Here is a 114043-nt window from a genome sequence, read left to right on the forward strand (position 1 = left end):
TGGTGCGGAGATGGGTCGTGTTTAAAGGGACGAGGCAGGGGTTATGACTTACGAGGATGGTGATCAGGTTGGGATCGGGTTGTTGTATCATAAGATTGAGTTCGACCCTGATCTGACTTGTGCCTACCCTTAGTGCATACTAACACAAGTCTTTTGGATAAAAACTAATTTTCAAACAACAAAAATAGAGAAAATAAAAAATCCTACGAGAGAAAAAGGGAGAAAGAAGATGATTAATAAAAAGAGAAATAACAATTACATCAGTTGAGTATACCAACACCGCTTCTCTATGGGATTATAGGCTCGATTTCGGGTACAGAGGAAAGGAAAGAGAATGGCATTGAGGTCTTCAAATACCAAGAAGAAAGAAGGAAGATCCAAGTAGATGAGCCCGTAAAAGAAATTAAGAATTAGCGAGGGAGGGGCAACATTAACACCGACTGCTCTAGTATCAAGTTGAACTCAGTCTGACGCGCATGGTAGCACCGCACGTGCTGTACTCCTCCACCCGTGACAAATTGCCTATAGCCCGGTTCTGCATCTCGAAGACCTACCAGATTCAGTTAAGAAGCACGTTTTCGGACTTTGATCTGCGGAGCACTTGAGCAATGATCTCGCAATTCTTTGTGCTTTCGCAGAGAGGCGACAATATCGTCTTCCGCGACTGTAATTTCTACCTCTTTCACTGTTCTCCTGATTCCACTTGGATATGGATTTTTAGCTCATTTTGCATGTGCGATTTGATGCTTCCTTCTGGCTTCTTTTCCTTTCTGGCCTAACCGTTTTCTGAGCTTAATTTTCTGAATGTCTGTATATTTTTTCATCCAAATTGTCCGGTTTGTCAATCTAATCTTTTCGAGTCTGAAGAGTTACAGAGTTAAGCTCCATACAATCAATATTCTCTTCGCAGGGAACTCCTTGCCTTCTTTTCATACCATAGCTTTAAGCAGATCGCGTCATGGAAGGCACTTTTTTTTTTTGAAGAATTTTGAGGGAGGTTGAACTGTCAAAAAATGAAATTGAAATTCCAATAAACTGCCATTAGCCTCTAATATTCAACCTTTAATGACGGAAGTCACTATTGGGGATTCTCTTATTTTCTCCCAATTGTTGCTCCACACATTTTGAACGTCCTGAGTATTCTTGCTGATAACTTGAAATTCGAACACATTACTATTAGCCTATAATATCTGCCCTTAATGAGGGAAGTGTCTATTAGGGATTTTTCTATTCCTTTTAATCGTTTCTTTGTGCATTTTGAATGTCCTGCGTGTGCTTTCTGGGGGCCTTTGGGATGCCGTTCTTGGCAATTATTGGTTGTCCTGCAGCTTGTTGCTCTTAAATACTTTCATTCTATTTAAGCTTATAAAATTTTCATTTTTGTTTGTGCTTTAGCTACTATTGAACAAGTAATTTAACTTCTTATGTGATCCTTAATATAACTCCTTTAAAATTAATGCAGACCGTGGTGAGGTGCAAAAAGGAAGTGCAGAAATATTCTTTCGCAAGGTTAAGTTTTGGAAGGGAGACGAAGGGGAGGAGGCACCACCTGTCTTTGTAGGTATTTTTTATTAAAAACTGATCATGCTAGTAGATATTGCTTCATATCCCTTATGTATAGTTGTCAAGCAGTATCTTAGACCTTCAATAGGATGTTGCACTTGCAACCCAGATATTGTCTTTTTCAACTGAACTGTAGAAGCAAAATCCAGAAATGAATGAGATCGAAATGTTCTGCCAAGAGGAAATGACCAATAAGAATAGCATTTTTTAAAAATTCCTAGCAGGCAGAGAGTGCTATAGGCGTTGAATTCAAATATGATTGTCTTGTGAAAAGATTTTAGAGAACACTTGAAATGTTTTCGGAACTTTAATTCACAATTCTTTCAGAAATCTCCAGTAGAAATGCTTCAGAAGGGAGGGAGAAAGAAACCCTTTTAGGCAGTAAGAGAAGATTATATGTTCTACGGTCTTTTTTTTTAGGAAGAAATTTATATGGCTTTTAATATTACATTCTATGAATCTGGAACTGAACTTTGGAGTTTCTCTCCTTGAAAAATAGTAGCAGAGAAGAAACACTGTAACTAAACCCTAATTTAATGAAGGTGTTATCAAACAATACAAAAGATCTAGGTGCAACAAGTAGCAGTTGACCCATTTATACTTATTGACAGATGAGGCGTCGTGGGGAGGAGCGCTCCTCCCCCCCCCCCCCCCCCCACGACTCATCTCCCTCAAGCATCGTCGCTTGAGGAAGGTTCCGCCCCACCGCTACCCTCGTCTACCGGAGAGAAGGCTGGTGTTGAGTTGACGATAGCAACCACAATGACGAAACATTTCCAAATTTCCGGCGTCGTTGAGGAGATCTCTGCCGCGAAGACGAATGATAAACCTATCGACTTCGACAAAACTGTGTCGGAGGATGACAGACTTTGGAGTACGACAAAAGGAAGAAACTCGGAGAAGAAAGGAAAACGGAAAGTATGGGACGCATCGTGGGTTTGCAGAGATTTGGAAATCTCATTGGAGTTGAAGCCAGGGCGATTTGACAAGGTTATTCGCTTAACCATTAGAAAAGGAGAAGAATGTCTTTCATCTCAATTCCTCTCGCTGCAGTCTCTGATTTTGCGCGGTGTTTTGAGGATGGGGAAACGGCGATAGCCCCTCGACTTCGGGAGATCAGAATAGGAGAATTTCTTTCTCCCTCTTAGTGTTCTGAAAGAAAGGAATTTGGGAGCTCAAAATCGTCTAGAGAAGGGGGACGCTAATCATGGCTTGAATCTACCTCCCAGAGATCTTCAGAACTTCTTCCTGTTAGAAATTGTTGCGAGAGACGATCCTTAACATCGGAGAGAAGCATGGTGTGGCACCACTGATGAATGGCTCAAAATCATCGACCACTCATCCCATTCCGACTCTAACTGATTTTCAAATTTGAATTTTTTGGAGAGTCTTTTGAGACCTTGCCTTTTTGGCGCCCTCCCGGTTTTCGAAGCCACTACTGTGCATTCAAATTCAAATCTCGAACCCCAAAAAGGAATAGCTGGCTCCTTGTTAGGCTCCACATCCATCCCTTCCACAAATTCCAAAGCTGAACCATCTGGCACATCGAACCAAAATTTTAAAAGTTCGTCAGAAAAATCAGTGTCCTCCTTCATGCCTTTGTCAGAAACCCCTTCACATGCTACTTTTCTGAATCCCAAAATTCCATCTTCCCACATGCCCTCCTTTGCTTTTCCGAATCCCAAAACCCTACCCTCTCCAACGTTCTCCTCTTTCTTCTCAAACTTCCAAAATAGCCTTCGTCCTGTTACAAACCTTTTGTCTAATCCCCTCTTCCAAAAAAGTCCTTTCACCTCCCCCTTTTCCCTCATCCCGAGAAACTCTTTAATTGGAGTCCGTGATCTCGAGACTCGCAACATTTGTATGCTGGCCTCCAGCACATTGAATGTCTCGAGAAGGCAAACTTTGTCAGCCTGAATCCCGAGGCAAGTCACTCATCCATGTTTCTTCTCGAGGCCCAGCCCAATTGAGAGTGCTAGCTCCCGCATCTCGATGCCTCGAGATCCGTGAATACCGGGAACCCTCCCGACCTAAACCCTCCTACCAATTTTTGTAATGGCCCTCTATCTCGGCCTGACATTATTACCGGGTTACATCTCATTGGCGAGCGCTCAAAGGGAATCAACAAATTTTTTGCCGACCAAGTCTTCTTCCCTAGTTTTGCATCTTTCGAGGAATGGAATCCCCAACTGTCTGCAAATGATTTTGGTATTTCCAGCCTCTTTCTTACCCCTGTTGAGCAAGACTCCCCTCATCTGAGATCAGAAAGGCCGTCGCCACCTACCTCACTTTTTTATCCTCGCTTGGAGCCCAAAAATCTTGATCCTGAACCTCAGTTAAATTTAACATCCCCATCTGTCATCTCTACTTACCAAAGAAAGCCGTGCTGGCAAAATATATGGCCGGACAAGATATCGAGAACGTGGCCTCTTTTGGAAAGAGCTCAGTGAGTTCTATCAGTCTTGGAGACACCCTTGGCTTTTTGCGGGTGATTTTAATGCTATCCGATACTTCAATGAGAAGAAGCCATCGGTGAACCGCATAACTGCCTCTATGCGTGGTTTCTCAAATTTCATTGGCGGATGTGGGCTGGATGAGATATCACTTTCCGGAAAGAATTATACATGGTCAAACGGCCCACAACAGCCAATTCTATCAAAATTGGAGCATTTTCTGGCATGTCCAGACTGGTTGCAGCTCTTCGGGAACGTCTCTGGTCGTGTTCTTAACAAGGTGGGGTCCCTCTCTGAGAAATGGGGCCTATCATGCTGACCACCTCTTCCGAGAAATGGGGACCCTCTCCTTTCCGTTTCGAAAACTCATGCTAGTTGAGAAAAAAATTGATGCTCTTATTGATGGATGGTGGACTGAGGGTCCAAGCCTGGGTAGAAGGGAGTAGGCCTTCCCTCTGAGGCTTCGATTCTTAAAAGTAAAAATCAATGAATGGGCCACAAGTCGTCGTGCCTCTCTGGTTGTCGAGAAGGCTTCTCTCCTTTCTCAAATTGCGGAACTGGACCTGGCGGAAGAACAAAGGTATTTAACTCCGGCGAAGTTCTCTTCCCGAGTTTCTCTTAACTCTAATCTCAATACCATCCTGCATCAAGAGAAGATACGTTGGAAGCAAAGAGCCAGATTTAAATGACTGAAGGAGGGAGATGGAAATACAAAATTCTTCCATGCTGTAGCATCGGTAAGACGAAGATCCAACCGAATTACCTCATTATGTATCAATAATGAGGTAAAGTTGTGTTGGACTTCGATTACTAATGTGTTGATTAAGTTTTTTATTGACTTATACTCAGAGGAGTGTCCAAACAGGCCAAAGCTTCAACACATCAGTTTCTCTCGTCTCTCTCCAGCAGCTGCCTCTTTATTAGAGCTTCCTTTTTCTGTCGGAGAAATTGAGCATGCCATTTTAGGCATGGAAAGTAATAGGGCTCCGGGCCCTGATGGTTTCAATGGAGATTTTTTAAAAAGGTTTTGGTCTCGGCTCAAGGAGGATATCATAGTAATGGTCCACAGTTTCTTCAGAAATGATATCACCTTTCGCAGTATTGGTGCATCTTTTATTACCTTGGTTCCGAAGAAAGCTATTGTTGAGAAGCCAGAGGACTTCTGGCCATTCAGTCTTGTCACAAGTGCCTAGGCTCACCGCTTAAAGGTTCTTTTCCCTACCGTCATTCACAAAGGGCAAGGCGCTTTCTTTAAGGGAAGAGAAATTTTAGACTCCACTTTGGCAGCACATAAGCTTATTGATCATTTCCGTCGTAACAAGGATCCAAGAATTGCCCTGAAGCTCGATCTTGAAAAGGCTTTCGACAAAGTTAATTGGATCCTGCTTGATGAGATTATGGAAAAAATGGGTTTTGGCGAAAAATGAAGATTATGGATCAAAAGTTATATGGGCTCGGCCTCTTATTCTCTCATCCTCAATGGCTCAGTTTGTGGGTACTTCAAAGGGACTAGAGGGATTAGATAGGGTGATCTGCTATCCCCGCTTTTATTCAACATGGTTGCTGAATTCCTCTCTTCAATGTTTTACTCGGCGTTCAATCTTGGGTGACTTCCTCTTACTAGTATCCAACAGGCCTTTAATATTCCCATATTTTTGTATGTGGATGATACTATCATATTTGGAATCGGTAATATTGATGGAGCTAGAAGGATTAAAGCGGTTTTGGGTCTTTTTGAATTAGCATCAGGGCAAAAATTTAATTGGGGGAAAACCTCTCTCATGGGTTTCAATGTCAGTCCTGAGCTCCTTACAGAGATGGCAAGTATATTTGGCTGCACAACAAGTCACCTACCAACAACTTATCTCGAACTGCCCTTATTCAATGGCCACATAAGCAAAAGTCTTTGGAATTCAGTGGTTGAGAAGATTGAATCTTGGAAGGGGCGTTTACTCAGTAAGGTCGGGAGGCTCATCTTCCTTAAGTCTTGCATTGCAGGCATCCCAAACTATGCACTATCTTTTATGCCCTGTCCTAAATCCATATGTAAAACCTTGGATAAGCTCAAACGAAGATTTCTATGGAGGAGATCGAGTGATGCCTTTAAATATCATCTGGTTAGATGGGATGAAGTCTGTTTGCCAAAGAGGGTGGCTTGGGGATTCGAAAATCCAAGGAAATGAACCAAGCGTTGCTCCTAAAATGGTTATGGAAGTTCAATACACTTTCTTCCAATCTTTGGAAGGAAATGGTACTTATTAAGCTCGGTTGCGGTTCTCCTTGGTGGATTTCAGGAGATAATCGGAGATGTCTATCTTCAATTTGGAGAACATTATACCTACTTCTTCCAAAATTCTCCTCTGCCAGTAGATTCTTTGTTGGAAATGGTAGATCCCTCAAGTTTTGGGATGATCTGTGGATGGGGCAGGAGCCGCTACAGAATGCTTTCAAAAGCCTTTTTCTCCTCTCTGCACGTAGAGACATATCAGTAGTTGATGCTTTTGAGGGGGGTGGTTTGAGCCTACATCCCAGAAGGGGTCTTTCTGACACAGAGGTTTTGGAAGCTAGCCACTTGATGGGTTCTTTAAACTCGGTAAAAATTCGACCTTCAGAGGCCGACAAGCTCATTTGGTGGCCAGGAAAAAGAGGTACTTTCTCTGTATCATCTGCATTCGGATACATTAATGGCTGGTATTTGTTTCAAAGGGAGCATGAGGTCTACTTTGTATGGCGTCTTTGTGCACCTCCTAAGATAAAATTCTTCATGTGGAGCACCTGTCAAAGCAAGATTCTCTCGGCAGACGTGCTGAGAAGAAGATGACACCCCTCAATCGACCCCCTATGCTCTTTTTGCAACACTGAAGCTGAAACCACAAGCCACATTTTGCTACAATGCATCTTTTTGTGGAAGGTGTGGACTTCCATTCTTAGTATGTTGGGGTTACAATTCTGCATGATGGATATGATATCTTTCAGCAAGTCGCTCATTGGTACTCCCCTTCCTGGTCTTGGAAAAGCGATGCTCTCCGCTTGTGCTAGTTTCATTCCGTGGGGGCTTTGGAATGAACGTAACCGAAGGCGGTTCGCTGCAAAAAGTGAATCAGCGGTACGTGTCGTGGACCGAGTGGTGGGACATATCTCTTCTTGGCTTCTGAGTAAGAAGTCTTTTTCCTCCTTTGTGGGTACCCCTATTTGTGAAAACTGGAGAAACTTAGCTATGATGCACACTGGGACAAAGGTCAAAGTCATGCAGGAATAGACCACTCCTGAGCCCGGTTACCGTAAGTTGAACTTTGATGGCTTTTCTTTTGTTATTTTGGATCCTTCCGGTAATCAGCATTTCTCATTTTCTAGCCTTGAGGCATCTCCGATTCTATGTCAGCTGAGCTACATGGCCTCTTCAATGGGCTCTGTGTTTTCAGAGACAAGTGCAGCGGTCCCCTTCACATTGAAGGGGACTCGAAAGTGGTCATTGGTTGCTGTGAGTATGCATCCCCTCCCCCGTGGCGCCATTGACACATTTTTCGGGAGATTCTAGAAATTACCTCAATTTTCTCTTGTATTTGGTCTCACATTCCGAGATCCGCAAATTCGGCAGCAGATGTGTTTGCCAGGCAGGTAGCTACCCTACAATCGCTTGTTGTTAGGGATTTGCTCCTTCCTCTTTTGTAATTTTTCTCTTGTTAATATAAATATTTTTTTTAAAAAAACCCTAATTTAATGAAGTTGATATAGTTACTCTGGTTTGATTTTCTTTGGTTCTCATTTGCGATATTCATTATTGCTCATTTAAGCTTCCAAAAGATGCTTGGTTTTGTGACTTTCTGGCACTTTAGTGGAAAGTTCCATTTTCCTTCAGCTTGAGAGGGTTCATTTAATGCCGGTTGGTAACTCACATTAGTGTGAGAAAAAGACTGTGCCAGGAAGTTATTGTGCCTTTCTGCTTTATTGAAGGTGAACCCTCCAGAATGACATTGGCAATGTATATCAAAAGAGTGGGCTTTGGCTTTCGAATTGGAATTCACACTAGATATGAATGACTTCAAACACATTAGTGTGCTATTCTCCTGTCATACATTGTTTAGAATATATACGACTTCTGAGTCTAGTTTGTACCTGATTATGTTTGCTGGTCATGTCCACTTCCTCCAATTGTTGCTTAAGGCCATTCTCTCTCATTCACTCTCACTCAGTTTTTTCTTGTTTTCTTCATTTCAGAATGTGGATGGTGTGAACTATTTCCATGTGAAGGTTGCTGGCTTACTATTTGTTGCAACAACACGGGTCAATGTATCACCTTCTCTTGTTTTGGAGCTTCTGCAAAGGATTGCACGTGTAATTAAGGATTACCTTGGTGTTCTTAATGAAGATTCTTTGAGAAAAAACTTTGTGCTGGTATATGAGTTGCTGGATGAAGTCCTTGTAAGTATGCTTGCTTTAAGCATTTGTTATTTGTCTGCTAAGACAAGGATTGTGCTTTCTAAATTGCTGCATATGAGATATCAGATGAAGATTCAGATTATTTTTGATATTTCATAGTTAAAAACTGGAATTTTTTATTTCAACCATCTACGTTGTAATTGTACTATTGAGCTCATCCTTCTTGTGTTCATGTCTTCAATGTTGGTTTTTTTAATTATGAAATATTGGTTCTTGATCGTCTATAACTTGATCCATATGTTCCAATTTCCTCACTTTTGATGTAGGCATTGTTCTTTTATCATCTGTCTCCAGGACTTTGGTTATCCACAAACCACATCAACTGAGGTGTTAAAGTCTTGTGTATTTAATGAACCGATTGTTGTTGATGCTGGGCGTTTGCCACCCCTGGGTCCTGCTGCCATGTTTATGGTTAGTGTAGCTTGAGTATGATTTTGAGAAGTTGAACGTATTGGTTCTTTGCTGACTATCTTGATTTTTTGTCTACTCCAATTTTTTCATGGTTAATTCCTGATAATAAAATTTGTTGCAGCAAGGTACCAAACGAATGCCAGGTACAGCTGTCACAAAATCTGTAGTTGCTAATGAGCCTGGTGGTCGGAAGAGGGAGGAAATTTTTGTTGATATCATTGAAAAATTAAGTGTCACATTCAGCTCTAGTGTGAGTATTTGGAGCTCATTATTCTACAAGGATTTGCAAGGAAGTCTTTGGACACTATTGCATTTTAGATCACTGTCCTTTATGGACTCACTTTTCACAGTGAAGATTCCGTGAATATATTGTGATAGTCCTTTATCTTATTCCATCAATTGATATTCGTGGAGCAGGGATATATACTTACATCTGAGATTGATGGAACCATTCAAATGAAGAGTTACCTAACAGGGAATCCAGAAATCCGTTTGGCTTTAAATGAGGACCTCACAATTGGCAGAGGAGGGGGCTCTATATATGGTATTCTGCTTTTGCTCTACTGTTTCTAGTTTCTTTCCTTGGCTGGACCTTTCTTTCTCATAGAGTTGTAATTTTTTGGGCAACAGATTATGCTAGTTCAGCTGGGGGAGGCATTGTGATACTAGATGATTGTAATTTCCATGAATCCGTCCACCTTGACAGTTTTGATTTGGACCGAACTCTTACTTTGGTTAGTGGAATAAATTTCTTCATTAGCATCAGAATGTGGAAGTCAAAGATCTCTGTTCCTTCCCTTTTAGCAAAATGACCATTGTCTATGTGGGTGCTGCTTAAATGTTTCTATTATAATGGTTTTCATTTCATTTATGTAGTCTTCTGTATATTTTGAATTCCCATCTTTCTATCACCATTGCTCCCACAGCCAAGATGGCCTTATCTAGTGTCATTCTGATCCTTCATGATTATTTGTACTGTGATCAGCCACAAAAAGTTGATTTGGCGTACTTTATCTTGCAGGTACCCCCAGATGGAGAATTTCCTGTTATGAACTATAGAACGACCCAAGAATTCAAGCCTCCTTTCCGTGTTAATGCATTTATTGAAGAAGCAGGAGCATTTAAGGTTCATTCTGTACATTTTCTCCATGTTCTCAAATTGAAGCTTTCTTTTAATTGTGAATTTTTTTTAATTCAATGTTTCTGATTTCTTAGGCAGAAATCACCCTGAAAGTTCGTGCTGATTTTGCCTCAAGTGTCACAGCGAACACAATATTGATAGCGATGCCTCTTCCAGCATATACAACAAGGTGACCTGTTGAATCTGTAATAGTTCTGATTGATACCCTAACAGAAACTAATTCAAGCACACATGATTGTGGCCCTCATTCCCATTCCTGGATCAAGCTCTCCCTGCATGCTCTACCTCTCAGTTGTTTATGGAACATCCAAACTGTAAAGTTTGTTTAGATTTAGACTCAGACATAATTTATTCTGGGTAAGCTACTGTTGGAAAATAATCACTCATAGAACTTAAATAATCACCTGGCAGACACCCAGGCCAAGGCAGGCATTTCTCTCCAACACTTTGTTGTGGAGTCAGGCCCCTGAACCTAGGTTTGTAATTTTTCTTCTCCTTTTTATCAATATATGCACCATTCATAAAAAAAAAAAACTTAAATAACACGAATAAACCAACATAATAAAGCTGGTGCCGATGCATACCTCTTCACCAAACAACTTCACCAACCATACAAAAATAAATAGTCTAGATAGTACCTTTAATAAGCCCAAGGCTTGTATCACTATTTTAGAAAGAGATTTGCCTCTTATACTGCACCAGATGTTAGTGATCTCTACTCAAGATACAATGGACCTTATACTCTTTTAGGCGTGCACAATAGTAAGAAAAACCCAAGAACTCAACAAGAATTTTTTGATTGCTTGAACCAGATCAAACGGGTCTTGTTCAAGTTTTTTGATTGCTTGAACTGGATCAAACAAATCTTTTTCTCTTTTTCTATCGAGAACTGAAGAACTCTAGGGTACAATACTTAAGAACTGGAATAGGAGGATTTTCTTCTAAGAGCTGTGATTCTTTTTCTTTCTGTGGCTTAGTCATGTTTAGTAGCTCAATTTATAGAGCTCTCTAGCAACTGTAGTAAACCTCCCCCTTGATTTGCAGAAGGATCTGATTGTCTAGATCTATAACCATCCGATTTGACGGGTGAAACTAGTAATTGCCTGATCTGATGGTTCAGATCAATAACTGCACAATTTGACGAATGAGATTAGTAGCTGCCTGATCTGATGGTTCTAATCTGTAATCATCCATCCATTTGTTCGAATCTGTAACTATTTTCATCTAACGGCTATGATCCACATCTAACTCAATGACCTGAACGTGCATGCATGCACGTACCTGCGTACGTGTGTGGCCAACAGATACAAGTGTGAGACCACACATGTGTGCATGTGGGCGCCTCGCAGGCATGCGCTTGTGTGTCTCACACGCGATCAAGAGAGCGTAAGTCATTGAAGCTTTTATGCCATTTGATCCCTATTACTTTTTGCAATGTAGGAATAAAACAAAACAGGTCTGCATGCACTCCCAAGGCCTTCTCGTGCGTGTGTGTTTTTCAACAGCTACAACTGAAAATCAAAGCACTACTTTGATGTTTTAAAGATGTGGAGCAATGCATACTACAGTGGAGATGTTCAACATTTTTTTCTGCTAACATAAAAATGTGTAATTTGAAGTTGGGTCTGCTCATATTATGCATATCTGATCAATTTAGTTCTCTTAGAAGAATGTGGCAGATCCTAAGCATAGTTACTTCCTTTGATGGATATTTTCTGGTCAATTTTGACAGGGTTAGCTTTGAGCTGGAGCCCGGAGCAGTAGAAAACACCACTGATTTTAAGGACACAAATAAAAGACTTGAATGGGGTTTAAAAAAGGCAACAACATTTCTCTCTCTCTCTCTCTCTCTCTCTCTCTCTCTCTCTCTCTCTTTATCTTTCTTTCTCTCTTTACTTCAATGGGATGCTTTGCTCCCATTTATCATATAGTACACTAACAGTAAAATATTGCAGATTGTTGGGGGATCTGAACATACTTTACGTGCAAAGCTTACATTTTCACAGGAATTTCATGGTATGCTTGAGAGTCACTGCCATTTAATTGTTGAATTTTCATGATATATGCAGCTGGTGAGAATTTTCTATCAGTGATGAAGCCATTCTGTTGCTAGAACTGGAGGGTTCTTTCAACTTTCAATAGTGGGGCTTTGTAAAGGAAGAAGACTGTAGAGCCTCTTAGTTTTCCTTCAGCACTTATCTTAATTTTTTTTTACAGTGCAGATATAAACAACTGACTTCTTTTTCTCTTTTTGGTGCTTTGATTTTGTTAAATCAGCAAATATCACTAGGGAAGCAGGACCTGTGAGTATGACTTTCACGATACCAATGTACAACGCTTCTAGGCTTCAGGTAAGGTTTCTATTTAGTGCAGCAGATACTGTCTTTTTAGCTTTGCTAGTTTAGTATTAGAGAAGGCTATAGGTCCTTTGAAAAATTTTAGGTAACTAAAAATTTTTGATCACTTTTCTCTTGAATAAATAGCTTTTTGCTGGCATTGTCTGTTATGATGAGTCAAGGTATACTACAAGTCTTGAAAGTCAAGTTTCTAAGGAGTACCCATAGCTGGATGTTGCTTTTGAATCTCACGCTAATCTGATGGTGATTTGTTGGGTACCAGAAAATTGATTGAGAAAATCTTTGTTCATGATATCATGATAATTGTTGTTCAAGCAGACAATTCCACCAAAAAAATGTATTTGATCAGAAAAAAAACATTGTTTGATTACAGAAGATTAGCATTTGGAAGACCATGTACTAGGTGCATGCAGAAAATGCTTAAAGCAATGTAGTAAAATATTTGAGTGTCCTTGATGAGAATGTTAAGTGTGGGAAAAAGGAGTGAAAACAGAATTAGATGTCAATATATTAAATAACATTTAGGAGTGTCACCAATAGAGGAGAAAGTAAGTAGTCTGAGATATTTTGCACGTGTTTGTTGTATTGCACTGTTATGTAGGGCTTGTTCATGTCAATAAAGAAATGTTAAAATTTGTCAATATCATCAGTGGTACAATTTTTTATCTACCCATCACCTGGAAGGCACTTTTAGGGCCTTCAAAAAATTTAATACATCTGAAATCATATTTTCATGAAAAGGAGAGGTAACCATGCAGATTAAAATAAAAACCAGGAAAAAAAAGTGTCCGTCATTTATGGTTACATTCATAGACCTTGTAAAAATCAAGATTTGTGTGAAGGAAGAGGAGAAAATCGAGGATGTGCCGATATTGTACCCCCTCTCAGAGAAAAGTACCCCACATCCTCAAAGAAAGTAACATTAGCAGATACAGATGTTTTTCTAGTGGATAGACAAAAACATTTGTACCCTTTATGTATGTGAGAGTACCCTAAAAATACACATTTACTACTCGAGGAAACAACTTAACTTGGAAGACCCAAAAACACGAGCAAAGCAGACACATTCAAACACTTGGGGAAAAATAGGAAATAATGGCACAGACAACAAAAGAACCTACATAGGTATTTTTCCTTCTTTCACAGACGAAGGCATTCTATTAACCAAGAAACAAACTGTAAGAACAACATCACCCCAATGAGACTTGGGCACATGCATATGTATCATCATTGTATCATAATGGCGATTCTTAGGTTCAGCTACGCCATTTTGTTGAGGGGTAAAGACACACGATATTTGATGAATAATTCACTGTTCTTGACAAAAGACCTGGAATTTTTGACTCATGAACTCGAGGCCATTATCAGTACGCAAGATATGTAGCGAAGCAACAAACTGATTTTTATTTCATTGAAGAAAAGTTAGAATACATCAAAGGTCTCAATTTTTTTCTTAAGAAGGTAAATCCAAGTACACCTACTAAAATCAGCTATAAAAGAAATAAAATACCTATAACCAAACTGACTAATCACAAGACAAGGACCCCAGATGTCTGAGTGTACAATCTCAAATAGATGGTTGGTTTTATAAGACGAGACTGGAAGAGAACAATTCATTGACTTGGCTAGCTGACTAATTGACAACAAATTTAAAGGAAACTTAGGAACAAAAAGCGCTGATTGAGGAGACAGAAAGGAAGCAAGAGTAACATTGCCTACTCCTTGAACATGAGAAGTAGAACCATCTGCAAGATTAACATGTTTGACACACAAAGACTCTTTTAAATCGGAAAACAATAACGACATACCTGGCATGTGTCTAGAGGCTCCTGAGTCAAGATCCCAGAACGGTGACGAGTGAACATGATAAGCTGTCATACCTGAGTGAACATTGGTAGAACTAGAAACTGGGATGGAAGCATGAGCTACATATGCTGAGGTCGAGGCACCAAAGACCTGAGCCATGTGCTAAGCAATTTGCTGTATCAATTATTGCATCTCATCTGGAGCACTCGGTGTAATTGACGTAGAAGAATCTAAACTCTCACTTTCACTATCAGGAGTTGTAGAATTAGCCCATGCAGACTTCCCAAACTTAATCCAACATGTGTCAGAATAATGATTATTTTTGCCTTAATGAATACACTTCCTTTTTGACTTACCATCACCACGTCCTCTACCTCTGCCTAAGCCCTCTCTACATCTGCCTCTACGTCTACCTCTAGAGGTATTCGTAGGAGCTGATGTAGTGTTGGAAGCATTAAGAGCAGTGACTTCCATTGTCTTACCTCCTTTACCTGCTCCAGGTACAATATCTTCTCTGCCCTCATAATACCATTACAGGTGGTAGAGAGAGTATAAATTTCATCTGAAGCGCATCAAATTCAGCACCTAAACCATCCAAATTTTTTGCAACAGACAGCTGATTTTGCTATTTTCTCAACTTATTCTCATCCGTAGTATAAATGGATGATATATATTGATCTCCTACCATATGCCAAGGAATGCACTATAATATTTTGTAATAGTTCGATTTCCTCTTTTCAATAAAATGTATACAGCTCATAAAATCGAAAGAGATTATTCTCCTGTGCATATAAAGATTCTAGAGACAGCCACATAGCCTTTGTTGTCTCACAATTCATCACTTGATTTCTAAGAGTAGAATCAATACTATTAACAATCCAGGCCATAACCTTACTGTCCTCTGCTTCCCAATCATTATCTAGAGGCATTGGGGTATCATCTCGGATAAACTTCAATTTTTTTCTATCTTTAAAATACATTATGATAGACTTAGCCCAATTAAGATAATTAGGCCCTGTTAATTTTTCTTAAGTAATCATGATGATATCCTTTCCATTAAACCCACTAGCCGGAGTATAAACTTTTTCTGTCTTAGCCATAATACTGATATATGATCACAAAATAACCAATTTAAGCTTCCAGACAATTTTCAAAATTTTCACCAAGTTGGGCTACACACAAAATTAGGGTTAGGGCACAAAAATAGGATATGTGCACTTCAACAATCCAATAACCAGAAATTCACAACTCTTTCAACCAATATCATGCAAAAGTAGTAGCAATTAGGGCTGAGGTCATCAATTGGGTGATGACACAAGCATCCAACACTAGATTGAGTGATGCAGATCTCAAAAAATCCAATTAGAGTAATTAAAGTGTAGAGAATCCTTCAATGATTCATAAAGACTAGTAACCCTATGGTTATGGCAGAGAAAAAAAAAACTTCACTTTGATGAACCAGCATAAAAACCTGTAGTTTTTCTTCTTCCAACAGTCGTCCTTTTAAAAAATGGCAAGAATCTGCAATTGAATGCTCTTAGTGATGATCTACTGCTTTGATACCATGTAAAAATCAAGATTTGGGTAAAGGAAGAGGAGAAAATTGAGAGAAAAGGAGAAAGGAGAAGAATTTTCTAAAGAGCCTGAAAAGGCTTCATTGGGAACTGTGCATAAATTCCCAGATTTTTAAATAAGTGTTTTGAGTTACAAATTACAAAAATGCCTCTATACACTTAATAAACCCTATTCTCCTTATATCTCCCTAATTACACATCTTATGTATATGAAATTTAACCACCGATATAATTAAACATGCAGAATAAGATTACATAAAAAAATTAACCACCGAAATGGTAAAATAACCAAAATACCCCTGGATATATTTTCTAACAGACCTGCATCAGCCAATTAAACAATGTTGCTGAGCTGAAGTTGGTCTACCCAAGAACTCGAATGAGAGCTGAGGTGTCCACCTAGAACTTCAAGAGAGAGCCAGAACCTCATTTCTTATGATTGCTATCTTTGAGAGGGGGAGATATCATTCCTTCTCTTTTTTTTATTATTTATATATTTATTTATTTTTTGGTTTAAAAAGGGGGCCTCCGTAAGGGCAGTACAGATCAGAGATACAAAAGGAAGAACTATAGAAAGTCAAGGAGGGAAGAGCCAACAGCGAGGTTTAGCTGGGGGACTCCTTCTCTAGCCAAAGTATCAGCAATGCTGTTAGTGCATCTAGGTGTGTTAAGGCTCATAGCCACAGACTCAGCATATGGGAAGGCGACACTGTAAGGGGCCCTATCCCAGACCATAATGTCGTTTCTAGTTCCGCAATGTAAAGGCTGTCCAACAAAGATATGAGACTGTGAGCCTCACTGGTCTCATTTTCCCTTATGGGATCTTAAATGAAGATTCCAATTACACCTTTCTCTCTCAAAAAAAGTGAAGATTCCAATTACGAGAGTGATCAGCAATGATGGAGTCTTTTACCAATACATTGTTTTCCCTGGCGAGCCTGAATATGGTTGGGAAGGAGTAAACAAGCCCTTGCCCTTGAGCCCTTGTGCCCAAGTCTCTAGCCAAGAGGAACATTTACCAGCATAACATGAATAGCAAAGCCATTATCAAACTGAGGTCTGAGCCTGCAAATGCACCTCCAAAGGTTGGAAGCTAGGGCGCATGAGGGGGGAAGCCAGAGACAATCAAAGTATTGGTACTTACAATGCATTCCACACGGGGAGATTTCTTTTTGCCAACTTATATTGTTCTAATTTTAAGAAAACAAGGTGGTTGTAGTAACTAAAAGGGGTGCATGTGCGTTGGAGGAATTTCATTCTTGAGCTTGAGTCAAATGTCATTCCTGAAATCTTTTAAGGTCATCTGGAGCAGATTGGGATGTCACTGAAGCGCTGTGTCAGAAATCTTCTCCTTGTGAATGTGAGAAGATTAGGATGAACGTCAAATATGGCATGAAAGAACTATCGAGTAAACTACATTGGAGAACTGCAATTCTGAATTGGATGGGGATCACTGGCCATAGCAAGAAACATTAAACACATCAACTCCAACTGTACGTTCTACTTTCACTACCTACCTTGCTGCCCCATCTTGCTGTATTAGATGTGCATTCAATTGTGATTTCTACTTTCAAGACCGTGTTCTCCATTCCTGCTCTATTGGAACATGTTTTTTTTGTTTTTTTGTTTTTTGTGACAAGAGAGTTTTATACTGGGGAAAAGTATGTTGGGGAGAAAGATGAACAGGGAACAAGCCAAGATATCAGTTAGCCACTCAGACTTGAACGGAGAAGTGGAATCGAGTCAATCGAATGCTTTTTACTTTGGTTGCTGTACTGAGCTTTTTCGGCAGAAGAACTGAATCCTTTAGTTTCAGTGCATCACAAACTCTGCTTCGTATCTGCTAAGTAATGTACATGCAGATTTTGTCCACATATGGTTGAGTGGATAGCACATCAGATGAATATAAATAGAAAAAAAGACATTGAAAGAAATAGAAAAGCTGAGGAGACTCATAAACATCCTATTAAAGGTTGATACATCATCCAAACAACAAATTTAGCTTATAAAGGTACGAATTGGGTTTTTCCCAAATGCACCTGGGACCAACCAAAAGCATGGCATGGATTAGTTTCATGATGATGTAAAGTTGCATGTACCTTAAATACCAAGATTTTGAGGTTACTAGAAATTTCAGATGCGAGGTAATCTTCCCGCAAAAACCGACAATAATGGTCTTGAGTTCTTTCTTCTTAAAAGAAATCTTGTTCATTCTATGTTGGAAGTTATCTCGAAGTGCTTCTAAAATTGCAGATTGGCTTTTTCGCAGGTGAGATACTTGCAAGTAGCAAAGATGTCGAAGACATACAATCCATACCGGTGGGTGAGATATGTCACTCAAGCAAACTCTTATGTTGCACGCTTATGATGAAACTTAGGCACTCCTTGCTGCTGTTCTATTGTAAGATAGAATTCTCTGCTGCCTGTACCCTCAGAACTCTATTGTCAGCCTTGTGTTATTTCTACTTTGTGTTAGTAATTTACACAAAACAGATCAAAGCGCTGAGTACATGAATCAACTTATTCAATGAAGACCTGAGAAAATTCAAATTCGTGTGATCCTTAAAATTCATTAAAATATAAATCTACACAGACATTCATTAGATTCATAAAAACACTGAAATATTTCAAATGGTTTAATAAAGATTAGGAGATTTTTATTCCAAGACCCTTTGCCGGGGGATCATGAACATAGCTTGAAATAATCTTACATAAAACTTCAAAATGTCCTTTCAAGCTAGTCTCTTTCATTATGCAGCGCCTTGACGAAGCTGCAGGTTAGATGACCTTTCTCAGACTTCCTGAAATGGAAATGACGATGGAAGAATAAGAAAGGATTATTTTTCACAATGTGATCCATTCTCTTGTGTGTTGGTAATCAACTTGGAGGGTTGAGACAGATAAAGAGGGTAAACTAATCAATGGAAAACTCGATCTTTCTGAAAGCTTCAAGCAGGTGCCTTGAGTCCTATAGTCTGTACTGACACCTACTACGTGATGCTCCCTTCCTATAAAAAGGCAACCTTGCTACCTGTGTTTGCACCAAGGAACTTACAGTTTGCACTTCTGGTTGTAGCTGGCATCTTCTCTTTTATCTCCATCTGTGGGGATGTCTTCTTTGTACCAATTATTTCTGATTTATTTCCTTACTGCACAGTCAATGTCGAGCACGAGTGTGAGAATTGGCGCTCGACATCTTCTTGAAACTAGCGAGGAGCCAACCTTGGAAGTTCCTGAACTTCACAAACCGGAGTTGCCTGAAGTTGATTTGCCAAAATTTGAAGTCCCAAAGCTGCCGGAAGTTCCTGAACTTTTCAAACCGGAGTTGCCTAAAGTTGATTTGCCAAAATTTGAAGTCCCAAAGCTGCCGGAAGTTCCTGAACTTCACAAACCGGAGTTGCCTAAAGTTGATTTGCCAAAATTTGAAGTCCCAAAGCTACCGGAATTCCCAGAGCTTCCGAAGCATGAATTACCAAAGTTCGACGTCCCGAAGCTGCCTGAGCTGCCCAAGTTCGAAGTCCCAAAGCTGCCTGAGCTACTGAAACCTGAATTGCCAAAGAGTGAAGTCCCAGAGCTCCCCGAGTTGCCCAAGCCTACATTACCGGAGATCCCTGAAATCCCAAAGGAAGTCCCTTCAACCACTAGCCCATGAATGGCTGAACACAACAATAGCCTCTACTTGTTTGGTTATTGTACACTTTGAATGGTTTCAAGTTGACGAGAGAAGGCTAGTAGCAGCTACAATAAGTCTTCCTTCTTCTCATTTGTAAGGCCTTTTTGTGTTTGAAGTCTCTTAATTTCTGCATGTTTTATTAATTGCTTCTTACCTGCAGATGTGGGATATTTGTTAATGATTTGAGATCCAATTAATATATTTGTATCCACTTTGATCTATGGTTCTCTTTCGATAATTAATCTTTTCTGTTTGTGAGGAATTCCAAACTTGCGCATTGAAGAAACATAATATCAGAATAACATCGGAAATAACAAGATAATCCGAATTTTCATGAATTAATTAAAACATATTAGATTTTTAAATAATAAAATAATCGGGTCACTTATTTTTTGAAAAAATTATTCTAATGCCTGAACTCCATCAATTCTCTTCAACGATGCTCTTTGATGACAACTCCCTCTCTCATGATATAAGATAAAAGTCTATTCAAGAAATGGTTTGAGATCTTCAGCATGTGCTTATATAAAGTCTAGTGGCATCTTAATTTATCTAACTCTAAAAGGGATTCCTCATCTATCTTAACTTCCTACTTAAACTCAAACTCTAACTCGATGAATATCCTCCAACAACATAATTTGATCCCAATTATGACACCCAACAAGTGGAATATATTGGAGCCAATTTCTATAAAGTTTTAAAAATTAGAGCCAATATAGATTGGATTTAAGTTCCTCGAAGAATCTAAGTATATTAGAGCACTATTTTGACCTCTCCCTCTCACCTCTTATTTATGTTTTATGAGGGTAAAAAACCCTAATACATGAGTAAGAAAAAGGAACTTAAGTTAATACATAATTACATTTGACACCACTCAATTGCATATAATGTCACTATCTTCTTTAACACTCCCCTGGAGTTGGTGAGAAAACAACAAATATTCCTAGCTTGGAACATGTCTCTAATAGAATTTTTTCAACAATGGTCTTTGTAAAGATGTCTACAAGTTAATTCTTAGATGGGATGTACTACATGGATATCACATTGGCTTGCAACTTTTAACGAAAAAGTAACAATTTATCTCAATATACTTCTTTCTTTCATGAAACATTGGATTAATTGCAATGCAAATAGTTGTTTGATTATCAAAATGAAGCCACGAGGATTTAGTTATAGAGAAACCCAACTCAGTCATGAAGGATTTGAGCCGCAAGGGTTTAGTTATAGAGAAACCCCACTCAGTCATGAAGGATTTGAGCCACAGTGGCTCACTTACTACATGTGCCATAGTCTTGTACTCAACTTTTACACTTGACCTTGCCACCGTGTATCCTTAAAGCCCTCAATATTAGTATGTCCATGGCAATTAAATAATAGCCCTCGTCTTGGATTTTTCTTTTAAGTAGTGTAGAATCCTTTCCAATGCTATCTAATGAGATTGTTGAAGTCGATGCATGAACTGACTAATAAAACTTACTAAATAGGATATATCTAGTCTTATAGCCACAAGATAAATAAATTTTCCAACAAATTGTTGAAACCGCCCAACCTCAACATTACTACCACCTTTAACACAAAGTTTAACATTTGGTCTCTTAGGTGTGTTAACTAGCATACACATGAACATTCCTATTTCTTGTAATAAATCAAAAACATATTTTCTTTGTGACAACACTATGTCGTGACTGGATTGAAGGACTTCTATACCCAAAAAGTATTTGAGAAGTCTACAGTCTTTTGTTTGGAACTCCCTTTTTAGGTCCTTCTTGACTTGTTGAATACCACTAGAGTCATTGCCCATAATAACTATGTCATCAATATACACAGTCATGAGAATCTTCCCTCAAGTGGGGTTTTTGACGAATACAGAATGATCACTTTCACTCCTTTTGTACCCAAGTCGAGCAACAACCTTGGTGAATTTATTAAACCAGACTTGTAGAGATTGTTTGAGCCTGTAGATGACCTTTTTTAATCAACATACCTTCTCCCCCTCAACTACATAACCAGGTGGTTGAATTATATATACCTCTTCTGAAAGGTCAACTTGTAGAAAAATATTTTTTACATCTAATTGATATAATGCCCATTTAAAATTAATGGCAACAAATATAAGAACCTAAACAAAATTCATCTTAGCCATCGAAGAGAATTTTCCATCATAATCAATGTCATAAGATTGTGTAACAGCTAACCTTGCTTTCTTGAGAACTAGTGAATAATATACATACCCTTTCTGAGTTTTTGAATACCCCAAAAAAATACACTTAATTACTTTGGGAAAATTTATTCTAATGAGACTCCATATTATGAATAAAAGAAGTACACCCAAACATATGTGTGTCAATGGAAAAGGGCAATAGATCATGAAATAATTTAGAGAAAGGTTTTTTTACCACATAGGACACTAGAGGGCATTCAATTAATTAAATAAACACGCTGTAAGAATTGCATAAGGCCAATACAATTGTGGGATATTCATAGAGAGCATGATTGTTCGACCGACTTCAACCAAATGTTTGTTTTTCTTTTAGACACACTATTCTGTTGTGGGGGTGTAAACACATGAGAACTGGTGGATAATTCCCCTTTTATGATAGAGGGATTGGAGCTGAGAGGAGAAATATTCATTTGCATTATCATAACTAAATGTCTGAACTTTTGTACGAAACTGAGTTTCCACTATTGTACAAAACATATCAAATACAGTGAATACTTCAGACCTAACTTTCATCAACTATAACCATGTAACTCTTGTATGGTCATTAACAAAAATCACAAAATACTTAGTTTGAGATATAAATTACCACCAAGAACTAATTATATGAAAATAAAGAAATTAAAATATACGTGAACTACTATGACAATTGAAGATCCCCCCTTCATAAAATATACCATAATATGTTTTATTCTTAATTATCAAGATTGAAAGTAGATACAATACTTTAATAGAAAATACATTCAGAACAGAACAAAGGAGAGAAAAGGAGAATGAATTGGTGCACCAATTACAGAAACGACAGTAATTATAAAATTAAATTAAACCAATTCAACGCAAAGGATTGAGATTCACTAGAGGAACCACCAGAAAACTGCCCAACCTGGTGCTTTCGATCTGGCAGTCACCAGGGAAGAGAGTGAGTGAGGAAAAATCAGACTTTACTTGTCTTACAGTGGGTGAATTCATAACCATTGAATGAAATGGAGGCCCTTTGGTATCTTAGTTTAAGTTCTCTGCTGGAGCCCCGAAAGCTCTTCAATGCAGCTTTTTGAACAGCTTAACTACCTCAAAAAGCTGACTATCTTCTGCTTCACGATTTCCTCTGGAATTGAAATAACAAACACCAACACTAAACAGAATTAATTAGTCAGCACACGTGGTATTATCAGTATTATCAGCACAGAGTACATTTAAATTACACAGATACAACAACAGGCCGGTGGCACCATAACATTTGTAGTGGAAAACTAAACTACCATCACTTGATCCTAATTACACAAAAAAGATTCATGTACTCCACAACAAAATAAAAAATCAATATCATAAAGAATTAACTCCAGAAGGAGTGATCTTTCGTTAATAAGCTACTATCATCCTTTGAACTCCCCCTGTAGTTGAATGTCCATTTCTCAAATGTGCAATCAATGAAATCATAGTAGCCACCATGAATAGAAAGAAATCCATTCTTCACTTTTTCCTCTATCCATGGGTATGTTAGCAGTCTCTGCATTGACAGTTTGATTGATTCCTGCAACAGGAGAAACAATTTTTCATATAATTGCTCTCCTACTTGCAAATATACCACATGATCGTAAAGATATTAGCATATGCACTTGAAAGAGATCAGGCACCAAGGAACATAGGACTACGAGAGAAACGCATAATGCAAACATTGAGTGTGCAAAGGAAAATTTTTTGGGATAACAAAATGAATGAGCATGGAGCGGGGAACACCTTCTCACAGTGCCTGCATTGATGATCAAAGCTGAGTTTTTCAGCTATGCTCTTTGTGTATAACTTAGCGTTCTTCCCAATCACAACCCAATCCTTGATAAAATTTCCACTGGCATAATAAGGATTAAGTAAAATGACCAATTTTAAAATATAAATAAAATGAAAAATATGTGATATCAAACGAGAGGATATATATGAAAATTTTGACTCACTACTGTGTTTGTTATAGCCGAGTCTACTTACTTAGAATCAACTTCATCTTGCATACTCATCAAGGCTCTAATGCCTCCACAGCGGCTGTGCCCAATAACCAATATATTTCTTACCTGCAAAGTGGTAGTATTTATCACGTTGTAGTTGATATCGACATTGCCTAAAATAAAGTTAAACAGACTGTAAACCATGGCCCAAATGCAATACAACATGCATTCAAAAAGATAAATAACAATAAATCCTGATAGGGCACTGATTGCTACATTTGTTCAGAAGCTTAATAATCCAATCTCGAACTATTCAAATGCATACATGGATACGCTTGAAAACCACCAAATGAAATTCTTCCTATTGGGCCTGGCTTGCACTAGCCTATTCAATTAACGGAATGCTTCTGATATAAAACAAAAATGCACTCTTCAAACTTTTGGGTAGCAGAAATTGTAGCAAAAATTATTTCAAATCCTCTCCTGAAATGAAGCTTCTTATCTAATAAAAAAAAACAATCTTCTTCTCAAATTATGACACTTGAAAAAAAATCAGTCAAAACTTGCCTGAAGAATATTTATAGAGAACTCAAGCGCTGCTTTAGTTTCAGAAGCTCCACTCTGCTAGAAAAAAATAAAAATACAGAAAAAATGAAAAAGGCAACCATCAACTAAGAAGTTCTACATGCTCCAAAAGAAGTTGATGAGAACTAATTTGGAATTGGAAGACTTGTTCAAATGTCTAAAAACCAGGCCAATACCAACCTCAAATGGAGGAACCAAATTTGCAATATTTCTCACTGTAAAGGCTTCTCCAGGTTGAAAGCCTAGGATGGCAGATGGGCAGACTCTAGAATCCGCACATGCAATCACCAAAAACTGTTTTTGAAAATTTCAGTAACAAAAAGTAAAATAGAAAAGATTCACAGTTCTTTATGTTAAAAAGGCAAATTTGGTATTAAAAACTTGTTAGGGAAAGAGTTTGTATCACCTTTGGTTCTTGAGCTTCGGCAAGGTTTTTGAAATGGACTTGATCCTCCCCGTTCAAAATACAAATTTAATCCTCTGGTAAATTAATCATTTCTTTAAGCACTGGCACTTAGATGATTGCTTACAGGAATTGCTCCCTTTTGAATCTGAGAAATCTACACTTCAGTGGACTGAATGGATCTAAATTACAGCCAGTTTTTTCTCGATCTTCAGTACTGCTAAGTTCTTGAGTTAGTCGGTGAGGCTCTTTAGATGCCCCTAATCTTGATGTGGGATTTCTCCTGCCAATAGAGAGCTTGTTTCTCCATCAACCCATCTACATACCACCAAAACATGCGAATGCAAATGGAGAAAATATGCAGATCGTGAACTCATTATACCAAAACTTACAGGTACACCACAATAAATACCAATACATTGTGAAAGAAGTAAATAAGCTATTTCTTCTCTTATGCCTCATGAACAGATTCTAGAAACTCATTATTAAAAGACAAAATAAAAATATATTTGCTTCATGTCAAAGGGCAACTACCATTGTTCTATAGAAAGCCTCAAACACTTCCATGACTTTTCATTGTATCCACAAAAGAGAAGTATCCTTCAAAATAAAGTCTTGAAGCAGTAGGTATTCAAATAATAATAAAGATGTATAGACACATATGTTATACATGTCTGAATATATCTTCCATGTAGAAATATTTTCAGGAAACATATTCACTGTTTATATGGTTATATAGGAAGAGTTCCTCAGAATTTGGATAAAAAAATCTTGTTTTGATATCATTCTTTAAAGAGATTAGCTGCAGATCAACAAAAAAAGTTTCAATTTTTCTTATGTCGCTACTAGCATGTTTTCAGCTTGTATTTCGTAATATTCTTTCAAAAGGAAAAAAGGAAAAAGGTGACCTTCTCTGAATAATTTAACCAAAAGAATATAGTTTCACAACGAAGAATAACTACAAAGAGACAACAGGTAACCAGAAAAATGGACAAGAGAAAGAAGCCAAGAAAACCAATCCGAGGAATAATAATGAGCATTCTACGTAGTCAGATAATTAGAAAATTTTAATAAATTCAGCTATGTTAATCAAACTGCTAACAAAGTTGAAATGTCCGAATAAAGAGGCATGTGCTGACACAACGAGTTCTCTTTAACTAAGCAGATTGTTGACCAATGGAGAAGTGAATAGTCTCATATACAATCATGGAGAAGCGACAGCCAAATGCCTGATTCAATGAACTCCCATTAAATAGAATGTGAATTCAAACAAAGAAAACCCTGAATTACAAGTACCCCGTAAGAGAAAAAGCGAAATCTGTCATAACAGTACCAATCCTTCGACTCATTCTTTCCCGTCTCTACACAAAGCAATTGAAGGAATTACACACACACTTACCCAAACGAGCTAGCGATTCTCAAATGGGCCTCCTCGACTTTAGACAGTTTCGACCGGCATCCACTTAACTGCCGCAAACAGAATCGCAACATTAAAAGAAAGAAATAAAAACAAGCGGAGGGGAAACAAGATGGAAAAGCTCTTACAGTTAGAGTGCCCAAAGCTACTTTTGAATAGTCCTTGGACGAATTACGAAGAGGGCAGAGAGAGGAGAAGGGGTCTCTAGATAGAGATGAAGACATGGACGCCATGTTGAGATAGAGAAAAAAGAAGACGAGTTTGAGACGAAAGGAGAGGAGCTAATTTTGTAGGCGTTTTTGGGCATTGAAGGTGGACGGTTGGGGACGGAAACAACAATGCTTGGGTGTTGAATTTCAGTTTAACTGCCTTTCAAGCTGACGAGGCGTACGATTGGAACTTTAATTAAATATGGAGAGGAAATTCTAACTTACGCCGGACCACGGTGCCTTGATTTTCATGACACAAGCTATAGGGGTAGAATACAATTTGAGTGAGAAAAATGATCTAAGGGAAACTAGGACTAAGAACCTATTTGATGGGACTAAATGAACCTTTATGTGTATAATGAGTTTAAATGAACTTTTGGGGAAAATGGTATGAAATGCATAGGGGATGTACAAAGAGGATTGATTTGATGAAGAAAGACAATAATAATTTCGATAGAGAACAATTGAATTTAACTCAAGGTGCAGAGAGTAAAAGGGTTAAGCGAATAAGAAAATAATATTCTATCTCAAGTCGGACCTCTTCACCTACCAAATTTTAAGGTCGTGGAAAGAATAAAGTGTGAGGCAAGAGGGATTCGGTATAAAAAGATCATCATATTGATGGATGTAACTTAAGAAAGCAACAACAAGATTTTGCTTCAATTTTATTAGTAGTTCAAAATTTAGTGAACAAAATATGTTCTAATATGCTTTTATAAAAATGTTCTTGTAGATTGTTTAAAATTCTAGGTTCCATGCGAGCTATTTTTCAAGAATCATAAATTCATTTATGCTCTTGGCTCTTTCCGGAAATGTGTTGTAGTGTACTTTAGATAGTAGTGTTTGTAGAGGAATTGATTTTGTGTGTTCTCCTATGATACTTCATTTTTTCTTCTTCCCACTGGGGATAGTCCAATTGTAGCCAATTTTTTCATTGAATTAACATATCTTATGAATCAATTGCATGTGCATAGGCTATCTGGATCTCATCTCCATAGGTAGTTTGGTTTCAAAGTGCAATCGACATATAAGTGTGTAATTGTGTGCAAAAAAAGGGCATTTATTGCAAAGTTGTTAAATCACTTCCTATAGACAATTTCAATCTCATATTTGAGTAACATTACATGCCACCTCTATTGCTAATGTGGGATAATTCATTGGTATGATAAGAACACAAAGAAGTGTAGTCCACCAAATTTTGAAATGGCTAGACAATAGATAAAGACACTAGTGTTCGACGCCGAAAAAACTACGAACATCTCTTTTACATTTGTGGAATAACCATGAGCCAGATCCTTCAGGGCATTTCTAAAAAATAAAATGGTATGTTCTTCTTGACTCAAAACTTTCCCTTTGCCTTCCCCAAATGAATCACATTCTACCACAAAAAATTTTGGAGAAATCTAGTAAAACTAACATTGAGACACGAATCAAAGTCAACTTCAACAAATGAAAAGTCATAATAGCTACTTCGTCCCATGGAAAGCACCTTTCGTTAATGATGTAGTTAATGGTCTAGCAAGAACCCCATATTTGCGAATGAATGAAACGGTCCAGTCAATCCTCAAAACCCATAAAATTATTTAATTGTGGTCGATCAGGGCCAATTGTCCATGGACAAACAATTTCTCTAAGTCGGCCGTCACAATCCTAGAATTAATAATATACCCCAAGTACACTGTAGTCTCTCTATCGAAACTACACTTAAAGACTTTTTAACATACAGTTCATACGGTTGTAGAATATAAGTTAGGAGTCTATGTTGTGATAGATTTACTATAAACCAGAATATCATCAAAGTATACGAGGACAAATCTTTGTAAATAAGGGTGAAAGAAGCAATAGATAAAACTTTTGGAACGTAGATGATGCATTGGTAAGGTCAAATGGCACGTAAAGAAACATGGAATGTGTAATAGAGTAAGCTAAAACCCAAACCCCTTTTGACTCACTTTAATACGCTTTCTCACTCCTCAAATGGCACGTAAATCGGCAATCAGTCGTTGCTTTTAGCAGCTAATCGCGGTGGCTGACTCCACCGGCCTCCACCGGAGGCTGAAAGAAGACTTCCACTAAAATATGAACTCCGGTCTCCGTCACCCTTGGAAAATTATAACCACAAATCATTACCAAACCAAAGTTTCAGATTATGTCCACGTAAATGGAAACATTCTGTCGGGCCCACTCTTACATGTCCACATCCTTCGTGGACCCCCTCACACATTACGCTTTGCAAATTTAATGCTGCTGTTATTATTAATAACTAAGTATTTGATAGTTATCCTTTATGTAGTACTAATTATTATTGAAACAGGCCGGAGCCGCCAAAGGGTCGAGCCAGACGGGGCCGTTTACTCCCCGGGAAGGCGCATCCCTTCTCGAGGACGGCCCTCAGAGCGCGCCGGATAGTCGCGCAGTCAGCTTCTTCCGCTCGGATGGAGAACACACCCTTGGTCCGGCCTCCAAGCGTCGCTATCTCCGCCCTCACGGCTTTCACCTTCAGAGACTTCAGAGCTGCGTCCAGGTCGGACAGGAGCTCCGGACGGTCCTCGCAGCTCACCGTCGCCCTTATAAGTGACGACCCCGGTTCTGCCTCCGTCGTCACGTCATCCGTTTCGTCCGGCAGTAGCGGCAGATTGATGCTGTTGTTCGTGCTCTTCCCCTTCTCTCCCTCGATGTCCCCGTTTTCGCTCATGTGCACGTCTGTTTTTCCGCCGGTGATGTCAAAGGATACGACGTCGGCCGCGTGCCGACGGAGCTCTTTCACCCGCTGGACCACCTCCGCCAGTAGCGACGCCTTGTCCGTCTGCGACATACAGAGTCACGTCGTAAAATTACAGAAATAGCTCTGACCACGCGAAAATTGAAATCCTTAATTCTGGACCTACGTGGTATGAGTATGAGCGCATCCAGTTGAAAAATAAAATAAATAATACAATTTTGATATTCCCAGTCTACAATTTTCCTTCCACATGGCAGCTTCAGGGGAAGAAACAAAGAGCAGATTTTTCAAAGATTCTTCTGTCGTTGACGACAACAGCGAACCATCCGATGGCTTCTAATTTATCCATGTAAGCAGGGTACGACCAAATGAACGGCTGAGGTTACTCATGCATGAGACGATGGTTCCGTCTCTATCGGTTCCGCAATTACTCAGATCTTTCTTTCTTCCTTGGAGAACCAGAAAGTTACTTTCAGAAGAAAAACTGGGTAGTCTATCGAAGAAATGGTTTTTATATGTCATGCTTTGATACATGCCGAGTCCTGTAACACCAGAAATTTACACAAGGAAAATGGGAAATTTATATGGTGTTCGACTTACTTTAGCTGCATTTGGAAGAAGAGTCCTGAGTGTGGCGAGGTGGCCGTTGATTCTTTGTCTCCTCCGCCTCTCAGCCTCGCTGTGGCTCTTACTGGCGGCGATCGCCTTCGCCTCCGCCGTCGATATTCTGGTTAAGCTCGAGTCACCGCCGTCGGGTTCCACCATGCCCATTCCGGGCAAGTACCCGTCAACTCTCCCGAAGCCACAGTAACTCGGATACGGCATCATCTTCTCTCACTTTCCGCAACCTGATGCTGAAGCAGGTATGATATATAGGTTCAAGGTTGAGGGACGAAGGAAGAAGATATATAGGGAGAAAGAGAACTGAGGAACTGCCTAGAGAGGAGACAACAAATGTCGAATAACGGAAGAATGCTGGGTCTAACTCGGTTTTAAGTACGTGGGACTGTGGGCGAGGATTTGGCTACCGAGAGATCTGGATAAATCTTTCCTTTTATAAAGGACCCATCATAGCAAAAGATTTCCAGAAGCTAAAAACTCACGTATAACAACAAAATATTTTCTTTTTCTCGAAATCCTTGGCACTGATACTGATTCTGTAGCTAAACGATATCTCACGTATAACAACAGAGACAGAGAGAGACAGAGAGTCAAGCTTCGAAAGGGTTTTTAGAGAGAAGTGAGTGTAGGAGTTGGAGAAGAAAGAACAAGATAGAGAGCGCAATAAATTGACTGGGAGGGTAAAAGATGATTACTAATGGCGCAGGGTGAAAAAGACGAGAGAAAATATTCCCGAGAAGGGGAAGGAAATAGGAATGTGGTGCAATGATTTTCCGGCGCGTTACGGCGGCGCCGACAGCTTTTCTGAGAGAGGTTCAGAGGCAGGGAGGAGAGAGAGAGAGAGAGGGGAGGGAGATGATTACCCGACAAGCACTTGTGCCCTGAGAATCATGTTTCTTCTCATGCTTCCTCCACCTTTTCTCATTTATCACTCCTGCCAAACTTCCTTTTTTATTCTCCTACGTTGGAAGAGAGATGAACATGTCCCAGCCGTACACCTGGACTTCAAGGTGAAAAATGGAAGGTGCAGATTTGTTTTGACTGCAGGGATTTGATTGTTGAGTAGCTCTTCCTTTGACTAATAATATAAAGAGTCCACAGTCCACATTTTTTTGAATTCAATTGGGTCTCCAAATTTGATGATGCCTAATGGGATACATTACAAGTTCAAATCTTTTATTCCCTCTTCACATGTCACATTCCAATGCACTTGTTTGATCAACAAACCCCTCACCTTTTCTTTTCATTTCAAGTGTACAAAGGGTTTATTTGAAACCCTTAGAAAAGAAAAGAAAATAAGAATTTAATTATTATTATTTTAAAAATAACTAGTAAAAATAAGATAATGATCAAATTCTTATTTTTTTTTCATGGGGTTCCATACAGACCCTTTTGCATGAAATTAGTGAGTTTAAATACTAGGGTAAGTTTAACCCAAGTCTCATTTTACAATATTATTCTTAGTCGACTATCATTTCAATAAGTTTATGTCAAGGTTAGAAGACTCTTGTTACTAAACTATAAAAATTAAGGCAAGAATTTGCACTAAGTAGTTTTAGTTAATAATTTTAAAAGAAAATGTTTGTGAAAATGAATCCGAGTCTATCATTTAACATCTTGATCATCGCCATATTATCACAACCAATAAAGCTCACTACATATCTGATAAAAGGGATCTTGGAAAAGAAAAGAAAAATTAATCCAACCTGGGGTATTACTCTTGTCAATAGACCAAAATAATGCTTACAATGAATTAGTTGTGGAGGATTATGTCAAATATAAGAAATCTGGGGTTTCTTTTCTATATTATCTTTTGTGTTGAAGCAAACCAGGTTGATTACCTCAAATTGAGTGAGGCTCAGTATGATACTTGGTTTATACATGTATTTTCGTTGTAGAAGAAGTCCTGTTTTTTTTTTTTTTTTAATCCACTGCTATGGGAAAAGACAATGAGTAACTTAAATATACAAATTCGATCAATTGGATCATGCAGACCAGCTAATTCAAAGCAGCTAATCAATCAACTGAGTGGAAAGGAAGCAGAAATCAAAATGTATGAGGCTCACTTATATCCTACCAAGTGATTGGTTCCTACTTCAAGTCTCCAAAAGTTCTTTTAAGTGTGTTTTTTGCAATCATAGAATGGGGAAATAGGTTTAATGACAACTTACTCAGGCGCAGATGGGGTTGATATCTAAGTGTAAGCATAAACATGAATTTCTATAGTATTATAAAATTCATGAAAACAAAATTAAGCGGAAACATGGAAGAATACATACTTCTAGCCATGTCGATCAAATTCCCAAAGCAGTAGATCGTCGCATCTATTCAGAGGTTTCTATGTTCTACTATACCAAATCTATTGTTCTTAAATCCATCTTTATCGGTTATCCCTGAAAAGTAAGAACTGCTAACACCAGTTTATCACAATTTTTTTTTCAAAATGGATTCAGATAACAGAATCCAGTTTCCCCAAAACCGATCCTAATCCAATCCACCCCGTTTGTACTTTTTACTCTCAGTTATATGTAGACGAACATTCAATGACTTCAAGCTTTTATAGAATTTTCACCATCATCATACCTGTTATTCTTACTAATTGACCGTTGTGATTCAAACTTTCAATTCAACTGGTTAAGCAGAGCTAAAGCTGTTGGTGCTCAGCAGTTGGCCATGGGCAAAACCCCTTTCCTTCGTCTGAAGTAGGGAACACAGAAAAGTAAAAGACGATAAGCCAAGCGTGTGCTCCTGAAAAAGGGCACCGAAAAGAAAAGCCTGTCTTCTTGGAGCTGCATTTCGCGTTCGGACTTTTTGACTTTTGACTTATATTGTGAGTACGAGTTCTCTCTTCTCTATCCTCTCTCTCCACGCCCAACACGAAAGGAAAAGCTCTTTCCATGGACACTGTAGTCGCTCTTTCAAAAAGGCGAAGCTGAAGGGTCCTCCTTTCGCCTAACAGATCCAATGGTATCGTCGTCCCCACGTACAATCCTGGCCCATCCAAATCCCTCGTCGCAGAGAATCTTCGACCAAAGGAATCGAAGCTGCCCTTCCGTGACAGACGGGTCTCTGAAGACATGGTCCATGGCCCCCCAGGGAGGATGACGACAGTGGGTCCATGTGCTGATATCCCTGAGCGGAAAAAGACGAAAGCTTTTGTTACTTCTTTTGGATGCATTTCGAAGGGCTCACAGCTGTTGTCTGTGTTTTAAGAAAGGTGGAGAATGGAAATAGTTAGACTAGGGGACCAATCCGAATTGTATCTTCAGGACTCAGGAATATCACTCTTCTCTATATTCTCTTCAGTCTGTGGACTGGCACTGTTTCTCAGATAAGGCTCCTTATAGACCAGATAAGGCTCGACTTGGGTAAACCTTGCAAGCAGGTGAATCTCGGTTATCCAAGGAGTTAGAATGGTGAAAATCCCAAGTGGGATGGAGAATCATGGCTTCCTTAAAAACCCGAGATGTCTCACCTAATTAATTTATCTCAATGAGAGCCATTTCTGCTCAGACAAGGAGATTTAGACGATTTTTGGATTAGAGCACTTCGACCATCAATTTTGGACAAAAGTGATCACATTAAAAGTATAAAAAGTTCAATTGATTCAAAATTGTGTTTAAAAAAGACTTTTGAGACAGTGAAGAAGTGATAGAAGTAAACGTGATGTTTGAGAGTGTTTGAGTGAACAAAAGAAATTGCCATTTTATAGGGGACAAAAGATCCATGCAATCTTCTGTTGTCGAACTAATGAGTGTTCATGGAAAAAGCAATGCGAAGGCAGAAAATCTTCTCATCGCTTTAAAATTCTTCCTTCTTCTACCTCGTAAACATTGTTTCCATGCCTACAGAGACGAGTTCTTGGAGGTCTGAGCTGCTGCCATCCCATTACCTCGGAGAAAGTCTTCTAGTGTTGCGTAGTCAATATAGAGCAGCTTAGTTGCTTACCTTCGATGAGATAAAACTCCTCACAGTCAGAGAATATAGGCACTTTCTTTTTCCATTTTCTTGCCTTGGACGAGTTGTCAAATCCACAGACAGAGAAAGAAGCGTTTCTTGTGAATTCCATTTTCAGTTTCTTGTCCCCACTTCGTTCATGTTAGAGAACGACAGATCTCTGGTACCAGAAAAACTGAAACAGGTTGAAAAACGAGGGAACAAGCAAAAAGCAGGATGAATAGTAATAACAAAAGTATCAATTACGACAGCTCGAAACAATCACAAATCTATCTATTACAACAGTTCAAAATGGTCTGCAGACTCTAGATCATCCTATATCCCATGTACTAGACTGATTGTACCATGATACTCTGATGGGACTAATCAGAAAATAGGCTGCAAAATTGGTACGAGTGAGCAAGCATCTTTTTACTGATGTCTGACGCGGGTCTCCAGCAGATACATATACGGAAATTACATCGCTGACGGAAATGTAGTGAAGAGATGAACAAAACAGATCCTTGGGATGAATTCCAAGCCCTCTGTTACGAGTTAACATGCTTCGCTTTTCATACAAAATTTGCCCCATGATTAACCTAGTACAACCCTCTTTTCCGATCACAGGCTCCTATTTCTTGAAAGGAATTGCAGGGGCTGAGGCAACACTCGCCACAAGAAGGCAAAAAGAAAATAATTTTGCTACCATGAGATAACTTTGAACTTACAAAACAATAGAAGAAAGGTATGTTAATCAGGTAGTTTGGTGGAGTCCATTCTTGCAAAATGGTGAACCCAGTGGAGCTATGAGGCCCAGCTTCTGCATCATCTTCTTTGGCCGCGATCTTGAATTCGATGAATCTTTTAGAGAGTGGATTCTCTGCAACAGAATGAGGGCAAGTTCGTTACCCAAACCCACAGAACCACAAAGAAGCAACAAACAGTAAGATAGTGATGACAACTGCAATGCCATTTTAATGCACACTAAATTCAAGAAGATTATCCACAACATTTGGGCACTACACTAAATCCCCCATTAAGAAAAAAGGTAGTTGCCCGAAGCCATGGCAGCTCATTTTCTCATCAATTTAAAGTAGAGTAGATGGAGGACTGCCAAACAGGAGATTTATCCACAAAAAATTGACAAAAGAATAGAAAGTGAATGTGTTTATTTTGATTCTCAAGAACTCCAACTTAGTTACAAATGTTCACTAATTCTCGTTTGTCTAAAGTTTTAGCAAAAATATCTCCAAGTTGAACAGATTTAAAAAAAGGGAGTAACAGCAACTCCACTTATTACAACATCACAAATAAAATAACAATCAACTTTTACATAATTATTCGGTTCATAGAATATTAGGTTATTACCAGAGAAAATTGTTGTCACGATACATCTGCATAACTTCTTTAGAAGGTAAGCCTAACTCTTAAAAAATTGATCTCACCCATATAAGTTCACTAACTGTGTGAGTCATTGCTCTATATTCAGTTTCTACACTAAAACGAATCATAATATTTTGTTTCATGCTCTTCTGGCTAACAAAATTTCCATTGACAAAAACACAAAACCTTGAGATAGACTTCCTATCCAATTTAGACTTCGTATAATAAGCATCAGATATCCACTAATCTCCAAGTGACCATGAGGCTCATACAACAATCCATTCTCTAGCGCACCATTCAAATACCATAATATCTTGAGCAGCTACTGAGTGGGTCTTCTTGTGGTGCACCATAAAGTGGTTGAACCCACCACAAATGATATATCTGGTCAAACTATTGTGGCATAATGAGTTTGCCTACTAACCTTTAGTACATGGTCTTGTCTTCAAGCTCAACGCTATCATCTTCATGGATACTGATTTACTTCCGTAGAAGTCTTAGTAGGCCTAGCTACCTACTTTCTTTGTGCCAAGACCATTCCTACCTTACTCCCTACTACCTCAATCCCAAGAAAACACTTGAGAAAATCAAAAACCTTGATTTGAAAGTGTTTTGCAAGATGTTCTTTGACTTCTTTAATGCCTTCTAAGTCACTTCCTGACAAAATGACATCATTAACATACACAATCAACACCACAACTCCAAAGGATCTCTTTACAACAAATGAGTGGCCACAATGACCTCTAGCAAATCCCAATGACATGACTACTCGGTTGAATTTGTCAAACCACATTCTAAGACTCTGCTTAAGACCGTAAATAGCTTTATTCAGTTTACATACTTTCCCAGTATCCCTTGAGCAACATACCTTGGAGGTTGCTCTATATAAACCTTCTCAGCCAAATCTCTAAACAAAAACCTTTAGTCACAAGTCTAGCTTTATCCCTTTCAATTGACCCATCAACATTGTAGTTCACAATACACGTCCAACGATAACCAACTATAGCAACATCTAGTGGTAGATCACATAAAGTCCATGTGCCTCTATCAACTTAAGCTTTCATCCTTATGTCCACGACCTGTTTCGACGAGGAGATAACAAGGCTTCTTGCACTAAAGAAGGAACTGAACAAGAAAACAACGACAATGCAAAATGTTTGAATGAACCAGATTAAGAATCAAATGAAATGAACTTAGAAAGGGGATGTTTACTACCATGGTCAGTACAAGCATGAACACCTTTACGAAGAAAAAAAGGAAGATGCAAATTGCTTACAGAAGGAGCTATAGACAAAGAGGGCACTAGCATGGATGGGAAAGATGGTTTTTTGTCATTTCCTTGGGAGGTGTTCATTGTTTATAAACCTGCAATGGCTTAGATGTCAATGAATCAACAACTGGCACCTGCTAGAGACTTCCTCCACAAGATGAGATACACTATCGTCCACTTCTAGCAAGGGAGAAGGAACAAATTCAACAGACTGTGAAAAATGGGAAACATTTCCAACAAAGGTAACATCTGCAGACACATGATTTTCTTGTGGACAAACAACAACATTTGTAATCTTTTTGAGTACGACATTAACCAACGAAGACACAATTGACTAATCTAGGAGACAATTTATCTAGTAATGATTCTTCCTTTTTGCAACTCCAATCTACTATAGAGTATACATACAAGAAGGGTTTCATCCTCGATGAATGTAACATCTACATATGCAAATGTTTTTTAAGTGGATGGGCAAAAACATTTGTACCCCTTCGGTGTACGAAAATATCCCAAAAATATACATTTAACAGCTCTAGGTGACAACTTATCCTTGGAAGATCCCAATACATGCGCAAAACAGACACAACCAAACACTCGAGGAGAGAGGAAATAATAGAACTGACGGTAAGAGAATCTGCATAGGAATTTTACCTTCTAAAACTAAGGAAGACATTCTATTGATAAAAAAAACTAGTAAGTACAACAATACCCCATTAGGACTTGGGTACATTCATGTGTATCATCATTGTCCTACGTCCAGTAAATGACGAATCTTACGTTCAGCTACTCCATTTTGTTGAGTGAAAACACATGATGTTTGATGAATAATTCTATGATTTTGACAAAAAATCTCAAATTTGTGATTCAAGAATTCAAGGTCATTGTCAGTACGTAAAATACAGAGTGAGGCAGCAAACTGGTTTTTTATTTCATCGACGAAAGATTTCAAAGGCCTTATATTTTTCCTTAAGAAAGTAAATCCAAGTGCACCTACTAAAATCATCAATAAAAGAAATAAAGTACCTATGACCAAACCGACTTGTCACAGGACAAAAACCCCAAATGTCAGAATGTACAATCTCAAACAAATGACTGAATTTATGAAGTGAGACTAGAAAAAAAAACTTTTGTGATGTTTGCCCAATTGACATGACTTGCACTGAAAAGAAAGACTCGAAGAAAACTCTAGGAAAACTTGAATCATTTTTGCTACAGTTGGATGACCTCAAGTGCCACTATAGAGGAGAATCTGTTGAGTGTTACGCCTGAATATTTTTTGGTCAGTGGCTCTCCAAATAATATAGTCCATATCTCTCACAAACAAAACCAATCGTCTTCCTCATCGCGAGATCCAGAAAAATGCAATGAGTAGGATAAAATGTGAGAGAACAATTCATAGACTTGGCTAACTGGCCAACAAATAACGAAACTAAAGGATACTAGGGGACAAAAAGCGTTGACAAAGGAGATGAGGAGGTTGGAGTCACATTGCCTACTTGAACAGGAGAGGTAGAACCATCAGCTAGATTGACATGTTTTATATACAAACACTCCAAATCAGAAAATAGTGATGACATATGTCTGGAGGCCCCTAAATCAAGAACCTAGGATGGTGATGAGTGAACATGATAAGCTGGCATACCTGAATTAACACCTATACGATAGGAACAGGGATGAGAACATGAGCAACAAATGCAAAGGACAAGGTAATAGAGATCTGAGCTATCCGTCGTACAATTTGCTATTGCAATTGTATTAAGTGTTGCATCTCATCTAGAGCTCCCGATGTAACAAAGGTAGAGGAATCTGAATGTCTACTTCCACTATCATGAATGGTGGAATTAACCCATGCCGGTTTCCCAAATTTAACTCAACTCTTGTCAGAATAATGATTATTTCGTCCGTGGTGAACACATTTCCTTTCTAACTTACCATCATCATGTCTTCTACCTCGACCTGAACCCTCTACATCGGCTTCTACCAGTACCTGTAGGACCTCTAGAGGAATCTGTGGGGGTTGATATAGTGTTTGAAACATTAAGAGCAATAGTTTCCATTATCTTACCATCTTTACCTGCTCTAGGTACAACAGTCTTCTCAGCCCTCATAATGTGATTAAAGGTAGTAGAGAGTAAGTATCTCATCTGAGGCTAATACTTGAGCTTTAATGCTATCAAATTCAGTGCCTAATCCATCAAGAAATTTGGCAACCAACAACTAATTTTGTTGTTTCCTCAATTCATTTTCATTCGTAGTAAATGGATGATAACAAAGAATGCGCTGTAGTGCTCTGTGACAGTTCTATTGCCCCTTTTCAACCCAAAGAAAAAGGTATATAGCTCATAAACTCAAGAGAGATTCCTCTCCTGAGCATATAAAGACTCTAGGGATAGCCACATAGCCTTTGTTGTCTCACAATTCATCACTTGATTTTTCAATGTAGAATCAATACTATTGACAATCTAAGTCATAACCCAGCTGTCCACTGCCTTTCAAACATCATCTGCAGGAACCGGAGGATCATCTCTAATGAATTTTGTCTTCTTTCTACCCTTTGGATATATTCTGAAAGATTTACCCCAAACTTCTCCTGCATCAGCCATATTATTGATATAGAAGCACAGAATAACCAATTAATCCTTTCAAAATTTTCCAATTTTTTCACCAGAGTAGGCCCCACTTGCAGAATTAGGGTTAGGGCAAGAGACTAGGATGTGTGCACTTCAACGAATTAAAAAACAGTAGAATGCATCAAATTCAATGAGAACAATATAAAATACTTCTCAATTAGGGCTGACATCAGCCAATTTTGGGATGACGCAAGCCTTGTAACAGGGATGAGTGACGCACATCCCAAAAAATCCCAATAGAAACCCACTTAGTGCAATTAAATCATAGAGAATCCCACAATGATGAATAGAAACCAGTAACCCTAAGGTTGTGGTAGAGAAAAAGAGGAAAGTTTGAACTTTTACGAACCAATAACCAAAGAGCTTGCAGAATTCTTCTTCTAGGCAGTCATCCTCTTCAAATCTGATGGAAAATTGTAATAAGATGCTCCCAACAGTGATATACTGCTTTGATACCGTGTAAAAATTAAGGTTTTTGGTGGTGGAAGAAGAGAAAAATGAGAGGAAGAGAGAAAAAGAAGAGAGGCTGAGAGAAAAGCCAAAAGAAGGCATGACCCCCAGCTCTATTTAATAATAGGGTTTGATCAAAATTACAATACTGCTTCTATACACTCAATAATTCTTAATCTCCTTATATTTCATGAACTATGAATCTTATGTACATGAAAACTTAACCATTGACATAATTAAACACATAGAATAAGATTACAAGTAGAAATAAAACTACGGAAGGATAAAATGACCAGAATACCCCTGGACATATTTTCTAACACAAACAATAAGGAATTGATCTTGAAAATTAAGAGAGAGTCCACACAAAATAAGATGACATGGGAGATAGGCAGAATCGATTCGCCAAATAATATGAAAACTTATAGGAGGTCAAAATGACAAAACTAGAAGATAAATGTCTAACTCAAAGCGCATGAAATATTCAAAATGCATAACAATATGGGACCTCAAAGGTAAAGCCACCAAAAAAAATTGTCAAGTCTGACTAGCAAATTGACTACCAATTGAACCATAAATATGACTTCGAAAAGCCAACCATTAAAATGGACCAAAAATAAACGATGCAAACTCCTCACGCTGCTCACCATTAACCTGCTTCCTCATGTCTGGCCTGAAGGGGTCACACATAAAAATCATCTTATTTTTCGGCATTGGATTCCAACAGAAGCAAGAAATTGGCTTTTGAGGCTAAAAAAACAGGGGAAGTTTAAGCCTCTTTGTTGTGCTTCTTTTAAGCTGAAGTCATATATAAGACAAATTTTGTTGAGAAACCCATGTTATCCATTGCTTGTCAGAAACATGTCTCATATATGGGACAAATTTGCTTGTGAAACCCATGTTATCCATTGCTTGTCTGAAGCATGCCTCAGTTTTCTCTTCCATAATTTTTTCCATACAAAACAACTGAATTGCTTCTTCAAGCTGCAAAACTTGTAGCTTGCAGAAGTGCCAGGGACAAGTTTCAACTGCATTTCAATTTTCCAAAGAATACCCATTCTTGGACAGAAACCTGGAGCCAACTGATGGATGGAAACATATTACAGGATGAGAATGGGAATAGAACCGTTGAAGACTTGAAGCAGAATCGTCCAGCAACAGACACAGGGAAACTGGCAAGCTGGAAAGAAAAAAAAAATTGACAGAATTTCAGTCTTTGGAGCCATGGATTAATTTGGTTTTAATGAAATTTATGTAAGCAAGGTAGATGGCGAAATGTATCACCAGCAGGAGGAGTCTCCAGGCAGATTGTGCATGCTTCCTAAAAGTTACTGGTCTGAACTTTTGGCTCTGGCAAGCTATTAATTTGGTTAACAAACAAACCACGTGTAACTGACCCTTGCTTCGGCTGGTAGGAAGCACCTAATTGTAAGATGTTCACGGCTTCAGCAAATCTCTCAGTTGATGCATATTTTGCTGCAGTGGACTTGTATATCTGTTGGGCATCATAAGAATTCCAATCTTGACCAATGTTCTCAAGTTTCTCTATGCTTCATGGGCAGGAGCCAAGACACCCATTCTGACTCTCTCTTTCTCTCTCGAACCATGGCCAGGAACCTTCCCTAGGGAACATAAAGGTAAAGAAAACCCATTCGTGAGCAAGAAAAGAGGATGCAAGGACACAGAAAACAGTAACAGAGAAACACAGGGACTTGAGCAGAGGGATTGCGGCAGAGGAGAGGAAGGTTTGCCTCCAAATCAATCACTTCGTCAAAAGAAGAACCCTTGTAACACCTTGGGATTAATGATGATCGCATGCTAAAGATTTTAAATTAGGAGAAGATGGACTCAGATAGGATTTTTTCCACACCTTCACACACTTAATACATGTTCAGGTATATGAAGAGTGGTCTCTGTACGAGGAAAGCTCCAGAAAGTTGCCTTCTCCAGGGAATACTCTAGTGAAGGGGAGGTCAAAGATCTGAACAAAAACAAGGAAATGAAAAATAAGGAATTTGGACGTGCTTGCCAAGGCGTGTTCAGCTGTGCTGTTAATCTCAAGCCTAATCTCTTTAAATGTGAATGAAAAGCATGCTTCAGGTTAATCTCAAGCCTAATCTCTTTAAATGTGAATGAAAAGCATGCTTCAGGTTTCCAAACATCTCTTTGCAGAACTTGAACAGAAGCAGATCGATAATTATCAGGTAGTGAAAAATTCTGCGGTAAAGAAAATGGCCTGGAGGAGGCTATGGATGCCATGGATGGTGCTGAAATTTACGGCAAAAAATACTCCAACAGCATAAAGAACTATATAGCAAGATGATCCAGAAACTCTGTTTATACAAAGAGTCTAATGAGATTGGCAATAGGACGAACTCCAAAACTGATTTCACTCTGACAACTAAAAAACTAAGATTAAACAAAGCAATTAAAACAGAATATTAAGAATCAAACCACAAAGAAAACTCCATGGTCTCTGTGAGTTTAGCAACTCACAAACCCTGATCAGCCTGCTCTGATATCATGTTAAAATTTCCATGAAGAAAAAAATGGGAGAGATTAAGGTCAACTGACCACTTTCACCTATTTATTAAACAATGTAAACAATTACATCCATGTCCATAAAACCCATAAAACCTAGGAATCCACTTTCTACAAGAAACATTCTTACAAAATAAAGTGAACATAACTATACCTTCCAACAAGTTGTCATGTGTTATTTTGTACAATTAGCAAGGGTATGTGGGACTATTCTAATATCTTATTTATAAAAACTAAAAGAATATCTTTCCTGTATCAAAATGAATTGAATTTCTACGCAAGGACTAGGAAACTTCTATAAAATTCTTTAAGTTTCAACTAATTGTTGAAAACTTATTGAACCTTAATTTCATCAATGTGTGTGATGTCAAGTATCAACAGAGTGGATGATGTAAGGTGTCAGTCATGCAGATGATGTCATGGTTGAGAGGGTTTAAACAATGAATCACTGAGAAAGAAGGGAGATACATACTTTAAAGCCAGGACATTGCAAGGAGCACAAAAATTAGATTCCCTTTAAACAATTATGCAGTAAACTATTTCAGGAAATAGATAGCAACTTTGCAGACAGGAGAAAACTTGGGCACCAATGATAAAATAAGAGATTTTGGCAACTCATATATTCTGTATGGCAGTTGAGATATTAATCCATTTGCTACAGAGAAGCACATAATGCTAACCTCTAACATTGTTTGCCGAAGGAGAGTTCAACTTGTTTTTTTTTTTTTAATGCAGAAAGTTCAAATTGTTTGGGTATGAGAGAGTTTAAGTTTCAAACAGATATGTTCAAGAGGATCTTGGTCTGAATATAACAGCAATTACATCAGCAACGAAACTGTATATGGCAGTTTTCTTTTTCTTTCAAGACAAAAATGTTTGAGAAAGCGAAAAATAAGTGCGATGTGTACTCACAAAATGTGGATCATCGGTTTTCTGGTTTCGCAGAGCCATGTTCTGTTTTAAGAATTTGTTGCTGGATTTCGTTCTAACTCTTTCAGATATAATATTGCACTTTTTCTTTGTAATTCTCTGTGTATTTGAAGCTTTCAGCATTCCTGAAGAGTCCACCTGCCAAACAAAATTCCTAATCTTGTTACAGTAGCACGGAAAACAAAATACGACACTGAAAGAAAGATGGCAAGAAAAGCACACTTTCTGTGAGATGCCTTCCTCTTCCTGCTTTTGCTTCAGTCTATTATCCTTCACCTTATCCCAAGGATCTTCAATGCTGTTTTTTTCTGTAACATAGTTGTTGACAAGAAATCATCAGCAAGTGCTACGTTCATAACAATAATAGAAAGTAGACTCCTACTTCACAGATTGTGATGAAACATATTGGATCCTTGAATTAAATTTCCACCATCAACTTCTTGGATTTTGATTAAACAATTGGAAATCAACCACCTTTTCTTGTCAAATCACAATGGCAGAGTGGAACTAACGTTTCCCTATTAGTGATGGTAGCAGGGCGGATTCAGTACGGGTTCAGTGGGAATCTGCCCCGACTCACCCTATTTGAGGCGAATCACTTAGTTTCAGTTGCAACTTTTTTGGGGGGGGGGGTGTTTCTCATAGAAATTATTCAATATATGCTCGTTGCCTAGAGTAGTTATACCCATTAGTTGTAGTTGCTTTGAATCATTACTTTCAGGCGCTCTGTTGATTGAGAAAAGGTATGGTACACTGAACGCCAACCATCTTGATGTCAAGAATCAAATAGGGTTTGTTTGGGTGTTTTTCACATTACTAAGTCATCCCTGCAAAATTGCCTACATCATCATCCCCAAGGCTGACATTGGAATCAAATTCCTTTCCCATGAATTTGATATCTCTGATTGAGGGTAATTATAGTATATTTATTCCAATCAAATTTCTAGTGCCTTAATTGTGTTGTGAGGGGCCCACTTAATCTGTGTAGGCTAATTTTTGGGGGTTTTAAGCAAAAAAGTGGATGCATTGATCTCAAATTGTTGCTTTTTGTGTTGTTAAGTGCCTTTTGCAATTAAATGTCAGATTCAAGAGAAGTTATCACTCCTGTTAAGGACTTTGAAGGTTTCGACAACAAAGATACTGCCCAAATTACTCCTAAGAAGCGGAATGGATTGAACTACTTGAGTCGGTCCAAATCTATTTAGATATACTTAGATAAAAGGAATGCCAAATATGTTAGGATTAGAGTTAAGGAGCAAAGGACGGTCAAGTGATGACCTGATCAATTAACAGCATAGAGCCCAAGCAATGAAGTCGAGTAAAGAATTGTGAGACAAGGAAGTTTGGAATTCTGTAGTGTAAAATCCAGTGAAGTAACAAACCTAGGGGAGTGAATAGGTTTGTTGGAAGATGGGCCCAAGCTCACACGACCAAGGAAGGCCCACATATCCAAGTGTGTTGGAAGATGGGCCCAAGCCCATAAGACCAAGGAAGGCCCACATATCCAAGAGTGTTGGAAGATGGGCCCAAACCCATAAAATATGGGACCCACCATGATCACTTGAGGTGGCATAAGAAGTCTAACAGGTCACAAATATTATGGAAGCAAGTATCATAGAGGAGTTTCAGTTTAAAGGTGTTTTAGTCATGTTAGTCTTCTATTTATATTGGATTATTTAATTCTGCTAAGACTTATCTTTAAGTGTTAGAGTTTGGGTGTAATTAGGACAAAGATAGTTTAATTTTAATTGGACTCTACTAACTTCCTCTATTATAAATAGAGGTTCGTGTACTCTGATTACAATAAGTCAATTAAGTATTTCTCTTTTCCATTAATTCAACATGGTATCAGAGCAGGTTCTGTGGGTTGACTCGATCAACCCACAGAAGTAATGTGATCATTTTCTGATCTATTATCTCTAGTAGTTTAGGTTCGTATTTTTCTTTTTTTTCTCTTTTCAGTCCCTATACCCGTTGCTTGCTTTGCAGTTTCACCTCTATACTGAGCTTTTCATATTGCATATTATATATTGACGGAAAGATATTTGAGTCTATTTTCCAAGGAAAAAGGTTTTTTTGCAATCGGAGTTATGTACAAAGAGAAATTAATATTTGAAGCAGCAAAAGTCAGATTGCAAAAGAGGTTTGAGCAGCAGCAAAAAGTTTCGACTTCTGAGCTATTTTATGCTATCAAGAACGAGATTTTATATAAAGAATTATATATCAAAAGAAAGGATCTATAAGTCTATTTTCTTACCTGTTCAACCAATTCGCGATCTGAGTGTTTTATAAAAAGATATTGATCTTGGAAGAGTCAATGGTTATACTGGCAAAAGGAGAAAGAGTACTTAGTTCGGCCAGATTACAAAGACCGAAATCTACCAGATTATATATATCAATAGAAGTATATTTTATGAAGAGAAGTTATACTTGGATGAAAGGTATTTATGTCTAGCTTCATAAGGAGAAAATTCCATGGCAATCTGATCTATATTTAAGGATATATTTGTATTGGAAGAATTAAAGGCCATACCGGTATCCTGTTGCATTGAAAAATCCAAATTTAAGCCGATTGTTTTGCATCACTTTTTGAGTTGCTGTTATTGATCAACTATATCAGGAAAATATCTCACTTACCCCTTTCTCGGTTACTACATCTATGTTATTTGGTTCAAGCTGGGAACAATACCATTACCTCCCAGCTTGAGGGGGAAAAGTACAAGAAGTACAAGAAAGAGGTATTTTATTCCATATGTTGTGGTAAGTTTTATGTGACCAAAATATTCAAGAAAGGGGGAGCACAAAAAATGAAGCTTTTGCATCTAAGAAGAAATTTTTTGCAACAAAGAAAACTGAAGATCAAGAATCCTGACTCGGCTCGACTCGATTCTTTTCCTCCAACTGGATTATTATTTTGAGGTATTCGCAACATATTCCATGGTCAACATATTATCTGGTGCATATACACGCATCGGATTATTTCATGGGTCCTTTTACAAGGATTTTATTATTTTGGTTCATGTTATATGGGCCCAAGCTCATTTCAACTACAGTTATTGTGTTTTTTTAGATGAGACATTATTATTGAAGAAATGGTGACCTCAACATCGTATCTTCCTGTTTACCCATTACCTATTGATTATTTGACAACCTTACTCCTACCATCCTTTATTTGACTCTCACATACATCTTTGGGCCAACCTTTTGCGTGTTGCTTCGGTAGAGAGTTTAAGTCCATCATAGTTAGGTGTTTTAAGTTCATTGAAACTTTATATATATATACACACCCGTGGGTATTTTATCGCCATCTTGTGAATGACAGGCATTACCCACTTATCACGTCCTTATTGTTGTCTTGTGAATGACAGGCATTTAACACGTATCATGTCTTTTATCGCCGTCTTGTGAATGACAGCCATTTATCACCCATTTCTACCTGTGTGAATCAGTGCCCAGGTTGGGACACCGTGATGGAGGAGCTTATTACTACATATATGTTACCTCCCTGAATTGGCATTTATTACTCCTATCACTTGTTGTCTTGTGGAGGAACACGGTGATGGAGGAGTTTTTACTACATTTCTGAGCACTACGTATAGACCAACTACCTGCAAAAGATAGGAGTGCCACTACCTGAGAATGATAGGAGTACCTACATCCAGCATGGGTTATGACTAGAGTATGGAGTGATGTCATGCGGCTTGGAGTGATTTTACTCTCACTTATCTTACGCCAATTGGGCCTCATGGAAGAGAGCACCAGCATGAGAGGGAGTGTTGGAAGATATGGAGGACTGCCATTTTATACGAAAAGATCTTATCATCGTCTTGTGAATGACAGGCATTTATCACCCATTTCTACCTGTGTGAGTCGATGCCCAGGTTAGGACACCGTGATGGAGGAGCTTATTACTATATATATGTTACCTCCCTGAATTGGCATTTATTACTCCTACCACTTGTTGTCCTATGGAGGGACACGATGATGGAGGAGTTTTTACTACATTTCGGAGCACTACGTATAGACCACTACCTGCAAAAGATAGGAGTACCATTACCTCAGAATGATAGGAGTATACCCTACATACAGCATGGGTTATGACTGGAGTATGGAGTGATGTCATACGGCTTAGAGTGATTTTACTCTCACTTATCTTACGCTAATTGGGCCTCATGGAAGAGAGCACCAGCATGAGGGGGAGTGTTGGAAGATATGGAGGACTGCCGTTTTATACGAAAAGATCTTATCCATCATTTGCAGCAAGCTAGGAGTTCATGATATTCTCCCACCCCCATCTTGAGTGGGAGTGTTGGAAGATAAGCCCAAACTCACACGATCAAGGAAGGCCCACATATCCAAAAGTGTGGGAAGATGGGCCCAAGCCCATAAGATAAGGGACCCACCATGATCACATGAGGTGGCATAAGAAGTTTTACACAATAAAAAGTCTAACATAGCCACAATTATATGGAAGCAAGTCTCACAGAGGAGTTTCAGTTTAAAGGTGTTTTAGTCATGTTAGTCTTCTATTTATATTGGGTTATTTAATTATGCTAAGACTTATCTTTAAGTGTTAGAGTTTAGGTGTAATTGGGACAAAGGTAGTTTAATTGTAATTGGACTATACTACCTTCCTCTATTATAAATAGAGGTTCTACTCTGATTGCGATAAGTCAATGAAGTATTTCTCTTTTCCATAAATTCAACAAGGTTTGTTAACTTTTGGTTATTAACTTCTTTCATGTAGTTCCTAGGTGAATGTTTTTTGTTCTTTCAATTGATTCAAACTGCAAAGCTTATTTTAAAATTATGTTTATACATGAAAAACGTAAGGAGAGAGATATAGAGAGATAGAATGAGAGAGAGTGTGGAGAGAAGAAGCTCCAAAAACAGAGTTGTGTTAGGGGTTGTTTATTTATTAAGTGGGCTGAACAAAAATTATAAGCATGCCCCTCACTTAAGTGAAACCTTAATCTCCTTATATCACCCTCATTAACTCACCTACAGTGTGGGTCATCGCTCTATATTCAACTTCTGCACTAGACAAAGCAACCACATTCAGTTTCTTACTCTTCCAACTTATTAAGTTTCCTCCCAGAAAAACACAATACCCAATAGCTGATTTTTGGCCAAGCTTGGAGCCTGCATAATAAGTGTCAAAGAAAGCCTCAATCCTTAAGTGAGCATTGGGTCTAAAGAAAAGACTTTTCTCGATGCTCCTTCCAGATATCTTAAGATTCTTTATGCAACCTCTAGATGAATATTATGAGGATGCTCCATGAACTGGCTGCAAATGATATCTAGTCTAGTTATTGTGGCATATATGAGTTTTACCTACTAATTTGAGACTGGGATACATTGTTTTATCTTTCAATTCTGGCCTTTGATCAGCATGAAGATCATGTTCTATCTCCATAGGTGTATCAATTGGTTCAACTTCCTCTGAGTTTAAGCAATTCCCTCATTGCTTCTTGCAACTTAGATACTCAAAAAATATTTTAATTGACCCAGATCTTTAGTCTAGAAGTGAGTCGCCAAGTGTGATTTAACTTCTTCAATGCCTGATTTATCACTTTTTTATAAGATGATATCATCTACATAGTCCAATAAGACAATAATCCAAAATGATCTCTTCATAACAAACAACGAATGATCACAATGGCTTCTAAGAAATCCCATGGAAATAACCACTTGACTAAATTTTCCAAACCATGCTCATGGACTCTATTTAAAGTCATAAAGAGCTTCTTGAGTCTACATACCTTATTCATCTCCCCTTGACCAGCATACCTCGAAGGTTGCTCCCTATACACCTCTTCTTCAAGATCACCATACAAGAAAGGGTTTTCAATATCTAGCTGAAACAAAAACCAGCCTTGATTTATTGCAACTGAAACTAGTATTCTAACAAAGGACAAACAAGCAAACGGAGAGAAAGACTTGAAGACATCTACTCCAAAAGTCTGGGTATATCCCTTTGCTACAAGACAAGCCTTATATCTTTCGACTGACCCATCTACATTACACTTTGTTGTACACACCCACCGACAACTAACCACAATAGTCCCTGGAATTAATTCACATAACTCTCAAGTCCCTCTATCAACTAGTGTTTCCATTTCAACATCCATGGTTTTCTTCCAATGAGGAGACAACAAAGCATCTTGCACAAAAGGAATAGTGTGACAAAACAAACTTTTGATAACCGTCGTTTAAGGAATCAAAGGAGACAAAGTGAGATAGAGGATAGCGAGTACCTTTACGGACAACTTTCTGAAAAGCAATAGGAAGGTGTCGATCACTTCCCTCTGGATCAAGAAACGATGCAGGATGAGATGGTGTATGTCGTCGATACACCTGTAGTGGTTTCTCACTAGAAGCATCACGCATAGTCTGAATACAATCATTGTAAATGCTCAAGCCCACCAGTGATTTTTTCAATATGTGTCCCCGCGACTTTGGTGTTGAGTGTTATGTTATATCCACGTTTTTGGCCCCTCTCATGATAAGTTGTCACTAAGATCTACAAAATGTGGTTTTCTCAAAAAAAGAGATAAATGTTAGATCCTCACACAAGCAAAACATATATATAACATTTTTTGAAGATGTCCCCTACTTTTTTGAGTCTAGTGAGTCCCTAGTTTTTACAATAGTTGACATGGATGTTGTAGTTCCCATTCCAGTGGAGGATGTGCCTTCGCCCTACGCCCCAACTATCAAGATGAAGCAGACCACAAGTTTATCAACACAGGAAACCACACAAAACGGTTTCAAAAAAGACCCTATCCTCTCTTCTTGCCAGCTCCCTCTTTGCATATGACTCCCCAGGTAAATGATTTTGGATCTCTTTGTTGCTCTTCATAAAGGTATCCGTACATGTACTCAGCATCCTCTCTTTAAGTATGTTTCTTTTGACTCTTCGTCTAGGTCATTTAAGACTTTTGCTTTGTCATTATCCTCATGTTATTCCTCATTTTATATAGGAAGCAATGTCTTATCCTAAGTGGAAACAAACCACGGATGTAGAGTCAGATGGTTTACTTGACTGCGACACATAGACATTACATGACACCCCAACAGATGCTACCGTTGTAGGTTGTTGGGGGGTTTATATTGTGAAGTCAAGGCTGATGGGTTTATAGAAAGATATAAAACACAGCTAGTGGCTAAGGTTTATACCCAACCCAATGGTGTGGATTTCTTTTAGACTTTTTCCAGTGGCAAGGTTGAGCTCAAGTTGGATTTTGATTTTTGCAACAATAAACAAAGGCTAGCCCCTCTTTCAATTGGATAAAAATGCATTCTTGTATAATAACTTGGAAGAAGAGGTTTACATAGAGCAACCTCTTGGGTATATTGCTCATGGGGAGACAGGAAAGTGTATAGACTCGAAAAAGTTATTTATAGTCTTAAACAAAATCGGAGGATGTGGTTAGACAAGTTTATTATAATAATTATGTCTTTTGAATTTATCAGAAATCATCATGACCATGCATTGTTTGTTATGAAAAGGCCAACTGGTGTGGTGGTATTAATACTATCTATTGATGACATAGTGTTATCCAAAGTGACTTAAAACAAAGGGGATTTAAAGGGGATTTGAAGAAGTAAAGGAACATACTAGGAATCACTTTAAAACAAAGGATTTGGGGTCACCCAAGTACTTTTTTGGTATTGAGGTAGTGAGAAGTGGGGTTGGAGTTGTGTTGGCACAGAAAAAGTATGTCATGGACATGATATAAAAATATGGTTTGTTAAGAGTAAAACTTATTGAGACACCCATGCAAGTAAATCATAACCTTCATGAAGACAAGAGACCAAAACTTAAGGACAGGACCATGTATAAAAGACTTGTGGGTAAAGTGATTTATGCAATAGTGGCTCGGCTGAACATCTCTCTTGTTGTTAGTGTGGTGAGTCCATTCAAGGAGACTCCTAGAAAGATTCGCTTGGAGTCACCACAAGAATTTGGAGTATCACGAAGGATCATCATGAAAAGGTGTATTCTATAAACCTCATGGCTATTTGGAGATTGCAGGGTATTTTGAGGCTAACTATGTTGGATCTAGATTGGACAGAAGGTCAACCACCATATTATATGTTTCTTGGAGGAAATCTCATTAGTTAGAAGCGCAAGAAACAAAATGTGGTGACTTGGTCCAATGCAAAAGCAAAATATAGGTAAATCGTCCACACGGTCAATGAACTTGTACGAGTATGATCTATTTTAACTGATTTTGGATCCTCACAAAGTACTAAGGTGATGCATTGAGATAATAAAGTTGCTATTTTTATAGTAACCTTGTGTTCCATAAAATAATCAAACATGTCAAGATTGATTGTCATTTTATTCCTAATGTTGTAATGAATATTGCGTTGGTCCCATTCTATGTCAAATTGTTGAGCAACTCGATCATATCTTTTCCAAGGTTTTAAGAAAAAGGGAATTTGGAATCTTTAGTAACAAGTTAGGGCTACTTGATATACACTTCAACTTGAGCGTAACTGTTGAAGTGTACATCAGTTTACCCTTCTAGGTGTAGGGTGATCTGAATTACTTTGTACTTGGTTATATTTACAGGTTTTTATACCTTGTAATTGTAGAGTTATGAATCAACTAGTATAGAGGGGTAATCCTGCCATTGTAATATTTTGACTTAAGTGACATTTAAGAAGGGAGGAAATCACTTTCTGACCCCTAACCCAATGCCACATGTTACAGCATTTCAGGTTTCATATTCATGCCTTTTTCTCTCTTATGCTCTCCCTCCTCCTCTCCCTTCTTAATCTCTACTTCTACAATTGTATCCATATTATGGCCTGGATAAGGGAACAATTCAACTGTTTAAAGGCCAAGCGTGGTGACCAAACTATTCTGAACAAAAAAATAAACGATCATTGTCTGCCAATGTAGGAAGAATACAACATGGATGATATCATTGTCTGACCTTTAAATTCACAAGCTACTCTGTTTGAACATAAACCAAATCTTTTTTGAGAAATTTCCTACAAGCATAGATAAAGATAGTGGGAAAACTATCAGATTCTTGATTCTGGCAGGATTTCTTGAATAATATAAATAGTGAGATGAAAATTTTATATTATGGTAAAAAACATTACTTGCTCCAGAGATTTCCGTAAAATTTCCTGAAAACTGCAGTTATTTTGCTTCAAAGCCTGTTCACATGAAACAATAGTCTGAGAAAGTATAGATGTTCAAGGAAAAACGTTACGAAAGCATAAGTAACTGCATCCGGTGTTATCAATTGACCCACATTCTCAAAGTCAGAACTGTATTTAGCCGGGTCCACATACAACCTGCAAAAACTGAAACTAGTAAGAAGTGAGACACTCAAACCTAAAGCCAGATTTTAAGTAACAAAGCAAGGAACCAGAGAATCAACAATTCACTGCTCCCATAAAGCCGAGCAAGAACTTCTCCTTCTTTTCTCCATTTGCTTTTATTATTCACATTTGTACAGTTGTAACCTACAACCTAGAAAATATGAGTAAATAAAGGATTTAATATACGTGTGCCATAAGATTGAGAAACAAAAATAAATTATCCAATGTTTTGATAAATCACAAGTAAGCAAAACAATTAGGTTAATTGTGATAAAAAATGAAATGCAAAAGAGTAAATAAACTTATTAGCTAACAAACATGTAATTCTGATATTCTTCAACCACAAAAAAAAAGTGTTAGGAAAAAAGCCCAGGGTTATTTTGGCCATTTCGCCACCCATGTGGTTTTATTTCTATGTGTAACCTGTTCTATGGGTTGAGTTATGCTAGTCGTGAAATTTTCATGTACATAGGATACATAGTTAGGGAAAAATAAGGAGAACAAGCTTTATGGAGTGTATAAGGGCATTTTTAAAAATTCTTATCCAAAATCTATAATTCTTCTCCCATTCCCTCTCTCTCCTTCTCAATATTCTCTTCGTCCATCACCAAAACTTTGATTTTTTCATGGTATCAGAGCAATAGGTCACTGCAGAGAGCATCCTACTGCAATTTTTCATCAAATTTCAAGGGGGCAACTTCCTAGAGGAGGAATTCTACAATCTCTTTGGTTACTGGTTTCTATTAATCATTGAAGGATTCTTTATGATTTGATTGCCCTAATTGGGTGTCTATTGAAGTTTCTTGGGATGTGCGTCACCCATCTATGTAACCTTGCCTACGTCATCACAGAATTGCTGATGTCATACCTAATTGAGAATAAATTAGTATGATTCTCGTTGAATTTGATTCATTCTACTGAATTTTGATCTGTTTAAGTGTGCACATCCTAATTTTTGCCCTAACCCAAATCCTGCGAATGGGGCCCACTTTGGTGATAAGTTTGGAAATTTTCTAGAAGGATTAAATGGTCATTTTGTGCATCTATATCATTAATATGGTTGATACACGAGAAGTTTACTCTCCGTCTAGAGAGAATTCTGGATTTGATGAAAAAGATACAATTATGATTACATATGAGAAATTGACAGGGCCGGACTATCTTAATTGGGCTAAATTTGTTAGAATATATCTGAAGGGTAGAAAGAAATTGAAATATTAGAGATGATCCACCAGTTCCTCCAGATGATGATTGGGGAGCAGAAGACTGTCAGGTTATGACCTGGATTGTCAACAGCATTGACTCTACATTGAGAAATCAAGTGATGAATTGTGAGACAACAAAGGCTATCTGGCTGTCCTTCAAGTCTTTATATGCTCAAGAGGGTAATATCTCTCAAGTTTATGAGCTGTATACTGATTTCTTTGGATTAAAAAGGGGGAAAGAACTATTGCAGAGTAGTACAGTGCACTTCTTGGTATATGGCAGGAGATTAAAGTGTATCACCCATTTTCTACGGATGAAAATGAGTTGAGGAAACAACAAAGTCAGTTACTGGTTGCAAAATTTCTTGATGGATTAGGAACTAAATTTGATGCAATTAAGGCCCAGATATTAGCCTCAAATGAGATACCTACTCTCTCTACCACTTTTACTCGTATTATGAGAGTTGAAAAGACCATTGTATCCAAAGCAAGAAAAGGTGGTAAGACAATGGAAGCTAATGCTCTTAATGCTTCCAACACTACATCAACTCCTACAAATTCCTTTAGAGGTAGAGGTAGAGAGGGCTCGGGTCGAAGTAGAGGATGTAGTGACAGCAAATCAGAAAGGAAATGTGTTTTTTGTGGAAGAAATAACCATTATTCTAACAGATGTTGGGTTAAATTTAGGAAAGCAGAATGGGCTAACTCTACCACTCATGACAATGGAAGTGGGAGTTTCCTCTACATCTGTTACATCGGGTGCTCCAAATGAGATGCAGCAGTTGATACAACAGTAGCAGAAAATTGCACAACGGATGGCTCAGATCTCTATTACCTTACCCTCTACATTTGTAGTTCATGCTTCCATCCCAATTCCTAGTTCCACCAGTGTTGACTCAAGTATGCCAGCTTATCATATTATATTCACTCATTGCCATTCTAGGTTCTTGATTCAAGGGCCTCCAGACATATGTCAGGCATGTCATCATTATTTTCCGATTTGAAGGAGTCTTTGTATATAAAACATGCAAATCTAATTGATGGGTCTACCTCTCCTATTCAAGGAGTAAGCAATGTTACTCCAGCTTATTTTCCGTCTCCTCAATCAGCGCTCCTTGTTCCCAAATTCCCTTTAAACTTGTTGTTAGTTAGTCAGTTCGCCAAGTCTATGAATTGTTCTCTCACATTTTATCCTATGCATTGCATTTTTCAAGATCTTGCGACTAAGAAGACGATTGGTTCCGCTCGTGAGAGAGATGGACTATATTATTTGGAGTGTCACCGACCAAATAATATCCAAGCATTACTCTCCACAAATTCACCTCTACAGGGGCACTTGAGGCTAGGTCATCCGTCTACAGCAAAACTGATTCAAGTATTCCCATAGTTTCCTTCGAGTCTTTTTTTCAGTGCGAGTCGTGTCAACTAGGCAAGCATCAAAGAAGTTCTTTTCCAGTCTCACCTCACAAATCCAGACATCTATTTGATATTATACACTCCGACATCTGGGGTCCTTGTACTTTATTTTTTTTATTAATGATTGTAGTAGGTAGACTTAGATTTACCTTCTTAAGGAAAAATCCAAGGCCTTTGATGTATTCAAACTTTTCTTCAATGAAATAAAAAATCATTTTTGCTACCTCACTCCATATTCTAAGTATTGACAATGGCCTCGAATTCATGAGTCATAAATTTCTTATTTTTTCAAAATCAAGGAATTATTCATCAAAAATCATGCGTCTTTACTCAACAAAATGGAGTAGTTGAACGTAAGAATCATCATTTACTAGAGGTTGTTAGAACAATGATAATACAAATGAATGTACCCAAGTCTTATTGGGATGATGTTGTCCTTTTTGATTTTTTTTTATCTATAGAATGCATTCCTTAGTTTTTGAAGGTAAAATTCCTATGCAGTTCCTCTTACCGTCAACTCCATTGTTTCCTATCACTCCCCGAGTGTTTGGTTGTGTATGTTTTTCACATGTGTTGGGACCTTCCAAGGAGAGTTATCACCTAGAGCTGTTAAATGTATATATATGGGGTATTCTCGCACACGGAAGGCGTACAAATGGTTTTTTCCATCCACTAGAAAAACATTCATGTTTTGCAAATGTTACATTCTTCGAGGATCCTATCATATCACCTACGTCCTACACCTATTATCCCTATACCGGTTGATGAACCTATTAGATCGCCACAAGTTGTCATTGTTGAGAAGCCTTTGCAAGTATATAAATGCAAGAAAGAAGTTTCTTCTCAGGCTCCAGATTCATCTCTTACATTGGACCAAGACTTTGAATCATCTAAGGATCCTGAAGGGAGTGATTCACACGTTCCTATTGCTCTTAGGAATGGTGACAAGAAAGGTACGCGGTATCTCACTTTGTATTCTTTAATTCCTCGTCTAATACCTATAAAAAGATTGTTTTGTCCATCTCTACCTGCATTGTTCCTTCTTCAGTTGAGGATGCTCATCTCCTCATTGGAAGCAAACAATTGATGTTAAAATGGAAACATTAATAGATTAAGGCACTTGGAAATTGTGTGATTTACCGTCAAGAGTAAACGTTGTTGGTTGGAGATGGGATGGGTTTATACCATTAAATATAATGCAAACAGTTCTATTGAGCAGTATAAAGCTAGGTCGGTTGCCAAAATGTATACTCAAACATTAAGCATTTGTTGAAGAACAGGTATGAAAAAGTTTTACATGACTCTCATAGGAAGAAGTCTCACAGAGCCAGAATTAATATGGCAGAGTCTTACAAGAGTCTCATAAGAGAAAGTCTCATAGAAGAGTCTCAGATAAAGGTGTTTTAGTTATGTTAGTCGTCTATTTATGTTCAATTGTTTAATTGTTCTAGGATTTATCTTTTAGTATTTAACTTTGGATGTAATTGGGACAATGGTAGTTTAATTGTAATTATATTCTACTTGTTTCCTTTATCAGAAATAGATATTCATTGTACTCAAATTACAACAAAGTGAAATTTTTCTCTTTTCCAGAAATTCAACATGGTCACAAAGCAGCTTCTATGAGTTGACTTGGTCAACCCACAGAGATAAAGTGATCATTTTCTGGTCTGTCATCTCTAGTAGTTTAGGTTCGTATTCTATTTTTTTCTTTCCTTTGTGTCCAAGTACTCGATGGTTTCTTGGTGTTCGCACCTCCATACTAAACATTTTATAATGCAATTGATATATTAACGAAAAGATCTTCAAGTTTACTTTCCAATGCAAAAGGAATTTTGGCAATCGGAGTTTTTTACAAAGAGAAATCAATATTTTAAGCAAAAAAGGTCAGACTGCAAGAGAGGTTCGAGCAATAGTAGATAGCTTCAATTTTCGAGCCCTATAAACCATCAAGAACGAGACTTTATATGGAGATTTATATGTCAAAAGAGAGATCTGCAAGTCTATCTTCTACCTTACTAAACTATTTCTCAATCCGAGTTTTCTAGAGTGAGATATCAATTTTCCAAGGGTCAGTAGTCATACTAGCCAAAGAAGAAAGAGTACTCAGCTCAGCAAGATTACAAACTTCGAAATCTATCAGATTCTTTCTCTCAAAATAAGTTTATTTTATGAAGAAATGTTATAAAAGGATGAAAAGTATCGAAGTCTAGTTTCAGAAGGAGAAAATTTCGTGTCAATTTGATTTATATTTAAGGAGATATTCGCAATAGAGTCGGCAAGAGTTATGCAACAGAATGAAGAAAATCAAGAAGCCATAAAAGATTCAAGAACGGTGTTTTTTATGTCAAATTAGGTATCAATTTAAAGCTTTTTGAGTCTAGTTTCTTGAGCAACTGTTTGTGATTCTAAGTAATATTTTTATAATTATAGAAATCAAAAGTACCAAAGGTCAATTCTATCAAAAATCTTTTTTTTCCTATCTTCTCTCCTATTATTTATTGACATGAATTGAATTTCCTTTTCTTCTAAAATCTGAATTTTTAAAGCAAATTTCTCTTCTAATCATAAAGTTTTTTGTCATACTTCATCACTCCATGATGTGGTCATTCAAGGTATGCAATATCTTGCTTCGATGTTTTTTTTTTTTTTTTTTTTTTTGAGTAAAAGGTATAAATGCTATTAAGAAGAGTGAATAGTACAATACCTGGCTAAAAAGGGTCTTCCTCCACAACAAAGTGTTAGAGTGAAACACCTAATTTAGCCTAAGTGTCCGCTAAATGATTAGCGGATCTAGGAATGTATTTCCAGTTACAGTTTAATTGAGAAATCAAATTACAAATATCAAAAAATACATCCCAATGCCGCCAAGGAGGATTAACGAACTTCGCACACCAGTTGATAACAATTTTCGAGTCGCCTTCTATATAGAGAGGACCCACCAGACGTTGATTGAATAGTTTCGGTCCATTAAACAATCTAGAGAGTTCAACCGTGGTTGAGTCAAAAAGTCCAATTGGCCCAACGAAAGTGAAAAGAAGATTTTCATTGCCATTATGGATAACTCCCCCATACCCAACAGGGCCTGGACAGCCAAAAGCGCTTCCGTCAAAATTTAATTTGAAGTGTCCCATCGGAGGAGAAGACCAAGTTTGCATAGGTGGGTAGCGGGAAGGATATGACATGCCAACTATCAGCCGGCAGTTTTCGCATAGGTTGGAGCCATTTATATTTCGAAATTCCTTACGCATGAGGATCCACGTAGAAACTTGGCCCACGATATTTTCAATCAGAATGTTACGAGGAATAGATTTTAGATTGAATTTTCGATTGTTTCTTTCTTTCGATAAGGCCACAATGATATTACCAACGCAGCATGAGATAAACAATTTTTCGAGCTTTGAGAGATAAGCACTAGTAACCGTGAGAATTGTGGATGAGAGATTTTGAGAAAGACAATATTGGAAACCGATTTTGTTAACGAGGCCAGTCCAGACCATGTGAGCAAAATTGCAGTGTAACAGGATGTGGATGGAGTATCTTGCTTCGATGTTGCTTTTAAGTTTTGCGATTTTGTTACTTGGTTGTGTATCGTTCGCATAGTTAACTCCGACAAAGTGTGGTCACCCAAAAGAGTTATACTTGGCCAAGTTTATTACGTTCTATAGTTATAGTCTCCCCTATTTTACAAAAAAAAAAAAGTCACTTTGGACGTATGAGTGTTGCATAGTCGCCTCCTTTCAATTAAAGTTGTTTTCCTCTAATATTTCTTCAGATTATCATCTTGTGTTTTTATCACTTCAAAGTAATGCCTAGACCCACTACCTAAAAGGTATAAGTGTGTGTCAAACATCCAGTTTGAGTCAAGATTTTTGTTCTTCACCCAATAAGTGAGTTGTGTTTGAGCTACCTTAAAAAGTGAGTAATCTCTTAGTTAAGCCCTAAAGTTAAGTAGTTTTTCCATCTTTAAAATTGAGCAAAGTGTCTCTTTATCATACGGCTACAAGTGATTTTCTTCTCCCAGTTTATGTTTTGACCAAATTGGGACTATATGTCCTTTTAGCCCTAGTTTGAAGGGGAAAGTAGATGAAGAAGTATAAAAAAGAGGTATTTTGTTCCACATGTTATAGTAATTTTTTTATGACCAAATTATTCAAGAAAGGGGGAGAACAAAATATGAAGAATGTAGCACTTATGAAGAATTTGTTTCAACAAAAGATGATTGAAGACCAAGAATATTTTCCCTTGCAAGTTGAAGTTATAAACTCCAACTTGAGGGGGAGAAGTAGATGAAGAAGTACAAGAAAGAGGTATTTTGTTCCACATGTTGCAATAAATTTTGTGTGACCAAAATATTCAAGAAAGGAGGAGAACGAGATATAAAGAATTTACATCTATGAAGAATTTTTTTCAACAAAAGAAGGTTGAAGACCAAGAATCTTTTTCCTTACAAGTTGAAGTTATAAAGTCCAACTTGAGGGGGAATGTTAAAGAGCATTTATGAAAAAGTCTTACATGACTCTTACAGCAAGAAGTTTCACAAAATATAAATTATTATGGTGGAGTCTTACAAGAGTCTCACAAGAGGAGATCTCACAGAAGAGTCTCAATTAAAGGTGTTTTAGTTATGTCAGTCTTCTATTTATTTTCAATTGTTTCATTGTTGTAGGACTTATTTGTTACTGTTTAACTTTGGCTATAATTGGGACAAAGGTAGTTTAAATGTAATTGGATTCTACTTGTTTCTTCTATTACAAATAGAGGCTCATTGTGCTCAAATTACATTAAGTCAGTGAAGTTTTTCTCTTTTCCAGAAATTCAATAGTATTAATGTGTTTGAAACTTTTTCACTTGTTGCCCGAATATCATTTGTTTGTATTTTGATCTCAGTTGCAGTGAATCAAGCGTAGCCATTGTGTCAATTAGACAATAAAAATGTTTCTTGTATGGTGATCTAGAAGAAGAGGTGTATATGGAACAATCTCTGGGTATGTTGCTCAGGAGGAGACGCATAAAGTTTGTAAACTCAAGAAGGCAATTTATGAGCAAAAACAAAGTCCGCGTGCTTGATTTGAAAAATTCAGCCAAGTTGTGATATCTATGAGATTCTCGAGGAGTCATTGTGATCACTCGTTCTTTGTTTGCACATTTTCAAACCAAGAACTTGGGACCGTTGAAATACTTTCTGGATATTAAAGTGACGAAAAGCAAGGACGGAATTGTGATGACACAAAGCAAATATATAACTAATATGCTCAAGGAGTATGGTCTGTTGGGAGCAAAACCAGTTGATACTCCAATAGAAGTGAAACATGAACTCCACGATGATTAGAGTGCTGAATTAAATGACAAAACATAGTATTGGAGATTAGTGGGTAAGTTATGCGACAATTACTAGACCTGATATCTCTTTTGCAGAGTGTAGTGAGCCAGTTTATGGAACATCATTGCAAAATACACCTAGAAGTTGCACAAAGAATTTTTAGGTATTTGAAAAGAACACCAAGAAAAAGTTTTTTCTTTAGGACCAACCATATGAAGCCAGAGGTTTTCTCTTATGCAGATTATGCTGGGTCCAAACTGAACAAGAAGTCAACCTCTGGGTATTGTGTTTTCTTAGGAGGCAACTTGGTCAATTGGAACAGTAGGAAACAAAATGGTGTGGCCGGTCAAGCGCAGAAGCTGAATACAGGGCAATGGCCCATACAGTTAACAAGTTGATGTAGGTCAAATCAATCTCACAAGAATTGGGTTTCAACCAAGGTCAACCAATGAGTTTGTTCTGTGATAATCAAGCTGCTATTTTCATTACATGCAATTCAATTTTCCATGAGATGACTAAAGACATAGAAGTAGACTACCATTTTATTCGAGATGTTGTTATGAAAAAGGAGATAGTTACTCCATTTGTTAGAACTAGAGATCAATTGGGAGATGTCTTCACCAAAGCCCTTGGGAAGCGAGAATTTCTATCTTTTTGTGACAAGCTAGGACTCTTGGACATATATGCTCCAGTTTGAGGAAGAGTGTTACAAAATATGCCCAAAGGTATTTTGGTCATTTCACCACGTAATCATGTTCTATGGGTTGAGTTATGTTAGTGGTTAAATTTTCATATACATAGGATACGTAGTTAGGGAGATATAAGGAGAATAAGTTTTATTGAGTGTATACGGGTATTTTTGTAATTTTATCAGAAATCTAATATTTTAGAGAGCTGGGGATCAAGCCTTATTCTGGCTCGTCTCCCATTCCCTCTCTTCCTCTCTCTCTCCTTCTCAATTTTCTCTTCTTCCACCACCAAAACCTTGATTTTTTCAAAATATAATCCTGATATTTCAATAGCTGTTTGGTATTTGATAAATGGTTCAATATAAAATAATGATGCAACACCATGAATGTCATTCTCAAGTGCATAGAAATAATAATTACATTTACAAAAAACTTTGCTTAACCAAATCACCTGAGCTGGCCACCAAGAACAATCAGTTGTCCTGACCCAGAGAATATTGCCTTCTGCTGGCTTGTGTTCCATCTGATTAGCCTCACATTTTGTGGATATTTTACTATCTCTAGTGCTAACACCAGTGCAACGTTTCCTTTTCTCAATCTTCAGACTGGCTTCCATTATTCGAACTATTGCGCCCAACCAAACTAAGACATTTCAGGAATAATCCATGGCTCTAAACTTGTCAAGTAGCAATGACCTATTCAACAAAAGAATGAAAATCGACTAAACTAAGTGAGAGATGATCCACAAGAGTGATCAATCACCTGGAAAGCAACTGCAACCTTGTTGTATAGACCATAATGAGAAATTTATGAGCCTCAGAATTCCTCAATTAAAGAAAGTGCTTGAGACTTATCATTAGCAAATACATTTCAGATCTTAATTTAACCAATGTGGTAAGAGCCGGACTAGTGTTGACAGAAACTCCTATCCCTCTTCAAACACTCTAAGGATTAAAATCATACTCCTCTCACTTTTAGTTTCTGTTTTATTCTAAGAGCACAGTGTCTTACCAAACCACACCACCTATGGCTCTCATGCCAGAACCAATCAATCTCCTCTCTCCCTCCCAATCAAAAATATTGTTAGAAAAAATACTGCTACATAGGTTAATGTTATTAGTTGAACAAAGACCTCCTGACTTCTACAAGTCATTTTTGGATGGACTTGTACTTAACTTTAAAATGGTATTTAGCATAGTAGCTGCTCATCTTTAGTTATGCTTGTTGATTCACATGGTAAACTAGGATACATAAATATGAGTATCCTAAAAAAGATGATGAAACTTGAATTTAAAACCCAAATAAGACTTACAGTCATACAGTCGTACAGATAATAAATCAGAAATTTGTGTCGAATCAAAACAACCTAAAAAACCATTTAAATGAACAAGTAGAACATTTAACTTACTTGAGCTAAGACACAGCGACATTTGTGAGATTAGTGATATTCTAACAAGAGGAAAAAGGTTTTATAACCTTTGACATTTGTGACTTGAGCATTATTTTTACTAGAGGAAAAGGGTATTGTATTACTTTTATAGATGATATGACAAAAGACGGTTATTTGAATCTAATAAAAATTAAGGATGAGCCCTAGAAAAATTCCAATTTTACAAATTAAAGGTTGAAAACCAACCTTGAAAATGATAAACAGACAGGTCATACAAAAGAGGAGAATTAGCTCTACAAAATTTGGTAATCCTGTGGGGAACATGGGATCATAAATGAGATGATTGCTTCTTATTTTTCTCAATCGAATGGAATTCAAGAAAAAAATAACAGAACTTTTTTAGACATGATTAAGCCCATGCTATATAATTGTGAATTGTGCAATAATTTGTAGGAAATAATCTGCTTGTGGCATGTAAAATACTTAATCATATACCATATAAGGGTAGTTAGAAAACATCATATAAGATATTGGAGATAGAATACCTAATTTGAAACATTTTTAAAGTCTAGGATTGTCTTGCTAAAGTTATAATTACTTTGAGCAAGATGACAAAGTTAAGTCTTAAAACCTTATATACTGCTTTCATAGTGTGAAAATAATAGAAAGAGGTGAAATAAAGAAAAATGAAAGAGAGCAGATACAGAAGAAGATGTAGAAGTGTGCAACAAGCAACACTCTACTCAAGGAGGATCTCAACCTCCTCCTTTCATTAATTAGGGCCCTTACGTGACTAATGTCTACAATAAGAAAAATGCCCCTCTAGGTTAACCTACTTATATCTCTTAAAATATAAAATCTAAAAATTTACCCTAACACCCACTATAAGTGCGTAAACACTATCCCACTCCTACAGGGAGAATACATGTATGTAAGATGACCAAATTATCCCTGACTAACAAATATCAACACTAACTTGAACACAGGATATGCAAAAAAAATAGTAACAAATATCAATTTTTGGTAATACAATCAGATTTAGCTGAAATCTCTCTGACGACTATTAAATAATCAGGTGAAGCAATATTGTTTGAAAATGTTTTTTTCTTGAGAAAGTGCATAGGTAATGATAAGATAGAGAGTCCTCTAAATTCCAAAATGAGGAAACAAAAATAGTACGACAAACTGAACATAGGATGGGCACATGACCAAGGATGAAGAAAAACCTAGGAGATGATTTTTAAACATTCTTGACAAAGGATGATCTTTTAACAATGCCAAAACAATGAAATCTAGTGAGATATCTTTATGGTAAGAAGATATTAAAAGTGAAATTGATGTGACACTTTCACATGATACATAGACTGATTGACTTAGCTTCACTGTCTAGGCCAATTGGATGCAAATGGATTAATGAAATGAAACAAAACCCTAATGAATTCATTAAAAAAATTCAAAACTAGATTAATTTCTAAATGTTTTTTGTCAAAAAGAAGAAATTGATTATTTTGACATTATTACTCCAATTACTAGAACCTTACATTTCAACCAACGATTTGTATAGGTTATGCTACAACTGTCTAATTACAAGAAGAAAAATAATTTTTACTCTAACTTGAAGATTGTGTCTTTAACCGGAGAAGCAAAGTAGAATACTTTCTCATTAATAACTTAAGAGTCGTTGGAAAACTTGGTGCCTCAACTTTGATTCTAAGCTTAGGCTCAAAGGGAGTCAACAGCTAATGGAATGACAAGGGCAGACATTAACCTTGACAACCAGCACAATCTTGTTTTTTATACATCAAACTATTTTGGAGAAGCGTGGGAGCAATCATCTCGTTCTCCTTTTACTCAAACTTTTCTCAGTTTTCACTGATATCGTATTTTTCAACCTCGCACAAAGTCCGATTAAGGAAAAGTAATTACAAAAAGCCACAATAACATTCTCTACTCGAATTCCAAACCACCATCTGAAGGATACAAGCATGTCAGCCAATCGAATATGCAGACATTAATGTCCTCTAGGCCTGTACAGACCACATCAACAGTCTGGACGAGTTTAAAAATCCGATTATTACCAAAGATTAACCCAATGTGATAACAGAACCCCAACAACAAATGTCAACTTGTGAAATAAAACTTCCTCCAGAATAGCGCAAGGATTACTAGGTAGTCATGAACAGCGAGTCGCGAGAGAGAGACTTACATGGGAGGCGATAAGCTTTAGGCAGAGAGCTTTCTTCCGCGGGAGGCGACAGGAAAGTGCAAGGGGAAGCTAAGAGCTTCAAAGTCGTAAGCTTCCTTCCCGCGCGAGGTGTGACGGGAAACAAAAACGACGATTTGAAAGGGGCGGCGAGTTCTCGCCCGTGCGCACGAATTACGAAGCGAAAGAAAATAACATGTGCACCGCGGGCCACCCGACCCCGCGGGGTCTACAAGCTATTGCAGTCTGAAATGACAAAATGATTAAAAAATGAGACGGATTAAAAATGTTAAAACTTGAATTAATCAACTAGTTTATGTTCAGTAGTTGCCCACTGACACAAGTGGCCTCGGCTTACGTAGAAAAGCATTATCCACTTACGAATGTGGCCTCGTCGGTTTACATCAAAAACACTTTACCTACTTTACCTAAGTGGCCAGGACACCATCTACCACGACGAATCCTTGTTGGTGGTTTTTTCCGCCACTAAAGCTCTTTTCCTACACCCACCGAGCAAAAAGATAATTTTACTGTATTACTTATTTTTTAAAAAATAATAACATAAATAATTAAATTTTTAATTTAATTATCACATATATCCAACTACAATCAAATGTGACACCTAAGTTATAATATAATAAAATATATATAATTTAATTATTAGTTATTTTAAAAATATTTGCTATAATTAATGCCTTAATGTAACTATTTTACTTTAAGATATTATTTAGTTTAATATAATATTTAGTAAAAAATAATTTAGTTTTTAAAATACTTATTTGTTGGTACAAATTTTCTAGCTTCTTTTTTATGATAATAAAATTTCTATATTAATTAATTTAAAAAATTATTCTTACCCATTTAACACCTTTATTATTGATTTATAATATTTTAAATTTAAAAAATATTTAAATTTTTTATTTTAGAGTTTAAAAATATAATTTATTGGTACACGTTTTATTACCTTATATTTAAAAATAAATAAATAATATATTATTTAACTCATAGAAAATTTTTTAGAAAATAAATATTTTAACTTTTTATAAAAATATTTAATTTTTTGAAAAAATGTTAATTTATAAAATAAAAAATATAATATTTTTTAAATATTTATTTAATGACATGGCATGATAACACAATATCCTATATGGAGAATGACGTGGTAGGCCTCTTCAAATGATGATGTAACACCCTAAACCCTAATCAAAGATTACATGTCACCGTTGACCTATCAAATTTGGGTATTTGTGATATTAAGTTTAAAAATTAGTTATTTGTCTTATTATATATTAATATTAAATTAAAAAGTTAGTATTTTTGTTATTATTTAAAAAATAAATTAGATAATACACGATTGGTGAGAAATTGAACGACCCTCATTTTTCAACAACGTGAATAGCGAAAAGGAACACGTGTCAGCTTGTAGGTCTTCCCAATCCATGAAAAATCAAGTACGGATCAACGCGGTCCTTACACTCTCTCGGCTCCTTCCCTATAAAAAACCCATGCCGTGGCCGGACTGATTCAGTCGAGGAAACGAGTGCAATTGTTCTCTTCGAAACAGAAACATGTCGTCTCGTCGATCAGTTCTCGTGTGCTTTCTTTGCATTGCGCTCGCGTATTCGAGCATCAATGTGAGCTTCGGGGCTCGTCGTCTTCTCGAAGAAAAGCCTATCGAGGAGCCTAAGAAAGAGCTGCCGGAGCCGGAGCTGCCAAAGCCTGACCTCCCCAACCCGGAGCTCCCCAAGCCTGACCTCCCAAAGCCTGAGCTCCCCAACCCGGAGTTGCCAAAGCCTGAGCTCCCCAAGCCTGAGCTCCCAAAGCCTGAGCTCCCCAACCCGGAGCTCCCCAAGCCTGAGCTCCCAAAGCCTGAGCTCCCAAAGCCTGAGCTCCCCAAGCCTGAGCTCCCAAAGCCTGAGCTCCCCAAGCCTGAGCTCCCCAACCCGGAGTTGCCAAAGCCTGAGCTCCCCAAGCCTGAGCTCCCCAACCCGGAGCTCCCCAAGCCTGAGCTCCCCAAGCCTGAGCTCCCCAACCCGGAGCTCCCCAAGCCTGAGCTCCCAAAGCCTGAGCTCCCCAACCCGGAGCTCCCAAAGCCTGAGCTCCCCAACCCGGAGCTCCCCAAGCCTGAGCTCCCAAAGCCTGAGCTCCCCAACCCGGAGCTCCCAAAGCCTGAGCTCCCCAAGCCATAGATTTCAAAGCCTACTGAGCTCCCAAAAACTGAATTACCTTAGAAGTAGAAGTGGACGTGATGTTTGATTATTAAAAAATGTAAAGGTCCTTGCTCGGAGAAAATGCAAGGCTCTTTTTAGACCAGATGAGGATCGACTTGGAAAGAGAGAAAAATGAAAGGCACAAGGGGAAGGGGAGGGGGGGGGTGGGGGTGGGGTGGGAGAACCGGGGAAAAGTGGGAGGGAGAAGTACTTTCCAGGGAAAGTGAAGTATTTGTTTGTGTATTTAATGGAAAGTAAAGTACTTGTTTGTGTTAATGTGTACAATATAAAGTACACCGTAAAGTACTTGTTTGTGTTAATGTGCACAATAGAAAGTGCAGTGTAAAGTATTTGTTTGTGTGAGTGTGTATAATATAAAGTACTTGTTTGTGTTAATGTGCACAATAGAAAGTGCAGAGTAAAATATATGTTTGTGTTAGTGTGTACAATATAAAGTGCAATGTAAAGTACTTGTTTGTATTAGTGTGTATAATAGAAAGTGCAGTGTAAAGTGTAGATAGATTATTTATAAAATAAAATATTTTAATATATCTGATTTTTAGAAAATTAAATTAATATTAGTTCATTAATAAAAATATATAAAATAAAATAATTAAACATATTTTTATTTTTATATTATTAAAATTGTAATCAAATTGTAATTTTATAATATCTAAATATGAAATAATTATATAAAAAAGATATTATAAAATAGTTATTAACTTAATATATATTAGTAATATCAAAATAATATTAATTTATTAACATAATTTATAAAAAGTAAAATATTTACACAAACATCATACTACACATCATACAAATAAAAATAAAAATAATACAAATATAATTCAATCACCTATTTAATATAAAAAAACTACAATTGTACATACAAAATACAACGCAAAAAATATTTAATGGCATTAAAACATAATAGTCAATAATTTTGCCACATCCGAATTGCTAATACATCTCGAAAATACGATGTACTTGCACATTGTACTACAAACTCCCTCTAAGTACTTCTTTAAGTGTCTACATCATCCTCAACATCATCACCACTATCACTGTCTTCATTTTCATTTTCACCATTATCTTCTCAATGTTTTCCACCAGAATCATCACTTGAATCAGCTTCTTCATCTTCAAATAAATCCATGTAATCTTCCATGCATATATAATTATGCAATATACAACAAACAATCACAATTTTTACCTGGACATCAAAATCAAAAGGAGGAGCATATTTTAATATCTTGAAACGAGCTTTTAAAGCCCCGAATGTACGCTTGATAGTGTTTCGAAAAGATGAGTGTCTTCGGTTAAATAATTCTCTTTCATCCGTATGAGTATTATCTCCAAATTCTTGCAAGTGATAAGAATCACTCGATAGGGAGCCAAAAACCCTGGAAGATTTGCATATCCAACATCTACCGAATAATATTTGCATACAATAAGATATATATCTATTATAATCTAGTAAAAATAACAAATTTAAATAGAACATATAAAGAGAAGTGACGTTTACCTTCAAAAACATAATGTTTATCTCGGCTGGTTAATGTTGACTTCAATACACGTGAATCAGTTGCTAATCCCTCCCATCTAGTAAGTATATATGTGAATTGTATGTGAAATGTACATGCTACCATTACGTTCTGTGCGAAGAAACCCTTTCTGTTCTAGAATCTTGCTCGTTGATCAAACAGGATATGTGCTTTAATATGAGTACCATCAATGGCACCAATACAATCCTAATAAAAAAATCATTAATACAAACATATATTTGATAGCAAATGAAAATTATTCATCAAATGACTTTATATTTACCTTAAAATATGGATAATAGATATCATTGTTCAAGATCTTTGAATGAGTACGTCTTGAAAGTCGCTTGATGTAATCAGATTGTAGTTTGATAATTGTAGTTAACACTTGTTAAAATACGTACTAATTGTTCAATTTGATCTTTCAAACATCTCTAAGGTGACATTGTATGATTGTTGTTAACCAACAATGATACAAAAATATGCAAGTTGTTCTTCTACAAATATTGCCTTTGTATCAAATAAGAGTCTTTTATTTTTCAAGATTCAAGCCAACTTGAGAAAAATATTTTGATTCATCCTATACACTTTTCGAAATTTAATAGGCGATCTTTCTAATGTTTTCTTTAAATATCATGGACCACCGTTATGATAAAAACGTTGTACTTACCTATTATAATCATTTTAAGTATGAATTAACAAGGACAAGTACAATTGTGTAAGTTGCAATACAAATACATATTTTCTCCCTATCTGGTAGATTATCCATGGGTACTTGTAATACTAGACATTCGATAATGAAAACATGGTTTAAACACATTCAATTATTTGTGTTTGAACATGTTAACACAACCTGCACCATTAAAGCAGTCTCAACATCTACGTATTGAATACAAATAATAATAATTTTCAACCATTTTGTCATACAAAAAACATATTAAATTTATACCCAGATTTTTTTATACTACATACACATTCATTGTTTACCACAAATACTCAATAATCAACGTCATTCATACAAAATCAAATGTGTCTCTTAAATATAGGTTAAAACTGTTAACATCTTTGTAAGTCTATTACATTGCATTGAATTTAACCATCAGCCAGTCATACTGATCTTCTTGTTTTATCTTGACAAACATATTCTTCTTGTCTTTGGTGTCGAGCAACTCTAGGGCACAAAATTTGACTTCTCTGGGCAAGTTAGGTAATGCCTCGATAACTTCAAACCATGGAAGTTGTACGGGACTAAAGATTTGCAAAAGGGAGGATGACATACTATTAATGGCTTCAATGACCCTGTTAATATTTTCAGCTAATGGTTCCGATCTCTTCCTACGCCAAGTAGCATAAGTTCTATCCCCATCCTTTCTTGGTACTTTGCTTCTCGGAGGAGCCTCACATGGAGACTATATACTGTTAGGTATTGGGATCTCCCTAATTGCATCATCTTCATTTATGTCCTCAATCATTGACCCTTCTACAATATTTGGATGGTTGTCTTCTGACTCAATGCTTGTTTGACTTGCTGCCCCCATGACAATAAAATTTTCAACAACTAAAGCCAATTTTTCATATAGTGGACAACCTTCCCGCCTATACTTATAGGTTTCTCTATGCGCCTACATGAAAAGTTATTGCTTAAAATACTTAAAATTCGGATTAATAAAGCAAGAAACATAACATTCTATGCTACGTTTACAAACTTTTATGTAATCTTGCTACAATGTCTTACTTGTGGTGACTTTCTGGGTTGTTGGATCCCACCCAAAACCGCTAGTGTTGAGGCATGTACTCACGATCTAATAGTTTTTTTTCCAAATCCGCATGCGATTTTTCAACTGTTCAAGTGTCTTTTGGTTTATTGTGTCCAAATTAAACGTACAAACACAATCGTTGAAAACTTCATATTTTCAAACTCCATTGGGTAATTTGTTACCCAAATTGACTTGATCAATGAGCAAATCAAGTATTTTACTGTCTTCGTTGCACGTCCATGTGTCGTATGCTTTTTCATCCATACTGTCTTTACTTTTCCTCCTCCTTCCAGCCATCTAAAACTCATAACAAGTGGACAATGAATCAAGAATAATTTGTTCTTCAAAAAAAGTAAAGAAGAGAGTAGGGGGAGAAGCAAAAAAGGGAGGGGTTTAAAAATAGTAAATGCCACTAAAACATGAAGTTACATAGTGATAAAGATAATATAAGGCTAATGCATGAAGATAAAAAATTGAGACTCAAGGGAAGTAACATATTGATAACGAGAATATAAGGCTAATCTCTTTGTTTGTGGTTGCAACTTTGGATCATTGTTGTACAAATTACTGAAGAATAACCAGATGGGTGATGGACAATCATTGATGCCCTGTTGCTATAGTTTTCATACAGAAAAACATATCTATCAACAAGAAGTAGAATTACCTTTTGATCACTCCCAACTTTCACCTCAACAAAACTTCTTATTGACACACGTAGAACAAATTAAATGGGAGGTTCTTTTATTAACCGAAGCCCTTCTCTCTCTCCCTGCAACAAATTATTAAGAAACTAAAATTTATTGAAACCTCGTAATGCCTAAATCAGAAAGTCAAGAGAAAGTGCCCACTCCTTTTGTCATCTCCTACACCATGAAAACGGATCATCAGCACTAAAGTTCAACTTATAGAAGTTAGAAACTCTCTCACCAAATTTAATGAACAAACCTATACAACACCAACTCCTAAAAATCCACCAAAATCACTTCAAAAGATTTCGAAGACTCGCCAAACCCAAACAAGTCTGGGAGATGGACGAAAAAGGGAAGTTGTGCAAGGAAATAAATCCAAAACGGCATAAAAGGGAACGAGGATTCGATCTTTTGTAATGTTCAAGAGATACACAAAAAGAAGAAAACTTTTTCCAGGAAGAAGGGTTTACCTAGTTTCTTTCAAATCGAGCCAGAGAGGTTGCAGAGGGGGGAGAGAAGTCGTTGAAGGTCGTCAGTGTTGGGGACGGTGAGAGGAAGAGAATCAGCGAGCGCCAGGGAGAGGTTGCAGAGGGGGCGATTGAAATTGCCGAAGGTCGCGAGCGAGAGAGCATAAATTTTTCTTCCCAAAAATGTTTCGTTCGACGGCCATCCCAACAGTTGGACATAATCGATGGAGGGGAAGTGAATTCAGAGCTCGACCCCTCTGAATTCATTTTCCCTCGCGTTATGCCTAAAACGGGGGAAAGTATATTACTTTCCCTCTCGACTTACAGAGGGCACTAACGGGTTTTAGCACGTTTTACCCAACGTAAGTGAAATGCAGGGCACTAAGAGAGCCTTATTAGAGGATAAGAAAAAAATTTACTACCATGAGATAATTTTGAACTTAAAAAACAATAAAATATTTTGAATTAGCTAAGAAGTGATAGAAGTGGACGTGATGTTTGAGTATTAAAAAATGTAAGGGTCCTTACTCAGAGAAAATGAAAGGCTCTTTTTAGACCAGATGAGGATAGACTTGGATGGAGTAAAAAATGAAAGGCTCTTTTTAGACCAGATGAGGATCGACTTGGATAGAGTGAAAAATGAAGGGCCCTTGTTAGAGGAGAAAAAAAATTAATTTACTTCGAGGAGATAATTTTGAACTTAAAAAACAATAGAAGATTCTACATAAAAAAAGGTAAGTTATTGAGGTAGATTGGTGGAGTCCATTCTTGCAAAATGGTGCACCGAATGGAGCCATGAGGCCCAACTTCTGCATCATCTTCTTTGGCCGTGATCTTGAATTCGATGAATCTTTTAGAGGGTGGATTCTCTACAACAAAATGAGGGCAAGTTCGTTACCAAAACCCACAAAACCACAAAGAAGCAACAAATAGTAAGATAGTGATTACAACTGCAATGCCATTTTGTTGCACACTAAATTCAAGAAGATTATCCACAACATTTGGATGCAACACTAAAAAGCGGTTGCCAGATGCCATGGCAGGTCATTTTCTCATCAATTTAAAGTAGAGTAGATGGAGGGCTCCAACACTAGAAATTTATCCACATGAAATCGACAAAAGAATAAAAAGTGAATGATGTGTTTATTTTGATTCTCAAGAACTCCAACTTTGTTACAAGTGTTCCCTAATTCTCTAAAGTTTTACCAAAAATATCACCAAGTTGAACAGATTTGAAAAAGGGAGTAATCTTAGCTCTACTTTTTACAACATAACAAATAAAATGACAAACAACTTTTACATGTTTTTATTTGGTTCATAGAACACTAACTTACTAGCAATGAAAATTGTTGTTTGATTATCACGATACATATGCATAGCTTCTCCAGAAGGTAAACCTAACTCTTACAAAATTGATCTCACCCATAAAAGCTCACTAATTTGTTTCTTGCTCTTCCGGCTAACTAGATTTTCATTAACAAAAACACAAAACCTTGAGATAGACTTCCTATCCAATTTAGACTCCGCATACTAAGCATTAGATATCCACTAATCTCCAAGTGACCATGAGGCTCATACAACAATCCATTCTCTAGCACACCATTCAAATACCATAATATCTTGTGGAGCTACTGAGTGGGTCTTCTTGGGGTGCACCATAAAGTGGTTGAACACACTTGCAACAAATGATATATCAAGTCAAATTATTGTGGCATAAATGAGTTTGTCTACTAACCTTTAGTACATGGTCTTGTCTTACGCTCAACACTATCATCTTCATGGATACTGATTTACTTCTGGAGGAGTCTTAGTAAGCCTAGCTCCCTACTTTCTTTGTGCCAAGTCAATTCCTACCTTACTCTCTACTATCTCAATCCCAAAAAAAAAAACACTTGAGAAAACCCAAAACCTTGATTTGAGAGTGTTTTGCAAGATGTTATTTGACTTCTTTAATGTCTTCTAAGTCATATCTTTAGTTATTTTTGTTGATTCAAGTGGTAAAGTAGGATACATAAATATGAGTATCCTAAAAAAGATGATGAAACTTGAATTTAAAACCCGAATAAGACATACATACATACAGATAATAAATCAAAAATTTATGTCCTATCAAAACAACCTAAAAAATCATTTAAATAAACAAGTAGAACATTTAACTTACTTGAGCTAAGATACAATGAAATTTGTGATGAGTGATATTCTAACTAGAGTAAAAATATTTTATTGCCTTTGACATTTGTAACTTGAGCATTATTTTGACTAAAGGGTATTGTATTACTTTTATAGATGATATGACAAAAGACGGTTATATTTGTATCTAATAAAAATTAAGGATGACGTCCTAGAAAAATTCAAAATTTATAAATTAAAGGTTACAAACCTAACCTAGAAAATGATAAAAAGATAGGTCATACAAAAGAGGAGAATATAATTGTACAAAATTTGGTAATCCTATAGGGAACATGGGATCATAAATGAGATGATTGCTTCTTATTTTTCTCAATTGAATGGAATTCAAGAAAAAAATAACAGAGCTTTTTAAGACATGATTAAGCCCATGCTATATAATTGTGGATTGCGCAATAATTTGTAGGAAATAATCTGCTTGTAGCATGAAAATTACTTAATCATATACCATATAAGGGTAGTTAGAAAACATCATATAAGATATTGGAGATAGAATACCTAATTTGAAACATTTTTAAAGTCTAGGATTGTCTTGCTAAAGTTAAAATTACTTTGAGCAAGATGACAAAGCTAGGTCTTAAAACCTTATATACAGCTTTCACAGTGTAAAAATAATAGAAAGAGGTAAAATAAAGAAGAACCAAAGAGAACACTCTTCTCAAGGAGGATCTCGACCTCCTCCTTTCATTAAATAGGGCCCTTATGTGACTATGTCCACAATAAGAAAAATGCCCCTCTAGGTTAACCTACTTATATCTCCTAAAATATAAAATCTAAAAACTTACCCTAACACCCACTATAAGTGGGTAAACACTATCCCACTCCTATAAGGAGAATACATGTATGTAAGATGACTAAATTATTCCTGACTAACAAATATCAATTTTTGGTAGTACAATCAGATTTAGCTGAAATCTCTCTGACCACTATTAAATAATCAGATGAAGCAATATTGTTTGAAAAAAAAATTTCTAAAGAAAGTGCATAGGCAATGAGAAGATAGAGACTCCTCTAAATTCCAAAATGATGATACAAAAATAGTACTACAAACTGAACATAGGATGGGCACATGATCTAGGATGAAGAAAAACCTAGGAGATGATTTTTAAACATTCTTCATAAAGGATGATCTTTTAACAATGCCAAAACATTGAAATCTAGTTAGATATCTTTTATGGTAAGAAGCTATTAAAAGTGAAATTGATGTGATACTTTCACATGATACATAGACTGATTGACTTAGCTTCACTGTCTAGGCCAATTGGATGCAAATGGAACAATAAAATGAATCCTAATGAATTCATTAAAAAAATCAAAACTAGATTAGTTTCTAATTTTTTTTGTCAAAAAGAAGAAATTGATTATTTTGACATTATTTCTCCAATTACTAGAATCATACATTTCAAACAACTAATTACAAGAAGAGAAATATTTTTTACTCTAACTTGAAGATTGTGTCTTTAACTGGAGAAGCAAAGTAGAACAACACTTATTATTAATAACTTAAGAGTCGTTGGAAAACTTGGTGCTTCAACTTTGACGAGGATTTCTAAGCTTAGGCCTAGAGCGAGTCAACAGCTAATGGAATGACAAGGGCAGACACTAGGGGTGGCATTGAGCCGAGCTGAGCCCGAACCTGGCTATGTTCGAGCCGAACTTAATTTAAATATTTCGAACTCGAGCTCGAGCAGAGCCAAGCCTCGAGCCTAAAAATGTTATTGAGCGCGAGCCGAGCTCGAACATCAACATTCACTTAAAACTTTTCAAAAATTACATGTCTCGAGTTCAAGCTCCAACATACATTTAAAACTTTTCAAAAAATACATGTCAAATAAATTGTATATAAAATTATACATATATTTTACATAAAATTGGGCATGACCTCTACTTAAAATTGGGCATAAGGGTGGCATCGAATCCAATTGAGTCTGAACCTTCCTATGTTTGAGCCAAGATTGATTTAAAGATTTTGAACTTGAGCTCGAGCCAACCTAGCCTCGAGCCTAAAATTGTAATCGAGCTCGAGCATAATAATTTTAACCGAGTTCGATGTTAACTTACATTTAATATTTTACATAAAATATATGTCAAATAAATTATCTATAAAATTATGCATACATTTAAAAAAAAAAGAATGATAGGGGAGGTTCGAGATTGAATTTCGATAATGGATTAGAACCTACTAATATTAATCTTTTTTACCCGAAATGTTGTGTAGCTTATTTTGTAATTTTTGAATCTGGCCATAAATTTACTACAACCTCCTTAGTGCCCCTGATTGAAAATTTATATTCTAGGAAAAACTAGAAATATTTTTCCTATGATACATATTTCCAAAAAAAACTTTTAAATAAAATCTTATTACTATTAGAGACTTACTAGAAAATTACAAGAAATATTTTAAAATTTCCTTAGGAAAGTTAAATGGACTTCTTATTGTCTCTTCTAGGGAAATAAATAAAAATTAATAATCAATCTAATATATTACTATACTTATCGATAAATATTTAATCAAATAAAATGTCAAACACAAAATTGTTATGAAAATTGCCTCATGCTAAAAGTATTGTAGCATCAACTGTCAGAAAAAAATAAATAAATAAATAAAAATAAAAGAGGTTTCTTTTACTACTGTTTGGATGCCCGTGAAAAATGAGAAAGAAAATTGAAGAGAAATATATTGTCTTGTCTGGGTACACTGAAAAAATGAAAAATAAAAGAAAATTAGCAATATTTTTTAAAACATTATGATTAAAATTTTCTTTCAAGTTTCCATATTTTTTCTTCTTCTCCTCGAATTTTATCATTTTGTGAGAGGAAAATTATTAACTAAGAGAGAATGTGATTTTCTCTCAATAATTCTCTGTTGACAGACAACATAAAATAACTTTCTTTCTCCTTTTCATGTTTTTTTTGTGGGTTCCATAGAGGTTCCTAAAGTTATTCAAAGAGAAAAGTTGAGGTAACGAAATTAACCTCAAATTCTTTCTATTTTTATCTAATTCAAACGAGGCTTATTAGTAAACTTGGAAAGTAGATTATCAAGGGAAAGAAAAGTTAAAAGAGAAATTTAAGAGTGGTTTAATTTCCTTAGTCGATGTACTTTATTTGTTATTATGCTCCTTAGAAAGTACAATACAAATTACTTTTTTGGGTTATTGTACTTATTAAAAAGTACAACGAAAAGTTTAGATAAAATTTATTTGTAAAATATTTTAAACTAAGATTGATTTTACTTTTCTAAGTTAATAAATAACAAAAATTTAAACTAAGCTTTTATATTTAATTAAATATAGAATAAAAAACATTATAAAATTACCAAAATACCCTATAATCAAATGTTTATTTTATAATATCTACATTCTCTCTCTTAATTTATTAAATAAATATAATATTAAAAATCATGAAATCATATAAATACAAAAAATAAACCTATTTTGACATTCTAATTTCATTATTATTATTTCTAAAAATACCCTTACTAAAAATAACCCTATATTAAAGTTATTATTTTGCTATTCTAATTTAGTAAAACACCCTTAATATCAACATGAATATATTGACTATTTATCTTGAAAACAGAGTATAAGGCATGTCATATGAGTGTGTGTGGATAGAATTTGTAAAAAGTTTTCACATTGTAAGAAGGAAATAACACAAGTCTAATACAACTTCAATGTTCAATTTCATTAAACTATAATAATCAATAATTTTGACACATTTGACATGCTAACGATTTGATTTTTGCAAACGGACAAAAGAGGGTTAGTTTGGCTTGGGAAAGTAATAAATACCCCACCAAATCATACATAGAGAAGTTAATGAATATTTATTGGGAAAATCCTTTGAGCATTTATCCTCAAACTTGAAAAACTTCTCAAAAGTGCTTTAGAGCGGAAGATAAAGCCTCGATGTTGAAATTTTTTTTTCCTTTTCTTGCATTGCATACTAGACAAGTTCTCTCACTCCTCGATGTGCTGCAAAAGAAGTGGAAGGTTGGATCTCTCAAGTAGGGGTAGCATCGAGCAGAGTCGAGACGAACCCGAACCTGCCTATGTTTAAGCCAAGTTCGATTTAAATATTTCGAACTTGAGCTCGAGCCTAGCCTTAAGCATTGATTTAAATATTTTTAACTTGTAATCTAGCTCGAGTCCAATAATTTCAATTGAGTTCGAGCTCCAACCTATATTTAAAACTTTGCATAAAATACACAAATAAATTGTATATAAAATTATGCATGCATTTTACATAAAATTTGGCCTAACCTCTATTTAAAATTGGACATAACCTCTGTATATTAACCCTGCATAAAATTATCTATACACTATGTATAAAATTATTCATAAAAACTGTATAATTACGCATAAGCTTTATTCAATAATCAAACACAAAAACATTCCTTTGAAAGGCAACACTAGTTTTGTCCATTTGTACTCAATCAGATCAATCTGATTCAATCACTAGAAAACCAAATCATGGAGATAGAGAAAAATGGTCTTGGATGACTTAATCATATGCCCATTTTTTGTTTTTTCTTCGGAGCATGGATTCATATAGCAATAGTTCTGAAATGCTACCGATTTGTTCTTTTGAAAAACTTGAGTGAAGTTAGCATTGAGAGAGTACCTCAAACAATTTGAGTCTCTTCAAGAACCATGAGGAAGAGACAGTCGGGGTTCAAGAAAGAGTTATTTTTTTTCACATGCTTATGATTTCGCTCGTGCAAAATCACACGATGACTTCGAGTGCAGGGGGGGGCTTGGGTATTTGGTTTTCTGCGGAGATGACGCGAGGGGCAGGGGAGTCTAGTGGCACCGGTGAGGAGTTGTCTTCGAGGTTGACAGCTACAACGGAGGCGGCAGAAACGGAAGTAGCGGCGAAGGCAGACGAGGAGATGAAGAAATCAAACTGAGCAGCGACAAAGGCGGCCAACAAGCAGCAGTTGACCGCGACGGTGGCGGCCATAGAAGCTGATGGGAGGGGCTCAGTGGTGACGAGGGGAGGAAGAATCCCCCCCCCCCTTCGCACTCGGTTCAGCTCCTGGTCCCGACTCCCAAACCCTCATGATGTTAACGAGCCGACGCAAACTTTCGAACCTAACCATGGTTCAGTCAAACTCGGTCGTTAACTCAAATGAGCCTTATCTGGACCTCGAACTCGGTTCGAGATCCAAATAAATCGAATCGAACCAAGCTGAAACCCAGCCTAGCTCAAACTGCTCGTGAACCGGCTCGATTCGATGCCACCCCTACTCTCAAGGAGAAGAAACTCTCCAAGTCAAGGGTACGGGTTTTTCTTTTATTTTCAAATTCAACGGGTTAGCTAGAAATAAAATTTAACCAATCTATCGGGAAGATTGTGATTGTAAAAAAAGAGTGTATTGAGCTACACAGTTTAAAAAGAGGCAAAATTTATTTGTGAATTCCAACTATTAGAGCTTTGAAATAGTAGAATTTCCCAAACAATGGTTCTTGGGCAATGAATACCAATAGGGAACATCGATAACAAAAATTCTCCTTATCTTATGGTGTATGAATGTTTATTTTTCATTGAAATTACGAATTTACATGATTAATTTTTTACACGCCTTACTTAATTTTTAATTTGAAATACTGAATCTACTTCCCTCTTGATAAGCCACTTAGGCCAACACTCTGCCGATGAAACAATCCACCAGTAAAATAACATTCATTGCAAGAAAGACCTCTCCCAGCGAATAATACAATTCATTGGGAGAGACAAAAAAATTCCCAATGAATTCCAAATTCACTCTAGAAATCACTTTCTATCAACAAATTTTACAATTCAACAGGGATATATCAAGTTCTAGAATCCTCTATGAGCAAATTAATGAATTTTGAAGGGAGTTATTTGGGAGCAAGTACCCTCTCCTAGATGATTAAAAAAATTCACTAGGAATTCTTCTCTTTTTTTTTCTCCTCTTAATTTTTTTTTCCGTTTCTTCCTCCTTCTCCTTCTTCTTCGTGTTTCCTTGTGGGAGTATGCTTTCTCATTTCTGAGATAGTTGTTAGACTGAGACAGCAATGAAAATTGATAATTCATGTGGGTTTAAAACCCAGGAAAATTCAGCCATTTGAAAAGCTTGTTGCTTGTTCGTGTTCTTCTACACAGAACAGCTTGGTTAAAGCTTGAATTAATCGACTAATTTATGTTTAGTAGTTCATTTCTTCATTACCAGTTCCAGAAAGAGCAAACTCGGTTTACGTAAAAAATCTTTACCCACGTACCCAATTGGCCAGGACACTCCCTACTGCAAGCCTACGGCGAATCCTTGTTGTTTAATAAGGTAAAATTCCGACCAAAGAATAAAACAGCCCCTTGGACTCTATGCCGCGAGAATAGACTACGTATAGTGAAGGACACGGTTGATGGACACGGTTGATGAGAAATTGAGTTAGCCTCGTTTTTCAACAACGTGAATTGCAAGCAAGAACACGTGTCACCTTTTAGGTTTTCCCAATCCATGGAAAATCAAACACGGATCAACGCCGGGCCTTATACGCTCTTGGCTCCTTCCCCTATAAAAACCCATGCCATGGCCGGACTGATTCAGTCAAGAAAACAAGAGCAGTTGTTCTCTTTGAAGTCTAGGAAACATGTCGTCTCCTCCATCACTCCTCGTGTGCTTTCTTTGCATTGCGCTCGCGTTGTCGAGCATCAATGTGAGCTTTGGGGCTCGTCATCTTCTGAAAGAAAAGCTCGTCGAGGAGCCTAAGAAGGAGTTGCCGGAGCCAGCGAATCCCAAGGTGGTGGTTGCAAAGCCTGAGCTCCCCAAGCCGGAGAATCCCAAGGTGGTGGTTGCAAATCCTGAGCTCCCCAAGCCGGAGAATCCCAAGGTGGTGTTTGCAAAGCCTGAGCTCCCCAAGCCGAAGAATCCCACTGTGGTGGTTGCAAATCCTGAGCTCCCCAAGCCGAAGAATCCCAAGGTGGTGGTTGCAAATCCTGAGCTCCCCAAGCCGGAGAATCCCACGGTGGTGGTTGCAAATCCTGAGCTCCCCAAGCCGAAGAATCCCAAGGTAGTGGTTGCAAATCCTGAGCTCCCCAAGCCGGAGAATCCCAAGGTGGTGTTTGCAAATCCTGAGCTCCCCAAGCCGGAGAATCCTACGGTGGTGGTTGCAAATCCTGAACTCCCCAAGCAGAAGAATCCCACGGTGGTGGTTGCAAATCCTGAGCTCCCCAAGCCGAAGAATCCCAAGGTGGTGGTTGCAAATCCTGAGCTCCCCAAGCCGGAGAATCCAACGGTGGTGGTTGCAAATCCTGAGCTCCCCGAGCCGAAGAATCCCAAGGTGGTGGTTGCAAATCCTGAGCTCCCCAAGCCTGAGAATCCCACTGTGGTGGTTGCAAATCCTGAGCTCCCCAAGCCGGAGAATCCCACTGTGGTGGTTGCAAAGCCTGAGCTCCCCAAGCCGGAGAATCCCACGGTGGTGGTTGCAAAGCCTGAGCTCCCCAAGCCGGAGAATCCAAAGCCGACTGAGCTCCCAAAACCTGAATTACACGAGGAGCCCAAACCAGAGAAGCCAAGACTGCCTGAGGTCTCCACTGTTCCCGCCATTCCTAAAGAAGCTCCCTCCACCACCCATGAGCCCTACACCCCAAAGCCATGAGCACTATACGTTCCATTAATCTTCTGAATGGCACTTTCCCGCCATTCCTAAGATGCTATGTATCATTTTGTGATGAGTGATAGTGATTTCTATTTTCCAGTATTAATAAACTAGACTACTCATGGTGAAATTAAGTTAACATATGACTTAATGAACATTAAATTAACCACACAAATTTATCATCCAAAGAAGAACCAAATGATTTACATTTATATCTATGGAAAATCTTATTAGTGGAAATTTATATCCAGGAAAAGTTAGTTTAATCCTTTTTCAAGGATACATATTTCTAATAAAATTTTAAATAAAATCCGCCTTACCAGGAAATTATATGGAAAATTAAACGGACTTTGCTATTTTTCTAGGGAAATAAATAAAAATTAATAATCAATTTTATACATTAGTATATTTATTTAATAATTTTTTAGTAAAATAAAATATCAAATAAAAAATTACCTTGTACTTAAAGTATCACAATATAAATTATCAAATACTTATTCAAAAAAATTTCATATGATTTTTCGGCCCATTGTTTATAAGAAATATGACGTATTAATAGTCTCAGAAATATATTTCTTTTAAAAATGATTTTTTTATTTTAAAGAAAAGAGAAGGTCGAGAAAAAATGAGGTCCCACCGAGATTTGAACTCGGGTTACTGGATTCAGAGTCCAATGTCCTGACCACTAGACCATGGGACCTTTAGATATGCGTTTCGATAGACAATATTTAATAATATAGTCTCTAACTTTTCAAACGCTTGGCAAAATATAAAATGAATACATCTCCTCTTCCTTTCGTCTTCCTCCCCCCGTTCTGTAAAAATTAGGGCTCCTTTCGGCTCTTCGATTCTTTTCCATCTTCAAATATCGATCCAACCGCGTCGGTTATTTTGTTCTTTTCAGTAAGATCTCGTGCTTGAAATCTCCTGCGCTTCCAATTATGTAAAATTTGTATATGTTTGAGCTTTTCTCTTGGGTAGTGGTTAATTGAAGGAGTGCCGTGGGTTTTCGGCCTTGAATTGGAGTTTTTCATTGTATTAAGGACACTAGGTGTGCTTGTCTTCGATTGTGGTTGTTTCCTTTGTTTGAGTTAATAGTTGGGGTGAGAATTACGAGATCGGATGCTTTTTTTTTTTTCTTTTCTTGGTGTAACTCTTTACTGGTTGATCTGCTTTTATGTTTATGGGTTTTGCTTGCTGATCTGTTTGATAGTCTGAGACACGAGAAGCTTCTAGTCTTCAATTGTGTTATCTGCTTTCTTTTTTTTCTTTTCGGTTTCGGGGAATAATTACTTTCGTATTGATGGGGTATTACTTGCTGATGGTGCTCTGCTGGATGTTTCGGGATATTTGTGAATTAACTTGAGGAAATTTAACATACAGGATTTTTGCGTGTCTGGTATTAGCTATTTGCCACCATGAGTGAGGTATTTGAAGGATATGAGCGCCAGTACTGCGAACTTTCAGCTAATCTCTCTAGAAAGTGTACATCTGCTGCTCACCTTGATGGAGGTAAAGATTATAACATTTATTGTTATAGTTGGCCTTTCTTTGCTACTACATTGGCAGTTGTCAAGTCTTAATGTTTGAAGCTCTGTCGTTTAGTTGCAATGCTTGATTTCTTATTTTCAGCACTTCAGAGCATTGCTTAATGGATCCGAACTGCCTGAAACTAATATTTGAGTAGGATCTGAGTTTAGAAATCCCCTTTCTAAATGCTTTTAATGAGAACTTTGCTTGGAAATAGTCAACAAGAATTTGTTTTTGTTTAGTCAAAATTTCTCAATCATTAACAAAATGTTTTGGGTCGGCAATTAATGATGCTCCTTTTATTTTTTAAAAAAATTGATGATGCTTTTTGTCTTCCTAGTTGAACTATTTTCCCTTTACATTATAAATATTGTTCACTGCTTTCTACCTCATGTCCCTATTTGATTTTTCAGAGCAGAAGAAGCAGAAAATCTCAGAAATAAAATCAGGAATAGATGACGCCGAAGCTTTGGTTTGTATGAATCTGTTTTATAGTTTCAGGATGACTGTTTCTGTTATACTGTTATATTCACAGTTTTTCCTTATCTCTTGCCTGAATCTTCTCTAGATACGGAAAATGGATCTTGAGGCTAGGAGTTTGCAGCCTAGTGTCAAAGGAGTGCTTCTTGCGAAACTAAGGGAGTACAAGTCTGATCTCAACAATTTGAAAAGTGAAGTTAAAAATCTGACATCACCAAATGCCAATCAAGTTGCAAGAGAAGAGTTGTTGGAATCTGGAATGAAGGATACTCTGATGGTATGGTTGCACTACTTTTATCTTCTAGGAGTGCTATATTAGTTTCATGTTTTGTGATTTTGGATTGCCATTGTTGCACTGAACGGCTTATTTTATTTGAACTAGATATTCAAATATTGAGTAGACAGACTAACAATAAGCATCCCAACTGGAACTTTGGCTGACTGATGGGAAATTAGAGTTACCTATTTCAGTGAAAATCTTTCTACAGTGTAGGTAGATATTTAGAGAAAGAGGTCAAAATCTATTTATTTGGAGGTATGCTGCATTAATTACTGATGACGATGAAGCTCCTGCTACCCAAAGTATCAAGGAGTTTGAACTTTCTGTCTCTATGGCCTATATGGGGGTACAGCCACGTATGGTGTGTATGTGCATATGTGAGTGGGTAAGATTCATAATTCAAAAAATAAAAAAGAGAAGTGTGAATAGATAGTTCTCGTAAACTGCCTGTTTGAAACAAAGATTGCATGTGATAGATAGTTCACTCAAGTCCATGCGGAGCTTCCCCCCCCCCTCCCCCTGTTGATAGGGAAACCCTTCAATGTCCTTTGCTCTGTGAGCTGTTCAAGTAGGCAAACCTAAAATGATAAAGTAGTTTCATATGATATTTGGATGGTGCAGGCGTCTGCTGATCAAAGAGGAAGACTCTTAATGACATCAGAGAGGTTGAATCAATCGAGTGATAGAATCAAGGAGAGCCGAAGAACCATGCTGGAGACAGAAGATCTCGGTGTCTCCATTCTTCAAGATCTTCATCAACAGCGCCAGTCTCTATTGCATGCCAATAACACGGTATGACTCTCTCTCTCTCTCCATATATATATTTATATCTCTAACCTGTTGCATTCATTTGCAGCTGCATGGTGTAGATGACAACATTGGCAAGAGTAAGAAGATCCTTACCACCATGTCCAGAAGGATGAGTCGGAATAAGTGGATTGTTGGCACCATTATCGGGGTCCTGATATTGGCAATTATCTTAATACTGGTTTTCAAGCTTAAACACTAGCCTTTTTATCTTCCGCGGATTGGAAACTCATATGCCAAAACTGTGATTGTTTTGATTTGGTACTGTTGAGTGCATATTTGTAATCAAAACATTTGGCTCACTGCTTTCTCGTGTTTCGTTTGGTTCGATTATATATTAAGGATAAACTGTGCAACTTTATGACAAAAGAAACTAATGAAATGTGTCTTGAAGATCTGCCTGGTAACGGGTGCTCAAAGGGCCTGCATACGTTGCAAGGTTTGGTGCTCCCAAAGAGTTTCTAAAAGCTCTCCTGAAATCCGATGGCCCTGGATTACAAACTAGATTGAGCTTTATAATACTGGGATTCGAGGCCGCCAAGCTTCAATATGAAGTGGAAGAGGCGCGAGACCTGAAACCAACAGCATTTAACAAGGTCGACACAGATCTTCAAAGAGAGTTAGAGAATCAAGCTAAGCAACTACCTGGGAGAGAGCTTTTCCAGCAACCCTCTCCCCCAAGAGGAGGAATTCCTCCCTATCTTCTTCAACACTTGAGGAACCCAAGGCAGATCACGTCTACTGGTACCCATCCATTGGAAATTCCTTACCTTATAATCCTCTCAATTTCCTTGAACACTTTCACAGATAGTAAAAAAAAAAAAAGAATTTGATTATTATTATTTTAAAAAATAATTAGTGAAAAAGAGAAGTTTGAAATCATCTTCACCTTTCAAATGGAGAACCTTGTGAAGTCTTTCAATTACTAGTTTCCATTATCCTTTACAAAATTTGCCATTGAAAAAAGGGAGGCCACTGTAATTTCCTGGAAGAGAAGCCAAACTGCAACCAAGTCAGGTGGCCAAATCGTGTAAATAGTTCTGATCTAGATTGAAACCAAAAAGACCTAACTTCTCCCTCTTGATTTTTTTACCGGACATGATCTCAAATACGTGTAACAAAGCCTTGATACGGGTAACTTGTTCAATTGAACCATCACCAAATATACGTATTGGATGATAGGAGCTTCGAGAAGACCTTATGGAAATAGTGGCATGAGCCAATTTGTTTCTCGGGCTAGTCTAAAGAGGCCAGTAAGACTCTTGAGTAACATTATTGAAGAGGAAAAGAGAGAGGATCCCCATGACGAAGTCCCCTAAAACTATTTATGTAACACAAGCACCGCCATTGATGAGTATAGAATAGCTAGTGGAGGAATGTAACTGTAGATCCAATTTTGCCTACAAACACCAAACTATCCATCATCCAATCTAAGAATTGCCAACCGATTCAGTCAAAAGCTTTCTCAAGATTTCTTTTTCTGCAATTATCAGTAATCTTATGGATACTCATGGCTGCATTAATGACTAGAGGCTGATGGTCTCTAAGCATTAGGGAGGAAGATGGATAAGATGAGCCTAATCCCAATTAGACATGCTTGTAAATCATTAGAGCTTCAAAAGACTCATGCGAGTAGAGGATGATGTGGCTGATATCAAAGACATGCTTGTAAATCTCAAGGAAGACCAGAAGGAGCTTTGGACACTCAATTTCATCACGCCACCGGCCCAGCCTCCACCATCACCCAAGCTTCCTTCCATAGTTAAACCGAGGATTTGTCCCATTTTTGGTTTGTCTTGGATTTATATTTTACGGTCAATCTACATTTTGTGTTCACTTTGTACACATTTTCTTACACTTACAATTTGTATTAACTAGAATAAACCCAAAATTTGCAAAACTTATATGCATACATTCAGGAGTGAAACTTTAAAATTTTCAAATTTCAATTGCATATGGGACTTGATATGTTTAGTTTCTATGTTTGTTATCATAAAAATAAAAAGATTGTTGATGATAACAAAACTGAACGTAATGCACTAATGATTGTAAATTAAACATTTCTGATGCAATTCCTTTTAAGAGACAAATTCATGATCTTTGTAAAAGAAATAGTAAATTCATTACAAGACCTCAAACTACTAGAAGCGTAAGTCATCTTGTAGAAGCATCTACAAAAAGATTGAAGCAAGTCTGTTTGATTCACCTTAATATAATTAGTCAACAAAATCTCAATCCCAAAGTACACAAGAACTTTGGAACTTTAGGGCATAAATGTTTTCAAAATCATATTTAATTAATACATACCATATTTTAGAGTTGCTACAATCTCTTAAGATAATTTTCATCATGCTTAAAAGCCATTTAAAAAAAAAACCCACTATTGAGAGAAAAAAATGATGTCTCTCAAAATCTTTCATCATCCTAGTTTTCTCAAACTCCAACATTTATTCTCCCATTCAAAAAGGTATAACTCTTCCTTTTCTTGTTGTATCTTTTGTTTTTCTTGTTAAAGTTGTTCAAGAACCTGAAATCTAGAAGAATTTTTTTTTACTAGAGCTATTGCACTTGGTTTAAAGAGAGTGAAAATCTCATTGGAGTTGTAAAAAATTTCAACTAATAAAACACATTAATAAAAAATTTTAAAGAAAAAATTATTGGACAATGATTACTAATAGGAAAACATTGAAAACAAAAAATTTATGTTTTTTATGGTGCATACTTATCTATTCTTCTGATCACTTCAATCTTGCAATTAAGTATCAAATTTTTAATTTAATATCTCAATCATCCCCTCCCATGGGTCAACACACTAGGGTTTATTCATCATACAAGATACTATTCACAACCTCATTCCCCTTAAATATGAAGAGCATCAACATATACATTAACACAACACACACTAAGGGTCTGTTTGGAACCCCTATATAAGAAAAGAAAAGAAAATAAAAATAAAAATTTGACCATCAAAACGTTGCAATTGCATTCCGCAAAGATTATGTCACCCTCAGTCAACAGGAGCTTATACACAGAAGTTTATGGAGGAAAGGGATTTTCGTTAGTTGCTAAAACAGAAAAAGGGAAAACTTGGGTTGCATCTCATGCCCATTTTATGGATCAAACCTAGGTACAAAATTGTACACAAATAATTCAACCAACCTACAGCAACATGGAGTGAGGATTCTCGATGTAGCCCTTGAATGCTTTCAAATATTCTGCTCCAATAGCACCTGTACAACATCAGTAAAACAATCAGGAGTGTTCATAAAACAGATTAACAAACGGGAATAAGCAATCTATGATAATGGAAATGCTCACAGATTATTATTTTCACATGAAATATACAGACAGATACCCCTTTGACAAGCTATTCTAGTAACTTTGTAAGTAAAATTTTTAACTTAAATGATGTGACAATTTTTGGCTGTACAGTTTTTTTTCCCTCTACTTCATATAGTTTCAATATGTTTCCTCCTATTTCCACTCCAACATAAAAATTCAATCAACTAACAGTGACACAGCATGTACAAAAAGTATTTTTCGATCTGGTGCAAGTGTAGATACTAATGTTCCATTAACAAACCACAAATTAAAAGGTAAAATCAGACATGCATGTCAACCAAGAATCAGAAAAGACTGAAGGATGAAAAGATACATACCATCTATTACACGATGGTCACAGCTCAATGTAACCGACATGAAAGAGCCAAACTCATATTGATCTGGACCAGCTCCAGGTATCACTCTCTTTTCAGCTGTTGCAATTCAACAATTTCACCGATTAGATCCAAAGCAATTGAAGGTCCCACATATGTGAACAACGAAGCAAGAGAATCGTGTTGCAGTTGGCAATAAAACTCAATTTGGTGATGCAAATGGTTGATCTAACAATGAAATTTAACTAGTTTTAGAAGTGTAATATCAGTATGAATGAAAACCGTGTTGCTCTACCAGATCCCACAGCCAAAATTGCTGCTTGTGGAGGATTGATGATGGCACAGAATTGCTTGATGCCGAAGGGGCCTCCCAAGTTTGATACAGTAAATGTGCCACCCTACAAAATGGTGTTGCTTAATTTATCAGCATGATAGCAAAATATGTGCTGGCATGGTATAACAGAAAATAGATGGAGCAAATGTGGTTCACAAGTGGACCCACAGACCTCATAATCTTCTGGCTTCAGATTATTTTCTTTGGCCTTCTGTGCCAAATGTTTCACCTCATCAGCAATAGCAGATAGGCCTTTCTTGTCTGCATCCTGCATCATATAGAATATTTCTATGTCATACGGATTCTTAAGATCTCAAAGGCAGCAACTTATTGAAGAAGAAAGTGATTAAATAAATTATTTGCCCATTATTACCCTGATGACAGGGACAAACAATCCGTTTTCTGTCTGTACAGCTACATTGATACTAACACTGTGATATCTGAAGAGGGGAGAGATTGTCATCGATGTTAAATTAGGAAGAGTAGGTTAACTAGCAAAATAACAAGACAACGTAATTAAACTCACTGTCTGATGAAATCATTCATCCAAGAGCTATTACATTGAGGAACTTTTCTAAGAGCCAATGCAGCAGCCTGTGAATTATAATAGTTCCATCATAAGAAAAATCCATCAGGATTCAAAGAAAAGAATACCTCAAACTTGAGTAAAAGCAAAGGATATCCCGACAACACTTTCATTAATCTTGATAAAACTGGGTCCTCAAATTTCTGAAGTCAAAATGATTAATGTACTAGACAGATTCCGATAACCAAGTACCAGTAAAGGTAGTGGAACTCCCTCAAGTTTAAATCAGAGCATAGGCCTTGGGAATAAGTATCATTAAAAATGGGAAGGCAAGAACAGTCTAAAAAGCCAAGTGACCTGTAGGATAACCTCTTTGAGTTAATCGATACACACTACCGAGGGTTATGCTTGTGCCAGAAGACATAATGATTTGCAGGTTCATCAAAAAGATGGAAAGATGAAGGAAAAAAATTTCATTCTCTGTAAGCCTTTGTTTGCCTTCACAAATGGGCTTTCTGCCAAAGGGCTCAACCCATAGATGCACAACCAAAAAAAAAAAACGAAAGAGAGTCATACATGAGATCGTGTAAGAAGCAAACCTTTATGACGAGATCATTAAGGGAAATCCGCTTCCCATTAGAGGCCTCTTGCAGGGAATTAAGTTGGCCCCTTAAACTGAAGAAAGACCCAGGTCAAGAACTATTAAGCAATGAAAAATTAAAAAATATTTATTTTTAGTGAAAATAATCTCACACAAGTTAATGTAAAAATCCACTTTATTAGTTGGAAAAAGACTTTCAAACTTCAGCTAGCTATTATATGATGGTCCGGGCCCAATTTTAGCACTTACGTATGCCTTCACAAATTGGGACAGTTCCATGCAAAATAATAACCAATTAGTCCGCCTACTTCCAAATTTATAGGCCTAAGAATTTCAAGCAATAATACATATACCCCACGATAGCACCCCTACTCGACTTCAAGCCTAGTAGAATAGCAAGCCAAATCTGCCTGATGTTTCACATAGATGAGGTGCAGAGCAAGGTCTGGACCTTAGTTTTGTACTATGGTAAGTTCTGCCAGGTTCCAATCCAACATGACTAATCAATTGCCTACTTCTAAACTTATAAACTCAAGATCTTCCAAGCCTAGGCTGGTGACTTTATCCACACTAACACCCTCACTGACACTGAGGCCCTATAAAATAAATAAGAGTGGCCTAAAACATGGATTACATGGACCTAGCGGAAATCGGGCTTGGACTTAACTTTAATACTAATAAGTTCAGCTGGTTCCATCACAAGATGACCAGTCAATTTAGAAGGCCTACTTCCCATTTATAAGCTTAAGTGTCTCCAAATCTAACTGATGTGGGCTTTCACAGACTTAACTTTGATACTAATAAATTCAGCTGTTTCCATCACAAGATTATTTGTCAATTAAGAAGGCTTACTTCCCATTTATAAGCTTAAGTGTCTCCAAACCTTAACTGATGAGGAGCTTTCACCCATCACTAGCAGTCTATCACTTAATGAGAGGAGGGAGGAAGGGGGAGGAGTCTTTAGGATGGGAGAGGGAGAGAACAAGCAGAGTAATAGTTATATAATATTTTAGATAGAAGATGAGTTTGTACTCACTCCATTAGTTTGTCTGTACGTGTATCTACAGTCAAATAATAATGGGGAATAGTCTGTTTTGACAGCAGCAATCTTGAAGCAGTGACCTGCCATAAGAAATGGGATGAGCACCAAAAATGTTAAAATGAATAGCAGCCTGCTAATCAATACAATAAGAAAGTTTTCAAAATGACTAATTACTTTTCTAATCTGAGAAACTGGCATGTCAGAAAAGTCTAAGGCTTGTGCTGTTGTAGTCGCCTTGGCAGAAGGCTTTGAGACGCCCTTCGCACTTGAAGCTGCAACATATTTATAAGTTCAGAAAACCAAGAACAAATAAATGATCTGACTTTAAAAATAAATAAATAACTGATCAAATAAGTCTTCTTCCTTTCTTCTATGCATATAGTGAATAAGTTTACACAAACAACTGGTCCAAAAAGATCCATCATAAAATCATACAAGGTGATCAAAACTACATCTATGTACATATGTCTGGGTGACTTTACCCAAATAATCTTCAATATCCGCCTTCACAATCCGTTCATCAGGACCAGTACCTTTGATGCTGGAAACAGGTACCTAAAATAAAATAAAATTAGAATTTACAACATATATAACGCATAAGTCCACTTGAAAATATAGTCAGTTAAAAGGTCAACACCTAAAATAATTATCTCAAGTATCAGCAATTAGGCTGATGAAATGATTTGCTCACATTATGATCTTCTGCTAATTTTCGGGCAGCAGGACTCACGAAGATACGATCTTCTTTTCGAGGTGTCTCATCCACTGCTTCTGAAGTTTTAGTTGGCTCTGGAGAACTAACAGCTTCCACCTCTTTTTTGGATGGTGGGGCAGAAGCAGAGGCTGACTCTTTGGCTTCTACAGCAGCTCCATCAGGTTTGTAATCCTTGAATTTTGCTATATCATCTTCTTCTTCGACAGTTATAGCAATGACCTAATTGAGGAGAAACATGAAAAGGTCACAACATCAAAGCATTGTTTAACCTGAAAATTTTAAAATTTTCTAAAGCTTATCGCACTTTCAATTAATATTCCAATAAAAATAGCTGATGATAATAGAAATCAACCAATATGCAAAAGGACTTATGCCGAAGTATGCAAAGTGAACAATCAGGGTACTACAAGTGTAGTTATGCATGCTAGAAAGATAGAGAATATTTATCCAGAACAAGGACAAAGACACTTCTAATCAAAATGCCAGGCTATGAATTTCCTATGCACTCATCCCAAAGACTACAAGAACATTTTACATTTGCTTCATTCATTGCAAACAAAGGGACAGCATGAGTTGATTGTAAATTCTTAACCAGCCAATAATAATATTCCTAACCAGTCCTAGTTAGCTTAAACTGTAGGTAGCAAGACCTGAACCCAACCCAACAAGGTGACAGCACCTAGATTTTACACTGGAACTAAAAGAGATTCATTCACTAGTTCCTGCTTCTATTGTTTGTCAAAAGAAAAACTATAGAATCCACAAATCTGTGAAAATGACTTATACCTAATATAACAATGATTTTTTAGGAGGAACGAAAAAGATGAAATATTCTTCATTCCTCTCGTAATTTTTTGCTTGAATAATGAAATTTCTTTTTAATCAAGAAATAATTTCCCCCTCCAATCCCTTTTTGCTTTTTTTTTTTTTTTTTGAAAAGTAGGTATATATTAACACAAAGAATTACAAAGAAACTGGGAATAAATCCCTAACAACAAGAGATTGAAAGGTTGCTCTTGACTTGGCGAGCACATCTGCCACTAGTTAGTAGATCTTGGAATGTGAGACCAAATACAAAAAAATTGAGAAACAATTTCCCAAAGTGAATCCCAATGCCGCCAAGGGGGGAGGGGAGGACACATTTTCGCACCAACCAATTACCACCTTTGAGTCCCCCTCAATGTGGAGAGGACTACAATATTTGCCTCGGAAAACGATGAGCCCATTGAGAAGACCTTGGAGCTCAGCCGTTGTTGAGTCAACAATGCCTAACGAACCAGCATACGACAAACACTAATTACACGAGGAATCTGAGATAACACCCCCAAAACCAGCCATTCCAGGTTTACCAAGAGAAGAACCATCAAAATTTAACTTTAGGAAACCCGGCTCTGGGGGAGTCCATTCTTGCATGACCAGGGTCTGGGTTCCACACCGCATCTTTGCGATGATGCTCCAATTATCACGGATAGATGAACCAGCAAAGGAGGAGAAAAACTTCTTCGTAAGGACACTAAAAAGATGTGGAAAATTACACTAAAAAGGGCCTTTTTTGAAACAATAATGTCAATGTTACTTTCAATTTAGGCACTAAGAGTAATTCTGACCAAGCACTTACATCTGCAGTCTCTACGTTTTATAGCAAAAGTCATATTTCTAATTTCAGTTTACAAGTTGAGTGCTTAACAAAATACAGGGAGGGAGGACACCAGAATCTCTCACATTCTGACTTCTTTAAGCTTAATTCTCTCTCCCTAAATCCTTATCTTTGCTTCTCCTCTTTGCTTTTTGATCTTTAACTTCAATCCTTGTTATTTCCTATCACTTTTTTTATTTCGCTTTGAATGTTGCCGAAGATCGATCTCACTACTGAACCAACACAACCCAACCCCTCCCCCCCCCCCCCCCCCCACGTTGAGCCAAATGCCCAATCCAAAATATCTAAAAAACTGGTTTTACCTAGAGGTATTATCATTGTACAAGTCATAGATATGAGAAAATGCTGAATGAAGTTACGCATGACAATGAAAGAGCCAAGAGATAGTTAATCTTATGGGCTTACTGCACTTATTTTATATCCTTATTCTTTATTTTCGTAAAAACTTGTTAAATTTCTTTAAATGTTTATTCAGTTTGAGTTATTACAATATTTAAGAAAGAAATGAAAAACAGAAGGAAAAAAATTGAATGCTTTTCCTCATTCTAACCTACAATTTTTTTAAGACAATACATGGAAATTATTATATAAGACTAGGTTAACATAACATGAAACTATTATTTTCCAAACACTTGGTCTAGATGGATGTATTGTCATCCATATACATAACACAAATAACAGGATACATTATAGTTGCAAAGAAGTCAAATTGAAATAAAAGCTGGTTAAAATGAATATTATTACTTGGTTCCAGACTAAAATAATCAAGCTATTTGTTAGAGAATACTAGAGTAAGAACTCCCTCAGTTCAGACAACAATATGCATAGATAAGCATTAACATGGATATCTATTGTTTCAATACTAATCAGGAAAATATGGATGTGATGGCCTTGGAGCTGGGTTGTCATGCCAAATCTCTTGCCGCTGCCTATCTTGGCCTCCCCCTCTTCTTGGCTAGACTTGATAAGATTCTCTGGAATCCCGTGCTAGAGCGTATGGATCGTCATCTTCGTCTTGGAAGGGACGTTTTTCTCAAAAGCTGGCCGGTTGACTCTTATGAAATCAGTTCTAGCTGGCATTCCCTCTTACTTCCTCTCCTTCATCCAGTTCCCCATGAGTGTCGTCCAGAGGATGGAGAAGCTGATGTAAAACTTCCTTTGACATGGGCTGATGCCGAATTCAAGTATCATCTTATCAAATGGGGGGACCTTTGTGAGACACAAGAAGGATGGTGGCCTTGGCATTAGACCTATAAAGCATACTAAACAAGCCCTGCTTGCTAAATGGTGCTGGAAAACAAACAACTGCAGAGGTGCTATCTAGATTCCTATGGTTCTCCATAAGGCCAGAGCTAGCATGAATGTTTTGTGGTTCGGTGATGGGAATATCCAGCACCTCTCCCCCATTTGGCAAACAATGTGCAGTCTTTTCCCTTGATTCATGGTGCCTAGAAATTTCAGGTTGGCAAAATGACAAAGTGAGATTATGACATGACCCCTGGGCTAGCTTGCTGCCCCTAAAAAATCTCTTCCCCAGAATTTTTTGGCTCTCGGCGTTGCATCGTGCTCTTTTTTATCAGGAGGCTGAGGATGCTTCCACATCCTGCATCACCTCGATGGCCTTTATATCCCAAGACACCTTGACGATCTAATCATCTGGACGCTTGATCCTAGGGATGAATTCTCAGTATCCAGCTATTTCAAATTACTGGTTGACAACTCCCTGAATACCACAAATTATGCTCCAGCTGCGTGGAAGATATCCACCCCTTGCAAAATTAAGTTTTTTATCTGGAGCTCACTGCACGAGAAGATCCCGACCTTGGACAAATTGAGGAAAAGGGGTAAGCCTCTTCTAAACATCACTTGCAAACTATGTGGCTGCATCGACAAATCTGTCAACCATGTTCTTGTCCACTGTCCTTTTGCTTGGCAAGTTTGGACCTTTTTCCTTAGCCTTTTTAGCATCAGCTTCTGCATGCCGGACTCCTTGGCGAATCTTCTCTCTCAACTCCCGGTCGTTCATATTCCAAAGAAAGGCAAAGACATGCTGAAGACCTGCACTGCCTATTTCCCCAGGATGATTTGACTTGAGCGGAATCGTCGACACTTCCTAGGCAGCAGCTCTTCCTCCAATTCAGGTGCTCATCAAGCTTTCAATAACATAATTACTGGGCTGACCAGCTTGCAGCCCTTCCAGCATATTGAAGCGGGTCTCATTAGGAAGAAATGGGCACTGATTGCCTCCCACACCAAACCAAAGCATACCCAGATTGCCCCCTCCTCTTGGGGCTGCCTCAAACTAAATTTTGACGGCAGCGCTTTGGGTAATCCAGGCCCGACTGGTTTCGGTGATATCTTTCGGTCCAGGTTGGGCATGGCCCTTCTTTCCTATGCATGTCCCCTCAGTGTGGCTGACGCCATAACAACTGAATTGACCTCTCTTCTCCATGTTCTTCGAATCTTCAGCAAGGGGATCATTGTGCAAGGGGACTTCCAGCTCGTTATCAATTGGTGCAAGAACAAGACTTCTCCCCCTTGGTGGATCCGTCATTTGTTTTTCGAGGCCATGGACCTAACTTCTAGTACAAGTTCTTGGTTTCATGTTTTTACATCAGCCAATAGCTCGGCTGACTCTCTTGCCAGAGAGGGAGTGACCCTTCAATCTCTCATTGTTAGGAACCCTCCTTCCTAGGTCTTGTAATACTATTTCTAGCTTTTTGACTTAATAAAGAACATCCTTTTTAAATAAATAAAAATACATTGATATCCGCTGAGTCTTTTTTTTTTAACCCAAAGACCCAATCTCTCATTGTTAGGAACCCTCCCTCCAATAACTCACACTAGAAGGTGCCATTGAGCCAAAGACTCACTCGAATAAACTTTAATTATGTAGAAATAATAAATTATGACTTGAATGACACAAAGTCATGCTATTCCAGCTTCTTTCATACCTTGGGTTGATTTGGAAATAAAAATCCATGTTAAGATTGAGTAAGGTCACTTATTAGAAAGAGAAAATATTGAGTAACGTCAATTCATCAACCTTTCTCCAGCCTAATATTTTTTAACCCAAAAAAAAAACATGGGAATAAACCAGCACATCTCATTTGCTAAAATTTAGCCTTAGAGGTATCCCTGCTTTACATAACTTGCCACTGGTTAACAAATTTCAGTTAAAACTTACATCACGATAGATATTATTTTTTGCCAATTGAGAATAGAGATATGATTAACAAAAGTAATGAAAGAGCATTTTCTGTTAAGCTGAATAAAATAATTCTAGTCACAATGGCCCATTTAGGAAAGAAAGTTGTTAAGTTGGGTCCAAGACCCATCCCAAAATGACTAGCGACCTTAGGAAGCCTCTTTCTCAACTAATAAACTCAAGATGTTTGTACTCACTAATCTATGTGGGACAATTCCTTAACACTCCCCCTCACGTGTAGACCCTCTTTTTGTGGTTCTACAAGTGGATATTTAGGAGTAGGCAATTTAGGTGTAGGCCCTTTTTGTGGCTCTACAAGTGGATAGTTTTAGGTGTAGGCCCTCTTTTGTGGCTCTACAAGTAGATAGTTTTGGTGCAGGCCCACATATAAGTACCTGCTCTGATACCATGTTAAGCTAGGTCCAAGGCCCATCCCAAAATGACTACCCACCTTAGGAAGCCTCTTTCTCAACTAATAAACTCAAGATGTTTGTACTCACTAATCTATGTGGGACTATTCCTTAACAAAATTTATATCAAGATTAACGTAAAATAGAGAGTCCATAAACTACCTTAAACTTTCGATATGTCAAAAGTAATGAAAGAGCATTTTCTGTTAAGTTGAATAAAATAATTCTAGTCACAATGGCCCATTTAGGAAAGGAAGTTATTGCAAGATTTTCGGAAAACAGAGAGTCCATAAACTACCTTAACTTTCGGTATGTCAAAATCCTAAATTTAAAGAAGAAAATATGATAATCTTTTATCCTAGGAGAACAAATGAATCATGGTAGCTTGATCCTTGGTATCAGAGAGTGAATCATACCTCACCAACTTTTATGTCTTTGGAACCATCTCCACGTATTATCTTAGCAAGATATCCCTCTTCCATACATTCCATCTCAACAGTAGCTTTGTCCTAATAAAAAAAATTATTTTGAAAGATGACAAAACCAAAAAAACTACATAATAAACATAAAACAATTAAGACATGTCCCTAGATTCTTTCACAAAAAAAGCACTAGATTTGATAATAAGATGCTTCTGGAAGCTGGACTTGTACCGTTTCCACTTCACAGAGTACTTCACCAGGCGAAACTTTATCCCCTTCTTTCTTCAACCATCTAGCAATATTTCCCTGTTCATATTCAAAAGAACTAATATGCGTTAATTTGAAATACGAATGCGTGCTTCTACATGATTGAACAGGGAAATACCTCTGTCATTGTGGGAGAAAGAGATGGCATTCCAATCTCTTGGTGTGCAGGCAGTCCTGTGAAAAAAGAACCATAGTGTGAGGAACACTGTTATGGCATAGACCTTCCCATATCAACTATAACCAAAGCAGAATGGGATAAGTATATTATGTGGTTTAAATGTCAAGCCTAGAACAACTGAGTTCACTCAATACATGGCATCAAGTGTACATACATCAGAGGAAATACACCATTAGTCAAATGCTCATGTTAACAACTAGGAAATAGAAGCCATTGTTAATTTTTTTCCTAAGAGAGATAAATTGCCTGCATAAGACAACAAAAAGCCTCTTATATGGGAACTATAACAATCGTGTGCAACAAATAATTAGTTGATAGTTAAGAGAATTTACATATGGTGAAAACATCGGGGTCTAATACATACTCTAATGTGGTGATACAATTGGCTTACTCGGGCTGCAGTTCAAAGAAAGCCAAAGTCAAAGGATTACTGGCTGGTATCAAGCTATACAAGTAGTATTTCAGCAGTCACTAATTGTAGGAGACAGCAGTAGTAATTGGTTGGGTGAGCAACTCAGCAGCAGCCCCATGCAAATTAAGGCACCTAGTTAATGAGACCATGGACATAACAGTTGAATGGAGAATAGCCTTGAAAAAGGTCCCAAGATCAGTGAACATGGAGTCTGATAGACTAGCAAAAGATGGGGCTTCCAGAGATAAATTTGGCCTTCAGACCCTTGCTTTAGCTTTAGTTCCTTGAGCTGTTTGTATTTTATATTATACCCCATGTTGTAACACAAATTCTTAGTTGATTGATAAAGCTATCACTGTTTTCAAAAAAATAATGGTGAAAACACTGACATATTATTTCTCTTTATAGAGAAGGTCTGGACAATTCATAAGACGAGGATAAAAGCAAAAGAAATAAAGCAATATTTAGCATGCTCTACAGATGCAAAACTGGGTAAATCTTCAAAATTCTGCAGTGGATCAAGATTCCTCAGAAGAAGTAGCAAATTTTTCCTAAGAAAAAGTTAAAAGTATAAAGGAAAAGAAAGCAATTGAATACAGAGAGACTATTTCGAACCACATGAGAAACCTTGACGGAAGAGATTATAAAGCCAATCAACAAAATGGCCATGCAACAGGTGCTGCCATTCAGTAATGTGCATATAGATATAAAGGCAGTCTTTCAAAACCAAATTAGTCTTTCATTGTCTGGAACAAAGAAAGTCAGGATGGGAACTTGAGACCAACCAAATATGCAGAAAAAAAAGAGCCCACCCTGATCATGAGAGAGAGAGAAGCATTAGACATACCTGAATCAGAAGAAAAACCTCTTTTTGGTGATGTTTGAAAGCTGACAACAAGAACAAAAAATTCACATGTTACAGTATTAATGACTTGGATATTGTGAAATAACAGACAAATGAAGCACTTAAACAAACCATGACAACATATGATTAAGCCCAAGGCCGGTCACTGGGTTGCCCACTTTCATTGCTGCCCTAGGCGAATAAGATTTAAAGATAGAACCCTGCATAATTGATATACAGTTAGATAGGCATCAACTCCAAATTCAAAAATCAGTACAGAAGAAGAATCAAATCCAACAACAATTCCCACACCTTGAAGCTGAAGCTATTAACTGTCTCAGGAACTCTTATATCAAGAGGGACACTGAGTTCTTCAGGCACATACCACGGTCGTTGAGATCGTAGAAGTTCTGGAAATAAAAAGTGTTTGCTTTGAAAGCCAGAAACAATACAAAAATCTACTAGTTAACAAGCAAACTGAATGCCCACTGCACATTTTTAGGGAAAGCTTGATCATTGACAACATTTTAAAAATGCAAGTACAAATAACATAGGCAGTAGGATTGAAACACCAGGACCTCAACTAAACTGTTACTACAAAGGTAGAATAAGACTGAACATTTTACCAGGCTGTGCCAGATATTTTCTTCTACATTAGAGCTCTTCCAGCAAAGAAAAGATCTTCAGCATGCTCTAGATACTTAACTTTTCTTTCTGGAATTATCATACTTTTGGAATGGCCATATATAATTTGCCAGTCAATGAGATCACAAATTTAATGTTGAAGATCCTTATGCAATGAAGCTTAAGACACAATTTTAGCAGTTGACCAATTCAACCCAAAACAGAATTATTCATAGAGGACTCTTGGAGAGCTGAGTAACCAATGATGGTAGCTGAAGACATCCAAAAACTAGTAAGGAAGAAATTTATACAAAAAAATACAACAAACTCTATGCAGGTAGACTAGCCTAACAAGCTCCAGAGGAAACTATCCCTTATCTAATAGAAGCTCAATTGTCTCTGAGAATTAAATGGTAAGTTTGTGACCTACTCTTAAAATTTGGCATCAAATAGATGAGTGAGAGCCTCCAAGAATCAACATAATTGCTTCTGCATGTTACAGAAGAGCAGTAGTGTTGCCTTTTCAGCGTTTATCTTAATTCCCATCACATTAGTTCATATTTGATCTGTCATAGTTGGAAAAATCTATGAGGGAAAAAAAAAAAAAAAAAAGAATCCGGTTATTTTGTGGCCCCACATGAAATTCATTACAAGATTTACGCTCATTTGGGGAGTCCAGTCACTTATGGAACTTCTCCCATGACTTGTAACCAGTCTATCACAAGTTTATGAAGTTTATCACCCTTTTTGAGCAGCATTTGTTTTCTGTTTAGGTGAACTGATTTGGTTTAAAAAATCATGGACTCTAAATCAATCCATTTTTCAGCATCATTTAAAAAAAAAATAAAAAAAAATCAATCCATTTCTATCTTAACAGTGTACCTACAGATTTCCCTTCCCCATCTTTTTTTACCTTAAAATTTCAAACTGCAGTCATTATCCCTTCTACATCCACATCAAATGTTTTTTTTATTCCTACTGTAACGTCAAAAGACTATATGATAACCTAGTTCAAAATACAGGAGGAGGTTTGCCTGCTTCCAGACGCAAGGAAAAATGCACAATAAGCAACTAAACACTAGATGCTTCTTTTTGAAGAGCCAAACACTAGAAGTGAAAACTACTTACTATCTGCTCCATTTGCAGAAGGATCTGCACTCTTGGAAAAGCAACGGATCAGGAGGGTAGCATCTCGTTGCAAAATACTTTGACCATTCTGTATCCGGAAAAGGCCAAATGTCAATTAAAAACATCAATAATTAAACTTTCAAATGCAATAATGAAGAGAACACTACTGTTTGATCATTTTAATGTATAGCTTTGACTTTGCCGACCAGAAGGATGCACTGCATCCCGCCTTAAAAGCACTTCATTTATATCCAAAACTTCACTTCCATCTTGTCTTTAGATACTGCACTCGGAGAAACAAGGAATACTCTTCTCCAACATGGAGAATAAAAGAAAGGTTGATTTTAAGAAAAATCGGGAGAGAGAAAAGGTCTGTAGAGTTTACCTTTCTAGAGTGGCCGAACAAATGAGATGCACGCATCATGATCTGATTCGTCTTTGAAGGTCAGACAATACCCGCAGCTCTTTAAAATATGGGAAAAAAAAAAACTAGAATCATGAAAAGATCAAGATTGATATTCAATGGAACCACACGAGTTAACCCAGCTTTCCTGATTGAGAATCGAACTGCAATCTTCATCAAAATGACCTCGAAACACCAAAAATATCACGTAACAGCAATACTTCAAAACCGAAGTACTACCCACGTCATAAGCATAAATTCTAAAATGAACAGCTAACTTTCAAAACATTTAAACCCATTCAGGCGAAGAGATCCAACCAAGAAAAAACTGACTGACACAAGCGCAAGAACAAAATGCCATCTCAAAGCAATAAAGAGAATTAAAAATACAAATATAAACTATATAAACTAGAATCAGAAAAGAAGAAAAAGAGAGTGGAAAAACGAAGACGGAACAAGAGGAAATGAGCCATAGAGCGAGAAGAGGAGAGAAGAGAACAAACCTGGGGCAGGTTTTCTGAAAGTTGAATGATCAGGGAAGACGCAGCAGCGAGTCGTGGACGATTAGTACTCCCCTTTTCTACTCCAGTATTCTGGAAATAGGAAGGCAGCCCTCAGAGAACAATAGAAGTACGAAACGGAAACTGATGAAGAGTTCCTTTCGCTGTCGAGACGCCAGTGCTTGTGCATCTGGTACAAATTTGTGTATTTGTTTCGAAAAAAAGGGGAGGCTTCGAACCGAGCCGGCTCGATGAAGGGTTCCTTTCGCTGTCGAGACGCCGGTGCTTGTGCATCTGGTACAAATTTGTGTATTTGTTTCGAAAAAACAGGGGAGGCTTCCGATCGAACCGGCTCGCGAGCGGCTCGAGTTTAGCTCGAATTCGGTTCGATATTGTTTATTTGTTTCGAAAAAAAGGGGAGGCTTTGAACCTAGCCGGCTCGTAAGCGGCTCGAATTTGGCTCGAGTTCGGCTCGATTCAATTAGCTTGAGCGGAGTTCGACCTCTGAAATCGGCTCGTTTACCTTAACGAACCGAGCTCGACCAAAGCCAGGTTCGATTTTTCAGCTCGCAAGCTAGCTCGAAGTGAGTCGGGATCGGTATCAGTAAGGGGGGGTGGGGGTGGGCGGGAATCGAGAGCGTGAGCAAGAGGGAGGGGGGCAAAAAGTTTTCCTCCCCTCGTCACCGCCGTGCCCATCCCGTCGACTGTTTTTGTTATCGCCGCTTCCATCGCAGCCGTCATCCCCGACGACAAGTCCTCCCTGGCGTCGTAACCCCCTTCCCTCCGTGTTGTCTCGGCTCTCGGCGGAAAACCTGAACCAGTAAGTTAAGGGGAGAAATAATCTCCCCCCTCCCCCACGCGAAGATGATCTCACATGTGTGAGATTGTAAAGTAAAAAAAAAAAAAAAAAATTTTCCTTAAACTCTCCTTCCTCATAGCTCATGAAAAAAATAAAAAATGCATTTTATAGAAATAATTTTCTATGAACTATTAGTGTCTCATGTTTTTTTAAAATATTTTTTTAATTAAAAATTCTTATTAAAATTCATATAATTTTCTAAGTAAGATTTTCCTATCAAGAAGGGGTAAAAAACTGTATAGAAAAATTTTAAATAAGTATTTAACAGTTGATGCTGTAATGCTTTTAGCGTGAAGCAATTTTCATTGCAATTTTATTTTTGACATTTTATTTAATTAAAAATTTATCGATAAGTATAATAATATATTAGATTGATTATTAATTTTTATTTATTTCCCTAGAAGAGGCAATAAAATGTCCATTTAACTTTCCTAAGAAAAAATTAAAATATTTCTTGTAATTTTCTAATAAGTCACTAATAGTAATAAGATTTTATATAAAGATTTTTTTGGAAATATGTATCATAGGAAAAATACTTCTAGTTTTTCCTATAATATAAATTTTCATCTAGGGTCACTAAGGAGGCCATAGGAAATTTATAGCCAGATTACAAGCTAGACAACAATTGGAGTAAAAAAAATTAATATTGGTGCATTTTAATCCATTATTGAAATTCAATCCTGAACCTCCCCTATCATTATTTTTTTTAAATGTATACATAATTTTATATATAATTTATTCGAAGCCACCCCTACATGCGAGATCATAAACAAGGAAAAAAAAAACTCTTTGTCCCTTCCTCATGGCTCTTGAAGAAATTGAAAAGATATTTTAGTAGAAATACGTTCCAGAGACTATTAGTGGTTTTTTTCAATAAATGTTGAAAAAACATTTTTAGTATAAATATAGGGACCTCATGTTTTTTGAAAATATTTTTCTAATTATAAATTCTTGCTAAAAAATCATATAATTTTCTAAGTAAGATTTTCTTGCCAATATGGACTAGAAAACCGTATAGAAAAATTTTGAATAAGTATTTGACAGTTGATGATATAATCCTTTTAGCATGAGGCAATTTTCATAGCAATTTTGTATTTGAGATTTTATTTGATTAAAAATTTATCGATAACTATAATAATATATTAGATTAATTATTAATTTTTATTTATTTCCTTATAAAAGGTAATAAGAGGTCCATTTTACTTTCCTAAGAAAAATTTAAAATATTTCTTTTAATTTTCTAGTAAGTCTCTAATAGTAATAGGATTTTATTTAAAGGATTTATAGTTTTTATTTGGGTGATTATAAATTGATAGTGATATTTCATTTAATTTTGTTGTGTTTGATTATTGTATGGAGTTTATTCATAATGTTATGTAGTGTATGGAGTGTATAAACAATTTCATAGAGTGTTTATGGAATGTATAGGCAATTTTATGGTGTTTATGCAGGTATTATGTATATAGATTATGCCCAATTTTAAGTAGAGGTAATGCCGAATTTTATACAAGTATTATATACATAGATTATACTTAATTTTAAGTAGAGATCATGCCCAATCTTATACATGTATTATATATATAGGTTATGCCCAATTTTATGTAGAGGTCATTCCCAATTTTATGTAAAATATATACATAATTTTATATATAATTTATTATAAATATATATATATATATTTATTTATTTATTTTAATTTTTTTTAAATATATGTAGAAGCTCGAGCTCGGCTCGAATTCGGTTAAAATTGTTGGGCTTGAGCTCGATAACAATTTTAGGCTCGAGACGAGATTCGGCTCGAAGCTCGGCTCGAAATATTTAGATCAAACTTGACTTGAATATAGGCAGGTTTGGGCTCGGCTCGGCTCGATGCCACCCCTAGAAAAATTTCGGGTTATTTAAAAAAAAAGCCAAACAGTGCCCTAATTCGAATATTCAAAAATGTAATTTTTAAATTCTACCTCCTTATACAATCTTGTAAATTTTAGTATGATCAAATTTAAAATACCAGAATTATAAGGGTAAAATTAATTAGTTATTACGATTTTGATAAAATAAATTAAAAAATATAATTCTAACTAAAGTATTATTTTTTGGAAAGATTACAAGACATCAGTATTATAATTAATAAAAATAAATATATATTTTTTTGGTTAAATAAACTAAAAATATAATTTATAGGTCCTTTCTCATAAAAAAGAAAGGGGAGAAGGAGAGTGGACCTCCCCCCTCTTGGTTTGTATAAAAAGTAGGGTTTAATTATAAGTTTATTTTTTCTTTTACTATTTATTGTATAGAATAAAATAGATATTTTTTTATTCATTTAGGTATTGGGATAATTTTACTTAATTATCCAGTTATTATTTACTAAATGAATATAAATTAGTAAGGTTATCTCTTACCAATTATCTTATTATATATAAAGACAATTCAACAAAATTTTATTTAAATATATGTATATTGAAGATAATTTATAATGACTTTTTAAAATATTTTTAATACTTTAATAATTTTATTGTAAATTAGAATGTCATTTGTTCTAGGTTTTTGTGATTATGTAATTTTTATAATGTTTTATTCATTTAGATTTTAAATAAATTATTATTATTTAATTATTTATTTGATTGATCTCTGTTTTTTTCTCTCAGGACATATGTTACCCCTGCCACTAAAAAAATAGAAAAAGAAAAACAGAAAGGAGGAGAAGGGCAGCCTCCCTCTCTCCTCACTTCATTCAAATAGAGGGAGTAAAGGAGGGAAGAGGTTGTTCCTCCCTTTTTCCATGCAAAGGGAGTTTTTCCCCATCCTTCGATTCTACACTGTTGGAATTATAGTTTCAAATATATTAGTTATAAAATAAAAATACCATGATATTAGAAGCGTGGGGCCCACTTCTAGATGTTTTGTCATTGAATGTTCAGTACAGGGAATAATGGCCAGCACATTCCCTTGTAGAGGTAGATTCATTGGGTGCATTGACTGGACACATCCCTTGGGCAGAAGGAGATGTATCTCTCCTTAGGGGATGTATCTCTCCTAAGGGGATGTATCCTTATGAATAGTCATAAGTTCCACACCCTTTGGAAATCTATAAATTCCTCCATGATCTTACAAGTGAGGTTAAAGCTATTTGCACATCCAGTCTGGCTGAATGGGAGTAAGCTTATCACTTGTAAACGAATTATCAAAGATTATCTTGTGCACTTCAATTTCTATTTATATTCTTCAAGATGAAAGGTACGCTCTCTTTATTCTTATTATTTTAATTCTATGATATATGTATGGCTCTCATGATAAGAAAAATTATGGAGGATTTAATATTTATTTCTATGATATTTATTTTATTATTATTAGACATCAAGTCTAACAAATACAAATGATTAATGCCTCTGTTGGTATCATAGAGATAGATTATAGGTTTCTATATTTTTCATAATTTTTTTGGGACTTTTTAACTATTTATTAATGAATGGAAATAGGCCTAGTTTAGGCTTATTGGGTTCTGGAGCTGCAGGCGGGCCTGCCAATACGCGGGCCTGCTGGTGCTGGTTGTGCGGGCTGCTGTCCACGAGCCTGTTGGTGCAGGCTTGTGCGGTCCGGGTGGTTAATGACCCAGAACCATGAACCAAACCGGGTTTTACTAATATAATGAACCAGAATGTGTTTTAAGGGTTTATTTTACCCAGAATTGTATTTTGAATAGAATTTCCATGTTATTTGGAATTTATTTGGCTATTTGAAGTATTTATAATTTGTGTTATTGCATGCCTTATTATATATTTAAGTATTTGTATGTGAAAATTAACTTAATTATATAATTTGCAAAATCCCCAAAGGGTAATGCATTTTGTATAGATTAAATTAATTTGTTGTGTGTTTATTTTGAGTATAATTTGTTTTATAAGTTATACTAATTTTATTATACGATTAGCAAAATCCCCAAAGGGTAATACGAATTGTATAATTAGATTAGTATGTTGTAAATTAATTAATATGAATCCCCAAAGGGTAAGTATGAATTAATTTATTTGTTTGTTTGTTGGTTTGTGATATTGTTGGTTGTTTATCATGGGTGGAATGATTTGCCTAGTAACTCTCATGAATCCCCAAAGGGTAAATGGGAGTATTAGATGGCCGAAATGATTATATAATTATGTATGTTCTTCCAAACATTGAAATATTTTCTGGATGACAGGAATATCCAGTAGTGGACATAATTTTGCTGAGTCCCTAAAGAAAAATGTACTTGATGAGACTAATTATGTGAACTAGTCACAACGGGCTGACTTAATGCTACGAGGCTATAGGTTTGATAAGATTATTAAAGTGGATACTCCTCCTCAAAGACCTTCCCGAATAAACTACCCCGATAATCTGAAACAGTATAAGGACCTTAGAAAATTCAAGGAATGGGATAATGCTAATGAAATTTCTAGGTCACATATTCTTGGGGCTCTAAGTGAGACTCTCTTGATGACTTATTTTCAAGTCCCCACTACAAAAGAGATTCTCGACCAAATTGAGGCTAAATATGGTAAAAAGTCGTCTACTCACATCAATAACTTATGGCAAAAGTTCACTCGTGCCAAATGGGAAGAAAATGCTGATGTGAGAAAACATGTAAATGATATGCTTGCCATAGCAGATGAGTTACAATATCATGGTAGACCAATGGATGAAGAAACTACAGTGGTCACCATTATCAACTCTTTACCCAAATCTCTCAAATATATTCGAGACTTTTATTATTTGTCTAAGACAAAGTGGACTATATTTGATTTGGTTAATATGATCGACCACCAGTCCGAAAGACTCAATCCAAGTATTGAGTTAGATAAACCTTCACCTAGTGCTAACGTAGTTTTGAAGCCGAAAAAAAAAGAATTTTAAGAAAAAGGGAAAGAACTTTCGATTTCAAAACTTCAAGGACAAAAAGGTCAATCAACAAAGGGTTGAAGTACATGCAAATCAACGTGTTTGCTTCTTCTGTAATAAGTCATGACATATAAATAAGTATTGTAGGACTTTCAAAACCATGCAAGAAGGGCAACAGGAGAACACCAGTGAGTCCTTATCTCTTGAAACTTGTACTATTTATATCAAGCCTTTTAGTTGGTGGGCTGATTATGGTACAACTGTTCATGTATCGAATGAGTTGCAGGGCTTCAAGGAGCTAAGAAAGATTGAGGACAAAACAAACTTTATTTACATGGGAAATGATGCAATGGCCATTGTGGAAGGCGTGGGAACTTACCGGCTAAAGCTTGTTAATAATAAGTTTTTTTATTTAGAAGATTCTCTTTATGCTCCTTCTATGAGAAGAAGTCTATTATCTGTATCTTGTTTTGAGAAACTTGGATTTACATTTTACTTTGGAAATGAAAAGTTTCTTATGTTACAAGTTGATAAAGTTATTTTGAGAGGTTTTCGAAATTCTGGTCTATATCAATTGCAACTTTGTGGAAATATGGTGTTCAATGTTTTTACTTTTTCGGATATTAAAGAAAATGAATTGTATTTGTGGCATTTACGACTAGGGCATTTAAACAAGGATAAAATTACAAGACTTGTGACACAAGGATTATTGAAAAATCTTTCACATAATGATTTTCCTATTTGTGAGTGTTGTATATATGGGAAAATGGCAAAGATACCCTTTCCTTCCAAAGGCTCAAGAGGTTCTCATGTTTTGGATATTATTCATTCTGATATATGTGGACCTATGAATGTGAATACTCGTAATGGTCATTCGTATTTTATCACATTTATAGATAATTTCTTAAGATATGGAAGAGTATATTTACTGCATAGAAAAAATGAGGCCTTAGATTATTTCAAAATCTTCAAATTGGAGGTAGAAAATGCCACAGGAAAAAAGATCAAAACATTGCACACCAACAGAGGTGGAGAGTATTGTTCGGAGTTATTCTCTGAATTTTGCGAGTCAAACGGGATTATCCATATGTTTAGCATGCCTTATACACCTGAACAGAATGGTATTGCTGAAAGGAGAAATCGAAACTTACTAGAGATGGTAAGATCTATGATGGTACTTGCAAATTTGCCAATATCCTTTTGGGGCGAAGCACTATTGACAACTGCCTATATCTCAAATAGAGTGCCTTCAAAGTCGGTTGAGAAAACACCTTATGAGGTATAGTCAGGCAAAACTCCTAGTATTAACCATTTTAAAAGTATGGGGTTCCTCATGTTTTAAAACTTAATCCTAAGGACAAATTGAAGGCTAAAACTCGAAGATGTTTATTCGTTGGGTACTCTGAATATTCAAAAGGATATAGGTTATATGATCCCAAGGAGAAGGTGATTCTTGAAAGTAGACATGTAAAATTCATTAAGGATAGATTTGATTGTGATGAAGATTTAGGTATGAAATCTCACTTGGAAGAATGTGTTGAAATGTCTTCTTCTAAATCTCCTTCTAATGTAGAGAATTCCACCCAAATGGATATTTGAAGAGGGACTAGAGAAAAAAAACCTAGTCAACTCTTATCATCTTTAGATTTTTATACCTATGCTGGAGAAACTTATGAAAGAACAAGGTTGAATGAAGATGTTACTGATCCTGACACTTACGAGGAAGCACTCCTTGATGTGGATTCCGACAAGTGGAAGTCGGTAATGGAAGAAGAGATGGACTTTATGTATAAAAATGAAGTTTGGAAACTTGTTGATCCTCCTACATCGGTTAAGCCCATTAAGTGCAAGTGGATTTTTATAAGGAAGAGAAATGTTGAAGGTAAAGTTGAAAGATTCAAAGCTCGTCTTGTTGCCAAGGGTTTTACTCAACAATACGGGATTGATTATGATGAAACATTCTCTCCTATTGCACGAATACAGTCTATTCGAGCTTTCTTGGCATTGGTTGCATATTATGACTATGAGTTGTTCGAAATGGATGTTAAAACCGCTTTTCTAAATGGAAATTTGGATGAGAAGATTTATATGGAACAACCACATGGATTTATTAGACCTGGAACTGAAGCAAAAGTGTGTAAGTTGGACAAGTCTATTTACGGTTTGAAACAAGCCTCAAGATTATGGAATATCAAGTTCAATGAAGCAATTACAGCGTATGATTTTACTCAGAATCCAGAAGATCACTGTGTTTATATAAAAACAGTGGGAGATCGCATTGTTTTTCTTACTTTATACGTAGATGATATTTTATTAGCCGAGAATGATATTCAGTTACTCCAAGGTATAAAGACATGGTTGTTTCAAACATTTGATATGAAAGACCTTGGGGAAGCTTCTTATATTCTTGACATTAAAATTCCACGGGATAGATTTTTACGAAAATTGAATTTGTCTCAAGAGAAGTATATTGATACTCTTCTGGATTGGTTTTACATGTCTAATTGTATACAAGGTAAAGTACCTTATGATAGCACTAAAAAGATGAGCCAGGTGGATTGTCCTTCTCGCTTCAAAGATAAGTTGGACGAATCTAAGTATCCATATGCTTCTGCTGTGGGAAGTTTTATGTATGCTCTTATATGTACAAGACCAGATCTTGCTTATGATGTTGGGATTCTTACACGGTTTCAGGCTAATCTAGGTTTCACTCACTGGGAAGGGGTAAAATGGGTAATGCACTATCTAAAACGAACAAAGTCATATGCTTTGACTTATCAAGCAGACAAGTTGGAATTGGTTGGTTATTCCGACTCAGATTATCAAGGATGTATTGATACCCGAAAGTCTACTTCTAGTTTTATCTTTATGTTTGGCGGAGGTGCCATTTCTTGGAAAAACAAGAAGTAAGACTGTGTCGCGCAATCAACCATGGAGGCAGAATATGTGGCTATGAACTTAGCTACAAGGGAGGTTGTCTATCTTCACAAATGCTTGTGAAGTCTTCTAGTGGTAGACTGTGTGGAGCGACCTATTCCTCTCTTTTGTGATAATGCATTTGCTATTGCTATCACGAAAGATCCGAAGTGTCACTCCAAGGATAAACATATCGAAGGAAAATACCACTACATTAGAGACATGCTGAGGAAGGAGGAAGTTGTTCTTTATAAGATATCTTCTCCAGATAACTTAGCTGATCCACTAACCAAGTGTTTTCCCGTGACCAGTTTCACTTTCCATGTGGGGAACATAGGTTTGATTTGTTTATAATTGATGAGACCAAGTGGGAGAACATTGTTTTTGTATGCATTGTGGTCTCAATGATTTTTAATACTATGTATGTCATGACATTGTAATTTATATTCCATGGAATGATTTTAAAAGAATGCATATGCTTTTGTGTGATAATATGAGTACTCAGTGTATGCCTTGAGATTCAGCTTCCCTATTAGGTATGCACTTGTACGTGTATATGTGAGGGTCTCAATAGGGAATGACGGTTGAGTCTCTAAATTGTCCAGGCCAATGGGACTACATAGGCACAGTTTCCTTTACGGCTAATACTCATGCTGGTAGCTTTACCCTGAGCTCCTCAGGTATTGAGTATGCTATGGACGGTAAGATGCCTTGATGTCCAACTTTTCTATTAGGTATATACTTGTATGTATATAAGGAATGGTCTCAATAGGAAAGTTGGGTTGGATGTCTAAACTATTCAGGCCTATGGTACTGATTAGGCACAGTTACCTTAGTGGCTAATACTCGAACTGGTACAGAGTTTTACCCTGAGTTCAGGTCCAAGTATGCTATGAATAGAGACCGCTGAACTGACAAATTTGACAAGTATAGATTTGGTTTATTCTCCAGCCTTGGATATCTAAGATATATATTGTGTAGGCTCGGGTTAACTACACATGTATATTAAAGTGTTTAAGGTAATGCCTATGGTCATGGTATGGTTTTATGTGTTAAGATTGATTTTTCATGTTTTTTTTCGAAAATCGGAATTTGAAATGAATTTGAAACCAAGAGGGAGTTTGTTGGAATTATGGTTTCAAATATATTATTTATAAAATAAAAATACCATGATATTAGAGGCGTGGGGCCCACTTCTAGATGTTTTGTCATTGAATGTTCAGTACAGGGAATAATGGCCAGCACATCCCCCTGTAGAGGTAGATTCATTGGGTGCATTGACTGGACACATCCCTTGGGCATAAGGAGATGTATCTCTCTTGAGGGGATGTATCTCTCCTTAGGGGATGTATCCTTATGAATAGTCATAAGTGCCACACCCTTTGGAAATCTATAAATTCCTCCATGGTCTTACAAGTGAGGCTAAGGCTATTTGCATACCCAGTCTGGCTGAACGGGAGCAAGCTTATCACTTGTAACGAATTATCAAAGATTATCTTGTGCACTTCAAGTTTCTATTTTTATTCTTCAAGATGAAAGGTATGCTCTCTTTATTCTTATTATTTTAATTCTATGATATATGTATGGCTCATGATAAGAAAAATTATGGAGGATTTAATATTTATTTCTATGATGTTTATTTTATTATTATTAGACATAAAGTCTAACATACACTATGTGAGAACCTTGTAGTGCAAGGGAGGGGTGGCCTCCTCCCTCTTCCCTTCCTCTATTTTTGCATGATAGAAGTGCATTATCGTGCAAGGGAGGCAAGGAACAACCTTCTCCCCCTCTCATCTCCATGTTTGAGTGAAGAGAGGACAAGGGGAAAAGGTCACCCCTCCCTTCCTTTTTTCCATGTAGAAGGAGCAGCCTTAATCCCCATCCTTCGTTTCTACAAAACGAAAGAGCACCATTGTGCATGATTGGTGAGAAAACTCAGCGGTGTAGAAATTGGAGGGGTGACTACCTCTTGTTCCCCTTCTCACTCAGGTGCAATGGAGGGGATGGGAGGTTCTCCCTCAGGTGCACAAGAGTATGGGAGACCCTAATTTTTGGGCTATAGAGAAAATGGAGTTCAGTATATTTTGTAACAAGTGAGGACTATTTGATATGCATGCTCTACCTTTAGGGGAAGTGCTACTTTTTCTGTTTATTTAGGACATTTAATGGAAATGTTAAAATATTCTTGGATTATTATGGAAGGGTGATTTTTTTTTATTAAATTGAATTATAATTAGTGTTATGCAATGGTGTCCATGCAATGAGGAGTTTTCTTCTTTGGAGCTAAGGGTGGAACAATGGAACCATCACATGAATTTTTGTTGTTTAGTTTGATGGGGAATGTTTTTTATCCAATTGAGAAATTAATTAGAGTGTTATGCAATGATATTCATGTGGGGAGAAGTTAAGATCACAAAGAACCAAATAATATGAGTATAATAGTATAAAAAACACTAATTGACATAAAAATAATTGATTGGTTGAGCTAGAATGGTAGGGTATAAGTTGACCACAACCTAGTCTCACTAAATCGATATTCGTAGGGGTCAGAGAGTCACATATTAGTTTTTTATTTGGGAGTTGCATGAAGGTGGAGCTGTAGGACTGAGTTTTATTTGCCTACCCTCAAATGAGATGTGGTTCGAGTTACAAGTCAATATCGTACTAAAGGAAGCAAAATACAAGCTTGTATACACTATTACCTATGCCACATGCACCTTGGCAACATATTAATACGAATTTTGTGCTTGGTATTCCTAAAAATATTAGGGGTCATGATTCTATTTATGTTATAATAGATTGGTTTTCTAAGATAACTCATTTCATTCCATTTCATGCATAAAATCTCTTATGCTTCCTACATTGCAAAGATCTTCTTTTTCTAGGAAGTTGTTCGTTTACATGTTCTTCCAAAAACCATAGCATCTGATTGAGATGTGAAATGTGTGAGCTATTTTTGAAAATTTCTTTAGAAAATATTGGGTAAAAAGCTACAATTTCCCTTTATATTCTGTTGAATTTTTGGAAAAAATAAATATTTAACTAAATGGTTGTAATTTGAGTACAATGAGTCTCTATTTATAATAGAGGAAACAAGTAGAATCCAATACAAATAAAATACCTTTGTCCCAATTACATCCAAAGTTTAACACTTAAAGATAAGTTCTAACATAATTAAACAATTAAACATAAATAGAAAACTAACATAACTAAAATACCTTAACTGAAAATCTATTATGAGACCTCCTTCTATAAGATTCCACCATATTAATTTAAGCTCTATGAGAATCATGTAAGACTCTTCTATACCTGCTCTTTAACACTCTCGCTCTAGTTGGAGTTTATAACTTCAATTTGGTCTTCAATCTTTTTTTGTTGAAAAAATTATTCATAAATGCAAAATCTTCATCTTTTGTTCTTCTTCTTTCTTGAATATTTTGGTCACATGAAAATTACCACAACATATGAAACAAAATAACTCTTTCTTGTACTTCTTCTTCTACTTTTCCCCCTCAAACTAGGGATAGGAAGAATATAGAGACCTAGTTTAGACAAATACGATATATGAGAATAAAATCATTCATAACCATACGATAAAGCTCCACGCATCAATCAAAATGGTCATAGTCTAAAATACACTGTACTTAATTTTAAAGGCAAAAAAGCGGGCTATTTTTAGACACAACAAAGAGAATACTTACGTTTTTAAGGGTAACTCAAATAAAATCACCTCTTGGATGAATAATGAAAGACTGGACTCTAACTGGATGTTGGGTATACTCATATACTTTTTAGGTAGTGGGTCTAGGCATTACTCTGAAGTGATAAAAACACAAGATGATAAACTAAAGAAATACCAAAGAAAAATACCCGGAAGGAGGCGACTATGCAACACTTTTTATGTCTCGTTATTTATGGTATAAAATGCTTCAAAAATTGAAGTTTTTTGCTACTACCCGAACCTCTCTTCTTGTCGAATCTTTTCTGCTTCAAATATCGATTTCTCTTTGTAGAAAACTCCGATTTCTAAAATTATTTTTGTTTTGGAAAGTAGATTCAAATATATTTCCTTAAATATATAATTTTTTTAACTAAAAATTCAGTATAGAGGCGCAAATGCTAAGGAAACAACTGCTACTAGGAAAAAAAAGAAAAAAAATAGTAGAATACAAACCTAAACTACTAGAGATGATAAACTAGAAAAAAAACACATTATCTTAGTAGGTGGAGTGATTTAACTCACAAAACCTACTTTGATTCCATATTAAATTTATGAAAAAAATAAATATTTCACCGATTTGTTCATAACTAAGTATAATGAGCCTCTATTTATAAAGCCTAACACTATTTATAGAGGAAATAATTAGAATAGATTATAATTAAACAACCCACGTTCTAGTTACACCAAAAGTATAACACTTAAAGATAAGTCCTAAAATAATTAAATATAAATATAAGACTAAGATAATTGGGACTCTTCTATGAAACCGTCTCTACTATATTAATTTATGTTTTATGAGAGTTTTTACTGTGAAAATCATGTAAGATTGTTTTTTATCTATTCTTCAACAAATCCCGGTTTCTAATACTAAACCCGGTTTGAGGGGACCCACTTCCACTTCCACCGTTTTGTCAGCCGAGCGGAC

At 36.7% G+C, this 114043-nt stretch overlaps 9 protein-coding genes and 1 non-coding gene across 15 annotated transcripts; 5 read left to right on the forward strand and 5 right to left on the reverse strand.

The window, feature by feature from the left end:
• Positions 1-527: 527 nt before the first annotated feature.
• Positions 528-18294, forward strand: LOC137936127 (AP-4 complex subunit mu-like). Its single transcript, XM_068780679.1, has 13 exons — positions 528-666; positions 1463-1557; positions 8235-8438; positions 8751-8867; positions 8989-9117; positions 9285-9411; positions 9498-9601; positions 9889-9993; positions 10083-10177; positions 11741-11828; positions 11964-12024; positions 12286-12359; positions 18015-18294. The coding sequence occupies exons 1-13, from the start codon at positions 609-611 to the stop codon at positions 18111-18113; spliced, it is 1356 nt and encodes a 451-aa protein (XP_068636780.1). The 5' UTR covers positions 528-608; the 3' UTR covers positions 18114-18294.
• A 533-nt stretch (positions 18295-18827) lies between these two features.
• Positions 18828-19599, forward strand: LOC137936608 (protein PELPK1-like). Its single transcript, XM_068781391.1, has one exon. The coding sequence runs from the start codon at positions 18855-18857 to the stop codon at positions 19395-19397; it is 543 nt and encodes a 180-aa protein (XP_068637492.1). The 5' UTR covers positions 18828-18854; the 3' UTR covers positions 19398-19599.
• A 2920-nt stretch (positions 19600-22519) lies between these two features.
• Positions 22520-26211, reverse strand: LOC137936272 (beta carbonic anhydrase 5, chloroplastic-like). Its single transcript, XM_068780857.1, has 7 exons — positions 26107-26211; positions 24565-24609; positions 24339-24452; positions 24141-24194; positions 23617-23699; positions 23374-23482; positions 22520-23167 (listed from the first exon to the last, which is right to left on the reverse strand). Exons 1-7 carry the CDS (start codon positions 26209-26211, stop codon positions 22970-22972), a joined length of 708 nt encoding a protein of 235 aa, XP_068636958.1. The 3' UTR covers positions 22520-22969.
• A 2170-nt stretch (positions 26212-28381) lies between these two features.
• Positions 28382-30053, reverse strand: LOC137936606 (transcription factor bHLH30-like). The gene is made up of 2 exons (XM_068781389.1): positions 29510-30053; positions 28382-28993 (listed from the first exon to the last, which is right to left on the reverse strand). The coding sequence occupies exons 1-2, from the start codon at positions 29735-29737 to the stop codon at positions 28490-28492; spliced, it is 732 nt and encodes a 243-aa protein (XP_068637490.1). The 5' UTR covers positions 29738-30053; the 3' UTR covers positions 28382-28489.
• Positions 30054-33594: 3541 nt separating this feature from the next.
• LOC137936605 (uncharacterized) lies at positions 33595-64332 on the reverse strand. 5 transcript variants are annotated; one of them, XM_068781384.1, is made up of 10 exons: positions 64245-64332; positions 61100-61343; positions 52063-52166; positions 51946-51988; positions 51791-51847; positions 51619-51676; positions 42893-42978; positions 42653-42808; positions 34195-34346; positions 33595-33647 (listed from the first exon to the last, which is right to left on the reverse strand). In XM_068781384.1, the coding sequence occupies exons 2-9, from the start codon at positions 61262-61264 to the stop codon at positions 34221-34223; spliced, it is 795 nt and encodes a 264-aa protein (XP_068637485.1). In that variant the 5' UTR covers positions 61265-61343; positions 64245-64332; the 3' UTR covers positions 33595-33647; positions 34195-34220. The 5 variants fall into 5 exon arrangements, with proteins under 5 accessions (XP_068637485.1, XP_068637486.1, XP_068637484.1 ...); XM_068781387.1 differs by lacking the exons at positions 33595-33647; positions 34195-34346 and adding exons at positions 40694-40816; positions 41070-41180; XM_068781386.1 differs by lacking the exons at positions 33595-33647; positions 34195-34346 and adding exons at positions 40694-40821; positions 41070-41180.
• Positions 64333-65780: 1448 nt separating this feature from the next.
• LOC137936607 (protein PELPK1-like) lies at positions 65781-66588 on the forward strand. The gene has a single exon (XM_068781390.1). The coding sequence runs from the start codon at positions 65810-65812 to the stop codon at positions 66428-66430; it is 621 nt and encodes a 206-aa protein (XP_068637491.1). The 5' UTR covers positions 65781-65809; the 3' UTR covers positions 66431-66588.
• A 13124-nt stretch (positions 66589-79712) lies between these two features.
• On the forward strand, positions 79713-80720 carry LOC137936273 (protein PELPK1-like). The gene has a single exon (XM_068780858.1). The coding sequence runs from the start codon at positions 79713-79715 to the stop codon at positions 80718-80720; it is 1008 nt and encodes a 335-aa protein (XP_068636959.1).
• A 628-nt stretch (positions 80721-81348) lies between these two features.
• On the reverse strand, positions 81349-81420 carry TRNAQ-CUG (transfer RNA glutamine (anticodon CUG)). The gene has a single exon. It is a non-coding gene; the product is annotated as a tRNA-Gln (tRNA).
• Positions 81421-81511: 91 nt separating this feature from the next.
• Positions 81512-84119, forward strand: LOC137936588 (vesicle transport v-SNARE 13-like). Its single transcript, XM_068781359.1, has 6 exons — positions 81512-81623; positions 82104-82232; positions 82664-82722; positions 82819-83007; positions 83632-83802; positions 83867-84119. The coding sequence occupies exons 2-6, from the start codon at positions 82139-82141 to the stop codon at positions 84017-84019; spliced, it is 666 nt and encodes a 221-aa protein (XP_068637460.1). The 5' UTR covers positions 81512-81623; positions 82104-82138; the 3' UTR covers positions 84020-84119.
• Positions 84120-86775: 2656 nt separating this feature from the next.
• Positions 86776-100908, reverse strand: LOC137936180 (dihydrolipoyllysine-residue acetyltransferase component 2 of pyruvate dehydrogenase complex, mitochondrial-like). Of its 2 annotated transcripts, none has more exons than XM_068780744.1 (20): positions 100748-100908; positions 100227-100305; positions 99842-99929; positions 98402-98499; positions 98222-98310; positions 98093-98133; positions 96774-96829; positions 96620-96694; positions 96383-96475; positions 90707-90910; positions 90459-90531; positions 90151-90248; positions 89971-90056; positions 88933-89008; positions 88334-88401; positions 88181-88247; positions 87980-88075; positions 87769-87871; positions 87477-87572; positions 86776-87047 (listed from the first exon to the last, which is right to left on the reverse strand). In XM_068780744.1, the coding sequence occupies exons 2-20, from the start codon at positions 100263-100265 to the stop codon at positions 86977-86979; spliced, it is 1617 nt and encodes a 538-aa protein (XP_068636845.1). In that variant the 5' UTR covers positions 100266-100305; positions 100748-100908; the 3' UTR covers positions 86776-86976. The 2 variants fall into 2 exon arrangements, with proteins under 2 accessions (XP_068636845.1, XP_068636844.1); XM_068780743.1 differs by having other exon boundaries at positions 90668-90910.
• Positions 100909-114043: the final 13135 nt, after the last annotated feature.

This window comes from Aristolochia californica, unplaced genomic scaffold, assembly GCF_029961685.1.
Source record: "Aristolochia californica isolate CCGP_79_NKW_82.1479 unplaced genomic scaffold, dmAriCali1.0.hap1 SCAF_7, whole genome shotgun sequence".
NCBI classification, from domain to species: Eukaryota; Viridiplantae; Streptophyta; class Magnoliopsida; order Piperales; family Aristolochiaceae; genus Aristolochia; species Aristolochia californica.

Excerpts from the sequence above, each read along its gene's own strand:
- LOC137936588 (XM_068781359.1), top strand. The coding sequence starts at position 82,139 with ATGAGTGAGGTATTTGAAGGATATGAGCGCCAGTACTGCGAACTTTCA. Across the intron at positions 82,723-82,818 it reads TAGATGACGCCGAAGCTTTG|ATACGGAAAATGGATCTTGA; the intron begins GTTTGTATGAAT and ends AATCTTCTCTAG. Across the intron at positions 83,008-83,631 it reads GAATGAAGGATACTCTGATG|GCGTCTGCTGATCAAAGAGG; the intron begins GTATGGTTGCAC and ends TGGATGGTGCAG.
- LOC137936605 (XM_068781384.1), bottom strand. The coding sequence starts at position 61,264 with ATGGAAGCCAGTCTGAAGATTGAGAAAAGGAAACGTTGCACTGGTGTT. Across the intron at positions 52,167-61,099 it reads GTTCTTGGTGGCCAGCTCAG|GTTGTAGGTTACAACTGTAC; the intron begins GTGATTTGGTTA and ends CATATTTTCTAG. Across the intron at positions 51,989-52,062 it reads AGTGAATTGTTGATTCTCTG|GTTGTATGTGGACCCGGCTA; the intron begins GTTCCTTGCTTT and ends CAGTTTTTGCAG.
- LOC137936272 (XM_068780857.1), bottom strand. The coding sequence starts at position 26,211 with ATGGCGTCCATGTCTTCATCTCTATCTAGAGACCCCTTCTCCTCTCTC. Across the intron at positions 24,610-26,106 it reads TAGCTTTGGGCACTCTAACT|GATCAAGTCCATTTCAAAAA; the intron begins GTAAGAGCTTTT and ends TTGAACGGGGAG. Across the intron at positions 23,700-24,140 it reads TCTCTATAAATATTCTTCAG|GTAAGAAATATATTGGTTAT; the intron begins GCAAGTTTTGAC and ends ACCACTTTGCAG.
- LOC137936180 (XM_068780743.1), bottom strand. The coding sequence starts at position 100,265 with ATGATGCGTGCATCTCATTTGTTCGGCCACTCTAGAAAG. Across the intron at positions 99,930-100,226 it reads TGTTCGGCCACTCTAGAAAG|AATGGTCAAAGTATTTTGCA; the intron begins GTAAACTCTACA and ends TTCCGGATACAG. Across the intron at positions 90,532-90,667 it reads AATTAGCAGAAGATCATAAT|GTACCTGTTTCCAGCATCAA; the intron begins GTGAGCAAATCA and ends ATTTTATTTTAG.
- LOC137936608 (XM_068781391.1), top strand. The coding sequence starts at position 18,855 with ATGTCTTCTTTGTACCAATTATTTCTGATTTATTTCCTTACTGCACAG.
- LOC137936127 (XM_068780679.1), top strand. The coding sequence starts at position 609 with ATGATCTCGCAATTCTTTGTGCTTTCGCAGAGAGGCGACAATATCGTC. Across the intron at positions 9,118-9,284 it reads GTGTCACATTCAGCTCTAGT|GGATATATACTTACATCTGA; the intron begins GTGAGTATTTGG and ends TTCGTGGAGCAG. Across the intron at positions 9,412-9,497 it reads AGGAGGGGGCTCTATATATG|ATTATGCTAGTTCAGCTGGG; the intron begins GTATTCTGCTTT and ends TTTGGGCAACAG.
- LOC137936607 (XM_068781390.1), top strand. The coding sequence starts at position 65,810 with ATGTCGTCTCGTCGATCAGTTCTCGTGTGCTTTCTTTGCATTGCGCTC.
- LOC137936273 (XM_068780858.1), top strand. The coding sequence starts at position 79,713 with ATGTCGTCTCCTCCATCACTCCTCGTGTGCTTTCTTTGCATTGCGCTC.
- LOC137936606 (XM_068781389.1), bottom strand. The coding sequence starts at position 29,737 with ATGATGCCGTATCCGAGTTACTGTGGCTTCGGGAGAGTTGACGGGTAC. Across the intron at positions 28,994-29,509 it reads TTCTTCCAAATGCAGCTAAA|ACGGACAAGGCGTCGCTACT; the intron begins GTAAGTCGAACA and ends TGTATGTCGCAG.